The following is a 144,179-nucleotide window of genomic DNA, read 5'->3' on the forward strand; positions in this document are numbered from 1 at the left end:
ACTCCATGTTCATATACTCACACTAACTGTGGCACTAACATACCTAAGAATGAAGCTTATGATTCAACTAGCTCTACTTGATTGCCACAAACAAGAGAAAATTTCAGACGCTGAAACTTCGAAAATGACACACAAAGCGCCGGAGGAATTCGGCAGGCCAGGCAGCATCAATGTTATCTCCCAAAAATTCTACAAGAAATTGCACATTTAATATCTGAAATATGGTGCTCAAATTTATAAAAGGTTGCTTTCAAGCTTTATAAATTGACACTGAGTCAAGCAGGTCTGGATAAATGTCTTTTATCTGTGACATTAGAGGCAAAGACTGAAAGAGGTGAAGACTCTGTGGAGGATTTTTTTTTGTTATTTATCCACGTTTCGGGGATCTGGTTATTGCTGGTGAGTCAGACATTTATCGCCACATGTTGTGATGTGATTGAGGTGCTCAGGATGATGAAAGAATCTGATAAGATAGAGAGAAGCTATTTCCTCTGGTGAGAAATACAGAACAAAGGAGGGGGGCCTTGAAGTTACAATTCAGCTGTACAGTGTAGAGGATTTCATTTTTCAAAACTAATGAAAATCTGCAACCTGAGCCCAATTCGCTTTTCCCCTGAAAAGCAATTGTACTTGGATTCATTGTAAGTCAAGTCTCCAGCTGAATCAGAATCAGGTTTAATATCACTGGCATATGTCATGAAATTTGTTTTCTGCTGCAGTGCAATACTATAGGTTTTGCTAACATACATTTGCAATACAAATGTACTATAGGTTGCAATGGGAAATACAGTATATAAACAATTAAATTAATTAAGTAGTGAATAATGAGAGCAAAAGACAGTGAGAAATTGTTCAAGCAACACACACAAAATGCTAGTGGAACACAGCAGGCCAGGTAGCATCAATAAGGAGAAGCACTGTCGACGTTTCGGGCCGAGACCCTTCATCAGGACTAGAATCAGGCCACAGTGGGGTGTGTCAGGAATGGACAGGAGGAGGAGTATAGGAAACTGATACAGGACTTTGTGATATGGTGCAACTCAAACTACCTGCGTCTCAATATCACTAAGACCAAGGAGATGGTGGTGGACTTTAGGAGATCTAGGCCCCATATGGAGCCAGTGATCATTAATGGAGAACGTGTGGAGCAGGTTAAGACCTACAAGTATCTGGGAGTACAGTTAGACGAGAAGCTTGACTGGACTGCCAACACAGATGCCTTGTGCAGGAAGGCACAGAGTCGAATGTACTTCCTAAGAAGGTTGGCGTCATTCAATGTCTGTAGTGAGATGCTGAAGATGTTCTATAGGTCAGTTGTGGAGAGCGCCCTCTTCTTTGTGGTGGCGTGTTGGGGAGGAAGCATTAAGAAGAGGGACGCCTCACGTCTTAATAAGCTGGTAAGGAAGGCGGGCTCTGTCGTGGGCAAAGTACTGGAGAGTTTAACATCAGTAGCTGAGCGAAGGGCGCTGAGTAGGCTACGGTCAATTATGGATAACTCTGAACATCCTCTACATAGCACCATCCAGAGACAGAGAAGCAGTTTCAGTGACAGGTTACTATCGATGCAATGCTCCTCAGACAGGATGAAGAGGTCAATACTCCCCAATGCCATTAGGCTTTACAATTCTACCGCCAGGACTTAAGAACTTTTTAAAAGCTATTATTAATGCTTTTTGAGACGGTGATTTAGATGCATATCATATTTTTTTACTGAGTTAAGTATTGTATGTAATTAGTTTTGCTACAACAAGTGTATGAGACATTGGAAAAAAAGTTGAATTTCCCCATGGGGATGAATAAAGTATCTATCTATCTATCTAAATTGTTCAAGGGTTGGTTCACTGTCCTTTCAGAAATCTGACACTGAAAAGGAAGAAATTGTTCCCAAAACATTGAGGCTCCTGTACCTCTGCTCTGATGGTAGTAATAAGAAGAGAGGATGTCTTGAATGATAATTAAAAAAGATTAATAAGGTATTTGGAAACAAGTCAAATAAATGAGCTTAAAATGCAGATCGACCTTTATATGAAGTTGGTTGCGCAATGAACTGGTCTACTTTTTTTGTTTTGTGACTCCAATATATTATTTTTCTATACAGTTTTTATTATCTCCTGTCCCAGGATTATAAGACCATAAGATATAGGAGCAGAATTAGACCATTCAGTCTGCCCTTGTATACCACCATGACTGATTTACGATCCCTCTCTACCCCATACCCCTGCCTTCTCCTTGTACCCTTTGACGCTTTCACTAATCAAGAGCCTACCAGCCTCCACTTCAAATATACGCCTTGACTTGGCCTCCACATCCACTTGTGGCAATGAATTTCACAGATTCACCACCCTCTGGCTAAAGAAATTCCCCCTCACCTCTGTACTAAGGGAGCATCTTTGTATTCTGAGGCTGTGCACTCTGGTCCTTGTCTCCTGCACTATTGGAAACATCCTCTCAATGTCCGCTCTATCTAGGCCGTTTAATATTTGATAGGTTTCAATGCAGTCCCCCCTCATTCTTCTAAACTCCAGTGAACACAGCCCAGAACCATCGAATGCTCCTCATACATTAAATCTTTCATTCCCTGAATCATTCTAGTGAACCTCCTCTGGACCCTCTCCAATGCCAGCATTTCCTTTCTCAGTTAAGGGCCCAAAACTGCTCACAATACCACAAATATGGACTCACCAATGTCTTATAAAGCCTTAGCATTACATGTTGCTTTCATACTCTAGTCCTCTCAAAATGGATGCTAACATTACATTTACTTTCCTGACTACCAACAATTATGATATTCTGAGATCTCTGTTCCCCTTCATTTCTGGCTTTTAATTTGCCAGAACCAAGGAAAATCCAGTGATCTGTGTGCGTATCCATTTGAAGGTAACACAGTAACTGGAAGAAATAGTTAAAGATAAAATTCTGATGCCTCTCAACGTCCCCGTTGTGAGAGATGGAAACAGATACTGTTGGCCAATGGGAGTCTGGTGAAGCTGTACCGGCCACTCTCTGGACAGTGGATGCAATGGTTTGCCGAAGTGTTCATGACCTCCAACTGTACCATCAGCTTCAGAGGGTGATGGAGACGGGAACTCATCAATAGCCTATACTCTGCTTAGGACTCAGGGCCCAAATGAAGTAAGTCAGTAAAATTCTGGTATTGAATTGGCAAGTTGAACAAAAGTAAGGACAACATCTTGAATTCTTGTAAAACACTGGTTTGGCTATGACCTGAGTATTGGGGCCAGTTCTAGGCCTCACACTTTAGGCTGATTATAAAAGGAGACAACAGAGAACATTCCTCAGAGAGGCTTCAGCCGTGAGGTAGATCAATAATAGAAATAGACTGGAAAAGCTGAGGTTGTTCCCCTTCGGCAGAGATGTCTGAAAGGAGATTTGACGTGGTTTTGGATTGTGAAGGGATTTGATAAGTAAATAAAGACTCGTTGTTTGCATTTTCAAATGACTCATCAGACAGACACCATAAATTAAAGGTAGTTAGACAAAGAACACAAGTAGATGCAAGGAAAGTAATGATCTTCAAGAATGAATGGAGAATGTGTGGAGCAGGTTAAGACCTACAAGTATCTGGGAGTACAGTTAGACGAGAAGCTAGACTGGACTGCCAACACAGATGCCTTGTGCAGGAAGGCACAGAGTCGACTGTACTTCCTTAGAAGGTTGGCGTCATTCAATGTCTGTAGTGAGATGCTGAAGATGTTCTATAGGTCAGTTGTGGAGAGCGCCCTCTTCTTTGTGGTGGCGTGTTGGGGAGGAAGCATTAAGAAGAGGGACGCCTCACGTCTTAATAAGCTGGTAAGGAAGGCGGGCTCTGTCGTGGGCAAAGTACTGGAGAGTTTAACATCGGTAGCTGAGCGAAGGGCGCTGAGTAGGCTACGGTCAATTATGGAAAACTCTGAACATCCTCTACATAGCACCATCCAGAGACAGAGAAGCAGTTTCAGCGACAGGTTACTATCGATGCAATGCTCCTCAGACAGGATGAAGAGGTCAATACTCCCCAATGCCATTAGGCTTTACAATTCAACTGCCAGGACTTAAGAACTTTTTAAAAGCTATTATTAATGCTTTTTGAGATAGTGATTTAGATGCATATCATATTTTTTACTGAGTTAAGTATTGTATGTAATTAGTTTTGCTACAACAAGTGTATGGGACATTGGAAAAAAAGTTGAATTTCCCCATGGGGATGAATAAAGTATCTATCTATCTATCTATCTATCTATCTATCTATTAAAGTAACAATCTCAAATACAAAAGAATTCTCCTCAGGCTTCCAGCCAGGTACAGGTACAGGTTCCAAATGATGTTTCGATAACAAACTCTGCCATCGGAACGTCGGTTGAGGTTGATAACTGTTCCCGGCTGGAAGCCCGAGAAGAGTTTATTCATCATATATGCTGGGGAAAGCACCAGATCCAATCTCAAATACATTTTCTGAATGAATTGTGAAAGAAGCTTCAACAATGGCTGTCAACAGGAATTGGTTATATATTCTGAAGAATAAAATTATTGGAAATGGAACAAAACATGCTTGAAGAAAATGCAACCTTTCTTATGATTTAATTATTCTTGCTTATCTCCTGACTTCCATCGTCTTACCAATGCTTCTAATTCCTTAAATTTTGGAAAGTTCTCCCTTATTCTCTGCCTTGTTACTTTTCTCTTCTCCAGTTGAAGGACAACCGAAGGGCCAAACATTTGGACAGCTGTGTCACTGCCTCACATCACCCCATGACATGCACAATACACTTCTCCAAACTAGAGGCACCATAAAAATGCAATTTAAAAAAAAAAGAACCAAACAATGATATAAATAAATGGAGTCAAGAGAGCACTGATTTGAAAATGAGTTGCCACATTTTGAGCATCAGGCTTCTCAACCAGCTTGGGTAAGTTCACCTTTGCTCACCTCAACCCTGAACTGATTCCACAACCTGTGGACTCACTTTCAAAGAGTCTGCAGCTCCTGTTTTCAGTAACCCACACAAAATGCTGGAGGAACTCACCAGGACAGGCAGCGTCTATGGAAAAGAGTATACGGTCCACGTTTCAGGCCAAGACCCTGTCTCCGGTCCTGTTCACCCTGTACACATCAGACTTCCAATATAACTCGGAGTCCTGCCATGTGCAGATGTTCGCTGATGACACGGCCATAGTGGGGTGTGTCAGGAATGGACAGGAGGAGGAGTATAGGAAACTGATACAGGACTTTGTGATATGGTGCAACTCAAACTACCTGCGTCTCAATATCACCAAGACCAAGGAGATGGTGGTGGACTTTAGGAGATCTAGGCCTCATATGGAGCCAGTGATCATTAATGGAGAATGTGTGGAGCAGGTTAAGACCTACAAGTATCTGAGAGTACAGTTAGACGAGAAGCTAGACTGGACTGCCAACACAGATGCCTTGTGCAGGAAGGCACAGAGTCGACTGTACTTCCTTAGAAGGTTGGCGTCATTCAATGTCTGTAGTGAGATGCTGAAGATGTTCTATAGGTCAGTTGTGGAGAGCGCCCTCTTCTTTGTGGTGGCGTGTTGGGGAGGAAGCATTAAGAAGAGGGACGCCTCACGTCTTAATAAGCTGGTAAGGAAGGCGGGCTCTGTCGTGGGCAAAGTGCTGGAGAGTTTAACATCGGTAGCTGAGCGAAGGGCGCTGAGTAGGCTACGGTCAATTATGGATAACTCTGAACATCCTCTACATAGCACCATCCAGAGACAGAGAAGCAGTTTCAGCGACAGGTTACTATCGATGCAATGCTCCTCAGACAGGATGAAGAGGTCAATACTCCCCAATGCCATTAGGCTTTACAATTCAACTGCCAGGACTTAAGAACTTTTTAAAAGCTATTATTAATTCTTTTTGAGATAGTGATTTAGATGCATATCATATTTTTTACTGAGTTAAGTATTGTATGTAATTAGTTTTGCTACAACAAGTGTATGGGACATTGGAAAAAAAGTTGAATTTCCCCATGGGGATGAATAAAGTATCTATCTATCTATCTATCTATCTATCAGTACTCCAGTCTTGTTGAGGGGTCTTGGCTCCAAACTTCGACGGTTTACTCTTTTGCATAGATGCTGCTTGGCCTGCTGAGTTCCTCCAGCGTTTTTGTGTGTGTGGTTTGGATTTCCAGCATCCTGTTTGTCATGTTCTCAGTATTATTTATTGACTTTTTAAATGATGATGATTATTATTTATTATTTGCACAGTTGTCTTAATTTGCAAATTGTTTAATTGTAGTTTTTAATATTGTTCTACAGTGAATGCCCACAAGTATTTGATGTAATCTCAGATCTTTAGCGTTTGGTGACACATACGTAGTTTGATAATAAATTTACTTTGAAAGAAATAGACAGGGGTGATTTGACTGCCGTTCGTGTCTACAGTATATCTAATAATCTCCATCAGATAATATCGAGTCTGCATTTTAAAATGGGCCGGCGCACATTCCCAAGCTCTCCCCTGGTCCCTCGGCTTACTCACAGCCTGCCCTACAGCACAAACAGGTTTCCTTTGCTTTCATGCTGTTAACCCAGTGGTTATTTGATATACCTGCTTTGTGGAGGTGGGCAGTAGGTGTTGGTTATTATGGTATGGCAGCTGACTGGATTGGTTGACTCTATGCACGGTCGCTAAGTTGCCTGTTGGCGGAGGGCCTTGGGTTTTTCCGCTGGCGGAGCGTGTGCGCGCTTTGCAACTACCTGGACGAAGAGAGGAAACGTGAGCGCCTTCGACGGGAGCGCGCACACACACACACACACAAACACAAGAGAGGGATCTGCGACTTTTTTTTAGTCTCGGCAGAGGCTGATGGATCACTGGGCACCGCTGAAAATGGAAGCACTGTCAAATCTCTGTGTCTAGACTCGAGAAAACAGAGCGGGTGTGGAGTTACCGTGGTAGGAAGAACACCTTTCATCGCTTTGTGTGTGTGTGTGTGTGAGAGAGAGAGAGAGAGAGGAAGAATTTGACTAATATGCAAATATCACTACAGGCTCAAATTGTACAAGGTTATTTATAAAATACGTAACGTTCTGAGTTCTCAGATGTTATTGGAAAGTGACTTTTTTTTGTCTCCAAATTCGGCATGTTTTATCAACCCCTCGTGCATAAACGAAGTTGCGATTCCGTTCGAAAGTTTTCGAATTAAAACAGCATCTTTTAAAAAGGATTTGGACACGTATAGATCCAGAGAAAGGATCCTGAATACCCCTCCCCCTTGAGAATTCTGTTTTCTGTTAAACAGAAGTTTGAGGAGAGCTTCGCCGCAACGTGGTAGAAGTGTTTTCCAAAAAAACACAACGACCTCACTGTGACCGAATTGTTATTTCATCATAATTGACCCCATTCAATGGGCTTGCCAGAACGTATTAAAAAAATTAAATTAACCTTCAAATGAAAGATTAAGTTTAGGACGCAGGAGCTCGGGCTAATATCCTCTAAAACTAAACATTAAACATCGTTTTTAAACGGAATCGCAAATATCTCCAGCCATCCAAACTTACTTTAGTACGAAATCTTAACTATATCTTAATCATTGCCATTGCACTGTTACAGATGCCGATTCCCAGAATGAAAGGGTCAAATGCAGACTCTATTCCAGGCACGGCTGCTAAATGGCATCCCTCGCTTACTGCTATATTAAGACACCAAAAGGGGAGTCCAAGGAGAAATTTATAAATCCCTGAAACTCTATTTGACTTAATGTTTTGATGTGCATCAAAATTGCGAATAGTGCTATAAAATATCATTTTGCAAACAGTTGGAATGAGTAGTTGCACCATTTAATACAACTTGAACACTGCGCAGACAGTGATTTAAATGCACTGGGCATCTCCGGAGCGGAGACGTGCTTTCCAAGTTCTATATAGGGAGTAGCACGTGTCCGCCCACCCCGCCCCGTTGCAGGCATCGACTTCTGATTGGGTTGAGCCGCTGTCAATCTCTAGCGCAGACGGTCACGCCCCCTTTCTGTGTGTCGTGCCGTCACTGGTTAATCAGAGGAGGGATCGCCCGTGTCAATCAAGGGGCCGGAGGGGGGCGGGTTGCGGCTGGCACGTGCGTCATTTCCGTTGTCAGGTTGGGGGCTCCGTTGGTTGGGTGCAGCGGGCGAGGCTTTTGACGGGATGGAGTCGGCTGCCGATGCCGCGGCGACGTTCGCCTCGTTCCGCGGTCAACCGGCTCCTTCAGGGATGCGTCTGCTGTCAGTCAACTGCCCTGGGATATAACTGCAGAGCGGTCGGTGAAAGAGGGCTGCCCGGCGGATCGAATCGATAGGTGGACCCGCGGGCCTGGCATGAGAGGCAGGGACCGGCGGTAGGTTGGGTTGGGGAGGGGAGGGGAGGGGAGGGGAGGGTGGGCGGGCGGTTGCGGCCTTGCCAGACCGACTGAGACGGCGGCGCTGTGGGAGGTCTGGACAGGCCCATTTGCCCTGTGGGGGGGAGCAGTGTGCATGGAGGCCCCTGCCTCAGGAAGGAGAGTCTCCGAGGGTGTCCCCTTTTGTTACTTGCAGAGTCACTGGTTATTGACCCCCCCGGCGCCCCTGTCTGACCCGACCCCCCCCTCCGGCGCCCCTGTCTGACCCCCCCCCGGCGCCCCTGTCTGACCCCCCCCCCCCCGGCGCCCCTGTCTGACCCCCCCCCCCCGGCGCCCCTGTCTGACCCCCCCCCCCCCCGGCTCCCCTGTCTGACCCCCCCCCCGGCGCCCCTGTCTGACCCCCCCCCCCCCTCGGCGCCCCTGTCTGACCCCCCTCCCCCCGGTGCCCCTGTCTGACCCCCCCGGCGCCCCTACACAAATGGTTCATGAACGTTTTGATGTTTTGGCTGCGGTAGTTGGAATTTGGAACTGTGAGAGCTTTCAGTATCTTCTGATGTTGTGATCCTTCGCTTTCTGAAACTGATTTTCTCAAACTGTCCTCTCAACTTGGATTGTCCCTTAATGAGTATTGATTTCAGATGGATGAAAGGCTTGGATTTATCTTCATCATATGAAGCTGCCAATGAATATTATTTTCCTCTGTTTGAATTGGGCTTTCATCCTCTTACCAATGTCAGTGTGATTAGGGCTCATAGACATTAATAGTGTTGATTGAGATAGCAAAGTTTCAGTTCTTCGAAATGGTGCTGCTGAATTTTGTTGTGAGAGTAGATTTTTTTTGGATTTGAGATCGTATCTTAGAAATGAAAACTTGATAACCTTGTTAATGTGCTGGTGATTTATGCACATACCTCTGGAATTGGACTAGAACTCAAAGCAACACAGGTGGGACTCAGCAGGACAGGCAGCATCTCTGAAGGCAAGTGGGCAGTCAGTGTTTTGGGTTAAATCCATCTGGACTCAAAGATGGGGGGAAGTGACTGATATATAAAAGTGGAGGGAAGGTGTTGAGCAAGAGCTGCCTTGAAATAGGTGGATCCAGGTGAGTTTGTGGTGGGTGGGAGTTGATGGATAATAAGGGGTCAGTGGGGCTAGTGCCAGAAGCAATATTGGCCGGGCAGCCAGCAGCACCTTGGTCTCAAAGTCTACTGATTGATATATTTCTACCAGCTGAATGATAGGAACAGTTATTAGGAGATGGAACAGAAAATTACTTTTGGTTGTTTATTTGAAAGCTGAGCTCCCAATTCATACATGTCGATGCATATTCCTTTGAGCTTTGCGTGGATCTTTGACCACGTTGTGTTGAGACTTCCACGGCTAATTGCTGGCCATTTTGTATTTGATGAGGGGTAGTAATATTCAGGTTAAATTGATGCTTGATTCTTGAACTTCGTTTCAAGTACTAAAATTTTCACCTGAGTCTGAAGTTGCTTATGGCTGTCATAGCTGGGGTAGGTAGTGGGGATAAACGGAGATAGCTCCCAGTGACGTACCTCTCAAATAGCCTCTGGCAACTGAATCCAGCTGCTGGCTGTCACCTGTGGCTTAGCTACTAGCCTGGTGGAAGCATTTCTACTGAAAGGAAAAGGGACAAAGGCGGGTTACAGGAACCTTAAAACCATTTGCTTCAGGCAGATGGAACTCATCAGCTATGGTTGGCAGCTCATTCAGGAAGAGGAAAACTGATCTCAAACCTCTGCTGCTTTGTGCTGTGCCACTCATAGGGAGGGCTTGGAGTAAACCCTGAGGTAAAAATCTGAAGCTGGAGTCCCTAAGGCAGTCCTATGAGTTCAATGCTGACTGGTAACTCCTGTGACGCTGCTGGTGCCAATCTGAATAGGTCTCTGCTGTTCCTGTGGATTCATCAGCTGCATGGAGAGGGGGCAGCAGTTGCTCTCCAAATTGCACTCCCCTGGCTTGTATATTGCATAGACAGCAATACCCATGGTTGACCCCGACTAACGGAGGGCTTCACTCTCTGAGTCTAATGGTTCCATGTCTCGGTTCTCAAATTTGAGCATATCTAAGCTGATGCAGTGCAGAACTAAGTTAGTGATGCAATGTAGGAGTTCTGCTTTCTCAGATAAGAAATTAAATCAAGGCACCATCGTGCCTTCAGGTGAACATGAAAATCCCTGTGCACTATTTAGGAGGGGATCAGGGAATAATGCCTTGTTTATCCCTTAATTTCACAAAATGTTATTTAGTCATTTCTGTTTGTATGAGCTTGGATTGTTCTAATTAGATGCCATATTCCCTATGTTCCAACAGTTGCAACACTGAAGAAATATGATAAAGTGCTTTAGGGTTAAATAATGTTGCATTATACTGTTCTTCTCTTGCAAACAAAGGGACTTGTTTCAGATCATTAAATTCTGGTCTATTCATTCTTGCCCCAACAACAGTTAAGATCACTGAAATATGTCATGAAATTTGTTTTTGTGGCAACAGTACAAAGCACATTCCAATATAAGTAAAGTAAATTGAGCAAAAATGGAATAGTGAGGTAGTGTTTACGGACCGTTTGGAACTCTAGTGATGGGGAAAAGGCTATTCTTGAAATGTTGAGCATGCATATTCAGACTCCTGTACCTGCCTCCCTGATGGTAGAAATGCAAAGAAGGCATGTTCCTGATGGTGAGGGGCCTTAATGATGGATGCTACCTTCTTGAAGGTGCCCTCTGGTAGGAGGCTTGTACCCATGATATTGCTGGCATAGTCTAACCCTCTGCAGCCTCTTTCAATCTTGCACATTTATGCTTCTGTACCAGGTGCTGATGCAATAAGTCAGAATGCTCTCCACATCTGTAGAAATTTGCTAGTCTTTGGTGATGTACCAAATCTCCTCAAACTCCTCATGAAGTATAACCATTGGCGTGCCTCCCTTGTTATTGCATTGATATGTTGGACTTGGATGCTTGAAGCTGCTTGCCCTTTCCACTGATGACCCTTTAATGAGGACTAGTGTGTGTTCTCCTGTACTCCCCTTCCTGATGTCCACAGTCAATTCTTGGTCTTGCTGATGTTGAGTGCAAGGTTATTGTGATGCTGTTCAACCAGCCGATCTGTTTGACTTTTATACTCCTTCTTGCTGTCATCTGAGATTTTGCCATCAGTGGTGTCATCAGCAAATCAGCTGCTTCCCCTAGACTGAAGCGAGCTGAGCGAGCCTGAGGCTTAGCAGGGGGCTACATATAGATGTTGTTTGAGCTCTCTACAGTCATGAGTGTAGAGAGAGTGGAACAGAAGGCTAAGCTTGAGGTGTGCCTGTGTTGATAGTCAGTGAGGAGGAGATTGTTCTAGACCGTGGGTTCCCAACCTCCTTTACGCCATGGACCAATATCATTAAGCAAGATGTCCGTGGACCCCAGGTTCGGAACTCTTGTTCTAGACTGCGTTGAATAGTAGTGGCTGAGATCAAGGGTAATGTGAAATTTAAGTCCTCCATGCTCTAGTTTGGAGCTGTAGAGTTAGTATTGGAATATCTGGCTTAACACATGAATTGATAATTTTTGCTTTGGAACCTTTTAATAAAAGTTTGCTGAGTTTTTCCTTATTCTGGTTTTGAGAGATTATGCTTTGAGGATATTTCATTTAAAGATTTTGCTGAAAGTGTTAAAAGTTTGTCAGATTAAGGTTTCTCACTAATGCCAAAGAACAGAAAAACCTTCAGAAGGTGCTGTATATAGCCCTGTCCATCGCAGGAAAAGTCCTCCCCACCATTGAAAACATTCATAAGAAAGCAGCATCCATAATCAAGGACCCTTCAACCAGCAGGTTCCTGAACCAGCGTTAATAACTTAACCCAGCACCGACCTGATACCACAATCTATGGACTCACTTTCAAGGACACTACACTGGTTCTCAGTATTTATTAATTGTTTTTCTAAAGTTTGTCTTCATTTGACATTGATTGCTTGTCAGTCCTAGGAAATTGTTTCTCTCCCTGTGGATGCTTCTGACTTGCTGAATGCTTTCCTCTTTTTATTTGCAATCTTTTTTCATTTGATTTAGAATAGAATTTTCAGATAAAGAACCCTGTTTCAGACTACTTTTTCTGACTCCATGGAGCTTTGTGTTCTGTTTACATTGTCATTACTAAACTTTTAATCTTGTACTGCTTTCCATGATGTAGATGAAGTCACCTCAGTGACTCATACCAGTTGCCAAGGTACTTATTGCTTAATTTTAAGGCTAATTAGGTCAGTCATTAGAACATTTATTTACAGATAACTGGTTTGGAACCTTATAACATCTGTCCCACGCTTTTGAAAGATCACAGATCTTGAATTGGAAGTTTCCTCCTGTACCATCAGATCACAGAGTTAAAAAAAACCTTCCGTTAAAGTAACCCATCCTAAATTTTGAAGAGTTTATTTTGCTTCCTGATGTCCTGAAGATTTCCTTTGTACTTAAGCGGCTGGGAATGTAGTTGCAGTTCTTGCATGATGTCATTTAGAATTGTTGAAGTGTTTTTCACTAATTTTTGTTGCCTTATTCTAAGTGGGAACAACATGGTTGATAGTTTGACTAGTGAAGAACCTCAAACAAGATAACATAGTTACAAGAGGCACTATTTTTTTAAGGAGACGTGGGTGAATCTCTGGAGTTCTCTGCTCCAGAGAGCTGTGGAAACCATGTCATTAAAGTATTCAAAATGTAGGTAGATTTTTTTTTTGCAATCAGTGGTTGAGCACTTTGGTAATCTGGCACAGACAGAGCTGAGGTTTACAGATGGTCAACCATGATCATAACTGCTGCTGTCATGTTCTTATAATCTTTTCCAAAAGGTTCATTGCATTTTAGAAGGCACCAGTAAGTTTAAGTTTCTGTTGCAGTACAACTAATTTTCAAGGATGTCTTTTGTATAGCAATGATGTCTGGAAGTTCCAGAATGGTTTCCAGTCTACAACATGCATCTGAAGAGATCAGTAACATTTTGACCAGGTAACCAGTTTGAGATAATACAAGGCCATGGGTCTGAAATGTCTCTTCATATGTTGATTGATTAGCTATGTAGTTCCAGCATTTTGTTTTTAGATGTGGTACTGGAGTATTTTCCTTGTGCATAACTAATGTTAACAATAACTATATCATATTGACCAGAATACCTCCTCCTTTACCTGCATTCAGAGAAGAGGTATTTTGGTTGATCTCATATATAAACAGCCCTTCCAGGTGAGGCAGTACTTCACCTGCAAATCTGTTGGGGTTGTCTATAGTATCTGTTGTTTCCCTTGTGGCCTCCACTACATTTGTAAATCGGGGAACTATATTGTCGAGCATCTCTGCTCCAACTGCCAAAAGCGGAATTTCCCAGTGACCAACATTTTAATTCCTATCCACAGTCTCTTCCCGACATTAGCTTCCTTTTTTGTCATGATGACGCCACTTTCAGGGTGGAGGAGCAACACTTCATATTCCATTTAGGTATCCTCCAACCTGATGGCATAAACATCGATTTCTCCTTCCAGTAATTGTCTTTTTCTTTTTCCTCCTCCCCTTTCCCTCTTCTCCTATTCCCCACTGTCGCCTCTTACCTCTTCTCACCAGCCTATCAACTTCCCCTGGGTCTACTCCTTCTTCCTTTGCTCCTATCAGATTCCTTCCTCTCCAGTCCTTTTAACTTTCCTACCCACCTGGCTTCACCTATCACCTTTTAGCTATTCTCCTTCCCCTCTCCCCACCGTTTATTCTGGTGTCTTCCCCTTCCGTTCCAGTCTTGGGGAAGGGTCTCGTCCTGAAACATTGACTGGTTATTAATTTTTATAGATGCTGCCCAACCTGCTGAGTTCTGGCAGCATTTTGTGTGTGTTGCGTTGGATTTCCAACACATTCAGAATTTGTGTTTATGATCTGCAGAATCTGTTGTTTTTATAGATCAAGGTACTGGTTATAGCTCTTGTTCTCCTTTCTGTTAGCTGAAAACATGACTACTTCTGTGAGCCAACCAGGCTAAGTGATGGTTAAAGCCACTTTTATTGCCAGCTTCCTATTTACTCTGGCATCCATGATTTCCTATTTGTACAGTCTACTATTGATAATGAAGCCTTTATAAAGTAAATGTGCCTGAATCTGATGTGGCAGCAACTTGTCTGAGCATTTGAGCAACAGTACTGTAGATCTGAGTGAGTGAGGTAGACGTGTCTAAGCTCCACGAATGTATGTTCACAACTTCTACAGTCAACCCAGGGTAACAAGGTCTTGGGTTTGATGAATAGTTTCTCTTGGCTCAGTACATCAGAACTATGCAATAGCAGTAGTGTGAACATTTTTGCAGGCAAATCACAGAGGTGTTTCTTTCACTGTTTCCTCAGTCAATGCCAGATTTGTTTGACTTTATCAGCCATATAAATGTAAAGAATTTAAATTTTTATGAGACGAGCTATTGGGCAACTGCTGGATCCAAACCAACAATGGTCAATAGGAATCGGTGAGAAGAAAATGAAGAAATAAATTTGTAAAGCAAGGTTGGGAAAAGATGCAAAAATTGCTGATGCTGCTTCTGAAATAAAAAAACATTGTCTGCCTATCCAGCTGCATCTGCAGAAAGGGAAGGTCATGGTTTAGTCTTGGGTCTTTCTTCACAACTTAGAAAATACTCAAATTTAGAATTCTGTAGTAACATACTGAATTTTAAGTTCTGTTTTGCTATTAAAGAATCCTTTGGGAGCAGAGCAATGCTAATTTCTACCAGAATATTCACTAATTTAGAATTATAATCAGTGATGTACTATTATTGTGATTGTTTAGGAAGGCTGAAAAATGTGATATTGGACTCATTCAGCAATAGGGACTAATGTGTGGATTTTGGCACATTTTTTAAAATGGAATACCTTGGTGGTGAAACTGGAGGTACTGTAGTATCTTGTGATAAACTTGTGAACTGTATATATCATGTAAGGTGTTCTGGTTAATGTATGTGCTCCCTTTCTCTGCTTCCCAACACCTCCCTCAGCATTTTAAGAGCGAATGTTTATTGATGGCAGTTGAAAATAATGTAGTTATCTCTAAAAGGAGATCAAAAATCTGTAGATGAAAGTCTAAAATAATACTGGAACCAACTGGTGAGGTATCTTCTGTGGAAAAAGAAAACAAATTAATGTTTCAGGTTGAAGACTTTGTCAGTTCTAAAGTAGTATATTCAACCCACTGAGCTTCAAAGTACTTTTAGATGGCAAGTAATGTAGCTTTAAGGAGAGTTCCCATTTCATTGCTCTTCTGTAGAAATAAACCAATCTATTTTATAACTGCCTTTGGGATCCTTTAAGAAGACATTATTTCCTGTGCCTCTAAAATTGTGTTGATTTATACTGTGGAGTACAGCCAATAGAATGACAGACTTGGCTTCGATTTGCATTAACTTGCCTGAGGAGGCAGCCATAGTTGCAAACCTTTCACCAGTTTCAGTGTGATGCTACCAAGAGTCAATATCTCAGAACAGAAGTTTAGTTTGTGGGTGGCCAAGGTTCTAATTGAGGTATGTCCTCATGTCTTCTGCTCCCCATCTTCCTTCCCCAGCATTTAAAGAGCAGTTGTGCATTAATGGAAATTGAAGATTTACTTTAAGAAAATTAAAAATCTGCAGGTGCGATGTTTATGTTCCATTTCTATTACAGATAACCAAAGATGTTCATGCCTTTTCTCAAGTATTTAGGAATTGTCTAGATTTTTCATTGACGTGAGACTTGATTCCTTGGTTCAGTTACCAGTTATTTGCAGTTGATCAACATTTATACCATTGAGAGATAGTATTGTCATTAGTTTGGGTATACAATGTATTCCAGTGGAGACTTTGTAAATTCAGTTAAGTATGTGGAGTTTTGATCAGTTCATTTGTTCGTTATGTGCCATGTCATGTGACGTAGGCGATCATGGTCTTTCCAAGGCCATGATTGCTTTTGGCTACTTTTTCTACATAAATGGTTTGCTATTGCCTTCTGGGCAGTGTCTTTACAAGATGGTGACCCCAACCATTATCAATACTCTCCAGAGATGTCTGCCTGGCATCAGTGGTTGCATAACCAGGATTTGTGATATGCACCAGCAGCTCCTATGACCATCTGCCAACTGCTTCCATGTCTTCATGTGACCCTGATGGGTGAGTGTGGGGAGGGGTGGGTTAAGCAGGTGCTACACCTTGCTTAAGGGTGACCTGCAGGCTAGCGGAGGGAGGGAGTGCCTTATACTTTCTTTGATCAGTGGGAGTGCCCTATTGACAGTTAGCCAGCAGTGTTTCTGTCTAATGGGTCAAATAATGCAGACGTCAAGAGGATCGTGATGGGTCAGCGTGAGAAGTCATTTGAACTGTGATGGTCCTAATGCTTCAGGGCTAGTCCTCATTGTTATCCAATTAGGTGTTTGCTGTGTTTGTATGTAGCTCCTTGGGCAGATTGAGCAGCAGCACTGTTCTGCTGATTTACCTGGGTAAAAGAAGCAGTGCATGACATCTTTGCTGTCCAAGGTGGCAGATATGAGTTTTCATGCTATCACTTTTGTATTGTTCTTCAGTGTTTATAGTACATAGTCAGATAAGATGCCAGGATACTTAACTACAGGTCACAAGTGTATGGCTCGCTGCAAGGTTTAGTTTTCAGGTGGAAGGTAACATCAGTGTTTTGGGCTGAGTTGGCTGATCTGACTTACCCCATCTCCTCCAGTGTCCTGAATTTCTTCAGCCAGATAAGTCACCACAACCAATTGCTGTGGTGCATTTAGAACTTAAAGAAACACTTTAAGATGCAATCAAAGGTATTATTTAATTAGAGCATATTATATTGGCATGGATTAGTTAATTATGAGGAAAGTAGGAATACCATAAAACTCAAGCAATCTGCCATGCTGGGTATTTTGGTGGTAGACGCCTAGACTATTGGTTGATTCCAATTGATACTCAAACATCTTTTAATTCATTTTATTTTAGCTATATATAAGCTGTAAAGCTATTTTTTAGCTTTACACAACTATATAATACATTTCTCAGTGACTCCATTAAGTTTAAAGGAAGCATGGAAAACAGAAGTAAGTGAATTTCAAGGCAGTGCAGGAAAGAGGGCCCTGGTGAATTTGAAGGAAGTTCCAGAATCAGGTGCTGACTATCCTGATTTCTGAACAATTGAATAGGATCTTATTGTAAATTAGTAATTCTGATCACGGTTCATTGCAAGCTGCTCGCTACCGATCTCCACTTTGCTTCTATTATAATTGTTCTATTCCCCGGTACTAGTTCAATGAATTGTAATGAAATGATCTGCATGAATGGTGTACAAAACACTTTAACTGTACTTTCAGCAAAAATAAAGCAATTTACAATTTTTTTTGTTGGTATGCTGTGACCTCTAGGACTGGTGCTGGGGCTCCTGCTTTTCACAATTTTAATGATTTGGCTGGAGGTATAATCTGTGTAAGTTTTTGATGTAAAGCTAGTTGCCAATACATTGTGATAAAATTGGACAGAGCTTCAGTGAAAGTGTGAGGACTTAGCTGGTAATAAAATAAAGAAATAGTAGCAAATACAAAATATTTAACTTGTATTCCATCTGCCATTCCTTTCTCCATACTGTTGTTATCCCTTTGAAGCACCTCTTCATTCCACATTTCTACATGGTTTGGTGCCATGAAATGTAAAGTTGAAATACGTGAGGTCATTCAGTTTGGTATAAAGAGGTTTGTATATTTAATACAGGATTAATTGACTTTTAAGGTAATAAGATAATTGAGAGACAATGGGATAGTAGAATACAATGGAATTGTAAAAAATCCCTTTATGGAGCATGCATAAAGAGCTGAATGACCTACTCCAGCTTCTGCTTCTTTTGTCCTTATGATTTTATCTGTACCAGAGTTCCAGCTATAGCTACCTTGCTTTGTTGTTACGCAGGCTTAGAAGGGCAGAATGCTGCTGGGTATTCACATTTTAAATATGCAGTGTGAATAGTTCACATACCCATATTCAAGTTTTACAGAAAATTTGGTGACATGATTAATAGATTCCAGTGTTATCTCCCGAATAGCTGCATAATGTCTTTCAGATTAAACCTTAAGATATTTTGAGATACACTCACTCTCGCGCTCGCACTCTCGCACACTCACACACCCCTATACAAATGTGAAGCTATAATTTTTTATGGATGGCTTTGTGCTTGCCATTTTTACATGGGGGGAAATAGTACCTTGTAGCACCTCAGCATGTTCTAATGTACGGTAGTTCACTACCAAGTTTGAAATGCAGGATTTGGTTGCAAAATTGCGTACACAGCATTATGATAATGCTCAGATAATTTGAGTGGTGCATTGAGAAGTTAGTACATTCCTGAAAAGGGAGGACCATCCTCCCTTGTCTTTTTAAAGTAGGAGTGAATTGATCTTGTCTGTTTTTGATTTTTGAAAAAAATATTGGGAGAGACCAGTCTTTGGGGATATTTATCTTTATCCTTGTAACTAAATAGGTACCAACCAAACAGGAACGAAAAAGGGATGAATTAATGGAAGTGTTTATTTTAATTTTAGTTCTCTGGTTGAGTTGTAGTTTATATAAATAGTTGATTTAAATTTTGTGTGGGTTGATCAGTCGATTATGTTTGAAGCATAAAATCATAATTGTTCGTTCAGAAGTGTAGGCAACTCCATCTGGGTTATTGTTTCAAATAACCTCCGTTCAACTAGTTTTAATCTTTCTAATTTTGTTTTATATTTCTATTTATTCACTTCTTACAATACCTCTTTCTCTTAATGCTTATTAATTTATTGTAATTAACATGAGCAGCTCCCAGTCTCTCTCTGTAACATTGAATAATACAGTGAGTTGGTCTTGATCACTTTCAATTTCAGGAATAGTATTTTTTATTTTGTGGGGAGAAAAGTATTTTACATTCCTCTTAAGCTGAAACATTGTTTTAAAATAAAGTGAATTGATATAATGTGACAGTATAACAGTTTATGGCAGTTCGACTCACTGGTAAGATTGCTTGTCTTTTCATGTGAAAGCATGGTTTAATTTTTTATAATTTTTCACTTTATAATTTAATGTTGGATATTTTTGTGTGAGATTATCAGAGATTCAGCTGCATGATTGTTTGTGAATCTCGCAGTTATTTGCAGCTATGTGATACTGCTCAGTTTCTTGTGAAGATGTGAATAATCACCAGAAGTAGTCAGTGACAGCCCCAAACTCTCAGTCATCTTCAAACATTTCATTATTTCGTGGTAAGATCTTGTATCAGTGTAAAGATGATGGGCTCATCCAGCTAACACTTACAAAGACAGCACATCAGTAATTTGAAAAAATAATCCAGCACATTTGGGATTGCTGGCAAGGCTGTATATAAGAAAGTGGACAAAGCCATTTTTATATCTGTTAAGTAAAGCACTGGACAATTTAATCAGATTTATCACTGACATACAATATGAAATTTGTCCTTTTATAGCAATAGTACAGTGTTATAAATTTAGAGTTCAGGACTATAAATTGTAAAACTATAAAAGGAATAATATGCCATTCAGAAATCTGATAGAGGGAAAGAAGCTGCCTATAAATTATTGAATGTGAGTCTTCAGGTTCCTGTACCACCTCCCGATGTCAGTAATAAGAGGGCATGTCCCAGATGTTGACAGTCCATTGTAATGGATGCTACTTTCTGGAGGCACCACCTCTTGAAGATGTTCTCAATAGCTGGGAGGGTTGTGCTTATGACGGAGTCTACAAGCCTCTGCAGCCTCCTTGCGACCCGGTGCAGTGGAGCCTCCATGGCAGGCTGTGATGCAACCAGTCAGAATACTCTCCAATGTTCATCTATAGAAATTTCGAAGAGTCTTGGATGTACCGGATCCTAAAAGTGCAGCCTTTGGGATTACATTAATGTCATGTGGGGAAGACGCTGGGCAAGGTCTGTGGTAGGCTAGAGATTTTGTTAATGGCAAGAGTTTTCTAAGATTTTTATTTTCATTTTCACCCTACAAATTCTGGTCTCAATGGGTTATACTTCAGTGTGTCCGCATGATTTTAAATCCTTATTTGACTGATGCTTATCTTACATTATTTTAACACATTTTAGGGCTAGTGATATGCAAACAATGTGCAGATGTCATTGACGCTGTTAACGAATAAGTGAAGGTTATAGATTCTTTTCCCTGTTTAGGTTAATCAATTCAGCTGTGGACAATGTTCCCTCTAAGGTGTTTGCTGCACACACATCTTTTGCTACTAGCTCAAAAAGGAATTGCACAAAGTACCCTGAGACTTTCTGAGGTATTGTGAACTTGAATTTAAAGAAAACAGGAAACGGAAGCGTTTGGGACCCTAGCTGTAGCCATAAACCTACCGTATTCCTGATTTCTGGTTTTATGGATCCCAACCCCCACCTTCAGTTGCACGCCTATCAGATGATCTGTATTCTTTTTGCACATTCCTATTACATTTCAGACTCCTGACTCGTGTTCTCAACTAATGAGAGAAAGTAGGCAAACAATGAAGTGCAAGGCCACGTTGTCAGGAGTCCATCAGAGTCCTGATGAAGGGTTTCGGCCCGAAACATACTGTTTGGTCTTTTCCATAGATGCTGTCTGACCTGCTGAGTTCCAGCATTTTGTGTGTATTACTTTGGATGTCCAGTATCTGTAGATTTTCTCATTTGTGAGTACATCTTAACATTCAGTAGTTTCAGGTTTTTGTACTGACTGCCCTTTAGGAGGACAGAGAAGAGAGATTGGCTGGGTGTTTTGATTACGTTGGCTGCTTTTCCAAGGCAGCAAAGTGTAGACAACCGGTGGAAGAGGGGCTGATTTTCATGATAGATTGGTCTGTGTCCACAATTCACTGCAATATCTTGCTCAGAGCTATTGCCGTACTAGCTGTGATGCAATTTCTTGTGGGCATAGGCAGAGCTCTTGCCATCCCTATTTGTGATGTATCTGGACAGTATGCTTTCTGTTGTGCATCAGTGAAAATTGGTGAGGGTCAAAGAGGTAATGCCAAATTTCTTGAGCTTTCTGAGGAAGTGCAGGTCTCGGTGAGGATTTTTTTGTCCATGGTGCCTCTGTGATTTGACCAATAGAGGTTATTGGCAATGTTCAATCCCAGGACCATGCAGCTCTCAAACCTTTCAAAGCCGTTATCAAAGTACATATATGTTATCATATGCTGCTTTATGTTTCCTTTTCTTGCAGGCTTTTGCAATAAAATAGTCATTTCTTTGGTTTTGTTGACTTTGAGAGATTTTCAATCTCCCTGTGATATACTGATTTGTCACCACCTTTGAGTCTGCCGACAACAGTGGTGTTATCAGCAAACTTAATACGGCGTTGAGGCTGTACTTAGCTACGCAATCAGGAATGAAAGGAATAGAACAGTGGGCTAAGCACACAGCCTTGTGGTGTTTCTGTGCTGATGGTGGAGGTGATGTTGCCAGTCTGTAAGTGAGGAGATCAAAGATCCAGTTACACAAGGAGATTTTGAGGCTTTGTTCTTAAAAACTTAGTGATTAGTCTTGAATGCTGATATGTCGCCAGTAAAAAACATTTTAATGTATGCATGTTCACTGTCCAGCTGTTCAAGAACTGAGTCAAGGGCCAATGAAATAGAGCATCTGCTGTGATGTTATTCACACTTCATCTATTGGACAGTAGTCATTTAGGCAATTAACTATATTCTTCTTGAAGCTTGCTCAAAGCAGGTGGATACCCCGGACTGCTGAAGTGAGAGGTTGAAGATGTAAACATTCCAGCCAGACAATTTGCACAGTTATTTGGTCAGGTACACTCTGGGCCAGATGCTTTCTGTGGTTCACCTTCTTGAAGGATGCTCTCGTGTCAGCCTAGGGGACTGAACTCAGTGTTGTCGCTGGCTTTAAGGGGTACATGATGGTGCCTCCATGGTTCTGTTGACCAAAGCAACCATTAAAAACATTGAGCTCATCTTGGAGTGAAATCTTGTCATTTATGTTACTTGGTCTTGCTTTGTAGGAGGTGATAGCATTTAAGCTCTGCTATAGCTGTTAAGCGTCCCTCAAGTATACTTAGGAATTGCATGTGATATGGCCTTCTGGAGGTCATACCTGGACCTCGTATACCATATTGGATTGCCAGTCCTAAGTGCTCCCAATCAATCAGCACCTCAATGGATTTCAAATCACTTGGTTCATCCAGGGCTTCTAGTTAGGGAAGACCCTGAATGATTTTGTGTGGACATACTCGTCCTTCAATGTCTTCTTAAGCCCATGACAACCAGGGCACATTCATTCAAACCCTCTGAGTCCTTGAACATGACCCAGTCCACTGATTCAAAACAGTCCTTTTGCTGCTCCTCTGCCCACCCCCACCCCCGCCACACAACTGCCGCTTTGTTGTCATTACCTCTGGTGCTTTGTTCTGTAGTCTCTGCCTCTATGCAGGTAGGTGGAGGACAGTGGGTGGTCAGATTGCCTGAAATGTGTTTGAAGGATGAAATGGTAGGCTTTCTTGATAGTAGTGGTTGGGTGTGTTATGTCCTCTGATGCAGGTGATGTGATGCTAATTGGGGGAGAAATTTCTTCAAGTTAGCCTGATTGAAGTTTGGCAAGCATGTGAAAGCACCAGGGAAGGCAGTTTCTTGTTTGTTAATCATGAGGCTCAATATATCATGTGCTTGCTTAACATCTACCTTTAGCAGTATGTAAATTGCAGTCAGGATCATAATGGAGAACTTTCTTGGTAGGTAAGTGGTCAGGAAAACAAGAGTGAGACAAGACCTCTGTGTCTAAGTGCCACAATGATGACACCATCTTGCTCTTTGTTGACGCCATCGGGTCTATCAGTGGATTGAGAACCTCTTCGGCTGGAGTGCATTGTCCAAAGTTTGGGAGTTTGAGCCATATCTCAGTGAAAAAGAAAAAGCAACAGTTCTTTCCGTCCCTGTGATATAGCAATCTTGCTCTTGGATCCTCTGTCTTGCTCTCCTCAACCTCTGAATCATTGATGTAAATAGAAATGTTGCATACTGCCCCTTCCTGAAGTCAATGGGCAGCTCTTGGTGTTCTGCTGGAATTGAGGAAAAGGTTATCTTGACACCGTGTCACTAGGATCTCTATCTCCTAATTGCACTACAATTCACTGTTGTTAAGATTGGCCCACTGGTGTCATCAGTAACTTTGTAGATGGAGTTAGAGCAGAAACTGCTCGCACAGTTGTGAATGTGCAGGGCATAGAATAGGGGGATGTGGATTCATTTTTGTGGGTCACCAATGTTCAGAATAATTGTGGCAGATATGTTGCTATTTTCCTTCGTGATATTACGAGATGAGTTTGCTCAGCAGTGAAGTACTGAAGGTGGGATTGTAGGCACTAAGCATTTGTCTAGCGTAGGTGTCTTTATTGTCCACTTGCTCCACAGTTGAGTCTAAGGCCAGAAAGATGCTGTTTTTCATAGACCTGTTTCGGCAGTGAGTGAGTTGTAGTGGGAGACTGGAGTTGATGTGTGCAATGATCATTCTCTTGAAGCACTTCATGATATGGTGCATGTTAGTGCCACTGGGTGTTACTCATTAACCTTATTTTTCTTAGTTGTCCTATTTCCTGAATGCCTCCTTAACCCCCTTATCAAGCTTATGTATTCAGGCATCCTTGGACATGTACACCAGGGTCCTTGTATTACATTGTAATTCCCATAAGTCTTCCCACACATGGTGTACTGGCTTTATTTGCCCTCTCAAAATGCATCTGACTTTTTAAATGAATAAAGTACTTGACAATTTAACCAGCTTGTCAGTACTGTCTGTCGTCAAAATCTGACAAAGCTGACATGGTTCTGTTTTTTCACTGAGGTTTATTGATTTATTTGGTGAGATAATTCTAGCTTTTGAGTTACGCCACCCAGCAACCCCTGATTTAACCCTAGCCTAATCACGGGACAGTTTAAAATGACTAATTAACTTACTAACCAATATGACTTTGGGCTGTGGGAGAAAATTGGAGCAGCTGGAGAAAACTCACGCATTCCGTATGGAGGACTCCTTACAGATGGCATTGGAATTGACTTTTGAAACGCTAGTGTCCCGAGCTGTAATAGTGTTGTTCTACTATGTCTAGAACTAGAGGTTACAGGTAAGGGTGAAAGGTGAAATATTTCAGGGGAACTTGAGGGGGACTATAGATGTGTGTTGGAGAGTGTATTGACTGGTTGTATTGTGGCCTGTTATAACGGGTCTAAGCACTGATCTCTTTGTCACAGATTAATCACATAATTGCCTCTTGGCCAGCACTCTGACCAATTTGTCAAATTGCTTAGGATTCAATAGGCTGACTATCTTTCAGACTCGTCTCCCATGTAGGACCTCATCAAAGTCTGTTACTCCATTAATTACATTTGGCTCTTTGATGCTCTTGTTATATTTCGGGGAAAACTCAAATCAATTAATGAAACACAAATTCCCCTGAACAAAGAAATCCTAACTTTTTTCTCCATCTTTCTGCATGGCCAGAACAACCTCCAGCAATGTTTTATGTTTGACTTCATCCTTGCAGTATGAAATTTGCAGATATTTTTGTAAATAATTTCCAGAACCATTAATTTGGAAAACCTGATTGTACAACATGGATATATGCCCCTGAACCCACTGATAATGTGCAAACCATTAAGCACACATTTATTCTAATCCTACACTAATCAATTTACAGCCTTCCCACTAGCTCTCAGATTGTGATGTTCATCTAGACTAGTGGTCGCCAAACCATCAATTGCGATTGACTGGTCGATCTTTGAGACTTTCCCAGTAGATCCTGAAAAAAAAGGAAAAATAAATACACAAATACTGTTAAGAGATTGTTTCCGGGTTGCGGGGTTTTAGTTCCGTTCTTTCTGCGCAGTGCGCATGCGTGTAGCTCCCCCGCACTACACAGTGTACTTCGGTGGTCCCCAACCACTGGGCAGCGAGGGAACAATATGAATCAGCTGCATCTTTTCTCATTCCCTGTCACGTCCACTGTTGAAATTGAACCCACACGAGGTCATCAGTCGCCTAAACGCAGTGATGCCCTCGTGCCAGGGATCACTGGTTGGCCTTGCGCGGCCGGTGGGAAGTGCCGTTGCTACTGGTCTGGAGTGCGGACAGATGGGCGCCGCCTCTGAACCTGTTTAGCACACCGAATGTTCATGGGGAACCCGATGCTAAAATATTCACAGATGACCTAATTTGGGCTCAGGGTTTCTTAAGTAGCAGAGCAGCTACCGCGCTGCGATTTAGTGAAACAAACTTTTGTCGGCCAATAGATCCTTCAAGGGGGGCGGGCACGCGTCCTTTCGCACTCCTCACTCGCTCGGTCGCTCTCTCCGGACTGCGACTGCCGCGGCCCTCCGGCCCTGACCTTGTCCTCTCACCCCACCCATGACCAGCTGCACCTGGCCAAGGCGGCTGGCGGCGGGCGGGAGGCTTCAGCTCAGGCTGGGAGGCTGTCTAATGAGGCAATGAAGTCCTCAAAACTGCTTCGGCACCCTGAGTCCAAGCACCCTGCACTTAAAGACAAACCTGTTGAGTTTTCTGAGCGGGAAAAAAGCGTGAGCAAGTGGGACAGAAGCTAAGTTCCGAGAGCCGTGAAAACTAAATTGCGGAATAGACTGGACATAAGGAACCTGCTTTGAGTATTGCTGTAAACTGATCTGCGGTGCAAAAAAGGGTGGAGACTCCTAGTGGTCATACATTATTTCTACTTCCCGGTTGCGGAGTTTTACTTCTGGTCTTTTCTGTCCCGGTGCGCATGCGTGTGACTAATCCATCTGGGGTCAATCTTGCCTTTCATTAAGGCCGAGGTAGGGGATCTAGGGCTTAGAAAGGTTGGTGACCACTAATCTAGACAGTAGGACCAATTTGCAATGGCCAGTTAACTGTCAACCTGCATGTCTGGGATGTGGGAGGAAGCTGGAGTACCAAGAAAAATCCCTTGTAGTTGCAGGGAGGATGTGAAAACTCTGCACAAGTAGTACTGTAAGTTGGGATTCAAACTTAGCCACTGGAGTTGTGAGACAGCAGCATTAATGGCAATTAATGCTTTGTGAAAAAGTGTTGGCTTTTGTTGCAGGATCTGCTCCTCCGAGTTCTGGAATGGTACTGGGAGAGGTGGTCCAATAGGAGAAAAAGTTTTCCATATTAGAAAACAGGATTTGCCCAAAAGACTAGATGACATTCAGAAATGTATTCTCTTCTGAAGGAACTGCCTGAAAGGCTAGTAAGAAAAAAAACAATTAATTAATTTGAAAGGGAATTAGGTTTATTTTTAAAAAGAATTTGGGAGGCAAGCATACCTTTGTACAACAAAATAAATTTCCAGGTACAGGTTGAGTACCCCTTGCCCAAATTCCAAAATCAAAAGCATTCAAAATCTGAAAATTTTTTTTGACCGGTGACATGACATCACAAATGGAAAATTCCATAAAGCGCTAGAAGGTTCTCATGTGATGCGCAGGTCTCTGTGCCACAGACAGTTCTGAGAAGTGACCTCGTGTAATGAACAGAAGTTAATGGAAAAATAGAAAGACTGCATGAAGTGAAAAACGAAGATCTTGGTGGTGTATTGAAAGAATGAATTCATTAGTGTTGGAGTGAACATATGCCACTTAAAGGTGCACTGATCATAAAACAAGCAAAGACCTATCATGACGAACTGAACATTGAAGGTAATTGTGAATAATCAACAGGTTGGTGGCAGAAATTTAAGAAAAGGCATGTCATTACAGTTTTAAAGATCTGTGGTGATAAAGTGCCTGCTGATCACACAGCAGCAGAGGAATTCATTGAGTCTTCTAAGATCGTCGCAGATGAAAATCTAACCTGCTGAATGGCTCCATCACTCCATATGTGGTGAACAAGTGTAAGACACAGATTGCTTACTGATAGCACGTAAATTTAGAGTCGGAAATGATAGCAATACCCAAACAGCCATTGACTGTCCACCTGGGTGGCCGAGATAGTAATAGCTTGCCTTTCTGCTAGTTCAATATACATATTATTATTTAATGCACAAAATTATTAAAAATATTTTGTAAAACTACCTTCAAGGTGTATATGTGTAGCTGTATATGTAATGTAAATGGATTTTGTGTTTAGACTTGGGTCCCATTCCCAAGCTATCTCTTTATATAGATGCACTTTCAGCCCCAAGCATTTATGATGCTCAACCTGTGTATGTTTAGGGACTTTATTTACCAAAAAATTCAGCGCATTTTGTGCATTGCAAAAATGTGGGGATGCACCCAAGCCTCAGTGGAGGCTGCAAAGTCAAAAACCCAGTTGTCTAAATGGGCTTTTTCTGTGCTGTTATGATTTCCTAACGTAATCTCTTTTCCTTGCAATGCTTTTTTTTTTGATTCATTTAGTTTTCCTTTATATTTTTGGCTTTCATCTACTTCAGTAATATTCTGGGCTGGCTGATTTAACTAAAGTATTCACCCCCTTGGAAGTTTTCATGTTTTATTTTTTTAACAACATTGAATCACAGTGGATTTACTTTGGCTTTTTTTTGACACTGATCGACAAAAAAGACTTTTTCGTGTCAAAGTGAAAACATCTCTACAAAGTGATCCAAATTAATTAAAATATAAACACACAAAATGATTGCATTAAGTTTTCACCCCCTTGAAGTCAGTCTTTAGTAGATGCACCTTTGGCTGCAATTATAGTCTTGGGTCTTTGTGGATAGGCCTCTGTCAGCTTTGCACATCTGGACACTGCAAATTTTCCCCATTCTTCCTTACAAAACTGCTCAAGCTCAGGCAGATTGAATGGGGATTGTGAGAGACCAGCCCTTTTCAAGTCTAGCCACAAATTCGCAATTGGATTGAGGTCTAGGCTCTGACCTGATCACTCCAGGACATTAACTTTGTTTTAAGCCATTCCTTTGGCTTTATGCGTGGGGTCATTGCTTTGCGGGAAAACAAATCTTCTCTCAGGTCGCAGTTTTCTTACAGACTGCTTCAGGATTTCTCTGTATTTTTCTGCATTCATTTTATCCTTCAGCTTCCAGGATCTGCTTGCAGTGAAGCATAATGCAGTCACCACCATGCTTCACGGTAGGATGGTGTGTTTTTGATGATGTGTGGTGTTTGGCTTATTGCAAACATAGTCTGATGGCCGTAAAGCTCAATTTTGTTTCATCAGACCCATAGAACCTTCTTCCAGTTGACTTCAGAGTCTCCCAAATGCCTTCTGGCAAACTCTAGCCGAGATTTCATGTGAATTTTTTTCAACAGTGGCCTTCTCTTTGCCACCCTCCCATAAAGCTGTGACTGGTGAAGCACCAGGGCAACAGTTATTGTATGCACTGTCTCTCCCATCTCAGCCACTGAAGCTTGTAACTCCTCCAGAGTTGTCATAGGTCTCTTGGTCACTCATCCTCTTCTGGCATGGTCAGTCAGTTTTTGAGGATGGCCCACTCTATGTGCCATATTCTATCCATTTCTTGATGATTGACTTAACTGTACTCCAAAGGATATTCAGTTACTTGGAAATTTTCTTGTATTGATCTCCAGACTTGTGCTTTTCAAAACCTTTTTTTGCGGAGTTGCTTGGAGTGTTCTTTTTGTCTGGTGTAGTTTTTGCCGGGATACTGACTCACCAGATACAGGTGTATTTTTACCCCAATTAATTGAAAGACCTTGACTGCACATGGTGAAATCCATTTAATTAATTGTGACTTCTTAAAACCAATTGGCTGTAGCAGTGATGATTTAGTGTGTCGTATTAAAGGGGGTGAGTACTTAGGTAATTATTTTTTTGTTTCATATTTCTAATTAATTTAGATCACTTTGCAGAGATCTGTTTTCACTTTGCCATGAAAAAGTCTTTTTCTGTTGATCGGTGTCTAAAATAAGCCAAATGGCCATGATTCAGTGTTGTAAAACAATCAAACTTGAAAACTTCCGGGGGTGGGCGAAAACTTTTTATAAGCTCTGTATCTATTTGAACATATCACTTATACAGTATTTAATTTCGTATTTTTTTGCAGCTCGTCATACCTCCAATTCTCACGTATATTTTTCCATAATTGATAGGCATGTAGTAGATGTCTGGATAGTCTAGTTGTACTTAGTTTTTTGGGCCTTTTTCTGATAATATTGTACAAGACCATCCATACAGGGTTATAAGGAATAAAAAGAAGCCATTTGATCTACTGTCATTGTGCTTGCAGTTCTGCCTGGTTCCAAGTCCCTAATCATGTATAACCTAGCAAGTTCCTCTTTCTTGACTGCCTTCCCAGCATGCTTTAAATATAATTTACAAAATCAACTTCTGTCAAATTTTCAGGTAAAGCAGTCTAAGTTAGTGCAGCTGACCTTTACCGTAAAGCTATTGAAATCCCCAGAATGTGAAGAGTCATCCCAAATTTTTAAAGAGTGGCTTCTTCCAAAGTTGCAAGTATTCTGGTGAGTTTCATTTAGATTGGAAGGCAGTGAAGCAACTGTGCAATTTAAAAGGGAGGGGAATTACAGACCAGTTAGTCTCCTGTCAGTAAGAAGGAAAATATTCAGGAATTTAGAAAATAATAGTAATGGGCAGAGCTAGAAAATTATCATACTGACAACATTAGCATTAACATAACCACCCCACCTGACGTTAACAATCATTCCACAGTCAAAAGTCACTTGGATCACATTTCTTCCCCATTCTGATGTTTGGACTAAAAAAACAACTGAACCTGGTGACCATGTTTCCATGTTTTTATGCATTGTCTGATATTTGCTTTAATGAGCAGGTGTACCTAATTAAATTAATTGGGCTTTATTCCTGTTCTTGAATCATTTTGCAATAAAGATGTCTTTGTAGAATCTGATGAGATCTGGCTTGGAATTCTCTTATGAGCTTTGTCTATCAACCTAAAGAAGAGAATATTTACAATGGAATACAGAGAATGTTCCTCAGATTGATTGCTGGAAAGTGGAGATGTTGCCATATGGATGGGGTGAAACATTCTGGGTCTATACTCTAATGTTTAGAAGGATACAACATAACCTCATGTAAATATAGATCTTGTGTATGGAATGAGAGAGGACCAATAAATGGATGAAGATTTCCTTGCTCTCGCTGTTTAGATCCAATGGCCACAGTCTCAAATGAAGTGTAGGTCATTCAGGACAATTGAGAAGGAATTTCTTTCCTGAAATGATTGATACTTTCTTGGTATTTGCTTTTCAAGAGAGCTGTGAAGACATAATTATTTTTCATATTCAAGATTGAGATAGGTAGATTCTTAGGTATTCAGTGAATCAAGTGACAGGGTTTAATGGAGAAGAATGGTGCTGAAGTTAAAACCAAACTGTTGTGATATTATTGATTGATCAAGCTGGCAAGACCCTTTGAAAGGCACATTCTCAGGGAAGAGTTTTTCTGCTGAATCCAAAACTCCACAGAACATGACAGTAGCATTTAGTTGACTTCTTAGAATGGGGATGAAATGTCCTGTGTTAATATATGAATTGTGCATGTGGCCCTTAAAGTCTATTCTGATTTGGCCTTAACCTTAGGTCTACATTCCTCCCTGTTTGTATAACTCTCACTCTGTTGTAGGCTAAAGATCAATTTTGGTATTGAATATTGGTGATTCAATCCTCATAACTCTGAGCAAAGAATAAAGAATTCCTTACCATTTCTCCAATCCGCCCACATCCTATCCCACATCTGCCCCTGCCTGCCTGCACCACTACCCCCACCAGTGACAGGTGCCAAAATGATCAAGTGCTTTGATTATTTTTATCAGGATTGGTGTTTGTTTATTACTGCAGAATTTTGAGTGGTTTTTCACAGTCAGCTTCATTAGTAATTGTTTGCAATCTTAGGTCAGGCAAATACAAATGAATCAAAGCAAATTCTATTTGAGTTTTTTATTTTTTGTGGGTAAAATTCAATTTTTTTCCTACTTCTGTTGGTTAGAATGAATACTCCTGTGTGATCATTTTGGGTGAATAGGTCGGTGGTGAATTGTTGATAGTAATAATGTTTAAGCATCATTGCCCCTGTGAAGTAAATGATCAAACAATGCCTAACAAACTTAACTCAAATTGGGAAATCATTCAGATCAGTAGTTAACCCAAGTGAATCTTGTACTATAGTACATGTTTGAGCATACCAAACTCTCAAATTTATTTCCAAGTTCTGAAATGAGCATCGCCAGAGAAGGTTTCTGGTATTCTCAAAGCCTCCTTTAAAATGTCGTGACCCCTGTGACTCTTGGGAATCCCTGGCTCAGCTTAGAGAAGTGATGACACTGGATACCTCACCCATTCATCAGAAGCACACAGGGGCCCAGCATAAATGGCAGAAAGAACACACCTCACAAACTATCCACCCACCTGCCCTGCTTATTTATGGACCCATCAATTATCTGATGAACTGAAGTGGAAGAAAATCATTTTTAATCCCAAGTTGTTTAAGAAGAAAATAATGAAACAAATTAAATCTAGTGCATTTGTCAGACCCATACTCATCTGCAAAGGAAAAGCCTCATTACTAAGAGTGTATTTATGTTGGTCAAGACTTTATGGGGTTATATTGTTGTATAAACATTTGTAATTCTATTTGCAACCCCTTGTTTTTGGATGTGCAAGTGTCTGGGTGAATTTTTAGCTCAAAAAGTACAAGGCATAGGACTGGTTCATTTTAAAAGCTACTTTACACCAATGCTTTTCATTGGTGCAAGGAGGTTTTTGACTTTTCATGGGCATGTTCACAAAATTGTAATTTTGAACGTAGTCTTGGACTATACCTTGCCTCCACTAACTTCCTTTGCCTGGTTTAATTTGTTCTCACAGTGAATAACTTCTCCTTTAATTACAATCACTTCCTTCAAATCAAAGGTGTAATGGTGGGAATCTGCGTGTGTAAGTTATTCCTGTTTCTTTGTGAGATGTATGGCGTATTCTTTCACAGGCTTTTTTGAACTTTTCCTGGTTGATTGAATATTTGTGCTGATTCTTACACTCGCAGAAAACTCAAAACAAAATCATAACTCTTCTGCCATTTTACATGCTACTCTTATTTAAATGTGATCTATTACTGCTGCTTCCCCTCTCTTTCTTAATTTCTCTATCTCCATTGGAGGGTACAGGTTAATGACCAGTCTCTTGCATTGTCTTGTACTGCCACAAATGCCTTGAATACACACCCCCACACTCTGCTGCTTGTAGAGATTCCATTCCATTCTTCAAATTTTCCCATCTGTTCTAATGTTGCCACTTTCCACACATAATGCTGAAGTCTTTTTTTACTCGACTGATTTTCACTCCTCTGTACTTGACAGGGCATTGATACCACCTGTTCTGTTTTCAGTAGTTCTCTCCTCTCATCACAATAATACAGTTTACTTTTATCTTTGCTTTCTGCTCCTTTCTTCTGCATTGTCGTCTTCACTTTTTTTTGTCTTTACTGACAGCTATTTTGCTGTAATGCAACTGTAGACCATGAAATCTTTGCTGCCCAACCTTTCCTATTGTCAGGGGACTCAGACTCTCACTCCAGATGAATTAGCAATAGGTATTTGTACATCAATGTAAATGAGACCAAATGCAGATCTGGTGACAAATTTGCAGTAAAATAGTGGAAAGAATATCTTAGTTCACTTCTGAAGAGTAGGTGGAAGAATCGTAGCATTAAGTTATTCTTCCTTTTTTCCCTCCCCCGGTGCAATGTAGATTCTTAAATCCACCACTGAACTTAAATATTATTTCAGAAACTGGAACATGCAGAGGTGTTGTAAAAAGGTGCTCTTTGTTTTCTAAAACTACCAATTACTTACCAATATTTATTATATCTATACCTTGGTATAATGAGCTGGCTGTTTATGGACAATGAAGGGGTTGATAAAATTTTAGTAATGAAGAATCTTGAAATTGAAAGGAAAGCGCTTTGATATAAATATGTAACCTGCTTAGTATATCTTTTTTTTCATTGAAAGCCAATGTCTCCCTCCTACTTAATGATGACACAGAATTCATTCTTGGGGCGTTTTTAAAAAAAAAAAGAGCTATGCAAAAGCTTTGTGCACATGAAAATGAAGGAGATTCAGTGCTGATTACTCACTTCTTGTTTTCCATAACTGGGAATTGTTGTTTGCATCATTTTCATAACCATAACTTCTCACACTGGCTCTACTTTTAGAAGCTGGTATGTGACAGTACTCCTTTCTTGTGGGGAATAATTACACAATATCTATATTAACTCCTGTGTAGCTAAACTGTCTAGATGGTGGCATTTAAAATGTTAATTATTGTCTGTTGAATTAACAGAGTGTAATCAATAATTATAGTTGTTTGTATTCTCTAGAATTGGAGGAGGAAGATGAAGAGGCGAGTGCTAGACAGAGGAGCCGGTGAATCCTCGGTACAATCCAAAGCTCTTTGTACAGGGATCTCTGGGAGCAACAGTAAAAGAGCTGGGCCATTTATCCTTGGTGAGTTCCGTAACTTAGAAAATTTCAAAGGAGAAGTGCTGTTTAACCATGGCATATTTTTCTTAGCTATTTCTCTCATTCTGAATTTGTACATAGTACTCTTTGTCTCTTATTTGTGCCTACCCTGATTGAAGCTAGGAAGTGGATATTAGTTAGCAAAATCATCCAGTTACTGATGTGTTTCATCTAAATTTTACCTGTCATGCGCTCATTTTGGAGCTGTATTGCTTTTAAGAATAGGACTTTTTTTCCTGCTAATTTCAGTAGTTTATGGCACGGACAGATTTCATTCATGCCTGGTGCACTGAGACTAATTGTATTTGGTTAAGATCAGTTCAGCATTCAAAGAATCAAATCTGGGCTCTTTGTTTCTGTGGCTGAGGTCCCAAATATTTTGTCATTTGAGATATTCGGGAAGCTAATTAATTGTCAGCAAATAAAGAGAAAATTGGCAAGCGTTTTTACCCTGGCTGATGTAGGGGAAAAAAATTTGAAAGCATATGGAGAAGTGTTATAACATCCTTTCAGCACCCACTCTGCAGCTTCTTGACCAGAGGGCATTTGAGTAAGGTGCTTGTGGAATTTTGTATGTACATAAATCGTTTTCAGTGAGATGGAGAATGGGGAAACTGGTTCAGCTGGATGTTCTTTCCAAAATGATGGATTTAATAAACACAAAAATTATGACTCATCAGAGTGGTTAATCAGTGATGGCTGCATCTAGCATGTGAGTACTAAAGCCAAGGCTGAAGTATTTGTGTCTATCTTCAGTCAGAAGTGCCAAGTGGGTGATTCATATTGCCTTGCTCCTGAGATCCCCATCATTGCAAAAGCCAGTGTGCGGTTCATTTGAGTCTTGTTATAGCAAGAATTACACAGACAGTTGGTTCAGTAATGGTTATGGAATCAAGCAATATTAGAGCTGTTATATGTATATTTGTGGTTGGGACAAGCTTTACCTCCTGCTTAACGATTCCAGGGCAGTTACAGCATTGGTACCAATCCAGTATGGAAGAATCCCCAAATGGGCTTTGCATGCAAAAAGCAGAACAAAGCTAGTCTTGTTAATTAGCATCTTGACTATCAGCAAAATGATGGAAGTAGTTTTTTGATACTGTTAGCATGTGTGACTAAATCACTGATAATTTGCTGTGTTGGGTGTCATCAGGATCACCTGATCATCGTTGAAGTTTAGGTCCAAATATTGATAGGCTGAACTCCAGAAGTGAGATGACAATTACTATCCTTCACATTGAAACATTTGACTGAGTGTGGCATCAAGAATCAAATCAGGGAAATTTGTGGGGAGAAAAAAGCCCCACCACTGAAAATGCACTTAAAAGGGTCAGAATAAGGTGTGGTTGGTATTGGTCACACAGACCTCACTGCAGATTCCACAGCTATGTTCAACTGTACGAGCAATTGCTTTCCATTGTTGGGTAAGAAGTGGAGATGTTAGCAAAATATTCATCTTCATGTGCAACTTAGATGTGATACATTCCATGTCTGCTTACAGTTATATCCAGATTGCATTTAAACATGGATTGATACATAACAAGTCACATTCCTATCATGTAATTCCCAGGCAATGACTGTCTGAAAAAATTACTGAGATTTGCCATTTAAAAGGTTGCCATTGACCAGAAGCTCATTCAATCATGCACATAATGAAACTGATTAAATAACAGTATTTATCACTGACATGTAAAGTCAGAGTTATATGATGCAGATACAGGCCCTTTGGCCCATTTCATCCATGCTGTCAAGTTGTTTACCTGAGCTTGTCTCATTTGGCTATGTTGGCTCATTTCTCTTATCCATTCTGCAGGATCAATGCAGTGCTTTGGATCTCCAGCAACTACAGATTTTCTTCTGTTTATCAGTTCCTTGGTCAGGACTTCATTAATATCCTGTAACACATTCTAAATATGTGCTTGACTGGTAATCAATGAAATGTATGCAGTCTGCAAAATATACAGCCATTATTCATCAAGGCTATTTTCGCAGTAATTCCCAAGACAACAGCCTAGAGTAGAAAGGAGAGCAAGGATAGCAGATGAATGGCAATTATAAGTTTACCTGCATTTCCTGATTTGTTAATGCAATGTTATTCCTCCTGTGATGCTGAAACTAAATGTTGGCACTCATTATTCAGCACCATTCTGTAAGCACAATTACCAGAGGGATTTAAGGTGTGGCTCAGGCTGAATTGCATATAGGGTGTGTGCTAAGTACCCTTCCCAACTCATGACTCTAAAGACTGAGAGCCAGCAAAACTTATGGCAATCCAGATCTCATTTTGGCAGGAAAGATATGAATTTGATCCTCATTCTCTGAGATTTAGCAGAATTTTGCCTGTAATTTTTATAAATATATGCCAACTATTGCTCCTGAGATAGGGAGGGTCAAGTATTGTCTTGACATCTGCTCCTGATGGATTTTTAAGAAAGTTCTGCTGGAAGATCTTTGTGAGAGTAGGTCTGAGGTTTGAATATCAAATGTAGTAGAGAAGCGTATGAAACCCGGAGACTCTCCTAATTTGGAGATAGGCCTATTACCTGATAAACCATATGCATTAAAAAAAAAATTCCTGAATTATTTAAACCCTGTTCTGTACTCGGATTCTTTCCTGAGACGTTTAAAATAAATGACACATTAGGTTAGCTATGTCTTAAGGATTGTGCTTAAGGATTCAAAATTGTCGATTTTAGTCTCTACTAGGACTAGTCAGCTGCGTGTTGTTTTTATGGGGGTTTTTAGTGACTCAAGGGATTAGTCATACCAAACTGTTCCCAGCAGGCACTTAATATACACAATAACCTTGATTTTAAAATGAGTAAGAAGTCCTACACGTTAGGGAAGTCTTTTATGCAATTGTGAGTCATCGGTCTTCCACTAAATTGAAAGGAATCTCTGGTGTATGCATTTTCTTTTTAAAATAATTTATTTTTTTGGTTAGGTCCTCGTTTAGGAAATTCACCTGTTCAGAGCATTGTTCAATGTTTGGCAAGAAAAGATGGAACAGATGACTTCTATCAATTAAAAGTGAGTAAAGGTTGTCTTATTTACACAGTAAACAGAGGCATTGGGCTAAAGCTTCATTTTCACTCCGATAATTGTTGCATATTGAGTGGTGAATTTTTAAATTCCATTTACCTGAACTGTAGAAATGGTCAGCTGCACACCTCAAGTTTCCAAACTTTCACATGTATTCAGAGAGATTTTTTCGGGGTGAAGTATTACATATTTGTCACTGGCATTGGCAATTGAATTTAAGAACACATTTGCTAATTTGTTTCAAAACGTGATTAGCCAAATTTGTTAAATGTGTTTAAGGAGGTTGAAATTTAAGCCCATGGCAATCTTTTATCAGCTAAACTTCTATAATCCTTGACCAGAAGGGATGGTAATAATAGGCTTTATTTCATTCACTGGCATTTATTTGCCATTAAACACCATTGAATGCAATCAACAAGTCCATTCTGTTTATTAACTTTTATATCTAGTTTATGTACTCTGTTTCTCCCCTCCATCTCGGCCCCATGCCCATCTCCACCAAATCTGAACCATATATAACTGAGAATTGGAGATCGTGCCTGAATTCACCTGCCAACAGTCCTGTGGAATAATTGACTATTGAAATGAGATGAGAGGCTATGTCTTTGGACTCTGGAATGCAAGTTCCTCTGGTAAATCTATAAATAGATTGCAGTTTTAAAAGCAGAGTATGGTATTGAACTTGAGCTGGTCTCCCAGCTCTTAATCCCATGTCTAAAATCTGTGTTTAATGCAAGTTCATGCAGTTGTTGCTGATAAAATTAAATAACTGGGCCCAGAACACGCGAGCTTTTACAGCTCAGGCATTCCTTTTATGATACTTGTGCGCAAGGAGAACAGCATGGGCCCTTGTCATCCACACTTCTAAAACCACTTTTATACTGAATTGGCTTATCAGTTATGGATATTGACCATTTGGTCAAATGTATATGTTTGAATTCCTTATTTGCAAGATCAGTCGGTACTCAGAAGAGAGGTATTAAAAGTCAATCGAAATTTCAAGTTGACACCAGATACTTTGATGCTAGTAAAGCAGTTGACCCTTAGTTGTGGGAATGTTTCGCATCCTTTGGTTATCCCTATCTTGACTGACTCAGGCACTCTCCCACTGTGTAAAGAGATGTTATGCTTTAGGAAGATCTTTCTGGAAAAGTCACACTACTTGGAGGCCTTACTTGTCTGGCTTGAGTACATACTGTCACCTTAGCCTATCTTTCTTGTAATATGCAGAGGTATCACCAGCAGTCTCACTTGACTACAGTTGCCCCAAGCTAATCTTGCCTGGATGTTGTCTTTGTCCTTTGTTTTACTGCACATTCCACATTTGCATTTAATACAGAGTCATGCTCTACTTTTCCTTTCCATAGCAGTATGTACTAAGGTATCTACGTTAGTTATCATGTTTTCTTTCATCCACTGCTTTGCAAAAAGATCAAGAACGTGAAATGATAAACGCAAGAGATAAATGTTGCGATGGCAATCATGCTGGAAAGAAGGCTTAAGATCTTTAATCAGCCCCTATTTTATTCAGAGCATTTGGCTCAAAGGCCCTGGTGGCCAACTTATTTTTTTAATGTTATTGCTGAGTGGATTGAGTGAAGCAAAGTTCCCCCCCCCCCCCCCCCCCATAGGTTTACTAGTTTGAGATAGTACCTGGAGGATTAAAATAGGTTGTTTTAGTGTTGAGTTGGCATAAGCTTGATTCCAAAGGTTACATACTGTGGTGAACTTATGATTTGCTTTAGTAGACATACATGAAACAAGTACAAGAAAAAAATGCTTCCTCAAGTCAGTGAGCTTGTTTACTTTGTGTATTAATAGGTCAGTTATTTTTGTATTTAATTGACAAATGTAATTCAATAAGTACTTAGACATTCAAGAAGATATGAATATTATAGAATTCAGATTGATATGAATTATTTGAATTTTAACTTCACTGCCTTACCCAACCCTTACCACTGTTTAGATTCTTACTCTTGAAGATAAAGGTGAAGGAATTGAAACTCAGGAAGAAAGACAAGGCAAGATGCTTTTACATACAGAGTACTCCCTTCTGTCCTTGCTGCATAGTCAAGATGGAGTGGTGCATCACCATGGTCTATTTCAGGTAAAGCATAGTATATTGAATACTTTGAGAGGGCTTGATGATCATCTACATGCTTTTGGTATACCTGCTATCAATTTTAGTTATCTTGAAAGTAACTTCTCTTTTTACGTCTATCAATTTGAGAAAGTTGCTTCATGCAGTAAAGTTTTAAAAGTATAGCAGTATCCACTGGTACGTAAAGTATGAATGAAGTTCGATAAACCTTAATCTAGATTATACATTGAAATACCAAATAACATATTTCCTTAAGAAGCAAATCAAGGTTTTTTTTTTCTAGTGTTTATTTCCTGGACTAGGCAGGTGCCCAACAAATGCATGATGGCTGTGAAGGGGGATCTAGGAGCAGATGTAGTTTAAAATTTAGCTCTTCATCATGTGGTAAATGTATTAACTTTAGAAATTAGAGTGTACTTTCTGAAGTCTTATGGGAGAGCCAGTGTTTCAAAAGTTTTTCAATTAAAACTAAGTTGTTCCTTACCAGTTTGCATTTGTGAAGCTTGTTTTTGTTTGCAAATATTGCCAATTTATAAGCAGAAACCCAGTGTCTCAGAATAAATTGGATTACATTAATTTTTCTGGTTCTGAAAGTGTTTATTCTTTTACAGGATAGAGCTGTTGTAGAAGAGTTTGAATCAAACAAGCTTGTACGGAGAATGAAGAAAAGAATCTGTTTAGTTCTTGACTGCCTTTGTGCTCATGACTTCAGTGACAAGACGGCTGATCTCATCAATCTACAGCATTATGTTATTAAAGAGAAGAGGCTCAGTGAACGTGAAACAATTGCAATATTTTATGATGTGGTACGGGTAGTGGAAGCTTTACACAAGGTAAGGGGCTGCTTTTATTTATTTACATTTGCAGTAGTCATATTAGGTCTGGTCAGTAGGATAAATTCTTCATGAGTATAGGTTAAAACAGCTTCCACAGTCCTTTGTGTATGTTGCAGCATACCAGGGAAAATCAGAGCTGAGTAAGGTCTTTGAGATTCCAATCTTGTATGGTTGTAGAGATGATGCGAGAGTGTTTGTAGACTGCTGGTTCGCTACTGTTATTTTAAAAACATGAAAAGGATAGAATAATTTCAGGGCAAACAACCTGACATTGGTAGTGGGAAAATTGTTCGAAAAAAAGTAACCAATATGAATCATTGCTTAGAAAAGCATGGGAATTTTAAGAAATCAGCTTGAATTTTGATTCCTGAATGATTGAATGTTTTGTGGAAAACTGAGTATTTGCCAAGGTAGTACAAGATGAGGCCCTGGTTAAGAAAAAGGAGGAGGGGTATAACAGATATAGGCAACAAGGAATATGAGTTGCTTGACAAGTATGAGAAATGCAACAGAACACAGAAGAGGAAAATCAGGAGGGCTAAAGGAAGACATGAGGTTTCTCTGTAGAAGCTGAAGGGCTTCTACAGATAGTTTAAGAACTAAACGATAGCAAGGGACAAAATCAGTAGGGTCACCTGTGCATTGATCTAGAAGAGATGTGGGCGATCTTAAATGGATTTTTTGTATCTATATTTACTCAGGAGACAGATGCAGTCTATAGAACTAAGGCAAAAGAGTAGTGAGATCAATAGGTACATTTAAAGTCAGAGAAATGTATACAATACACATTAGGAAATTCCTTGCAAACATCCTCAGAAACTGAGGAGTGCCTCAAAGAATGAATGACAGTTAAATGTTAGAACCCCAAAGCCCCCCCCAGCTCCCCCCTCCCATGCACAAGCAGCAACAAAGCAACGACCCTCCCTCCTCCACCAGCAACAAGCATCGGCACCCCCACCGAGCACTCAAGCGTGCAGCAAAGCATCAATAAAGACACAGACTTGCAGTACCCCAACGACTACTCGTTCACCCAGTATTCAACGTAATAAGGGAAAAAGTGTCCCCGATCATGGACTTTATCGAAATTACAGAAGAGGAGGTGCTTGCTGTGTTGAGTCAAATTCGGGTGGATAAGTCTTCAGGGCCTGGCAAGGTGTTCCTTTGGATCTGGGAGGCCAGAAATTGCAGGGGCTCTGGCTGAAGTATTTAAAATGTCCTTAGTGTGAGGTGCCAGATGACTGGAGAAGAGCTAATGTAGATCCATTGTTCAAGAAAAGCTCTAAGAATAAGTGGGAAATTATTGGCCAGTGAACTTGATGTCAGTAATGGGTAAATTATTGGAAGATACTCTAAGGGACATGATATGTAACTGTTTGGATAAACGGACTAATTGGAGGTGGTCAACATGGCCTTGTGCACGGTAGGTTGTGTCTAACCAGTTTTTCGAGGAGGTTACCAGGGAAGTTGATGAAAGGCACTGGACCTGTCTACATGGACTTTAGCAAGGCCTTTGACAAACTCCCACAAGAAAAGTTGGTCCAGAAGGTTTAGTAACCTGGTATTCAGGATGAAGTAGTAATCTGGATTAAAAATTGGCTTAGTGGGAGAAGTCAGAGAATGTGAGTAGATGGTTGACTTTCTGACTGAAGGCCTGTGACTTGTGTACTGCAGGATTGGTGCAGGATCCGTTGTTTATCAAGATTCAGGACTGTTTAATATTCCCTGTACACGCGTGTAAAGGAGAATGAAATAATTGTTACTCTAGATCTGATGAAGCACAAAAGTCAAACACAATATATATAAATACATAAAATAAGTTGTATATTTAAAGTAAAGCTAGGTTATACATAAGGTAAATGACAGGAAATAATGTAATGGTGGTGTTAGTGGTCGGAGGTGTTGATCAGCTTTACTGTTTGGAGAAAACCTTACTGGTTTTTAGTCTGGTGGTGTGGATGCTATGATGCCTTCTCCCTGATGGGGGAGCGACAGACAGTCTGTGTAGAGTGGGTGGGAATGTTCATGATGTTACTAGCCTTTTTCTGGCACCCTTCTGTATATATATCCTCAATATTATCTGTATTAAGAATTTAGATGATAATGTGGTAAACTGCATCAACAAATTTGCAGATGACACCAAGATTGGGGACATTGTGGACAGTGAGAAAGGCTATCAAAGCTTGCAGTGGGATCTGGACCAGATGAAAAGATGGCTGAAAAATGGCAGATGGAATTTAATGCAGACAAATGTGAGGTGTTGCATTTTGAGAGAACAAACCAGGGCAAAACTTGCACAGAGAACAGTAGAGCAGTAGGAGTGTGGACAAACAAAGGGATCTGGGAATACAGACCCATAATTCCTTGGAAGTGGCATCACAGGTAGATAAGGCCCTAAAGAAAGCTTTTGACACATTGGCCTTCACAAATCAAAGTTTTGAGTACAGGAGTTGTGATGTCATGTTGAAGTTGTATAAAATTGAAGTTGGTGAGTTCAAATTTGCAGTATTGTTCGCAATTCTGGTCACCTACCTACAGGAAAGATAAATTACATTGAAAGAGTACAAAGAAAATTTACAAGAATGTTGCTGGGACTTGACACAAGTTATAGGAAAAGGTTGCTTACGTTAGGGCATTATTCTCTGAAGCATTGGAGAAAGGCTGCAGATTTGGCACCCTATGAGCCTCTGCATCCAACACATCAGTTTCTGCAACTTCAGTCACCTTCAGTGCGACCCAACTAGCAAACACATCTTTACTTTCCCTCACCCACTCTCCACTTTCCTCAGGGATCACTCCCCCCAAGATTCCCTTGCTATCCGTCCCTTCCTGCAAATCTCCTTCGTGGAACTTATCTCTGCAAGTAAGAAATCCTACACCTATCCATTCACCACTGCCCTCGCCTCCTTTCGGGGCCCCAAAACAGTTCTTCCAGGTGAGGCAACACTTACCTGCGAATCTGTGGGAATTGTCTATTGTATCTGGTGCTCTCAGTGTGGTCTCCTCTACATTTGTAATGTGTGACGTAAATTGGGGGATTTCTTTGTCAAAAAATGGAAAACATCCACCACAAACCAGTAACTGACTATTTTAATTCCAATCTGCATTCCCATTCTGACATGTTGGTCTGTGGCATCCTCTCCCTCAGGGTGGAAGAGCAGCACCTCATTTTCTGTCCAGGTAGCCTCCCAGCTGATTGCATAAACATTGATTTCATCTTTCAGTAATTTTTTTTCTCCTTTTCCCCTCCCCCTTCCCTCATCTGTTTCTCCACTCTGGCCTGTTACCTCTTCTCACCTGCGTATCACCTCCCCCAGTGCACCTTCTCCATCTCTTTCTCCCATGGTTCACTCTCCTCTAGTACCAGATTACTTGTTCTCCAGCAGTTTACCTTTCCCCCCGCCCCACTTGACTCCTCCTAGTACCTTCTAGCTTGTTCTCCTCCCCCCCCCCAACTTTTTATTCTGCCATTTTCCCCCTTCCTTTCCAGTCCTGATGAAGGGTCTCGGCCAGACATGTTGATTGTTTTTTTATCATCATCGATGCTGCCTGACCTGCTAAGCTCCTCCAGCATTTTGTGTGTTGTTGATTTGATAGAGGTGTACAAAATTATGTGGGGTATTGATAAGGCAAAAGCAAGCAGGCTTTTTCCACTAAGGTTGGGTGAGACTAGAAATCGATGTCATAAATTAAGGGTAAAGGTGAAAGCCTAAGAGGGAACTACTTCATTGTCCCTGCAGCCACTTGACCATATACACTCTGTGGGCACTTTGTTAGGTACAGAAGTAGAATGGAACCTGTTGTGGTCTTCTGTAGCCCATCCACTTCAAGATTTGACATGTCATGCGCTTGGAGATGCTTTTCTGTACACCGTTGTTGTAATGTGTGGCTATTTGGCCAGACTGGTTCAAGGTGACAATAACTCATTCTCCTCTGACCTCTCTCATTAATACGACAATTTTGCCCACAGAACTGCTGCTCATTGGATATTTTGTGTTTCTCACACCATTCTCTGCAAACTCTCGAGGCTGTGCATGAAAATCCCAGGAGATCAGCAGTTTCTGAGATACTCAAACCTCCCTGTCTGGCACCAATAATCATTCCACGGTCAAAGTCACTTAGATCACATTTCTTCCCCATTCTGATGTTTAGTCTGAACAACAACTGAACCTCTTGACCATGTCTACCTGCTTTAATGTATTGAGTTGCTGCCAATAATTAATTACCGAGGAGCTAGTAAAGTGGCCGCTGAGTGTAAGTTGACTGGAAGTGTTGAAAGATGGCTTAGGGATTTGCTTAGGCAAGTACGAAGGAAGGCAAACAGAATGTAAATGCACATTGAATTGTGGGTATCTGGAGGGATAATCAATACATGAACAAAGAATACATGTACACAGATAATTGTCAGGATAGGTAGCCACATTTAAGAAGGTACTTAGATGCTTTCCTTCACTGTCTGAGATATAGAATTCAAAAGATTTCAGTTGCTTTGCATGTAAAACTAGTTTCCTCAATTCATTGCCAAATGGCTCAGGTTTAATTTTTAGATTGTCTATTTTTACAGCCTATCAGTAGAGGAGATAATTCTGTATCTTACCCTCTTTATCATAATGCAACTTAAAATAATAATTTCAAAAATTTTGGAAAGTTTTGCACATTGATTTACAACCTCACCCTATTACTGCAGTTTTTGGCTTACCAATGATAGATCTGCCCTCTGCAGCTCGGCGGATGTTTGCATTTGCTACTTTAATGGCTAGAAGATCTATTTTATTGAATTGGAAAGAGATGAATCCTCCAACTACATCTCAATGGTTTTCTCAAACCATATCCTGTTTAAATTTAGAAAAAATCCCTCGGTTAAATTTGAAGAAACTTGGAGGCCTTTTATTCAATACTTTCATAGAATGTAATTTGACCTTTTCCGATTCCTTTATATCATTCATTAATTTGAGTAGAGGAGTGGAGTTGACGACACTAATGATTTTATTTGATGTGACAGAATAGCCCAGCTTTGTTTAGTTTATGTTGTGTTTAGTTTATTTTGTTTTTGATTTCTCAATTTGGGGTTTTTTTCCCCATCTTTTTATTTTATTTTTGTATCTTGTTTATATCAAGGGTTTGGGAGGTCAATTATATTGGTGTTACCTATAGTTTTTACTCATATGTTAATTGCCAACAATGTAATCCCACTCCCTTTATACTATTATGACCGTTATGTATTTGTCTTTGAAAAATTCAATAAAAAGATTGAAAAAGAAAGAAAATAATAGCTTCAAATTTAATTAAATAAAAACTAGTCCATTTTTTCTAAGAGAACTATTGTGGAGCAACTGTTAATCTAACTTAAGTATCTATTTCACAGTCAGAATTTTGATGGCAGTAATTTAAGTTTTTAACTTTCTACTGTATTAATAACCTTTGTGTGGTTATCAACTCCTAAAACTGTTTATAGCAGTAACATTTGGTCCATCAAGTTCAGACCACCATTTTACCTGTTTAAGTATTGAATGATATTTCCTGTATTCCACAAGCTGCTTTTATCTGTTTAATCCCCTGTATGATTTAACATATCATTCAACATTTTTAATTACCTGACAAAAGTTAAGATGATTTTTATTCAAGTTTCAGTATTTGAAAGTAGAGAGGTCAGTTACCTCACAAATAAGAGTAAATAAATCTGCTTGCATCAGCAGAAGTTGCTTCCATTTTTGAGATGGTTGGTGTTTCAATCCAAAATTGTGAGATTTCAGAGATGTTTCTCCTTACTTTGCATAAAAGGATTTGCATATCTGTAAGCACATAAAATTTCGCAAACCAGTATGACCACAGTGTTTTGGAACCGAATTTTTGCTTCATGGAGAGATGAAAATAATTTTTGATATACTGATAAATTTGCAGTTTCATTTCTACAGCAGAAAATAATGTCATCAAAGTAACCTTTTATTATAGTAATGGAAGGTATTTAAGCTATGTGGAATATTTCTTTTTTTGTAATTTATTTTTTTATTGAAGTTCATCAAACAAACATTTCCATAAGATGTATTTCAGACATTGTACATATATATCATATAATCATACGTATCACAAATCTCCACAAAGTATTTATCTGAGGTATACACTTATAGAAAAGAGTGGAAAGAAAAAAAAAGCAAAAGGAAAGAACTATGTACAAGTAGGGAGTGATCTTTTTTTTTACAACAGATTCATTGATTTGTGAGAATAAAATCAGGCCTATGAGGCATTATGTAGTTAAACCAATTTCCCAGTATGAATCAAATTGTTCCAACTTATGATTAACAGATGCTGTTATCTTCTCCATTTTGTAAATGTCCATTGTAATTTCCATCCATGTATTTAAAGTTGGGCTCTCCTGTGATAACCATTTTCTAGTAAGTCTTTTTACCAGCCACCAACAGTATATTCATTAAATATTTATCTCTTTTCAACCGTTCTTGAGGTATATATCCAAAATATATGGTCTTACTCTCCAAGGGTATTTCACATTTAAAGATGTCTTGTAGGGCATTGTGTATCCCCCCCAATAGTTTTTGATAACAGGGCAGTCCCAAAAAATATGATAATGATTTGCATTTTGATTTCCACAATTTCTCCAGCAAACAGGGTTACTATCATAATGGGATTATGTGGAATATTTCTTAGCACCTAGGGTGTCAGTACCTAGTCCTTAGTAAAGTGAATTACTTCAAAAATATATTCATACCTTTGTCAAGTACTGTCAATGAGCTGGAAGCAGGTGAATTGTATCAACAAACAGTTCAGACCAGTTAATGGCCTGAGAAAAGTGAGCTTAACTCTACAGATTAACAGTGAAGCAACTATTTATCTTAAATGTGTAAAACCCCTGTAGTAAATAGCTATATTTCATTGATTTGATCAGTTCTGGGTGGGAAAAGTGTCAGGACCCTTACCATTCGCAGGGGGTCCATGGATCCCAAGTTGGGAGCCCCTTTTTAAAATTTGCTTGTCAGTATTCACCAGAAGTGTTGATTTTAATAAGACTGTAAATTTACAATCAGCAGAAGCTTTCAACAATTACGAATGTGATGTTGAGGATGGGCAAATGGCGTCAAATGCAAACAGTTGAGCCAAGTTGATCTTTTGCTATGGATTGAAAACTTGCAGTAGGTCTTTTAATTATACCCAATGATCCAGCATAGACAAGTGGAAACATTAGGATATAATGTTTAATTTGCTTATGCTTTTCTTCTCCATCTATTTGTTTTATTTCTGTTTCCCCAGAATAAGTGGGTAAGGTTCAATGATAATTTGGTTAAAACCATTCATCATATATTTCAGAATGCAGTTGTTCAGTATGTGCTCACCCACTCTAATTTGATGTGTAGCAGTATGACAAATGGATTGTACATAGACTTCCTCTGTTTTGAAATCAAGTAACGAAGAAAATTTTGTTCATTTGAGCCAGCTACAGGGTTTGAGCAGACTCTCCTAGCCTAGTAAAAAGTCGTTATTAATTAAAACAATGCTATTAAGTTTTTCCAGAGTTGTAAAATATGTATGTTAGATCATTTGGTATTTGAGTTTTATGCAAATTTTACTATTCTGATTCCCATACTGTTCGTCACTTTGTCACATTACCAGCAACTTCACCAAAAAGCTATGTAATGAAGAGGAATCTTGAAGAATTCTTCTACTATTCAATTCACATCTGACATGTCCATCTGATTATAATGAGTCTTTGAGAAATCTTTTTTCAATTTGTTTCTTTTGCATTGCAAAATAAAACTAATGTACTGTCAGTCATAATCTTTAGTTCAGTGTCTGCTTGCTCAATCATAAAAAGTAATTTATTTTTTCTACAGAAGAACATTGTGCATAGGGATCTGAAGCTCGGGAACATGGTGCTAAATAAAAGGTAAGCTGAGATGTATTTCTCTCAATTATTGATATTATGTTGTGTACTTTTCCGGTTCATTATTAATCCAAAGGACCGGAACATTTAACTGAGAGAATGATATCAGCTTTGGTGTTCTGAACTAATTATAGTAAAGCTGTGCTGTTTCCTCTCATCCATCAATGCATATGGTCTCAGAAGAGTGCACATGTTCCCCCACTAATCTTGTATTCCTTTTCTCTCGGTGGTACCCACAGTCTTCCTGTTTGTCATTACTAATTCAGCTATGGATTCAGTCAGCTTTGTACTGTAGACCAATACACCAGGCTCATTGATACACAGTTAAGTAAAATAATTCACAGTACTGTTGAACAAACTTTGATTCTCTTAATCTGGACCTCATTTACATTTAGATCCAATTGCACAGTTCATGAACAGGTATTTAATTAAAGCATTTCCTCAGACAAAAATAACCAGTTGCACCAGAAATGGTTTGAGTCATCCAGTAGGCATTAGCAACTCATCACTTGGCAATGTTATAGTTCCTGATTATCAAGCTGTAAGCAGAAACTTGGAAGTGAAATTTTGTATGATACAGTAATTTGAGTTATGTAAATTGGTACGTTGGTTTGTTCTGGTTACACGTATCGAAGTACAGTGGAAAAACCTGTGTTGCACATTTTCCATCCAGATCAACACACACAAAATGCTGGAGGAGTTCAGTAAGTCAGGTCTCATATCTGGAGGGGGATAAACAGTCAGTGTTTTGGGCCAGAACCTTTCATGATCTGGTGGGAGAGGAGAAGAGAGAATGTCTAGGGTGTGTGGGATCTTTGATTATGCTAGCTAATTTACTGAGGCAATAAGAAGTGTAGATGGAGGCCATGTAGAGGAGGCTGGTTCTGCAATGTGCTGAGCTGTGCTACATGCTCAAAAAGGATTTGGATAATCTGAGTTAAATAAAGTAGCATTGCTGCTGTATAGCTGAATGTTGCAAAAAGTGAGCAATTATTAGCTTCTCAGTGACAGCACCTCACCCACTAGTGAGGAAGAGAAGGAGGAAAATGAAGTAGAGATTGTACTACAGGACCTGATACCCTGTGAAATTTTTACACTTAAAGGTGTGATAACAAACAAGCCTAGCCAATTTTTTTTGTGATCTGTCGAATCATTAGAAATTGTCCTGCACAGTTATTGTAGCTTAAGGTTTCATAAATCCTGTATAGGATTATAACACTTCCGTTTATATAACGAGCAAACACGAGGAAATCTGCAGATGCTGGAAATTCAAACAACAACACACACAAAATGCTGGTGGAACATAGCAGGCCTGGCAGCATCTATAGGGAGAAGCGCGTCCTGACAAAGGGTCTCGGCCCGAAACGTCGACAGCACTTCTCCCTATAGATGCTGCCTGGCCTGCGGTGTTCCACCAGCATTTTGTGTATGTTGTCCATTTATATAAATCCAGTTAATAAAATCAGGCTGTAACACTTCTGTTTTGTTTTGCTTGATTATTATTAGTAAGTGTAACAGAGAAATCACACTGAAGATGCCTTTTGCTTAATTTCTCTATTTAAAATTCAGCACCAGGAAAACTTGCTTCTCAGATCTTTATGGTGTCAACAAGAATAAGGCTTTTGAAGAATTGTAGGTTTGGAGGCAAGGGTGGATGCTGGAAATATTGCTTGATTTTATTTATTTACTAGAATGTCACATGCCAGCCACAGCGCTATCAGCTCTCTTGTACCATCCAGTAAACATTGGTTGAGATAATCAATACATTTTGACAGAAGGTCATTGACTTGAAATGCTAATTCTACTTGTATTTGCACAGATACTGCTTGACCTGAGTATTAACAGCGTTTCTGATTTTTATTTTGTTGGTTGGGTTAGTTTTTTTTTGTGTGGTTACCCTCTAATCTGTCCATTTTTATCTTGGGTGGCCTACACACTGTTACAGATTACAACACAGGTTTACATTTGTAGTATGCCTACTGCTGTAAATTATTGATGAAGTTTGCCAGTACTGTTCATTTCCTTTCCAACGAGATGCCCTGACAATTAAAAATTAAATACTGCTACATAGCTCCAGTTATTTGGGCTCTGATTTTAGTGTTAATGACAGGAAATCATTTTGAGCACTATATTTTTGCTGCATTTATGATGGACATTTTTTTCATTTTGTATTCATTTAAGGGACACGGGCTTCATAGACTAAGCTACCATTTAATTGCCTGCTCTTAGTTACTCCTCAGAAGCTCAGAAGGTAGTGATAAGATCCTCCTTGAACTATTGCAGTCTTTGAGATGTAGATATACCAAGAATACTACCAGGGGCAAAGTTCCAAGATTTTGACCTAGCAACAGTGCTGTACTTCCATGTCAGGATGGTGTATGTATTGGAGAGTAAATTCCAGACAAGGGTATTCATTATTTATTCATTTAGTGATACAACGTGGAACAGGCCCTTCTGGTCCAATGAGCTGCACTTCCGAGCAACCCATATATTGAACACTCGGCTCATCACAAAACAATTTACAATGACCAATTAACCTACTAACTGGTATGTCTTTGGACTGTGGGAGGAAACCAGGGCACTCAACGAAAACTGCACTCGGGGAGAATGTACAAACTCCTTACAGATGGCGCTGGAACTGAACTCAAGTTTGGAGTGCCACAAGCTGTAATAGCATTGTGCTAATTGCTATTCTTCCATGGCATCCTAACAATAGCAAGGGTTGCTGCCTTTGATCCTTCTAGTTTGAGTTAGAAGGTGCTGTCTAATGAGTTTTGATGAGATCCTGCACTGTATCATGTAGATCCTACAGCTCTGCTGCCACTGTGTCAGTAGTGGGATGAATGGTTGTGAGTGGGTGTCAGTCAAATGGACCTTGAGCTACTTGAGCTTTGTTGAAGTTGCCCTCATCTAAGCAAGTGAGTGGTATTTCAACAGCATTCTTGATTTGGGCCATGTAGATAGTGGGCATGCTTGGGGAGCTAGAAGCTGAGTTGTTGCAAGATTGCTTGCCTCTGACTTATTCTTTGGGCTATACTGTGTATGTGCTATTTCTCTTCTGTTTTGATCGATGGTAACTCCTTTAGACATTGGTGAGGAATTCAGTCATGGCAGGCAGTATCATAAAATATCAGGCATTAATCCTGGATTTAGTTGAACATCATTGCCTGGCACTTGTGTCGCACAAATGTTACTTGCCATCTATCAGTCCAGGTCTGCATGTTATCTAGGTCTTGCTGCTTTTGGTGTGGACTGCTTTATTATTTAAGGACTTACAGATGATGCTGAACTTCATATGAGTGAAGGAAGGCAGGTCATTCCAGAAGTAGTTGAAGATGGTTGGACCTTGGACACTACCCTTAGGAACTCCTGCATAGATGTCCAATGGCTGAAAGCATTGGCCTCTAATCACCTTAGCCATCTTTCTTTGTGCTAGATATGATTTCAGCCAGTGGAGGGATTTTCCACAATTCCCATTGACTCCCTATTTGTAGGGTTCCATGGGGCATAATTGATCAAATGCTGCTTTGATATTGGGGAATTGCTCTCACTTGACCTCTGAGCCTTCAGTTCCTTTGTCTATTTTTGGATTAAGCTTGTAATGATGTCAGGAACTGAGTGACATGGGTGAAACCCAACTGAGCTTCTGTGTTTTTTATTTAGTTGTTTGCCTGTTCTCCATCTCCCTCTGGTGCTTCCCCCCCGCCCCTTTCTTTCTCCCGAGGCCTCCCGTCCCATGATCCTTTCCCTTCTCCAGCTGTGTATCACTTTCGCCAATCACCTTTCCAGCTCATAGCTTCATCCCACCCCCTCTGGTCTTCTATCATTTTGCATTTCCCCCTCCCCCCCACAACTTTCAAATTTCTTACTATCTTTCCTTTCAGTTAGTCCTGACGAAGGGTCTCGGCCCGAAACGTCGACAGTGTTTCTCCTTATAGATGCTGCCTGGCCTGCTGTGTTCCACCAGCATTTTGTGTGTGTTGTTTTAATTTCCAGCATCTACAGATTTCCTTGTGTGAACTTCTGTGAGCACGTTATTGCTAACTATGTGCTGCTTGCTTGTATTTGTATTGCAGAAGGAAAATGAGGAAACAAGTTGTATAATGTTCCATCACAGAGCTTGGTATGTTAATTGTAGTTGAAAATGTTCACTGTTTATCATTTTTACATCTGTTGATATATTGCCAAATTCAACCCAATATTAAAGATGTACTTTATACTTTGTGTATAGAATTTCCTTGAATGATATTTTGGCAGATATTCTCCCCTCGTACTCTTTATCTGGCACTCCCAATTATACCATAGGAAGAACGTGAAATTTTTGCTACTTCATATACCAGACAACAAGTCCTTGTAAGTGTCTAAAGGGCATGTATTGAACATAGTTTTGTGTGGTTAAAACACATTGAACCTGAATGGTGGAAATCTTCTGTAGTTAAGAAATTAGATTTTTCGAGGTTAAGGTATATGGGAATAGTGCAAGAAAGAATGAGATTTTTTTTTTGAACCAACGATCATCCATGGCAGAGCAGGCAGAAAGGTCCAAAAAACAAACTGCAGCTTCTCTTTCTTGCTAAAGATGTTGTTTAATAAGGTTTTCAAATGGTCAAGTTTGATTGGAATGAAGAATCTGCTGCATTTGGTGCAGTTAAGTGCTTAGTGAATATTACTGACACCTTTAATTTTAAATACTTATTTCATATAACTAAAGCACAACTGATTTTAAGTATATTGTGTCATTTTTTTAATGAACATAATGAAAAGTTGGATTAATGATTCTACTTTTGACATTTCTATATAAATAGTAATTGCTTGCTATGAATCCCAGTTTTGTCTTACAAAGGGAAACATTTTATTCATAAAGATTGAAAACTATGTGCAAAGATGAGTGTTCAGCTTTTAATCGAACATATTTGAATGGTTTATTGCAACCCATTTCAACTTGGCACAAATTCATTGTATTTCATAAGATTGTAGGAGGCCTGTGATCTTTTAGTCAACATGAAATAGAGTTTGTAATTGTTCCACTCTATAATTTATTGTTGTGGTTTGCTGTGGCATTGCACTATTGTGCAGTAAGGTGGCTAGAGAAAGTCAGGAAAGAAAATGCTTTTTTCATGTAGGAGTGCTGAAATTACAGTTCATACTGTTGTGTAAAAGGAATGCCTCCCGTGAAAGTCTTTCTTGTATGTAGGCAATAGGATTTGATGAAGAAATCATATTTGGGTGACTCGGAGTGAAAATCCATGACATGACGAGGCCTGCTTGTAAGTTAAAATTCTAGATAATGTAGCATTCAGAATAATTAAAGTAGTAGTGTGTGTCTGGCATATACCATAATATAGTTCATGTTTGTGCCATTTTTTCCCCATAATATAACTACAACCTTCAGTTACAATAACTGTGTGGGATGCAGAAACAAAGTAATTTGCATTCTCGATGTCAAAGATTGTTTTAAGCATGTGGGGAGGGGGTGCAGTGGCTTTGGGGGAGATTCCATTCTTGCAATAGCTAGCCAGTTTTGCTGTATACTCAAGAACATGAAAATAGGAGCAGAAGTGGGTCATCATGTCCTTCAAGCCTCCCCTAACATTCAATATGATAGTGGCCGATCAATACTGGTTTATACTTATCTGACATTTCTCTATATCCTTTGACTATCTACCTTATTTAAAATATTTCTAAAGCATTCTAGAGATTTGTCCCTTTCTGCAAGAAGAAATTCCATGTAGCTCTGTTTTAAATTATATGCCTCTTGTAGTTATGACTCCTTGTTTGATAATCTCTCCCTAGCGAAGACATCGCAACATGTAGGCTGAATATGGTCATCTCTCATTTTTACCTCCAAGGAGTTAAAGACCTGAACTATTTAGTCCCTCTTGGTAGGATGCTCTCTCATCGTAGGAATTAGACAGGTAAATCTCCTTTGTATGGCCAGCATTATTGCAGGTAGCTGCATTGTGACTGCTCAGGTAATGGAAATTTTGCAGTATCCTATCAAACATGCTCTTCTTTCTGGAGACATGCTCTTCTACCTGTTTTTGTATCACCTGCAAATTTAGAAACATTGCATGCTGTTCTTTCTCCCAGGTCGTTAGTGTAAATTGCAAACCAACAACTAACCCTGCATTATTCCACTAATTACCATCTCCCAGTCTGAAAAGAATCCATTAATTTCAACTGTTTTCTTATGAGATGGCCAGTTTTCACTCCATTCTAACACACTTCCTCTGATACCATGGGCTTTTAATTTACGTACTGGTTCCTATGTGATGCTTTGTCAAGTGCCTTTTGGAAATCTGAATACTACCTCTACAAGTTCCTTTTGCCCAAATTGCATTTGCATTCTCCAAGAATTTGAGTCAATATTATTTACCTTTCACAAAAACATGTTGACTAGGTTTAATTATATTCTGCTTTCCTAAATAATCAGCTGTTTCCTCTTTGATTATTTTTTTGAGCAAGGAAGTCACATTGGTGTTCCAATCTTCTGGTACCCAGTTTACCATGTTAGGAAAACATTTAACTGATGGGTCAAGTATCTCTGTGACCATTTCCTTTAAAACCCACTAGGTCCTGACAATTTGTCTACATTTACCTCCCAGATTTTCTCCCAACACTTTTGTCCCTTGTCATTGGGATCTTTATAAGTTCTACCATGTTATTTGAAATTAGCCTGGCTCATATCTTTGATACCTTTCTGTACTATAAAATTCTTAGGCTGTGGCTACATCCTGTCTTGACAGAAAGTAGTGTAGGTGTTTTATTTGCATAATAGTAATGGGAACTTTCAGTGCTATACTTTTATGCCTACTTTAGGGGGAAACATTTTCTTCAGAGGAGGAAAACTTCCCTGTGCCAGTGTGATGATTTCTGTTCCTTACTACATTCTGGAGATTTTTGAACCTACAAAAGTAGGTTACGGTACTTCCGGTAAGATGGTGGCACAATTCAAAGCAGCAGCCTCTCGGGAGCCAACCAAAGGTGCACCTTTCTTATTAAAATGTGTTTTTTTTATGATTGTAAGACTATACTGAATATCAACAGCAATGGGTATAGCAGGTCTACCACGTCAGTGAGCGGTTTGTTGTTTGGAGCAGCCGGCCGAGTCAGAGAAGGAGAAGCTAGTGCCTGTCTCGGTTTAGGTGAAGCTCTCACGGGTCAGATTAGGTTCAGAGGAGCTGACCTGGGTGCAGACCGTGTTGCTGCTTGCTACTTGAAGGCATCAGAGTTGTTGCACAAAAGCAGCTTGTAGTAACTGTGAGTGACTGTCTTGTAGGTTTCCTTGCAATTGCAAGACCCTATTGAACATTGATAATGTAAGATGCTGCAGGCCAGTTGCCCTTGTTTGGTGGTGAGACAGGTGATGAAGCTGCACTGTGGCCTCAGTTGTAGCAAGGACTGGGCCTCAAGCGGGCTTGCCTGCTGCTGCAGTCCTAGTGAGACGATGCTGGAGGTGATGTAGCATAGTCTATGTTCGGTTGGGAGCTGGGCTCTCTCATCAGTGCTGCCCTCGGATGTTCAACTGGTGGGATGATAAGCTGGATTTCTGGGAGCTGCACCATCAATTTGCATGTTGATGAGGAACTTGGACTATGCATGTGTTTTCTTACGTCACAGTGTGTTTTTTCCTCTCTCTCACACTCACTATTTTGAATGTATGTAATGCACCTTGACCCTAGAGGAATGCTGTCTTGTTTGACTGTATCCATGCATGGTTTGAATGATAATTAAACTGAATTTGTTTTGACAAGATTACAGGTGACTTTTGTAAACTCCAACTTCCCTTTTTATTTTAAAAATATCGAGTTATTCATTTATAAAGAAAGTGCTCTTATTTTCCCCTGCCGTCCTTAATCCACATTGATATAGTTTGTTACATAACATCAAATGTGGTGTCCCTCATTTCTCTGCTTACTTGAGCCTCCAATACACTCCTACACCAACCTGAGTTATCAATTGTTCAATTTTAGTCAACTTGTATCTTCTGCAGAAGGTACAGAAAATGGCCACTCTTTTCTCAGGGGTAAATGCAGAATAAAAACAGCCTTTGTAATCCTGCCCTTGATCTCTGGCCACTGAATTTAGTCTCTGGTGACATTTATTGATTTGGGGGCAAAAACTTTCCATCAAGAATGCAAGAAAAGCATGGGAAATTTTGATGACTACAATCTGTCAAGGGCAGAGCTCCCTTTTACCCATGTGCCTGAGATGCAGATTAAAATCCAGGACCTTAGCATTTTTTTGGTTCCATGAATATACCAAATACATGCTCCCCTTTCATTCCACAGATTGGTGCTGCTTGGTGGTGGGAACCATTTAAGATGAGGAGTGTGAGATTTTACTGGGGCATTTAATATCATGGGAAGTTCCACATTGGATAGGTAGGAAGCTGTTCAGATGATGTGTCATTGTTTGCCAATGATCTAGTAAGGAAAGTTTACAGGCGTTGGATGATATGGCTTCATATGCCAACAAGACATGGCTCATAATATTCCTCAATTCATGAAGAATTACAAACTGTTTCTCACCTTACACTGAAAAGCATGAGGGAATAGCTAGTTCCTGTCACAAGTAGCTAGCGTTCAAAGTAGGTCACTGGCTAAGAAGCTGTATAAGAAACCTTTTGTTTTAAATTGCACCACAGACTGGGGCCAGTATTTGAAAATGCCTTGGTTTATCTCATTAAAAATTTGAAGAAAATTTTGGCATGGATTCAAGTGTAAGTTCCAAAAGCAAAAAGTGTTGTGTTTCCATTAATGATTCACCAAGTTACCCCAGTGACATGTTTTTTTTCTTGACACAGCAATTTTTATCGATGTGTTTCTGTTGTGGGTTTTTTTTGGGTGGGCCCATGAATGTGAAGTTTCCTGTCAGAGCCTTGATATATTTCAGTGCTTCACATACTGAATTTGTCTCGGTGACTTTGATGTAGTCAATGTTGCAGGCTAAGCTCTTAGTTGGAAAATATTTTATTGCTGTTTTACTTTGCTCACTTTATCCCTGGCTTTTTAGAATATCTTGGATTTTCCCCAAAGTTCCACTTTTACTTGTGGAAATTGTGAAGTGGTCAGAGCATATAAGAGAGTGTACAATACATTTAACACTGAAAAAACAATGGATCTCTATTTCAGGAGGTATTTTTAAACTGGAAAATGTGAAATTTAAAGTATCTTTGAATATGCTTACATATCAAAGAAAGTAGGCAAAGTCCATTGGATGATTAGGTTGGCTATTCATAGCTGAAAATGTTTATAACTACACTGTTCAGTAAATGCTATAAAATATTTAACAGGGTAAGTTTTCTATCTATTTTTCTTTTCATTCTGTTCTGCCTCAGCCATATGGGATAGGATGTAGGGTTGATATTGCGAGTAAAAGAGGGGCATAGTTCTCCATGGATCAACTTGCATGATTATTCTTTGAGCTAGAAGGCTTGACTTTTTGAAACCTTTAATGAATAGGGGTTTTCAAGCAGATGTTACTCAGTTACTAAACTGGAGCTCTGGAATAAACATCCAGTGAATAAGTTCAATTCTGTGGTTGCTTCAATCAAGAGTGAGTGAGCGGGGAGCCAATCCTGTATTGTGTAACACTGCCATTTTTTAGGAAAAATAGACCAATTCTGACAACTCTACTACCTGTCTTGTATCTATGAGTCAGTACAATGCTGAAACTTTCTTTTAAACCTTAGACTAAAAATTTGTAAAATGTTACTGCTTATCTGAAGTGATGTAATTAGACCTACCGTTCCATTCCTTCCTGTATAAACTCAATCTGATCCTCCACCTCTTTTACCCTCTGGAAGAAGTCACTGAAATACTTATGTAAAGCCACAACCATGAGTGTATTCTTCCAGTCTTTCCTGTACAGTATGTCATCTATATGTAATGATATGTTGGTGAGAATATAGATTTGGAAACGCTGAGCCTAACTGAATTGTATTGAGTAAGCTTTGTGCTGTGCTCTTATAACTAGTAACATCCCAATGTTTGTGTTGAGTTTGTGGATTTTGTCTCCCTGCCTCAAACATGTTTTGTTGTTTTATGTGTTCCTGCAGCACCAAAATGACTTTTTTCAAACACAGTTTTCAGCTTTTCGCTTTCTTCTCTCCCCTACCCACACTGTGCTTTAATAAAATAAGTTTTTGGGAAATGCATGCATACAGATACTGTATTGGTCTTTCCTGTTTGTCTCTTTCAGCTTTTCTATTTATTTTTGGTTTTGTAGGCTAATTTGTGAAGATCTTCTAGCTATAGTCTTTGGAGTGCAAATTTCTGTCTTTTACAGAAGTAAATAACTTTTCAAATAACTGTGTCACGCCTTGTTTTGACAGTTTAATGCAGTTTCCTTAATCTTTTGTAAATTATTCATCTTTACAAGAGTTGTGTGTAGGAATAGAAATTTAAATTTGGGCCATTGCCCTATATTTAGTGCATGTTACTATTGTGGTGTAACATCAGTAAAAGGTGACTCATTTATTACAACCACTGCTGGGTTTAGTTCCATAGTGATCTGTACCTATTCCAGCTTGTGGGTGGGGTTGGGTATTTAGAAAAACAAGTGTAGATTAGTTCAGTATGTTTCTTGTCTCAGGGAAAATGTTTAATGAGCTGGTGTTGTGGACTTGGTGACTTCCATGTTATGTATGTTCAGTTCATGATAATTCACCTTTATGGAATTCACAAATCATAGCCCAAAAATCTGAGATGCAAAATTAAATTCGCTCTTCAAATATTTGTGATTTAAAAAGAAAAAGTACCAAAGAAAGAATAAATTTTCTTTTTTTCAACTTGCATGTTTTGATACATGTGCAGATAATGTGACATTTTTGTGCAGTAGATTCATTTTGTTATTTACCAATATTTTTTTCACCTGAGTTTTCCATATAATTTACCCTTAAGATGTTAAGAATGGCAGCAAGCTTAAATGGAAGTTGCAAACTATATTATTAGTTGTTGAGTTATATCTTGAAACGATCTTACCTATATTTGATATGTTTGTTTTTATTTAAACTGAAGGGTGGAATGTGATAAGCGTGTCTCCAAAACCAGTGGCTGACCATTTAAGAGATTTAAGAAACTGACAAAGCAATCTCTTAAAGTGTGCACTGCTGTGGTACTAGCAGCTGAGCTATTCATTACCATAGAGAGAATCCTACTTGCAACATGAGACTGGATGGAAAATCGGGGTTTTGTTATGGAAATCATGCTATGGACAGCTTAGAAACATAACCCCTTCAAGGTACAGGGGTTACCTGGTAATTTCTATTGTATCGTTGCTTTGATTTATTTGTTACATACTGGCCTCCTGCTTTGACCTGTTGGTGTATATGCCAGTGAAAGTTGGTTTTGGAACCATGAAAACTCAACAGCATATTTTGTGTATAACCATGTTTAAGATGGTGCTGGTGAAGCATAGTGACAATTTACTGGTAACAAACCTATCTATAAACTGCTGTAGTAATCACACTTTTTCATGGATACGATCACTGCAATCGGTAGCCTGCAACTTCCTTTTCGAAGCTGAGCTTTTGAACCGCCTGCATGACCTGGCATTTTTGCGGTGTGAACTGATGTCTTGAAGGTGCAGGACGGTTGCAGCGTGGCATGTACGGGCCGAATAAAGAGGGCACGCCATGACCCGAGAGCGAGGAAAGAATCAAGTTTTGATCAATTTAAGTGCTGGGCCAAATTGGAAAGGTTGGGTATGGGCTGAATTGAGGCAGCAGGGCCCAGCCCGATATCATATTGAAGTGGCAGAACCCAGGTCCGAGAGCGAGGAACAACTTGAAGTTTGGACAATTTAAGCATCAGGCCATATTGAAAAGGTCAGGGTCTGGGGGATGGGCCGGTTCAACTCGCTACTTCATTAACTTGCTTTTATTATTTGTGCAATTTGTTTTTTATATGCACATTGGCTGTTTGGTCTTTTATGGGTTCTGTTGGGTTTCTTTGTTTTGTAGCTGATGTAAGGAGATCGATCTCAACTTTGTATAATATATATACACACTTGGATAATGTTTTTTGAACTTTGAAGTGATATTGGAAGGGTCATTAGTATGTACACAAAACACTAGAGGTATTCAGCAGATCAGGCAGCATCTTTGGTAAAGAATAAAGAAGAGTCAACATTTTGGGTGGAGAATGATTTGTCCCTTTTAAAGCTTTGTGGCTATAGTCATTAGTTCTTGTAATACCACCTATCAGCGAAACCAAATATGAAAGGACTTAAATTTTTCATTAGTTTGTAATATGGCCAGCACTGGAAGTGATTGTATTGTTGCCATCCCTTATGGTCCTCAAACTGAGTTTCCATGTCATTTCAGAGACAGTGAGTCAACTGCATTACTGTGGACTTGAAGTTGCCTGAGAGGTCAGGCTAGATTTAAAATTAGACATTTTCTCTAAAGAAAGTTTCAGTGTTATTACTGCTAATAGGTTTTTTTAACTCCATATTTAATGAATTTAAGTTCCTTGTTGCCTTGGTGAGATTTAAAATCTTGAATCTGGATTTAGCCGAATAACATGTTCCCCATAAGTGTTTACAAAGAGGTCGTATGTCTGTTTTCTTTGAAGATGTTTTGCTAATTGAAGCATTTACAGTGTTATATATTTGAATACTTATTTTCTCCTTCAGTGATGCTGCTGAGCCAAACTATAATGGTCTCTCCTGTTCCTTTGGGTTCATCAGATGCATGAAGAGGAAGAGCTTGCTACATTGGCAACAGCTTGCTTTCTTGTTGTACTGCCCTCGCTTGTGTATCTAGACTTTCACCTTTTAATGCATTGCTTTTGAACTTGTATTTCTTCAGGCCCGGTAATTAACATTTCCCCCAAAAGATTTCTTCTGTTAACAGGGAACTTGAACAGGAAAATGGCCAACAATTGAAGAGGGAAGCTAGCTTGAAGCAGGATCTTTGTGGAATTTGTGCAACTGCTGCTTTATGATGTGTTATAGTGAAAACTCTGTTATCTGACGCATACCAAATGTGACGGACACCAGGAAATCAAATATTCCAGTTAGCTTGATGTTGGCTCTTTCCCTCAAATGCCAGTTCGCTAGGTGCCAGAAAACCACACACTCAATATGATAGTACTGTATATTATTTTACATTATTACAGTTGTCACTTTAAAATGCTATTATGAATACATTGATTCAGAAGTCATGCTAGAGAAGTCACTGTTAAGATTGTCTTTGCAGTGCTATTTTAATGGAGAATTGAGAAAGATTGAAAAGACCTATAAAGACTGAGGTTTTCATTCTTGTAAGGGGCTATAAGCAAGCATACAAGTGTTTAATCTGTTTCTCTGTGATAATTGAAAACATGTATTTTTAACAAGAATCGTACTTGTACAAATTGTCAACGGTTTTCAGGGATTAGAGCTAAAATAGGGAATAAGTGATCCCTTTGAGTTGCTGGGCATTTTCTTAGTTTGACTGACTATCCCAAACAGTTTGTTAATCCTATTAATGTATTTGAAAATGGGTTGGATTTCAATCACCAAACGATGGAAAAGAATGTTCTGTTATTCATTCCAACTCGGGTACTTCTCCCTGAGTGTTGACTGGATGATTCTGGATGAATGCCAACATGTCAGTGGTTTCTCCTTGCCAAAATTTGTGGTCTTTCTCAATGACTGCTTCATTGCTGTGTCTTTTGTCATCAAGCTCTGATCAACTGAGGTTCTTTATAATCTGTGTTTATGCCATGTACGTCAATGTGGCTGTGCACTGAGACCTTAAATGAATATTTTGTTCCTCTGCTTCTTTCTGCTTCCCACTGTAATGTGGTCCATGTTTGGCTTTGCTCTTTTCCCTATTTTGTCGAGTACATCAGTTATAGCAGATCTATTTCACGTCTCAAATTTATTAATTCCTGCTTGAACTCAGTTCCCAACATTCCTATTTCCTAGTTGATGTTACTTAGTTCCTGACTTTTCATGAACTGCAAAAATGTGCTAAAATCTGCATGTTGAAAAGTTATTCAAAATGACCTGGAACATTGGCTTCATGTTAGCATTCATTTCAAGAGGTCTAGAATACAAGAGCAAGGATGTGATGCTGAGGCTTATAAGGCACTGGTGAGGCCTCACCTAGAGTATTGTATACAGTTTTGGGCTCTTCATCATAGAAGAGATATGTTGGCATTGGAGAGGGTCCAGAGTAGGTTCACAAGGATTATTCCAGGAACGAAAGGGTTATAATATGAGGAACATTTGATGGCCCTGGGTCTGTACTCGCTAGAATTTAGAAGGATGAGGGGGAATCTCATTGAAACCTTTTGAATGTTGAAAGGCCTAGACAGTAGATGTGGAAAGAATGTTTCCCATGATGGGAGAGTCTGGGACAAGAGGGCACAGTCTCAGGATAGAGGGGCTGCTTTTAAAACAGATGTGGAGAAATTTCTTTAGCCAGAGGGTGGTGTATTTGTGGAATTTGTTGCCACGTGTAGCTGTGGAGGCCAGGTCATTGGGTATATTTAAGGCAGGGTTTGATATGATCTTGATCAGACATGGCATCGAAGGTTACGAGAAGGCCGGGGACTGGGGTTGAGGAGGGAAAAAGGATCAGCTCCGGTTGAATGGCGGAGAAGACTCAATGGGCCAGATGGCCTCATTTTGTTCCTGTATCTTAAGGTTTTGATTTTTCTTTCTCCGTAGATGCTGCCTGACTTTTTTTCTCTAACATTTTTTACTTTAGATTTTAAGCAGATGTACCATTTTGTATCCAAAATATTCTAGCAATATTTCCCTTCCCTTGACTGTTCTTATTACCATCCATTTACCTCATCCAGACAGGTCAAATACAATTAATGATCCTGCATTACTAGCATTTAGGTTTTTTGGTTCTTTTCCCTCTTGCACATATTTCCTTTGTTCTTCCCATCCCAGCAGAACAATTTTATTGCTTTTCCTTTTTCCTTGCTGCCATCCGATCCATCTTTGATTCCATAGTGGTCTTATTAAACAAGTGAGAAGTAAATGGAGTGGAAGTAAATAATCTTCAGTCCCGAGGGAATCCCTAAGAAAGAAAGTGATTCCATTTATTATCAGAGTATACAACCTGAAATGCTTATTCTTTGCATACATCCATAAAGACCAGGAGAAGCCAAAAGAATGACAGAAAAATGTTAGAACCTCAAAGCCCCCTTTCCCTACGCCTTTGCATAGGCAGCAGCAAAGCATCAACCCCACCACCCAATAATTAATCCTCCACAGAGACACCATGATCTGCGGTCAACAACAACTGTTTACCCAACAGTTTGCTATTCCACTGGCTGTCTCTCTCATTAAGAGTTGTCACCCATTTCACAGCAAAAGGGGAGACTAATAAACAGTGGCTTTTATAATGTTACAGTCTACCACGTCATGTTTTATTCCAAGATTCTTCAACTTGAGAATCGGCAGCAAATTCTTCCCAGCATCAAGAGAAAGAGAGCGATCACTTGGCTACAGAGACGTCTGGCTGCAGCATTTGCTGCCGAGAAATCTTAAATGTTTCTTCTCCCACGACGCCTCTGTCAGCACCACCGGCATGGATTTGGTTGTTCACAAATCTGTGCAGGGCTGCATCCTGGAGGCGCCATCTTCCAGGCCACTCCTGGAGAATGCTGGAGCACATTCACACGCTCCAAGTGCGGGAACTGATCCACAGTGGAAAAAAACGCAGTTTGAGTGCTGTTGCAGATGAGGGAATTCGATTGGATCTCAACCACCTTGAAAAGGAAAATGAGACATTAGAGAGAGGAATTTAAGCTGTTTCCACAGATACAGATGAGCTTGAAGAAGCAGCGATTTGGTACCCTCTTAGTTCCAGATCCTGTTCTCAATATGTTAATTCTAGTCGTCCTCCTGGTTTAGAAATTCTCCTCGGTATCATTTCCATCTGCCAAACAGATGGTGCAAAGCCCTTGCTATAAAGTATTCAATTTTGATGACCTTTTAACATTTTATAGCCAGCTTTCCCAAGTCCATAATGAGTGACAGAAACTTCAGCTATCCCTTGCACTGGCATTTTCTGCCTGAATTTTCCGTTTTGCTAGTCCATTTGCCTTCAAATGCCACCTCAAAATGATGCTTATCTACCCAGCAGTTTTCCGATACTTAGCATTTCAAGATCCTTCACTGGACAGAATTTGAATCAAGCTGATGTGAGGTTGGTGCAAGTGACACAAATCCTGATAAGAGGTGAGCTTCAAGTAATAAGTAGGGTATGTTTAGTGAACTCTGGAATGTATGGCTTAGGCAGCTAATGCTAGGACTTTCATTTAGACTATAAGAGGTTGGAGTAGAATTAGGCCATTTGGCCCATCGAGTCTGCTCCACCATTCCATCATGGCTGATTTATTATCCCTCTCAACCTTGTTCTCCTGCCTTCTCCCCAAAACCTTTGACACCCTGATTAATCAAGAACCTATCAACTTCCACCTTAAATATACACAATGCCTTGACCCACACAGCCGTCTGTGACAATGAATTCCACAGATTCACCACCCTATAGCCCAAGAAATTTTTCGTCATCTGTTCCAAATGGATGCCCCTCCATTTTAAGGCTCTGCCCTCTGGTCCTAGACTTCTCCATTAAGGGAGACATCCTCTGTATCTTTTCCATCTAGGCCTTTCAGTATTCCATAGGCTTAAATGAGATCTCCCACCTCATTTTTCTAAACTCCAGCGATTATAAGCCCACAGCCATCAAGTGCTCATCACGTGTTAACCCTTTCATTCCTGGATGAATTCTTGTGAACCGCCTATGGATCTTCTGTAATGCTAGCACATCTTTTCTTAGATAGGAGACCCAAAGCTCCTCACAGCACTCCATGTGGTCTGACCAATGCCGTATAAACCCTCAGTATTACATCCTTTTGCATATGAGGCCTGTCAAAATGAATGCTAACTTTGCATTTACCTTCCTTATCACTGACCAAACCTACAGCTTCAGGGAATCCTGCACGAGGACTCCCAAGTCCCTTTGCACCTATGATATTTGAATTTTCTCCATATTTAGAAAATAGTCCCACTATATTCCATCTGCCAGTTCTTTGCCTATTCTTCCAATCCGTCTTATTCCTTCTGCAGGCACTCTGCTTCCTCGGTACTACCTACCCCTCCATCTGTCTTTGTATCATCCACAAACTGGACGACAAAGCAATCAATTCCTTCAGCCATATCATTGACATATGACATGAAAAGAAGTGGTCCCAGCATCTGACCCCTGTAGCACACCACTAGTCACTGGCAGCCAACCAGAAAGGCTCGTTTTATTCCCACACTTTGCGTCCTGCCAATTAGTCAATGCTCTATCCAAGCTAGTACCTTTCCTGTAATACCATGGGCTCTTATCTTGCTGAGCATCCTCTTGTGTGGCTCCATGTTAAAGGCCTTGTGAAAATTCAAGAAAACAACATCCACTGACTCTCCTTTGGTTCTCCTAACTCTTATTTCCTCAGAGTTCCAGCAGATCTGTCAGGCAAAATTTCCCCTTAAGGAAACCATGCTGACTTTGGCCTATTTTGTCATGTGCCTCCAAATACCCTGAAACCTCATTAATAATAGACACCATCATCTTTCCAACCACTGAAGTCGGTAATCAGACCATAGTTTCCTTTCTTCTGCCTTCCTTCCTTCCTTAAAGAATGGAGTGACATTTGCTATTTTCCATTCCTCCAGAACTATTCCAGAATCCAGTGGTCTTGAACGATTTTGAACTAATGCTTCCACAGTCTCTTCAGCTAGCTCTTTCTGAACCCTGGGGTGTGGTCCATCTGGTCCAGGGGACTTGTGTACCTTCAGGTTTTTCAACTTCCCAAGCAGCTTCTTGTTAGCAACGACACTCACTTCTACCTTCTGACAGTCTTGCATTTTTGGCATTCTGCTATTGTCTTCCACGGTGAAGACTGGTGTGAAATACTTAAGTTTGTCTGCCATTTTTGTCCCCCTTTACTACCTCTCCAGCGTCATTTTCCAGCAGTTCAATATCCATGCTCGCCTCTTTTACTCTATAAAACTTCCTGTATCTTATTATTAGCTTATTGCCTTCATATTTCATCATTTCTCTTTGACTTTTTATTTGCCTTATATTTTTTTAAAGCTTTCCAGTCCTCTAACTTCCCATTAATTTTTGCTGTATTATATGTTCTCTCTTTTGTTTTTATGTTGTCTTTGTCTTCTCTTGTCAACCATTGTTGCCTTATTCTCTCTTTAGAATATTTCTTCATCTTTGGGATGTATCTGTCCTGCGCCTTCTGAATTTCTCCCAGAAATTCCAGCCATTGCTGTTCTGCCATCTTCTTTGCTAGTGTCCCTTCCAATCAATTTTGACCAGCACCCCTCTCATGACTCTGTAATTCCCTTTAATTCCACTATAATGCTGATACATCCAATATTCTTCCTCACAACCTGCAGGGTGAAAGCTATCCTAAGGGTTCCTTTACTTTAAGCTCTCTAATCAAATCTGGGTCATCACATAACACCCAATCTATAATTCCTGTTCCCCTACTGGGTTCAACCCCAAGCTGCTCTAAAAAGCCATCTCATAGGCATTCGACAAATTCCATCTCTCGGGATCCAGCACCAACTTGAATTTTCCAATTTACCTGTATATTGAAATATTGAAATCCTGCATGATTATCTTAACATTGCCATTTTTGGCATGCCTTTTTCTATCTGCTGTTGTAATTTGTAGCCCTCATCTTGGTTACTGTTTGGAGGCTTGTATATAACTCCTATCAGGGTCGTCTTATCCTTGCAGTTTCATAACTCTACCAACAAGGATTCAACATTTTCCAATCCTATGTCATCTCTTTCAAAACATTTGATTTCATTTTAACCAACAGAAACACAGCATCCCCTCTGCCTACCTGTCTATTGTTTTGATACAGTGTGTCTCCTTGGATGTTAAGCTCCCAATTATGATCTTCTTTCAGCTATGAGTCAGTGATGTCCACAACATCACACCTGCCAGTCTGTAACTGCACTACAAGATCTACTTTATTCTGTATATTGTATCCAATCAAATATAATACCTTCAGCCCCATATTCTTCATACTTTTTTATTTTGTCCCCATGTTATACTTTAAATCATCCGACTGACTGCAACCTTGCTCCATCATTTGCCTGTCCTCCAGTCTCACTACACACAGCAGCTAGTTGTATACCAACTGCCCCATCATCCCTATCCCTGGTTCCCATTCACCTGCCAAATTAGTTTAAACCCTCCCCAACAGTTCCCACAAACCTGTCAGCCAGGATATTGGTCCCCCTTGGCTTCAGTTGTAACCTTTCCTTTTGGTCCAGGTCATACTTTCCCCAGAAGAGATCCCAATGATCCAGAATCTGAAGCCCTGTCCTCTGCACCATTTCTTTAGCCATGCATTCATCTGTCAAACCCTCCTTCCCCTTACTGGCAAGTGGCACAGGCAGCAGTCCAGAGATTACTACCCTGGAGGGTCCCGTTTTTCAGCTTTCTACCTAATTTTCTGTATTCATCTAAAGGACCTCCTCCCTTTTTGTACCAATTTCATTGGTACCTTTGTGTACCACGACTTGAGGAAATTAAAAAAATATGTGAGAGACTAGAATTAGGAGTGTCAAAAATAGAGGAGAGCAGATATAAGAGGATTGGAACACGAGAGTAGACTATAGAAGTATTATAATGAGAATAAGACAGGAATTTGAAAAGGCATGTAAATGTCAAAATTCTAGAGAATCAGATTAATATCTCTGGCATATGAAATATTGTTTTGCAGCAGCAGTAGTTTGCAATATATAATAAAAAATACAATTAGAACTATGTCTATAAAATTATTTGTGCAAGAAGAGCAAAAAAAGAAAAAATTAGTGAGATAGTGTACGTGGGTTCATTGACCATTCAGAAATCTGATGGCAGAGTGGAAGAACCTGTTCCTGAAATGTTGAGTTTGTGTCTTTAGGCTCCTGTACCACTGCCTTGATAGTAGCAATGAGAAGGGGGCATGTCCTAGGTGATGGGGGTCCTTAATGACAGATGCCGCCTTTTGAAGATGTCCTCAATGCTGCGGAGGTTAGTACCCATGATGGAGTTGGCTAAGTTTGCAACTTCCTGCAGCTTTTTCTTACCCTGTGCAGTTGCCCTCTCCCTCCCCCCCCCCCCCCCCATATGAAATAGAGATGCAACCAGTTAGAAATGTCTCTGTGGTACATTTGCAGAAATTAGTGAGTCTTTGGTGACATGCCAAATCTCCTGAAGTGCCCAGTGAAATATAGTCACTGTTCTGCCTTCTTTGTAACTGCATGAGTATGTTGTACCACGATAGACCTTCAGAGATGTTGACACCCATGAATTTGAAACTGCTCTGCTTTTCCACTACTGATCCCCCAATGAGTTCTGATGTGTGTTCCCTTGACTTCCCCTTCCTGAAGTCCACAATCAGTTCCTTGGTCTTGCTGACATTGAGGTTGTTGTTGCAACATCACTCAACCAGCTGATGTATGCATCTCACTCCCATATACCTTCTCGTCACCATCTGATATTCTATCAACAACAATTCTGTCATTGGCTACTTTATAGGTGGCGTTTGAGCTGTGCATGGCCACACAGATTACTAGGTCACCAGATGCTGGAGGGATTTGCACAGGTGTAGTAGCTTCATTCTTCCTCTCAAAATGTGTATAAAAGGTATTTGGCTCACCTGACAGTGATGCATCACAGCCATTCTTGATGTTAGGAAGTAATGGCCTGCAAACACTGCCAAAGCTCATGTGCATTTGATTCTATCTTAACTTTAATCATATTTTTAAACTCTCAAGATAGCCTAGATCATACCTAGACTTGTATAATTCTGGATCACTGGTCTTGAGTGCCACAGATCTAACCCTCAGCAGTCTATGAAACTCCTGGTTCATCCATATTTTTGGTTTGGGTTTATGTTCTCAGACCACATGGGTCTTAATGAAGTCAGTGACAACTGTAGTGTATTCATTCTGATTCAAAGATGAATCCCTGAATATTGCCCAGTGCACTGACTCAAAGCAGTCCTTTAAATGCTCCTTTGCCTCCCGTGACCATACCTTAGTCCTCACCACTGGTGATGTGGTCTTTACTCCTGGCATACAGGCAGAGATTAGAGGTACAGCCAGGCAATCAAACTTTCCAAAGAGTGGACATGGGATGGAACACTAAGTGTTCTTGATGGTGGTATACCAGTGGTCAAGTGTGTTGGCTCTTGTGGTTCCATAGGTGATATATTAGTAGTAGTTATTCTGACAACTTCTGGTTGAAATACTCCACAATGATGAACAAGGCATCAGCGTGAGTTGTATTGTGACTCTGGTCATGGTGCTTATCTTCTCCTGTGCCTGCCTGAGGCGGAATGTACACTGCTACCAGGATGATGGCAGAAAACTCCCTTGGCAGATTAAATGGACAGCACTTGACCGCAGGATGTTCCAGGTTGGGTGAGCAGGACTGAGACAGAACTGTCACACATGTGCACCACCGTAAGTTGATCATGAAGCATAGTGTCCCTCCTCTGCCTTTAAAACACTCAACGGAGCTGCCTTTACGGGGAATGCTGAAGCCATCAGGCTGCAGCACTGCATCTGAAATGGGTGAGAGTTGCTTGTGAGTATCTTTTTAAAAACTCTATCTAAATGTTAATTAGTTAGGAAAGGGTCCTTGTAGTGATTGTGTACTGGCCTGCTATTGTGATGTAATACTTTTGTGCAAAATAGCTTTGAAGATAGCTAGCAGTATTGACATTGCAAGTCCATCAAAAAATCATGGCAAGCTATGTATATTTATACAATGGTGAATATAATTAATGAACATTGTAAAGGTGAATGTCTGAATAACATGAGCCATTCATGAATTTTTACTGTTTTGATGGTTTAAACGATAATTACTGCAAACTAAAACTTACTACCCAAAGTGTTATCATTGGAGGTGGATTATGCATTAAGGCAGAAATGTTGTAATGCAAAGAATGGAAAAAGGGTTAAGTATGTAACGTGTAATCAGATTCAACATGGTGTTGAATCTGAGTTTGATCTGGAAAAAATGATCATTTTTGGCAAGACTTGCAAGAATGTGAGGAAGGTGATGAGTCTCAAAAATGGTAGAATATTAAATGAACTGCCAGAGTTCACTTGAATATTTCAAGAAAAGTGCAAACCTGGCAAATTCCATTGTGAAGGAAGTCAGCAAAGACATGTACTTTAGTGGCAGGAAATATTCTCTGTAATGTTTAGATGAGATGGCCCTTTTTTTTTGAGAAGGATGATCTCACTAAGGTTCATCTTAAGGAGTGGAAAATCCGCTCCAGGTTTTAGGGTGGCTATAGATTATTTTGCTTTTGGTCCAGGATGTAATGACGGAAGTTAAAACTCTTAGTCTATCATTTGGAGAATCTGTGGATTTTGGTGATAGTCAGCTGTATTCATCTGAAATGGTGATCTAATAAAAAGGTCTGGATGGGTGGCATTGCGGTACCTCTAAGATCAAACTGTTGTTTCGCTCCACTGACCAACATTGTGTAAAAATAAATATCCAGCACCAATAGATCCTTGCTCATCATTGACAATATTTCTGGACATCAGGTTAACATCAGCCAGTATCCATGTGAATATTGTTATTGTAAATCTACTTTGTAACAACTCACAGACCAAGTTTTTTAAATCTATTCAATATACATATACCATAATTGATTTATTTATTATTTGTTTTCTCTTCTAGAGTATGTATTGCATTGAACTGCTGCTGCACAGTTAACAAATTTAACGTCACTTGCCGGTGATAATAAATCTGATTCTGATATTTTCTGGGAATGGAAACTTTTTTATTTATGGAGGTATCCTGTACACTTTAACTTTTGAAGTGACCTGCTGTCATTTATCCAGGATGTACACGAATAACTGGTTTCCTGTTGATCTGTTGATAACTTCCAGTATCTTTTGAGGTGCTAGTTGCAAGCACGGCCCTTTTTGTCATGGTGAAATCTAATGCTTAGTGATGGGTATGGAGTGTGTTTATGAAGATCAGGTAATTGATAATGTATGCTGATACTTTTGAATATTTGAAGAAAAATTCTCTTCAGAGAATTATTATTTGCACAGTTTTACTTTTGGGCACTCTATATCCTGGGAGGAAGTTGGCTCTAACAGAATGAAGTCTTGTTAATTTAGAAGCTCAGGAATTCAGCACCTTCCCAGCTTTTCAGTTCTGTGCTTGTGTGGTGCAGCATGAAGGTTGTTACGATGCATAATATAAGCTGGAAAGTGCGCTGTACTTTCATTTATTTAATGACCCAGGTTTCTGGAATAAGAATTGAGTCAGCAATGCATGGAATAACTGTACAAATTGTTAAAAGCTAGCAATGTTTAATGTCAATACTTCCAGTGGAAAAATGAATTTCCTTTATTTCTGTAGTTTCTACTCTCCATCCCAAGTGCCTAATAAATATTGAGGTGTGTTCTTTTGTTTTTGTTTTCCTGCAGGACCCATCGGATCACCATCACTAACTTCTGCCTAGGAAAGCATCTAGTTAGCGAGGATGATTTACTCAAAGATCAGCGCGGAAGCCCTGCCTACATCAGCCCTGATGTACTGAGTGGTGAGTTCCCATTCCTCATTACTTAGGACTGTTGGCAAAGGCATGGATAAAATCACTATTCAAACCTATTTTATTTCTTGCTGAGTATGTTCATGTGAGACAAACAAGGTTTTCCTAGTTTCTACACTATTCTTGCATTGTCTATTTCATTCAGCTCCTTGTGAAATCCATCAGCATCTTGACTATACCTAATGATCTATTTGCTGTAAGAAATTAGTCAGTCACCTTGGGGAGAATGATGAGGGAAAAGCTGTGTTTTTGGTCTAGATTACAAATTTGGAGAGTAGTTTCTACTTTAATATATGTTTACAAACTAGGATTTGTTTTATGCAGGCCATGAAGAATATTCTTAACATTTGTTTCCAAAATGGTCGAAAGTCTTTTGGGAATCACTGCAGAAAATCCCACCTCTGATCTGTTTTTATAGTCATTGTGTTTTATGTTGTAAGTGTTTAGGTTTCTGGATAAACTCTTCTCAGGTTTCTAGCTAAGTACAGGTATAGATTATAACTGATCTTTCGATGACGAACTCTGCATCTTCATCAGGGATAATGCCTGGGCAAGTCTAGTCCGGTGGTATTTGTAACCCCGTAGTCTGTCCCTCCTAATTGGTTAGTTTTCATCGAATCAGGTTTCCATTCTCCCACCTTGTTTCCAGTTGAGTTCCAGTTCATCCTTGGAGCAAGAACTTCATCGTAGTTAAAGATTTTGGACAATGTTATCTTCCAGGATGATGAAATAGAGTCATGATGGGTTATGTAAAGAGACAAAATGCCAATTTGGTGGTGATGTCACTTGAGTACAGAGGAATCATTATCTGATTGTTTTTTGTTAAACTCAGAAGAGTATTGTGCAAATTTATACTGGTAGTCATTGAATATGCCAATATATGGAGGCGTGCGCTGAAGTTTGCTTATGTTGTGGATGGTGTGTGGGTGGTGAAAATGGATAAAACATGCTGTCTTGGCCTTGGAGAACTCTTAGCGTCTGCAGTACAGCAAATAAACGGTATTGAGAGTAGCATCCTCAACATCCAAACCGTGTTGGGCTCAGTGATCCTGATAACTTCTGGGGTAGGAGAGATGAAAGGGATCACCTTCACTGGCTGGACCTGCAACTTCAGCTAAGGAAGATAATGGCTATATTTGAGTTTACTGAGGGAATAATAGAACATAGAATATACAGTATCTGTATATTATGAAAGGTATTCACCTCCTCGGAAATTTTCATGTTTTATTGTTTTACAACTTTGAACCACAGTGGATTTAATTTGGCTTTTTTGACACTAATCAACAGAAAAAGATTTCTGTGTCAAAGTGAAAATAGATCTCTATAATGTGATCTAAATTAATTACAAATATAAAACACAAAATAATTAGCTGCATAAGTAGTTACCCCCTTTAATATTACACACAAATCATCACTGGTGTAGCCATTTGGTTTTATAAGTCACATAATTACCGTAGATTTCGCACTACAGAGCGCACCTGATTAAAAGCCGCTGGCTCTAATTTTAGAAAGAAAATCAATTTTGTACTTGTACAGGCCGCACCGGATTTTAGGCCGCAGGTGTCCCACGTTGTAATATGAGATATTTACACAGAAAGATATTACACGTGAGGATTTTTTAACTTTTAATTAAATCCATATGGTAACAAACAAATACATATTGCAAATGCTTTTTTTTGAACCGTGCCTGTAATACGGCTACTTTTAAATATACATACGTATCGGTAACACACAAATTACGTTGCATATACATTCCAATATCTCCTAGCGACTGGTAAAAATATATATACTGCAGCCTACCAGGAAAAGTTATTGATCGCCTTTAACTTAAAAGCAGCGTTTTGGCTCCGCCGCTCCCCCCCACCTTCCCGTTTATTGCAAACCGGTATTTTCCACAAAACGCGGCGAAACCGGATGTGACGTCTAGCATTCCGGGCTGTAGTACAGAAAACATACTAACAAATGAATTACTAAGCGAAAATATTATAAACTAAATAACTGCCATAAAGGCAGCACAATGCTTTTCTTCGAGTGTTTTCCATGTTGATGAGGGTGAGTACAAATGACTGATTTACAATAATTTAATTGTGAAAGTGCGCTTGATTTATCGTACAATTTCATTGGACCTCTGTGAACTACTCATCAATTTTATTGGTCTACTGTTACGAGGCAAAATGTTTTTGGCGGCATGAAAAAAAAACCATGCATTAGCCGCACCGTAGTAAAGGCCGCAGTGTTCAAAGCTGATCAAAATGTGGGAAAAAAGTAGCGGCTTAAAATCCGGAATCTACGGTAGTTAAATTGAGATCTCCTGTGTGCAGTCAAGGTGTTTCAATTGATTGTAGCAAAAATACACCTGTACCTGGAAAGGTGCAACTGCTGGTGAGTCAGTATTCTGTATCCTGGCAATAAACTACACCATGGAGACAAAAGAACACTCCAAGCAACTCTGCAAAAAGTTTATTGAAAAGCACAAGTCTGGAGGTGGATACCTCCACGTCCTCTGAAATTACTGATGCAAAATACTCATTGGAACTTATCAAACATCTACCTCAAGCGCATGTTCTCTCCTTTATCTTTGAATGGTCTTGCCCACACTCGAGTTATCTTCTTGCTCTTGTGTGTGTCGAATGCCATGGAGACATTGAATGTCTTTAATCTTACTTGCCAAGAGCTCTTCATAGCACTCTCCTGTCTTTTCTAAATCCCTTCTACAATTCTTTTTTGGGTTCCCCTGTACTCTGCAGTTAGTCATTAGACACTGTCCACATGTCAGATGTGGACGTCCAAAAACAGCTGATTCCCATCAACTCTTCCGAATTCCTGCCTCATACTCTTGTAGCTTCCCTGCTCCGATACTCCGATAAGGTCCGTATGAATAAGCAAGATCCATATTTATCTATATAGCTGTTTTGCAACTTAAGGAGTTGTGATCACTGTTCTCCATTGACAGGTCAGTCACCTGGCCAGGTTCATTTTCTAACAACACGGCCAGTATAGCCCTCTCCTCTTAGTGGACTATCTACATATTGATTTAATAAACCTTCCTACTAGATGCAGATTACATGAAAGTTGTGAGGGCATTAGAGTGAATCCTGAGGAGATTTACTAAAATCGTTCCTGTAGTCAAGTGCTACAGTGAAAAGGAAAGGTTAGTGCCACAAGTACTGCTTTCTTTAGGGAAATGGCTGAAGAACAATTTGATGTTCATGCTCTGTGTATTGGCAATATGCCTGCAAGTCAGGTAGTTGGAGTTTCCATTGTGGCCTTAAAGAAATTTGAAGGCCAAAAAGATTAATTTTGCAGCTTGAGTGGGTGGTGAGGAAGACAAATGCAATGTTAACATTCATTTCGAGAGGGCTAGAATATAAAAGCAAAGATGTAATGTTGAGACTTTATAAAGCACTAGAGAGGCCTGACTTAGAGTATTGTGAGCAGTTTTTGTCCCTTTATCTAAGAAAGGATGTACTGATGTTTGAGAGAGTTCAAAAGGGTTTCCATGAAAATGATTCCGAGATTGAAAGGCTTATTTTATGAGGAGCGTTTGATGGCTCTGAGCCTGTATCCACTGGAATTCAGAGGAATGGGGGTGGAGGGGTGGAGAAAGATCTCATTGAAACTGATCAAATGTTGAAAGGCCTTGATTGAGTGGATGTGGAGAGTATGTTTCCCCATGGTGGGGAGTGTAGGACCAGAGGATACAGTCTCCGATTAGAGGGATGACCATTTAGAACGGAGTTGAGGAGGAATTTCTTTAGCCAGAGAGTAGTGAACCTGCAGAATCGTTGCTGCAAGTGGCTATGGAAGCCCAAGTCATGTGTATATTTAAGGCATTAAGACAGGATGATAGATTCTTGATTAGTCAGGGAATGAAGGGTTACAGGGAGAAGACAGGAAATTGGGGCTGAGAGGGAAATGGATCAGCTATGATGAAATAGTGAATTAGACTTGATTGGCCAAATGGGCTAATTCTGCTCCTGTTTTATTGTCTTAATGGTCAAAGAGGGAATACGAGTGAGTATATTGATGAGGAAAAATATGTAAGGCAATACAGAGGGGGGCAAGGAATGAACTGGTGAGTTGCTTTAATAGAGAGCTGCAAGAGACACAATGTGTCAAATAATCATTGCATACTGTAACTATTCTCTGGAAAGTGTGATTATTTGTTGATTCATTTAAGGAGATTATGAAATCTACCATGCCAGGTTCTGTAGGAAAAGAACATAGAAGGTTACAGTACAATACAGGCTCTTCATGCCATGATTTGTGCTGACCTTTTAATCTACTCTATCACCAATCTAATCTTCCCTCCTACATAACCCTTCATTTTCTATCATGCATATGCCTATATAAGACTTTCAAAAATGCTCCTAATGCATCTGCCTTTTACCACCATCCCTGGCAGGGTATTCCATGCATCCACCATGTGTAAGGATCTTGCCTCTGCCATCCCCTCCCCCTGCCTACTTCACTCAAATCACCATACAATTGTATTAGCTATTTCAGCCCTGGGGAAAGAAGTCTTTGGCCATGCATTCAATCTATGCTTTAAATCATCTGGTACACCTTTGTCAAATCACCATCCTTCACTCAAAGATGAAAGTTCAACCTATCGCTTGCTCAACCTATCTTCAAAAGACGTGCCATCTAATCCAGGCAGCATCCTGGTAAATCTTCTCTGCACCCTCTCTAAAACTTCCACGTCCTTTATATAACGAGGTGACCAGAACCGAACACAACATTCTTAGTGTGGTCTAACCAGCATTTTATAAATCTGTAGCATTACATTGCAGCTGTTGAGCTCAATTGCTTGACTATTGAAGGCCAACACACCAATACCTTCTTTATGGATGTCAGGTCCCAAAGGTCCCTCTGTTGCTCTGCACTACTATGAATCCTGCCATTAACCCAGTCTACTGCCTTCAAATTCGACCTTTCAAAAATGTATCATACATACTTCCTGGGTTGAACTCTACCTGCCATTTCATAGCTTAGCTCTGCTTCACACTATCCACAATTCTGACCTTGTCATCTGCAAACAGAATGATCGCCAACAATAAACAAACTCCTTACTTCATTGGCTTCAGGATAGAGTTCCCTGCTTTCTATGCCTTGAAGGTCATTATTGTTTAGGCTAGCTGAGCCAGCCAAAGAAACAGCACTTTAAAGGTTGAGTACTGTGGGTTTGTATTTTGAAATGTGAAATTTCAATTAAAATGTCTGATGTGGTGAAGCTTATATATATAAAAAAAAACAACTGCTTTATCTCAACTGAAGTTATTTGTGGAAATGTTTGTGCTCTTTTTGTTTTAGTTCCTGCTCTCTGTTCTTCATTGTCAGAGCTGGAATCCACCTGTAATGGAAAATATGCAACATGAGCACCTTGCACATTAGTCATTGGTTGCTATTTTTTTTCTCAACAGTGATCAGCTTGTATTCATTTATGTGTCAGAAGCTGGTTGCAAGATACCTCTCTGTTTCTTAACCTGGACTTCTGATGTATAATAGGAAATTTCATTAAAGAATAAAATCCTGCTGAAAGTCAGAAAAGTACTCTCAAACTAGAAGAAAGTTTAGCTATGTATTCTTGGTAGCTGGAATGTTAACAAGCCCTGAACAACCAAGGTCACATAAGCAGTACTTAGCAAGCATGTAGAAATGATCATTCACCTTTATTAATCATTCTGTGCAATATTGTCCTTAAAAACCTGTGCAGGAAATATTTAGCAGGTTAGACAGCATGTATGGTGAGAAACTTAGGAATCTGAGTTAATGAAATTTCATCGGATCTCTGAAAGACTGTAGGACTTTACACATAAGTACTTAAATCCAACTGATATCTGAGCAAGTGTTTGCTGAAAGGTGTGGGGGGGAAGGGAATGAAAAAATAGCTGGAACAACTCTTTTGCAAATTGTGTGAATCTGGCTAATTTCTGACAAAGTCGCTGAACATTATTCTCCATCCCTCTGCCCTCAAACTCCTTGTACATTTTTCAAAGTAAGCATTATTATTAGAGTACATATTTGTCACCACATAGAACCCTGAGATTCTTTCTGACATACTCAGCAAATCATAGAATAGTAACTATAAAAGAGGCAGTGAAGGATCAAGTAGAGTGTAAAAGACGACAAACTATAAATGCATATATAAGTAAATAGTAATAAATAATGGGAATATGAAATTACAAGATGGAGTCCTTAAAGTGCAATCGTTGGTAACGGGAATATATCAGTAGATGAGGAGGTTCAAGAGCCTGATGCTTGAGGGATAATAACTGTTCTTGAACCTGGTGGTGTGAATCCTGAGGCTCTTGTATCTTCTACCTGGTGGCAGCAGCGAGAAAAGAGCATGCCCTTGGTGATGAGGATCTTTGATGAAAGAGCATGGCCTGGGCAGTGAGGATCTTTGGAAAAGCAAAGCCTGTGTGATGGGGAGCTTTGATGGAAGAGCATAGCTTGGGTGGTGTGGATTTTTGTGATAAAATATTGAATAAGCAAATGTTTGTGGTTAGAAATATTTTTGACTTCATTTGTAGCTTCCCCTTGGTGCAGAAATGTTTTTTTTTATTAAAACTGTTAACTTCTGATTCAAAATTGATTTTGTGGTATGCTTAATACATAACAGCTAAGGTTCAAGTCAGGACATTGCACTTGTGGGTTGGAGTGAAGGAAATTTTAGTTACTCAGAATTATTGAATGATGTCTGTAAGCAAAGAGATATTGGCTAAGCAAGAGGTCATCTTTTGCTCCTTGTATTAAAAAGAGCAGCTTTGTTTTCTAGCTATATTTCAAAAAGCTCAGTTGAGCAAATTAATCAGAGGGCAACAACTACTCCAGGAAACATTTTTTAAAAAAGGAATTTACCACCTAAGAATAGATGAGGATTTAACTATATGAAGGTTGCTGTGCAGGAATGGGCTTGGTTTAGCTGGTTTCCTTTGTTATTTATACTCCACATGAACTGTGTCCTCCCTGACTTTGTTTCCCAATGTGTCTGAATCAGATTTATTATCACTGATTTTTATGATATAATCGTTTTGCAGAAGCAGCACAGCTCAGAGACATTAAAAATCACTATAAATTGCAGGATAACTAGTGGAAAAAGATGTAATAATGAAGCAGTCAACACACACAAAGTGCTGGAGGAAGTCAGCAGGTCAGGCAGCGTCTATGGAAAAGAGTACAGTCAACATTTCGGACTGAGAGCCTCCCCCCACTTCTCACTCTGACTCCTCATCTTTCTTTTTCTCTCGGCCCAAAATGTTGACTCTATTCTTCCAGCATCAGCAGATTTTCTCTTGCTAATAATGAAGCAGTGTTCATTGGTTCAGGGGCCGTTCGGAGAGTAAGAGGCTGTGCTTAAATTGTCCAGCATGACTCTTCAAGCTCCTGTACCTTTTCCCTGATGGTAGTAATGAGAAGGGGGCATGTTCCAGATGGTCAGGATCCCTAATGACAGATGTCACCTCTTTGAGGCACCGCTTTTTGACTCATAGTTCTCAGGGTGGGTGATGCACTAGTGATTTCCCCTCAGCCAGTAGAGTCTTAAACCGGAGGGATAACTTCACTCACCCAACACTGAACTCATTCTACAACCTGTGGGCTCCCATTCAAGGACTTTACAACTCATGTTTTTGATAGTTATTGCTTACTTATTATTATTATATTTTGTATTTTCAATGTTTTTTATGTATTGGTTATTTGTCTTTGTGCGCATTTTTTATTGATTCTATTGTTTCTTTATATTTGCTGTGAATGCCCACAAGAAAATGAATCTCAGGGTAGTATATAGTGACATGTATGTACTTAGATAATAAATTTACTTTGAACTTTGATTTCTACTGGTGTGCCACATGTCAGTTGGTGAAGCCAGTTATGTTTATACGGCTTGTTGAATCACAAGGTATCTGCAGCAGATTCAAACTTTGTCCATCTTGATAAGTGTTGGTGGTGCCCACCCAATGTAGATTGTGATTTTTGATACTTTCAGACCTTCTGTGATGCATTATTTAATGTGGAGAGACTTAACTCAGCTAAGTATCAGAGAAGATTTCCTTGCTGATTTTGGCCTGATGCTGTTTGACTCCATGGGGTTTCAAGGGTGCATTTGTCTGTAAACCACTGTTTTCTCACCCCTTGTTTTGCCAGAGGGAGAAGGTGTATCCAGATAAGGTGTAGGCACATTATTTGTGTCTTTCTTTAAATATACTTGGGAGCCTGTGGAGTTCCTCAGAATTTTGGTATCAATCTCCCAATGTTTGTTTGAGGACTTTGCAAGGTTGATTTGGTTAGGAGTGTTATTTGCTGTGTCAGATCCTTGTCCAGCTCACTCCTTCCAGCTTTCTTTTCTTGCTTTTAACTTTGTGGTCATGTTGCAACTGAGAAATGTATTGGGCTATCTCAGAAGTAAGTTAACAATCAATTTCTTTACCATCATTCTGGTCAAAAGATAACTATTTTAATTTTTACATTTTCTTTAGTTTGCTTGATGTGTGTGTGTAAATATGTTCCTGATCATGACCCTGAAGTGCTAGGGTACTTGTAGAAGTTACTTGGCTTTTCTTTAACTTTGACTTTACCATCTTTCATCAATCTTCCTTCTATCAGCACTGAAACACAACATCGAGTAAATGATAGGAAGTCTTGAGGATTGGACAAAGCCTTGAGTATGTGTCCACTTAACACTAAAGGAAACGAGACAGACAGTTTTATTTTATTCTATTTATTTTACTTAAGAGATACAGAGTGGTACAAGCTCTTCCACCCCAGTGAGCCACACCACTCAGCAACCCACCTATATAACCCTAGCCTAATCGCAGGACAATTTACAATGACCAGTTAAACCACTAGCTAGTACATCTTTGGAATGTGAGGGGAAACTGAGCAAATAGAGGAAATCCACACGTTTATAGAGAGGATTCAAATTCCATCCAGTGTTGGTATTGAACTCCAATATCCCAAGCTGTTTTGTAATATGAGAGCATAATATCTTTTAAATCCAATGCCTTGACTATAAAACATCCCACTTGAGTGGCCTAAGAAAACATGGTATGTTTTATTAGCCAAGGCATTAGATTTAAAAGCACAGATGTTATGCTATAATTTTATAAGAGTTTGGGTGACAGCTAGTGTAGTTCACTGTTCTGGTTTTCACAGAAAGGATGTGATTGTATTAGAGAGAGTACAGATTTGCAAGAATATTGGTGGGGCTGAAAAACTTCAAGCTATTGGATTTTTTTTCAAAGGCTTGGTGAGTTTTAAAATTTATAAATTTATCAGGCCCAAATAGAGTGCAGGCGGACCTATATATGTGGGAGGTCTATACTCAGCGGCCATGGCTTTGAAGTGACTTATACAGAAGGAAATTTTCACGGTAATTTTTTTTGCCTCCAGACAGTATTTTGGAACGAACTACCTAAATGCCTTCCTTGTATTTGAAATGCTTAAAACTGCAAGCCCTTTGACTACGTTGGAAATTTATATTAGCATGAGTAACAATTTTGGACTGGCACTAATGTAATGGGATGTATGACTGCTTTAGTGCCTTCTTCCAAGTTTTATAATTTTTTTACTTCCTTTTTACTCAAGCAGGAAATGTGCAGTCCTACTTTCTGTATTACTCCTCTGTTTAATCATTCTGTTCGCCCAAGCCTTGTTACATTGGCTATGATTTCTTTCCCAGGTTCTTAAAGTTCTGGGATTTCTTGCTCCTTTCAATTTATTATTCAATATTTTGGGACTACCTAACCACAAATTGATTTGGCTTGTCTACTGTTTTATTGGTTGAATGCACATTAATTTTGCTATTTGACAGCAAAAGTGTTCTAACAACATTGCTCATGGGTATGTTTGTCTAAGTGTGGAGAAATTTAGTGTTTCCATCCACATTCTCAAATGATGTATGAGGTGCTGTGAGATTATTTAACATTGTAATGAATCATTTGTTAAATGCAAATATTTCATTCTTGGTGTATTTTCATGTTACACTTTAGCAATGTATAAACAAGAGCAAGTAATGCAGTAAATAGTCTGGAACTTTATACCATGCCTTACAACTGAGAGTTGATTAAAATGTTTATGGGTTGCACTGATTTTATGAGACTGTCCTTAGTGAGGTGGAATTGAAGGTGATTTTCAGAGAGGCTAAATCATTAGAAAAAGTATTCTCTGCCTTTATACCTTCAAGATGCTGGATCTGAGCAGATTTTTTGGATCATCCATGTGCATAAAAGACATCTTAATGTTACTGTTGTATATTTCAATGGGTCTTATACCATTGAATCAATAGCTTTATCTAAATTATTTTGTCTTTTGTTTTCCAGGCCGGCCATATAGGGGCAAACCCAGTGACATGTGGGCACTAGGTGTGGTGCTCTTCACAATGCTTTATGGGCAATTTCCATTTTATGACAGCATACCTCAGGAGCTTTTCAGGAAAATCAAAGCAGCAGAATATACCATCCCTGAGTAAGTTTGTGTGCTTCTTTTACAGGATCGTCCTCATCTTCAGGCATCTCTTGAGACACGTGATATTATAGTTTGTGGTCGTTAAATAGTAGCTTTTCGTTACAGCAATCACTGCTGTAGTCACTTTACAGCCATCACTGATTGGAGTTTGATTTCTGCTGCTGTCTGTAAGGAGTTTTTTTTTGCATTGTTTCCTCCAGGTGTTCTGGTTTCCTCCCACATTCCAAAGGTGTATGGGTTATGTTGGTCAGTTGTGGGCATGCTGTGTTGGCACTTGAAGCGTGGTGACATTTGTAGGCTGCCCCCAGAGTGATAACTCGCTGGTGTGATTTGATATAAACATGTCCATTGAAACACGGTTAAATGTGTCATGACAAATAAAGCTAATCTTTAAATTTTTAACCTTGGATATCAATTAATCAAGGAAAGGTAGGAAGTTGCGTAAGGATTGTGCATTGGATTTCTGTGTATTTTTTTAAGATATTGTTGGCTTTGTAGGAATGACTGATTAAGTAATGCTGTGTAGGATTAGATTTATAGTTGTATTATATTATAATTTACAGTTTTGAACTATTTTTATACCTTTCATAATGTAGTAAAATGCTCTAAAAGCTTGACAGTTATTTAAATAAAAAACAAAAGGAAAATCTTCCACTGCCCTGGAGATTGGCTGTTGGTTTCTTATTGTCACATGCAATGAGATAGTGAAAAACTTTGCTTTGCATACCATCCAGTCCGATCATTCCATATACAAGTATATCAAGGTAGTATAAAAGGGGAAAAAATGTCAAATATGGAGTGATAGTTACAGAAGAAAATGTAGGCAGACAAAGTGCCAGGGCCATAGAGGTAGATTGGGAGATCAAGAGTTACATTTAAATGCACAAGGGGTGAGAATAGAAGCTCTCCTTTAGCCCTGTGTTATGTATTCTCAAACTTTTATCTTCTGCCGGATGGGTGGTGGTTGGGGAGGCAAAAAGGGAATGACCGGGGTGTGAGGTGTCCTCGATTTGGCTGCTTTCCCAAAATAGTGGAATTTTTAGATAAGTTGCTGGTTGACTGCATCTTGGACCCCATTGCAGTCTTCCTTTGGGGGTCTGGGTCCCAGTACAATGATGAGACTATATAAACTGGTTTTACTGGTAAGAATAATGTTGCCAGCATCCCATTTTTCTGACTGTTAAACCTGGCATTTATCTATGTTTGCAAATCTCATTGACTCAGGACCAATCAAAATACCTAACATTTTTAAAAGCACATGCACACAACAGGTACAAGCATTTAAACTAAATTATTGCCTTGCTAATGGAAGCTGGTTTCTCCCATTCATTTAAATGGAACTGCAGTATTTTTGATGGGTTACTTTGGTAAGTGTTGAGTATATGGATTTCCCTCCCTGAGGGTTGGGAGATCTATGGAACTTTGCGCTGTCTGATTATATTCTGTAAGGAGTACAGATCGTACCATACAACTTTAATCGTCAGCACTCTATTGGGCTGCAACCTTTGGACTGAAATTGCACACTTCTACCAATATCCACAGATCTATCTTGGATATCAGTGGAAGCTCTGTCCTATTAGGGTAGATGACTAGAATCTTGCTCACATTGCTGGGATTTCTCAGAGTCTTTAATGTGGAAAGACAAGGAGGGAGGTTTTAAAAGGGATTTTTAGAACTTGATGTCTTGGCATCTGGAAGTTCTGTTTCTGCCAGTTGCTAAGGCATAGAGAATGTCAGTTGCTAGGAAAAGTAGTTTGTGGTGAAAACTGAAAATAATGGAGCTTTTTGGTCTTTCCTGTATTTCATCACAGATGAGATTTCTTCCCTGTTCGGTAGGAGAAAGTTTCTGCTTATCTAGTACTTGCAGTCGGACAAGTAATGTTACAATTCAGAGACAATGAGGGAGGTGATGCTGAGACTCAGCTCATTATCACAGGTGTACATGTAGAGTGTGCCATTGTGATTGTGGAAGACGGGAAGGCAGTGTAGATGATGCATACGAGGAGCAGAAGGTAGATTCTCTCGGGGTTTCTCAATGGTAATTTAAAATCTATTGTTCACTATTCACTCTATAAGTGGATAGAGGAGAATGTAATAATTGGTTGAGGATCTCTCTTCTGGAATGGAAAGGGAAAGTAACCACAGATGATCATTTGTGACTTTGAATTGCTTTATTTAGGTAAGAAGCTTGAAATTTGATTGTATTGAGCTAAGCAGAGTTCTGAGAGTGTTGGGCACCCATTTGGGGGGCAGTCAGTATATACGAAGGATTCTGGAGAGTCAGTTTCTTATTTCATTTCCATGTGGTATTTGGCCCATCAACTTCATACCATCTGTCAGAGTAATCCAACATTATAATTTTTTCACAATTTCCCTATAACTTACCCTGTCTCACCTCCCACTATGCTCCTGCCAACCACAAATATTTGAGGTAATTTACCATGGCCAGTTTAAGTATCAAATTCTACACTGACCATACTTAATCAGGGTCAATGGTTGCTGGTGAGAGTAGAGAGTCTAGAGAATGGTGTTCTGTTGTACATGGGAGAGTGTGGTACTATGGAGTAGAGAACATAAATATCATTATACTTGAGAGATGTGAAAAGAAGTTGTGTGTTCCATCAGTTTTAATGGTTAGTGTCAAGGGTACAGGTATTAGTCTTTATGCAAAGACATGGGTGGTGGGCTGGTGTGAATGAGGAAAAAAATTGGAGAAGATTCAGAGCTAGAGCTAATGCGTGAACCTTAACATTTTACAATTTGATTCAGGAAATGCCTTACTATTGAGTAAGCTCAGTCTTGGCAAAGTTAAGTTTGAGAATGCAGGAGTGCAGAGGGTTTTAAAACTCAAAGCTGTAGAATGCAATGCTGGTTATTTATGGATAATTCCTGGCATAATTATTTCAGCAGATGAGAGCAGAACCAGTGGTGTTCCAGCAAGATCAGGTGGTGATTGAATAAATCAATTGTTTGCCACAATATTCTGAGTCTATGTACCATGGACTTGAAAGCCAAGATGAGGGCTGTATCAGAGCACAAGAGTAAGGATCTTTTCATGGGCTACAAGCGCAAAGGCGAGGGTTTGGTTGAGCAGATTAACTGGAGAACTGTTGTGACATGCCCAGGATTGAAGTACAATATTAACCAGAACTGGATGTAGTTTTTGATTATAGACTCAGTCAGTTAAGTAGGAGACCTGTTCACCTTTGATTTCATTTGACTGTTAGTCAGTATCACGTTTTGTCTCATGCAACTCAGGGCATTACCATTTCTCTAATTGCAGTGTCAGTTATGAACTACTTTGTATTAATCAACCATACACTCAGCATCACATGGAAGAATAGAGTTTCTTCCCTTTTGATCGCTTTTATGAAATGTACTCATTATTCAAATATTCTAAATTAAGTGAAATGCTGATTTGTAATGTGGAGATTTTTGCTGAACTTGACATTTGAGGAAGCTGAACTAAGCAAATTTGCTGAATTATCTGGAAGTTGGGTTAGTAACTGTAACTGCCCTGGTGAATGGACTGGACTCAGTAGCTTTTTATCAGCTTTTTGTTTTATGATTCGGTATTTAAACCAGTTTAAATTATGAAAAATACAAAACTAGTCAAATTTAAAGTGACCTAATATTAAAGGCAAAAAAAGCGAATTTATCTGTTTTTGAAGTGTCAGTTAGGATGTTCAGGAGACATTGGATGCTAGCCTTGTATTGGAACTGTGGCGATCTCCACAGAATTCCCGGTGTAGAATTTGGATGATGGCCTAAGCCAGCATCTTTTGCCCTTGCATCACCAGCAGCTCCGGTAGGTGATCTGCAGGCTTGCCAGTTCCCATGCTGAGAACCTCCCATCTGAGTATGTATGAGTACAGTCGTCTATTATTTGGGAGGAATTGGCTGCTGTGAAGAAGACAAATAGTTATTATATTATTTAGTTTGTAGTTAGTGTTTTATCCACTGCATCGCAGTCGGCTCTGCTGAACTGCTAGCAACTGGCTCCCAGCAGAAGACTCCATCATGGCTTGCTGCAACAATGTGGTACAGGCTTGGCAGTCTCGGCAGTGGAGGACCTGTTGATCAGCTCAGATCCAAGCAGCATGAGAACAAATATACAGATGACATGGCACAAGTTACTCATCACAGGATCAAAGTTAAAGCTCATGAATCTGAGAGTTAATTACTCAAGTGGACTGAGCGTTGGCCAACTGATTTAAAAAAGAAGCTGGTCTTTCTCAGACTGGCAGTGTGACCTTGGGTTATTTATAAATGTGGTTAATGGGACCAAATGTACTAATATTTCCAAATAATGCTGATGATACAAAATGGAGTGTGAATGAGATTAGTGTCAACGATGTAAAGGAGAAAAAGGATAAACAGATGGAAAGGAATGTGGCCAATGAAATGCAGTCTGGAAAGTATATGATGTTATTCACCAGCTTAAATGGAAACCCTGAAACCATTTTAAATGTTAAGAAATTGGGAAACCATGCCAGGCACAGCAATTTGATTAGATGGGTTCACAATCTATCATCACGAGGTTGAGTCTTTCAAAAGCAGACGTGGAGGTGTATGGCTCATGATCAACTCCTCATGGTGTACCAATGTGTCGGTGACGTCGCAAGAGATTTTAGCGATAATTTTGGTAGCAGTGTGCATTCCTCCAAGCTAATGCAAACAGGCTCCAGATGAACCAAGTGACGTAATCCACATGTGTGAAACAGTACATGCTGATGATTTCTCCATCATTTTGGGGGATTTTAACCAGGCCTACTTGATAAAGTCACTAAATAATTATCAACAAATCATCTGTAATACCAGAGAAAATAACACACTGGACCACTGTTACACTAAGTTCAAGAGTACCTGAGGTGCTATCCACATTTTGTTAAGTCTGATCACCTGGCTATACTTCTACTCTGAGCATTGGCAGAGACTGAAGACTACACAACAGTAGTGAGGACCAAGAAAATATGGACAAAGGGGGCACAGCAGTGCTTGAGGGACTGCTTTGAATCGGTGAACTGGACTATGTTCAGGGAGTCATCTTCAGGCCTGGATGGGTATGCTACAGTTGTCTCTGACTGCATCAAAATCTGTGTGGATGAGTGTGTGCCTGCAAAAATTTTACATTCCCAAACCAAAAGCTGTGGATCAACCAGGAAGTTCATAGTTTGCTGTGGGTTATATTTCATTAGGAGTTTAAAATATGGTTTGTCAAATAAAACACTCAAACTTCTACAAATGTACCATTCTGACAGACTGCGTCACCGTCTGGTATGGTGGGACGGGGTGGGGGCTACTGCACAAGATCAAAATAAGTTGCAGAAACTTGTAAAATTAGTCAGCTCTATCATGGGTACCAGCCTCTGTAGTATCCAAGACTACTTCAAGAAGCAGTGCCTTAGGACTGCAGCGTCCATCATTAAGGATCCCCACCACTCAGGACATATCCTCTTTACACTGTTACCATTGTGAAGGAGGTACAGAAGCCTGAAGGCACACATGCTGATTCAGGAATAACTTCTTCCCCTATGCTGTCGGGTTTCTAAGTGGACATTGAGCCCATGAACATTGCCGCACTACTTTTTTTCCTGTTATTTTGCATTATTTATTTTAACTATTTAATAGTCATATATCTAGTGTAACTTATTTTATTTTCATTTATCATATATCTCATTGTACTGCAGCCATAAAGTTAACAAATTTCATGATGTATACCAGTGATATTAACTCTGATTCTGAAACCATGCTCAAAGGGACCTAGATTTTCCAATGCGTAGTCACTGGAAAACTTGCAGCCAGGTACCACTAGCAATTAAGGTAGGCAAGTGATAAGTTGGGTTTTATTGCAAGAAGATTTGAGTGCAGCAGTAAAGATGTTTTTCTTTAATTATATAGGGTATTACCAAGATCATAGCTGAAGTATTTTCTGTATTTCTAGTGGTCTTATTGGAAAGGGGATATATTTGCCGTAGATGTATTTCAATAAATATTGGCCAGAGTGGTTTCAGGAAAGACCAATCAGTTTTCTAGAGATTAGAGGAATAAGAGCGGTGATTTCTGTGAAACATACAATACTCTTAGAGCTTGAGGTCTGTCTGATATTTTTCTTGCTTTGGTGTTTACTGTCTCAAGGATTACACATTTAGAATAGTGGAGATGCAAAGTTTTTCATGAGGAAATGGAGGCAATGTACAGTCAATGCTTAAGGCCAAATCCCTTCATTGGGACTGAAGTGGAAGAGGACAGAAGCTAGAATAAAAAGGTATAGGGGGAGAGGGAAGAGCACAATGTGGCAGGTGACAGGTAAATCCAGGTGAGGGAGAGGTAAGGCTTGGAAGGTGGTGGAAGGGGATAAAAGGACATGTCAGTGTTTCCTGGCAATCAATCATTTTAATTCCCTATCCCAGTACAACACTGTGCAGATGGCCTCCTCTACTACAATGCTGAGGTTAGATACAGTTGGTGGAGCAACACCTCATGTTTTGATCTGAGAGCAATTAGACTTGATTGAGACAAATGCAAAACTTATCAGCTCCCAGATTCACATGTTATTCCATTTTTCTTTCCCAGATACTCCTGCCTCCTCCCCTCATTTTACAGTGTGTAAACTCCCCACCATTTTATTCTGACTTCTGTCCATTTCCTTGCCAGTTCTGATGAAGGGTCTCAGCTTGAAATGTTGACTGTTTCCTCAATAGATGCTGCTTGATCCGCTGACGTCCTCTTGTGCTTTGTGTGCTGTTGCTATAGGTGATATACCTGGGGCATTCTACTTGTTACTTGCTGTTAGCATTACTTTTAAAACCTTTATTTTATAGACAACACAAGAAGCATTCTGTACACAAGTTCCTTAAAATTCAGAGACTTCCCTGTAACATAACGTGTTTACTGGGATCTCATCCGAGTGTCCTTCTTTTGCCTGCCCATTACTACAATCAGCTAGCTTTTAGGGCTGAAAAAAATAACAGAAATATTTGAGAATGTAAAGTTTTCAAAGTCAGAGGTTAACCTAGTATAATCTATAGATTTCAGCTAAGTTCCAGAGTTGGGCTTACCAACAGGCAAAATGCAGGATGAACTCAGCAGGTCAGGCAGCATCTCTATGGAAAGGAATAAACAGTCGATGTTTCAGGCTGAGACCCTTCATCAGGACTGGAAAGGAAGGGGGAAGAAGCCAGAATCACTGGCTTATACTAACAGTTTATTATCTGAGAGCAATTAGACTTGCAAAACATTCTGAGAATTTTTTTTGTTAAATCATTGTCAACCTGTTCTGACCTTTTTTTGAGTGAGAATGAGTGAAGCATAACTGAGGCATGTAACTGAGTTTGACTCTTTCAGGGAGATTCAATCTACTCACAAATGTGATCATTTTCTTGGGTAGCGTTATCAGAACTTGTTTGGGAAAAATGTAATGTGCGGAGAAAGGACAGATGAGCATGAAGGTTGCACTCAGTTTTGAGGGAGTGTTTAATGTTGTAGTACCTTTAAGAGAATTTTCAATTTGACTGAGTTCTGAGTGGGAGTTTAAGCCCAAGGACTTGCCTTTGCATTAACTTTTTGTTTCAAGGAATAAAACATTTGCAATTAATTTTTTTCCAACCCAAACTCTTGAGGATGTGGGTCAATCCTAGTCCGTTATATAATCAAAGGAATCGGGTTCTTGGTGGACAATGTGTAGTCTGTTGATCCTTGATTTGTTTCTCCCTTACTGTTGTGTTCATTTTGCAAATATTGTTTTGCAAAGAAACACAAAGTGTTGGAGAAACTCATCAGTTCAGGCAGTATCCATGGAGTGGAATAAACAGTTGACGTTTCAGGCACAAGACGGGGTCCAGAGATACTACCTGATCTGGTCAATTTGTCCAGCATTTAATGTGTTACTCTAGATTTCCAGCATCTGCAAGATATCTAGAGTTTTTGCTTTGCAAAGAAACAGCTTTCAGTGTTCGAGAATTAGTTTCCATTACCAATCTAACATTGAGCTTTTTAATGTTTGTTTTTGAGTCTTACTGTTGCTCAAATCTGTTGGATTAGTTTTGTTTTTGTGTGAGTATTAGTCACTAGTTTCTTGTTGCTTGTCCTCTGCCTAAGGTCTTGGGTGTGCTGCTTTCTGACTCATGGGCTTGCATTGCTTTGTGAAATAGACTTAAAGAATTTTATTGTGCAGCTGGTCTAATGTTATGGGTTCTTTTGTAAAGGCCAGATTCAATGGGATTAATAATTTTTTCCCTTTCTGCCAGAGACTGCCGTGTATCAGAAAACACAGTTTGTTTGATTCAGAAATTGCTACTTCTGGATCCACAGCAAAGGCTAACGGCAGCTGAAGTGCTGGATTCATTGAGCTCCATCATAGCTACATGGTAAGTCCAGTGTGCAGTAAAGACAAGCTTCATATTCCTTACTGCCCTAAATTTGCATCAGTAAACCTTCAGATTTTCTGTTCCTTCCCTATGCCGCCACTACAGACTTTTAATCTTTTTATGAGGTCAGTTTGAGAGCATCAGCTGGAAAAGGATGAATCAAGTTTAATATCACTGTTTAATAGCAGCAGTGCAGTGCAATGCATAAAATATACTATAATATGCAAGAAATATACAGAAGATTCCAGTTAATTGGGATCAGTACATTTTGACCCAATTAGGCAGGCGACCCAATTAGCCGAAGTTTCACGGATGTAGTTAAAAAGGTATAAAGACAAACTGAGTAATAAATTGTATATTTAAATGAAGTACAGAACACTACCAATAGTACTACAGTTCCTAATAGTTATTGATGGGGGAATTCATCCAATGAACAAAATCAGTAGAGTGTCGATGATGGACTGCTTTCATAGAAGGCTGTCGACGATTGCGTTCTCCAATTCTTCATTATAACATTCAAGATGATTGTAGATACCTTCAAATTCTTTATAGTTCCTTATTTGTTGAAGTAGTGGAATCATTTCATTTTCACCTGAATGCTTGAAACTGCGATGTGCAAAACCGTTCCGAATTGTCTTGCTACTTTTTTCTCACCAACTATCAGTGCCAAGAATCTGTTTTTTGAAGACCAACATAGACAACTGTCGCTATTTAAAGCTGTTCACTCTAAGCATGGTGGTAGTGTCTAATGGCTACTCAAGCATGGGTGACTGACGTTAATTAGAATCTGTTTGGCCACAGTCCCCTGCCCCAATTAAGTGGCATAGTGTCCCAAATTATAGTGAAAAGAATCCTGACTATTTTCTCAATTAGTTTTTGTTCTTTAAGAGTTGCCTGAAATAAGCAGCTGCCCCAATTAACTGGAATCCACTGTATATTTTTTTAAAAACTAGATAAGTAGTGCAAAAAAAGAGGAAAAATACTGAGGTAGTATTCATGGGTTTATTGTCTGTTCAGAAATTGGATGACAGAGGAAGAAGCTGTTCCTAAAAACCTGATTGTGTCCCCTGAAGCTTTTGTACATCCTCTCTGATGGTAGTAATGAGAAGAAGGCGTGTCCTGGATGGTGGGGGTCCATAATGATGGATGCTACTATTTTGAGACGGCTTTTTTTTTAAGATGTCCTCTGCTGGGGATACTAGTGTCCATTGATGGAGCTAACTGATTTTGCAACCCTCTGCAGCTCTTTTCGATCATGTGCATTTGGAGCCTCCATGTCAGATGGTGATGCAACCCATTAGAATGCTCTCCATGGTACATCTGTAGAAATTTAGTCTTTGGTGACATATCAAATCTCCTCAAATTCCTATAACCTCATGTCTATAAAGAAACATTTGGTTCTACTATTTTATTCTTATTAAAGTTATGTGGTTCATTAACCTTTTGGAACTGTAGATTCTGTAAAATTTCATACAAGCCTTTACTTAGACAATCAAGTATAACCCCTTATAAATTCTAGGGCTAGGAAATGAGTATAAAGAAGTGAGCACCATATATTGCTTTGCAAAGTAATGTGGACAAAAATTGAACAGTTCCAGTTACGCTGATCTGCCAGCTCTCTGTAAGTGAACGTCCTGCAGGTGTTGACCTAGACGCCTTCCAAAATGCATTGTTCCACCACCAGCCTCTGTCATCTTTTCAGGCTTTGCGTTTCAGACCCTAAATGCTTTGCTTTATCTTTTTTTCTTAAGTCAATTTTCTGTAAAACTATTTATCATTTCGCTTTGGTAGGTTAAGTAATTGCTTCAGTGGTGCCTTCTGAAGGAAGGTTATTTCAGTTGCTTCAGTAAATACAGTTGGAGTTGGAAGTGTACATACACTTAGGTTGAAGACATTAAAACTCATTGTTTAACCACTCCACAGATTTCATATTAGCAAACTATAGTTTTGGCAGAGCGTTGATGACATCTACTTTGTGCATGACACGAGTAATTTTTCCAACAATTGTTTACAGACAAATTATTTCTCTTTTAATTGACTATATCACAATTCCAGTGGGTCAGAAGTTTACAAACAAAATCAAAAGAAATCGGCCAAGACCTCAGGGAGAAAAAAAATTGGGGACCTCCACAAGTCTGGTTCATCCTTGGGAGCAATTTCCAAATGCCTGAAGGTACCACATTCATCTGTACAAACAATAGTACACAAGTATAAACACCATGGGACCATGCAGCTGTCATACCACTCAGGAAGGAGACACATTCAGTCTCCTGGAGATGAAAGTACTTTGGCGCAAAAAGTGCAAATCAATCCCAGAACAACAACAAAAGACCTTGTGAAGATGCTGGAGGAAACAGGTAGACAAGTATCTATATCCACAGTAAGACGAGTCCTATATCGACATAACCTGAAAGGCTGCTCAGCAAGGAAGAAGCCACTGCTCCAAAACTGCCATAAAAAAGCCAGAATACAGTTTGCAAGTGCACATGGGGACGAAGATCTTACTTTTGGAGAAATGTCCATCTGGTCTGATGCAACAAAAATTGAACTGTTTGGCTATAATAACCATTGTTATGTTTGGAGAAAAAAGGGTGAGGCTTGCAAGCGGAAGAACACCATCCCAACTGTGAAGCATGGGGGTGGCAGCATCATGTTGTGGGGGTGCTTTGCTGCAGGAGGGACTGGTGCACTTCACAAAATAGATGGCATCATGAGGAAGGAAAATTATGTGGATATATTGAAGCAGCATCTCAAGACATCAGCCAGGAAGTTAAATCTCAGTCACAAATGGCTCTTCCAAATGGACATTGACCCCAAGCATACCTCCAAGGTTGTGGCAAAATTGCTTAAGGACAACAAAGCCAAGGTATTGGAGTGGCCATCACAAAGCCCTGACCTCAATCCGATAGAAAATTTGTGGGCAGAACTGAAAAAGTGTGTGCGAGCAAAGAAGCCTACAAATCTGACTCAGTTACACCTGTTCTGTCTGGAGGAACAAAATTCCAGCAACTTTTTGTGAGAAGCTTGTGGAAGGCTACCCAAAACGTTTGACCCAAGTTAAACAATTTAAAGGCAATGCTACCAAATACTAACAAAGTGTATATAAACTTCTAACCCACTGGGAATGTGATAAAAGAAATAAAAGCTGAAATAAATCATTCTCTCTACTATTATTCTGACATTTCACAGTCTTAAAATAAAATAGTGATCCTAACTGACCTAAGACAGGGAATGTTTTCTAGGATTAAATGTCAGGAATTGTGAAAAAATGAGTTTAAATGCATTTGGCTAAGGTGTATGTAAACTTCTGACTTCAACTGTACCTTTAGTTATTTACCTGCCAGAGAAAATAGGTCATCACTCTTCGTCTAGCCCATTTCTCTTGTAATTTGAAGGAAATGAAAGATAGTTTTTTTTTGAGAGAACTACCCAAGTCATCTTAGTCTTCCTTATACATGGGGGTGATGTGATGATAGACTGAGATTTGGTTATTAGAATGGAAACAGTAGGAATGAACTGATCCATCTCAGGTTGGCAGGCTGTGATTGGTGGGGCACCACAGGTATGTGTGCTTGGGCCTCAGCTGGTATTACAGCTCAGGGTGTCAAAGTTCAGCGTTCAGTTCTGGTGTCCTCTGTAAGAAAGATTGCACATTCTTCCCATGTACACATGGGTTTCCTCTAGTTGCTCCAGTTTCTTCCCATAGTCCAAAGACCTACCAGTTAATTGGTCATTGTAAATTGTCCTGTGATTAGGCTAGTGTTACATTTAGCATTGAGCAGCACAGCTTGTTGGGCTGGAGTAGTGTGTATCTCAAAATAAAATAAAATTAAATTAGCTTGCTGCATTTTCATTTATCATTTATTATCATTATTTATGTATTTATTCATTATTATTTGTTTGTCATTATCATTTATGTGCCTCAGAAATTATTTTCAGTAATTTGTTCTGAGCTGACTGCTCTGCAGTTACTTGGTCTATCCCCTTCTCTTATAAACAGTCACATTAGTTGTCTTTCCCCAGCATTGTGCCTCAAGTTGAAGTTTGCAAAAATTATAAATCAGGTTGTGGGTTGTTTCCTCCTTTTACATCCACTTTTTCGAATGCTAGATATTTTTGTTAATCACTTCCATTAGATCACATTCTTCCTCAATGTGAATGTCAGTATAATCGGCTATCCCTCGTGGGCTTCTGTTAGCTCTGTTATAAACTTAACTAAAAGTGTTATGCATTTCCAAAAATTCTGCTACTCCTGTTTCCCTATTATTTAAATATAATTATGAATGTTTCTCAAGACTCTTGGAAACATAACAAATTTAGTTATGTTTATTTACAAGCTGGAATAATACATGCATTTTTAGTTTCAAGATGTCATCATCTAAGCCAAAGAGCACTTTGACATTTCATTTTCAGCTTTTCCCTTTCACAAATATTGGTTGTTTTTTTTTTCTCTTCAAAGAGATCTTGTTGCCTTGGCAATCTATTTATTGCACATGATTCAGTCTTCCATGATGATTCAGTAGAAGGAAAATGCTCTGCCTTTTGCCCCTAGCCACATCATTTTAAATCCTGGAAATCAACTAATGGCAAATGCTGGAAATCATAACCGAAAGCAGTCACTGAACCAGGTCAGGTAGCATCTATGGAAAAAGAAAGAGTTCTTGTTCTCAGTAAAATACCTTTCATCAGAATTTGGGGAGAAAAGAGAAGGCAAGTTGTTTCAGGAAGATGGAGCAAGAATTTTTGGGACAGAGAAATATCTTGTAAGTTGGAGCAGGGATTACAATAATGAGAAACTGTTCACAACGTCACTTGATGGCATAATGAAGGCAGCTGGAGAAAAAGTTGTGAAAGTTGTGCAGATTAGAGTGCTCAACAGATCGGGTAAGGTTAATGAAGAGAGAAGAGTTGACTAATTATTACAGATAGATAGTTACTGAGAACTGGGAAGTATTGAAACATAGAAAAAGTGAATTGGATCCTTTTATCTGTTTTAAGAACCTTGCTTGCATTTATTTTCAAAATGCAATTAATGTTGCCAAATATTTGCCAGTGTATTAGCTGGATAATGTTGCTATATTGTTTGGGGAAAAATTGTGTGTTTTATTTTGGTCAAAATGCTTTGATCTTTTTGCAGGCAGTCTCTTTCATCACTTAGTGGCCCTTTACAGGTGGTGCCAGATATTGATGACCAAGTCAACAATCCAGAAATCTTACAGGAGGTATGAAAGCTGCAAAGTTGATTCGGTGCTGATAATGCATGTATCATTCAGTTTATTGTCAGTAGAATTAAAAATCAATCTGCATAAATGTAATAATTTAGTTAAGTACAGTTTAAATCCATAAGAGTTGTCTGTCTCGGATTATACTGTTGTTCAAACATATAGTGACCTCATCTTTGTGTCTCAGCACCATAGCTACACTGATTTGAAGCACCCAACTCGTATTTGTGCAATGATCCAAATATATTTATTTGGCTTTGTTAACTAGATTGAACTTTAAAGAAGCAGTGCAGGAAAATGACTCACTTGCTCTCAAAAAGTCTTGTCTTCCATTTGTTATGCTGCTGTTTCAACTACTAATTAAACATTGTATGCCTGGCTTTAGATTCAATGAATCATGCAAGCTTTTTGGCACTGGGAATTGGCTAGCTTGTACACCCAAATGACTGTGTAGCCAGCATGCCTTGCAGTCTCTTTTGGAGTTGATGTCACTTCACCCGACATGACTGCTGAGTTTTGGTTTTGTATCTCCTGAAACTGGTTTGTTCATACAACCTGTTCAAAATACTATTGTTTACAGGGTTTCACAACCAACCCTGTGGTGCACAGTGTAATCAAGCAGGTGCTGTGTCATCTTGCATTCATGCACACACATCAACAGTCATTCACATGCAGCAGTGTGAAGTCTGCATTCCGTACTAGATTAACTAGTAAGGCCAGTGAAGGTACCACCTGAAATTCAGCAGAGACCAAAGAGTATGCTTTTAATTTTTTTTGCCCAGTGCCTGATGTCTTTAACTCTCCAAGCCTTTGGCATGTGGGAGGAAACCCAAACAGTTACAAGAACGACAGTTTTGTATTGTACCTGTGGCAACATGTACTTGCACATACTACAGAAAACTCAACTTTAACTTGCAAACTCCACACAGGTAACACCCTAAGGTCAGGATTTAACCTTGGTTTCTGGGACTGTGAAACAGCAACTCTTGCTGGCTATAGTTGAAGGGAATAAAGAACATTAACATGGAAATGAACTATTTAACCTTTTGTGTTTTCAAATAGATTATGTCCATTCCCTATCTCATTTTACTGCCTTATCATTAGTCAACAAAAATAAAACTTTTAATCTTGGTCTTGAAATCTTGAATTGGTCTCTAAGAATCCACAATTTAGAGTTTGTTACATATTCCCAGTAGTATTTGTGTGGAGGAGCTCCTTTGTGGCTTCACTCATGAGTAGCCTGGTCTAATTATAAGATTCTATCCCTCTGTTCTGGAAGCTGACCCGATCAAAGAAAGCTGTTTATCTACATTTATATCATACCTCAGTACATTGAAACAGTGTCATTAAGGTTTTGTCTTCACTAAGAAGGAAGGCAGTAAAATGGAGCTGAGGTACAGAGCAACCACCTTCTGATTGAACACGCAGAGTTCACTTTCATTCGAGTGTCATTCACTCCCTTCATCTCCGTCAAATTCTTACATGACACTCTAGTCCCTTTGATCTATGCTGCCTTGCAGTGGACCATTCTTGTTAGCCCCATATCCCTATCCCTATATTTAAAATTTTTAAAAAATTGGATAGGTATATGGACAGGAAAGGAATGGAGGGTTATGGGCTGAGTGCAGGTAGGTGGGACTAGGTGAGAGTAAACGTTCGGCACGGACTAGAAGGGATGAGATGGCCTGTTTCCGTGCTGTAATTGTTATAGGCTATATGATTATATCCTTATTTCCTTGTACATTATTCTCTGTCATGTACACCTGTTAACTACCCTTTGATTTTTTTTTCCCCATTGATCTAAACAATTTATCTTGTCTAACTTGCCGGCAAGCTAGAACCGAGAGGGAACTCAGTTAATCTGTAAACATTAAGTCATTCCACAACACACAAAGAAGTCATGGAGGATGTGACATGGAATCAGGTCCTTTTGCTCGTCAATCACTTGTGTTAATCACACGTTCCTACAACCTCCATATAGGTGGCATCCAGGTCCCTACAGATGTGAGACTGTAGCACCAGTCCTGATGAAGGGTCTCGGCCTGAAATGTTGACCATTTACTCTATGCTGCCTGGATTCCTGGTTTTGTGTGTATTACTTTGATTTTCAGCATCTTCAGATTTTCTCTTGTTTGTGGCACCTTGATTACCTTACTTTTCATATAATCTCTATATGAGTAATAATCTGTCAGTTTAAGACTGCTGCAGGCACCAACATGATTCTGTGAATTTTCTCACCCTTGTGACTAATTCATTTCTATGAATTGGTGCCTAAAGCTGAGTATTTCTTCAGATGTTTTTTTTTCTTAAATTGAATTTATCTTAATACTTTTAACTTCTAACCCCCTTGAAGTAACGACTGACATCCAATGATGATGTTTAGTGCTTTTGGAATGTTTTAAATGACTTCTAAATGATTCTCCTCAATGATACTAATACACTGTCATGAAGGAATATTTGAATCTGTATTGACCCAGCACAATATGTTGCCGTATTAATCTGTAATTATTTTTATCAACTCCTTTTGACTCTTTATTTCTCTGACCCCATCCACTTGGTCCCTCTTGACATAGATCTGTAACTCTGTTTCTTCAGGCCATTAATGGATCTGATTAATAATCCCCAGCAGAGATCCTAAGAGAACTTTATGGGGGAAAGGGCAAATTTATTATTACTAAATTGCTTTTATACATTTATGCTTCACGTATGGCATTAACAGGCATTTGCTGTAGTTATTTGTGCCATAAAAGCGTCAGAGTTGGTTGTTTAGTGCTGAACTCTTATTGAACTTGCCTTTATAGTTAACCACAAAAAACTCATGAAACCCATTTCCATACACTAGTCATAGTTGCCTTGACTTTTGTTACTGTTTCTCATTTGCTATCCTAAAAATAACCAGCCAAGGTTTGCACACTAAACTGCTTTGCCGTTGAATTTGCTCATACTCATTACATGTTACTTCGATGCAACTGTTAGGCAGTATGTCTTGTCACATTAATGCCAGTGCTCAGCAGTTTGATGTGAGGCAGAAGATTTGGCAATTAGCCATTTATTTCACGATGCTATGGAGAATATTGTAAGGCAGTAAAATAATTGGTGAACTTTCAGCAAGAATCATGCATTCTTAATGTACAAATAAATAGTCTCCTCATCGCTGGCCATTTGCGTTTAGCATTGCCAAGTGCTACAGTTTGAGACTGCCTCTCCCTGGCAGTAAAAGTTCTGATGTTACATGATTATAGGTAGTTTCTATTCACTAGATACAAAGTAAAACTAACTGAATTTAGCATTCATTGGCTTTTTTATTTAGAGAGGCATAAGATCCTTTGCAAAGAGGACATTATCGGCTCACCCAGAGTATTAGTGTTTAGGCACATCAGGAAGAGTAGTAGAAGATTCCACATGTACTACCTCTACTGTACTTGGTGGGAATGACTGAGTAGCAAAATGGAAAAAACATTCTACTTACAAGACTTAATTTGCTTCGGGCAAAAATTTCAGCACACAACTGGCCTTCACTACTTTCTGACCTGTGCTGTCTGTAGTATGAAGAGTTGTGGTTATGATCAAGTAACTGCTTCTTTCATGCCCTATGGACTAAGAGTATTTCAGTTGCATGTTTTTACTATGCAACTTACTTAAAGCTAGTTCAAAAATGAGGATCCTGGGAGGATCTTGAGTTGTGTTGTGATATGGCCTTGGATTTGTTACTCACAGCAATTTAAAATGGCCATCCCAATTTTTATGGTGATAGTATTTACATCTTTGCTCTAAATGCATTGGGAAGAAATGTGGTGTACTGACATTTTTTTTAATTTGGTGCATTAATTTTGAATTGCTAGAAAATGCACTGAAGCTTGACTGAAAATAGTGCAAGACTAAAGTGTTATATCTCTAACTATGTATGCTCTCCATTTTTTTCTCTCTCTCATCCAGGCAAAAGTCACAGAAGAGTCGTCACAGTATGAATTTGAAAACTACATGCGGCAGCAGTTAATGCTGGCTGAGGGAAACACTATGCACGAGGTGAAGAGTTTTGCACAGAAGAGACAGTTTAGCAACATCCCGCCAGTGAGGCGATTGGGCCATGATGCCCAGCCCATAAATCCTCTCGATGCAGCAATTCTTGCTCAGCGCTACCTGCGGAAATGATGGGCAGACACAGGACAGGAATCTCCGCGTGCCAATTTAACAGCACAGTAATACTCATTGTGCCACGTACTACCAATCCTGAGCAATACAGTATTCTGTAACAGATATGTAGCATTGGATACAATCTCCTCAAAAGGATAGCTGTAGTTTTGAGACAACTGAAGATGGCTCTTTAAAAAGGACAATATTGCAGCATCTTCTGGGATAGTAGTAGATTTTAGTTTTACTTTATATAATCTACCTCTTTATTCATTTAATCATGACACTTCTCAGAACTGTATATTGAGAGACTAGGCCGAGGTATTTGTCCTATGTTTTGACTCTGTAAAGAACTTGTACTGCGAGGGATTGTAAGAGCATTAAGAATTGGGCAAGTTCATTGCTGTGGAGTTCCAATTTGCCCAAAATACCTATCAACTAATAATCTTATTTTGTTTTTCTACCTGCCCACCCCTCCCCATTTGTTACTTATTTTTGTCAAATTCAGTGTGGTACAAAATGCCCATCAAAAGAAAATGTGAAGGAAAGAAAACTAATGTGATTAATTCCCAGAAAAATTGTTTATACTGTGTGCATCTGCAGTTATCGGTTCAGCGAACCTTCCCCCCTTTTTTTTGCTTTGCTTTTATTTTTATTGTGGAATTGAAAGCTTTTAACCTGGAGTTTGGAGTTTGATATATTTTTTAAACTACAGTACTTCAACAGCAGTTTGTATTCCATGGCCACAGGAGTTTCAAGTTCACTGAGCTGCAGAACACTAGTGTCATTTCTATATTTCTAAACAAGCTCAGGGACAACATTTAGTGTCTTCACATGGATTTCAGTGATGCATAGAAAATTTTGTTGGTGTTTCTATGCTTAACAATGCACCACTTGTCCAGGCGGAGTGTTTGGATTACCCATCAACAGTGTTTGAAGACCCCATGTTGATGCTGGTAGAAATTTGAGGTGAACTGGCCATAATAGTTACCAGTGTACTGGTTGTAGCACTTCGTTGATTCGGTATCTACAAATCTAGTAACAACCATGTCTTTGCTGCGATAGTGTGTTCAGTGAGTCTATCGACACCTTCATTTTTGCCCCCTTGCTACTAGGTGATGCACAGAGTTTTCAACTATGAAATGTTCTTCAATGAAGTTGGTAGGGCAATGAGGAGGACATGGATGATAGGGAAGTTACGTCTGGTTGTAATCATGTACCTCTGTGTACTTCAGTTTGTAGCTTTTCCTTTGTTGGGACAGATTTTTTTTTACCTGCAGCAATGGATCTAATAACATAAAGGCTGTGACTAACTACTGGCAATGGCATTTAGTATAACTCCTCTTGGTGACACCTTGGTGGTCTTGCTTAAATAAAATGCTTCCAGCTTTGTTACTTGAGGATGTATCAAACTCCTCTATGATGTGGCAATCTGACATATGTTTTTTTTTAAAGCATAGCCTGCTAGCTCCAGCATCATTACTAGTGATGAATATCCATTGACTCTAAAATGGGCAATAGATTCCATCAAAAATGGGATTCTCCACCATTTTTTTTTCTCTTTTGAAGGACAGTTGAGACTGTTATATTGCTCACCCTCTCAAGACCTAGATTTGGATGCTGTTTGATAATCTAACATCCTAGGATTTATATTAAAGAGGTCTTTGGAGTGTAGTTCAACTGTAGCACAATCATGCCAGCCAGATATTGCCTCAGTAAACTTCAGTATGGCTTTAGTTATCTTAGGCCTAATTTTAATAGGGTATGTAAAATTACTCTGTGGTCACCAATGATGTTGAAATCTTGTGTGTATATATATTTTTTGTGGTAGGTTTTGGGCTTCATTGGATTTTAATATTGTTTGGAATTTAATTTGGTTTTAATACCCTAAATAAATGCCTATCTTGCCTAAATATAGTTAACATGTGAAAATACAGTTCTCTATCAGTTAAAGGAGAGAGAATGTTCCTACAGAACCTTTTGTTGTACAAAAAGTTGTGTAGTAGGAGGTACAGTACACCTTGAACAGGCAATGCTAGTTACTGTGGATGGTGGGGGAAAAAAAGTAAGGCTAGTCCTTGTTTTCACTGTAAGCTTGGGATAAATAAAGGAGTGAGTTGTACTTATTTTGAGGAACTGAAGCATGCAAGTAATTCATTGAAAATGTATTGTTGCCTGATAGAAGAGTACAGGTGTCTGAGGTTTTTTTCACATTTTTGAATAACTTTTGTGGACTCTTCTCTGCCTCCTTCTCCCAGTCTAAAAGTTTGCTAACTGTTTCTAATTTTCTTCGGCCTGTGTTTGAAAGATAGTTCCTTAACCTTTATAGTAGTGAGCAAAGCCTTTGTTGAGCATCAGATTGAGAAATCTTCAATACAAAGAGTTCATTTAAATGTTTATTAACGGGGGAGAGTTGTATAAAAGAAATCAAACAGATTCAAATACTTGTAATTTTAATATGTATTATGGAAATATTTGTGTTTTTGTGTGACAGAACTATTTCTATAATATATATTAAACTGAAATAAGCTGTATCCAGTTGACTAACCCAATCCATAGGTGTTTGGGTTGGTAAGGGATAGCAAAGGCAATGTATTGACTTGAGTTTGGATTGAAGATTTGCAATATTTTGGAGACTTTTGGGCCCTCAGGGATTAGTGTTATGGGACTTGTTTGGGTCTAGGTGCTTTCTGATGTGCTGAGTTGGAAATACTTAACTCTGTGTAGAGGTTTTCTTGTATTAGCAAGTTGAGCTTTCAATGGATCAAACTGTCCATTCAGTTGCACACGAGGATGAGTTTGTTGGTCTGATCAGGGATCTGTTGAGTGGATATATCCCATATATACCTGTGAGCTAATAAATTGAAGTGGAATATAAAGCAGCAATCTATAAGACTCAAGAATGGATGGGTTAAAGTGCATAAGGTTTTTTAAAATAATTTTTAAGAAATTGAAGTGGTCTTCTATGGCCAAGGTAGCTTTATAAATGGTGAATGTGAGGCTTGTTGAAGTAAGGATTGACATCTGCTGGCCAGTTAACTCTGCGTCTAAAGATGGTGTGGTTGTAGGTGTTCAAATGGAGGTCTTAACTGATGAGCTTTGTTCACCATTTGTAACATGTCACTATTTCTTTGGGCTGGTTGGAGCCTTGTGTTTGGAATTGGTGATGCAGCCAGCCACAACTATAACTCTCAGGATCTATAGCAGTTGGTTCTGAACATGTCAGCTGTGTGGAATTGTGCTTTGTAATGGGCTATTGCCATGGTAAAGCACAACAGCTATGAAGAATATTTTGGTATAAATATGTCAACCTGAGCAGAGTTGGAAGGGGCGGCAGGAACTGGCCGAAGACCCTGTTACAGAGTGCAGGCTGACTGTTTCTCTTGGATCTTGTTCATAAGTAAACAACAGCTTAATGGAGCACTCCTGTCCATTATAATCTTGAACTGTTTCCTATGCCTCTTCTCTCCCAGTCCTATACAAATATTTCAGCTGAAGGGTGACATCCTGGCCATCTCCACTGTTTAGCTGAGAGAAACACAGCTTAAAAAAATAAATCTGCCTTTCAAATGTTTCTCATTCTTGACTGAATTTTCTGAGCCTTACGTTAGTTTGGCTGCTCCAGATTTTTTTTTTGGTTGTAACTTGTACATAATTAAAAGAAAACTAATTTTGTGAAGACAGTTCAAGACCTGTCACAATTAAAGCCATGGATTTTAGTTCATCCTGCAGAATCTGCTATATTATTGAGTAAGTTTTCCTTTGTTCCCTTTAATTATGTGTTTATGGTATAAGTGATTGTCTAATCAGACTGGAACAGCGCAGCAGCCCGTGCATGAGAATGATTTGTGTGTTTAAGCTGCCTCTGGGTGTAGCAATTGAAGTAGGTTGTATGAGATGTCAGTAGAAAGGAATTGTGATCATTGTATACAAATTTATATAAAATAAAGATGACATATTTTTGTACTTCATTAAATCTACTTGCATGTCAGCAATAAATTTCATACTGTAGAAAAGCTCATTTTCATGTGTGGTTAAATGGGTTTGTATCTAGTTAGCTGACATTTAAAATTGTTGAATCCAAAATTATCTTAACAAGGTCATGTGATATTTCTCCCGCTGCGATAAATGACCTCCAGAAGGTAATTGACAGTGAGAGACTGCAAATGCTAGAAATCTGAAGCAAAACACAAAGGAGCTGGAGGAATTCAGTGGGTTATGCAGCATCTGGAAAAGGAAATAGTTGACGTTTCAGGTTGACCCATCATCTGCACGTCAGAAGTACCATCTTTCAGCAGAGATGTTGGACTGAAGTCCTGTATAATTGACCCCATGCTATGACTAAATATAGGACATTAGCCTTCAGCCCTCAATGTTCTGACATTTTAACCTACTCAAGATCAATCTAACCCTTCTTCCCTAGATTACCTCCATTTTTCTACCATCTATGTGTGTATACAAGTTTCTTAAACGTCCCCAATGTGTATGTATCTTCCTCACCACCACCCCTGCAGGGCATTTCATGCACTCACCACTGTGTTTATATGGAAAAAAGGAAATGGACAAACTTAACTCACTCCCCCCTATAGATTCCTTATTCTTTCTTCTTTTGCCCATTATGCCACTGGCATTTAGGGCAGCAATGATGTCCTCCATCTCTGGCAGCATTCATGGCTTCCTTCATTATGTCAGTAGCTTCCTCTTAGTCATGCAAGTCCCAGATGTGACACAGGAATATCTTCATACACAGATGTCAAGGATTCTTCATTGCCTTTTCTGTAACAACAGTTAGTTTGAGCAGTCAGGGTTGTTGGCCCTGAGCTGAACCTGGAGGATCAGTGGACTACTCTTAGTCTGCCCTCTACCTATTGACCTATTTGGCATGGGTGACCCTACCAAGAGCCAAAGCATAAAGCCCTGACTCAAGCCAGCATATCTCTCCGGGTCATTGAAGCACACAAACCTCCAAACCACGACAAGGTTGTGGTTCTCTTAATGGTATGGTTTCCTCCAACCACCTTAACATTACACCCCTTGACATTGACCATTTCCACCTTGGAAAAATATTTCTGGCTATTCACTCTATCAGTGCCTCTTTGTTTTTACATTTCCAGAAAGTCACCTCTCATCCTCCTTTGCTCCAAGGTGCAAAATGCTAGCTCCGTCAACCTGTACTTGTATGCATGCTCTTTAATCCAGGCAGCAAACATAGAAACACAACTTTTTTTGGGAGACTGTTCAGCCTGTTGTACCCATGCCACTGTTCTTTCTACTTTGTAGATTTGAAGAGTTTGGCACATTAGGTGGGATTTGGGTTCTTCAGTGTACTTGAACTGCCCTTCCAGTGAGATAAAGGCCTATTTACTGTGTGTAAGAAAGCTTTTTTCAACTCTTTAATCAATGTGCAACTGTTGGCCTTTCTGCTGAGTGAGGTAGGTCCTTGAAGTTCTTGTATCGTATAAAACTGTGCTGCCTAATTTACTGCAGTGCCTCTGAGCTCCAGCTACCTGGGTGTGATCCTAACCTCCAGTGTTTGGATTTTGCACAATCTCCCAGAAGTCATGGGGTTCCACGTCTTCCACTCTGTTTCCTTCAGGTCCCAAATATGTGCTGGAAAGTTAATTGGCCACTGTAAAAACTTACATTTTTAGGTGTTCTTTGACCCCTTCTTAGTATCTCTAAAACAGTGAATCTATTTAGAAGCTTGTATAGATTGAGCATGAAATCTAAAATGTTTTGACAAACTTATATACATGTACAGTGGAGAGAATCCTGACCAGTTGTATCATGGCTTTGTGTGGAAATATCTATATCCAGGTATGGAAAAGTCTACATATAGAAAGTGGTGGATACAGCCCAATCTATCACAGGCAAAGCCATCCCCACCATTGAGGGACAGTTACAAGGAGCTCTGTTACAAGAAAGCTCTATCCCTCAACATCCAGGTCATGGTCTCTTAACTGCTACCATTGGGCAGGAGGTACAGGAGCCTTAAATCCTACACCATCAAGATTAGAAACTGTTACTACCCTACACCTATCAGCATCAGGCTCCTGAATTGGAATGGACAACTTCACTCACCACAGCACTACAACCTGTAGACTCACTTTCAACAACTCATGCTTTCAATTTATTATTTGCATGTTTTGTCTTGCACATTGGTTGTTGGCCAGTCTATGCATAACGTTTAATAAATGTTATTTTATTGTCCTGTGAAGGCCTGCAAAGAAGTGAATCTCAAGATGGAATATAGTGACATATGCATACTTTGATAATAAATTTACATTAACTTGACTATTGGTCAAGTTTTCAAATGATCTAGCATGCCTCAAGGTCGAAGAGACAAGATTCCATCGGGTCTTCAACTGGGCTTAACTCTAACTTGCATGTATGTATAAAACTTCTCTGAGCCTACTCTTTTATCACAGTTTCCTAGTTGGCAATGTCTGGGCTGGTACTCACCGGAGTTTAGAAGAATAATGTGGGAGGGGGATCTCATTGAAACCTTTTGAATATTGAAAGGCATAGATAGAATGGATGTGGAAAGGATGTTTCCTAAAGTGGAGGAGTCTAGGATCGGAAGGTACAGCTTCAAGATAGAGGTGTCTGTTTAGAACAGATGAAGAGGAATTTCTTTAGCCAGAGTGTGGTAAATCTATGGAATTCTTTGCCACAGACAGCTGTGGAGGCCAAGTCATTGGGTATATTCAAAGCAGAGGTGTATTGGTTCTTGATTAGTAAAGGTGTTAAGGGTTAGGAGGAAAAGGCAGAAGAATGGGGTTGAGAGGGATAATAAATCAGCCATGATGGAATGGCGGAGCAGACTTGATGGGCTGAATGGCCTAATTCTGCTGTTCATATGTCTGATGATTGCTTGAAGAACTTCTAGTAGTTACCCAACATGAAACATTGCAATACCCACATTTGCTGGCTCATGTGCAACAGTTACAATATTTCAAAACTACTAAATTGCCTTTTTTGTGTAATATTCATTGCAAACTTTGATCATCCCCTCCGTTTATTTTTGCTGTTAGAATGAGAAGTTGGTACTCAGAGGAAAGTGAATCTGCAGCTGCTCAATGCCGTTTCAATGAAATTTTAAGTGCAAAAGTGCCCCCTAGGCTTGTGATTTTTTTTTGACATGCAAAGCTGAATGGAAATATTTAACAGTGAAGCCACATCTTAATGCGTGCTACAAATGACCCAGCAATTCCCTATCACGTTATTAATTTACCAGCCATGGTGTGTGCAATTTCATTTCCTCTGGTTAGTTAATTCGATGTCTAAAAATTAGCCATACTTCTGTGCACAGAGGTCATCAGCTACATTTTACAAAGAAAGCTAAATATTAGCTTTATTTGTCACATGTAGATGGAAACATGCAGTGAAATGCATCACTTGCATCAAACCAAATCAACGAAGGTTATGCTGGCCCAAGTGTTGCCATGCTTTCAGCACAAAGTGCTTTCATTCACGCAATTCACTAGCCCTAAATGTACATCTTTGGAATGTGGGAGGAAGCAGGAACACCCAGAGAAAACCCATGTGGTCAAGGCGAGAATATGAATCCCAATGTTACAGGTGGCACTGTAATAGTTTTGTGCTAACCGCTACACTACTGTGTTGTCACTTTTTGTCAAGGACGTGAGCCAAAGTTTAAAAAAGATAACTGCCTCGCTGCACTTTAGGATTGTCTAAGCACAGCTCCCCTTGATTCCAGGCATCAGCTCCAATTCTAGTATACCCGTCACTTGCACCTCTTCAGCTTCAACCGAGTGATCCTTCTAGATCTGGCTGCCTTCTCCCATTGAGATGTCTTTTGGTCAACCTTAATATTCTCAAGCTTGTCTTTTTTGTGAATAGTTTTGCAACAACCCTTCTTGATGTGGAATGCACAATTGGCTTGGAGAAACCCTCTGAGAACAAGTCCAAGAGCCTATTAAGACAGCACCAGTTATTGTAAAGAACACGCCTATCATTAAACCTTCCACAACAAGGTAGCAGACCTATCTATGATAAAGGAACACACACAAATGCTGGTGGAACGCAGCAGACCAGGCAGCATCTATAAGGAGAAGCACTGTCGACGTTTTGGGCCGAGACCCTTCGTCAGGACCCCAATTTTCACTTTAGGAGATTGCATCTAGTTCTACTGCTATCTGAGTGGTAACCTGAGACCCCAGGCTTTGGTCTAAACTGATGGCCAGTTCCCCTTGAGGAATTTAATCAACATGGGAAAGGATGGAGCAATATCGACGGGGGGGGGGGGGGGGGAAATGTCTCCAACTGAGAAGATTTCATCCTCGAGTATATGCTGCATGTGTAAATGAACTGCCAATTGTTAACATGGATCTCTTAGGTTACCTTGAATCACCACTCTGGTAAAGCACTCTGTTCTGTTCTTTCGAAGTCCAAAGCAAGTGACTGTCTGTCTATCTACATGTAAGTAATCTGCTGGAGGAACTTGGTGTGTCAAAGCAGCATCTGTAGGGTGAAAAAAGTGCCAAGATTTCCAAGTCAAAACTCCTGATTTCAGCATCTACAGTTTCTTGTGTCCACATCTGTATCGAAATGTATTTTCTAAAGTTTGTGTGGCAATATGTTAATATATTAATATGCAATGTGTAACATATGGACTAACATATGAGGAGCGTTTATCGGCTCTTGGATTGTATTCATTAGAGTACAGAAGAATGAGAGGGGATCTCATAGAAACATTTCGAATGTTGAAAGGGTTGGACAGAGTAGATGTGAAAAGGCTGTTTCCCTTGGTGGGTGAGTCCAGGACAAGAGGTCACAGTCTTAGAATTAGAGGATACCCATTTAAAACAGAGATTAGGAGAAATTTTTTTTTAGCCAGAGGGTCGTGGATTTATGGAATTCGTTGCCACTTACAGCTGTGGAGGCCCAATCATTGAGGGTGTTTAAGGAGGAAATTGACAGGTATCTGATTAGTCAGGGTATCAAGGGATATGGGGAAAAAAGCCGGAAATGCGTACTAGACGGGAGAATAGTTTAGCTCATGGTGGAGTGGCGGAGCAGACTCGATGGGCCAAATGGCCTACTTCTGCTCCTTTGTCTTGTGAATAGTTTTGTCAATTCAATACCACACCAACCATGATTTTAATGAGTGGCGGAGTGGGCTTGAGGGCGTGCGTGACCTAGTTATTCCTGCCCCTCTTTTTATTGTCCAGAGTTTTTAAATGCTGGCATTTGTTCTACCACAATTCACCACACAGCGGCAGTGTTGCGCTTAAACAAGTCAAACTGTTCATCGGGATTTCTTCCCCCCCTCCCCATTCAGGTTTCATGTAATATCTAGTTGGTCAAATGAAGAAACCACTCTAATAACAAGATGGTCTTTGTTTATATTATTTGCTATATATTGCGTATTCTGAGTCATACAGCGCAGGAAAGGAACCCTTTGCTCCATTAGGCCCATAAATAACAAGTGAACAGTAACTATCTACTGTATACCAATTCCCTTTTCCAGTACTTCGCCCTTGTCAGGCTCTGCCTTTGATTTATGTGCTCATGTTGATACTGTGTCAACTTCCACTATCTTTTCAGCAGTGTGGTCAAGATTCCAACCGCCCTCAGAATCTCCTGTCCCTTTCCTTTAAAGTTACGCCCTCTAGTTTCAGATATCTCTGATGGATTTTTGTCTCCCGATGGGTTTGCTTCAGCCTCCCTCCCCCACTCCTGGGGGGGGGGGGGCACATGTGGTGTTTTTACAATTCAGGGTGTTCCTGAGTTGAAAATTCAGTTCCGGTGCCATTCTGTCCTGTAGGGAGTCTTTCCATGTCCCCTCTGTGGAATGAATAGGCTTTCTCAAGGTTCTTCAGTTTACTCCCGCGGTCCAAAGGTGAATTGGTCTTTGTAAGTTGTCCTGTGATTAGGCTAAGGGTCTCATCAGGGATTGCTGGGCAGCACAACTCAAAGGGCCTAAGGGTTTATTCCGCACTATCGCTAAACAGGAGGGGTAGCACCTCTAGATGGGGGGCTTGTCACACTCCTTGGAGTGGCTCGTCATCTATTGGTCCCCACCAATACCCAGCTCTCACCTGTGGCTCCTCGTAGCTGTTTGCATGCGACAGCGGCCACACCCCGGGCAACGGCTTCGACAAGCCGGATAAACCAGGTGAGGGTAGCCAACGGGTCTGAAACCCTTGGTGAGATAGGGATTTGCTCGTCCCAGCATGCGAAGACTGCTTCGGTGGATCAGGAGAAGGAAACCCCGGGGGTTCAACGGCTGAGAAGGTGTTGAGGCAGCGCATTGTGGAGCGCGTAGGGCGCGGCAGAGCACTTAAGAAGGCGCGGCCATCCAATGCAGCCAAGGAAGTTGCCAGACGTAGCGATTCTTCCTGCCACTGGATCCTGACTTCTGAGGCCAGAAGAGTGGGATTGTCTCTGTGCAAGGTTTTTCCACTTTAATATCTTTCACGCACTGGTTACATTGTGCAAAACAGTCGGCTGGAGGCGCAGTGAGATCAGTGCCAGGCTCAAGAATAGAGGTTCCTGAGTTCGAGCCAGTGACAGACCGTCCCCGAGCACGCTCTCCATCTATGCCGGGTTGATGTCGAGCTCGCAACTCTGCCTCCTAAAAAAAAGCACTGTCACCCTGCACAATGTAGTCTTCTTCGGACTCCGAGAGACAACAAAAAAAATCGCTAAATAAATGCAGCCTGTTCAATCTCTCCTCGTAACTAAAATGCTCCACCAGGTGAATCTCCGATCACGTCCTGCACACAAAACTCCATTGGTTGCTGGACCAGTGTTTTATAAAGTTATACTATTATTGTAATACATAATGGTCTGTGGTTTGGCCAATGCATGATGTATAATTCAGCCGTTCTGTGTTGTTTTCATTTATTTAGCACAAAACTATGTACAAGTTGGAATCTGGACAAGTGATATGCACCTTAAAGCATTTCAAAGTTTTAAGCCACTTTGAAAATGGGAAGTCTTTGGGACAAATCTGTGTCCTTGATTACTGTAAATGAAAACAAGGAAATGATAAACATTCTGAATAATTTATTTACATCTGTATTTACAGAACAGGAAGGGAAGAGCCTGCTAAACATCCGGAGGGACTATTACTGAACTCAGAACAGTTCTCACCAATGACTAATATAATCATATTAATGGTAAATAGAAAATAATGTACAACTTGGTGCGAAATCTCCAGGACCAGATGTTTTTACATCTTAACATTTGAAAGAAAGTTGATGAGATCTTTGCAGGAACCTCAACTCCAATTGTATCTTGAGATGCTTCTTCAGATCGAAAACTCGAGCACATCATTGGCACTGTGAAACGAGACAAACAGGAAATTATGATCTTGTTAGTCTAACATCTGTTGGCAGCAAATTGCCAACGTTTGCCATTACAGATGAAGTAGCAAAACATCTTGAAATGTTTCAGCTGGTCACAGCATGGTCTATCATGTCTTGTACGTCATGACTGAATGAATTTAAAATGATGATTAAAGTGATACACGGTAAATGCCTACAACACAGAAACAGCCCCTTTAGCCCATTTTGTCGGTGCCATACTATCATGCCAGGCTGCAAGCATCGCGAGCAGTCGAGTCGTTTGTTTGGCTGAGGCAGTATGAGGTTTAAAATGAGCTCAGTTCAATCTTCACAATCTATCAGGCATTCGGCAAAGGCCAATTTTCAAGTGTGAGCGGAGCGGCCATTGTTGGAGTGGGCCAGGGTTAGAGTGTTCAGGGTTTGACTCAACAGGCTTCGGCAACAACAGGCAGAGGCTCTAAGCAAGTTTTATTTGCCTATTAGTACACGGCTAGTTCAGAGAGAATGGGTCCAGGGTCAGTGGTATGTCCTTCCTGTGAGGTGAGGGAACTCTGGGAGACAGACAATCTTCCTGACCACTACACCTGCATGAAATGCATCAAGCTGCAGTTTCGTAGAGACTTAAGGAACTGGAGCTGCAGCTTGATGCCCTCCAACTTATATAGGAGAATATGAAGGTGATAGATAGGAGCTACAGGAATGTAGTCATCCTTGAGTTGCAGGAGGCATATTTCTGGTTATTTTTTAGGAGAGGGAAAAGGAATAGGCAGTCAATGCATGTAGTGGTAGTCCCTTTCCATAATAAGTATACCACTTTGGATACTACTGGAGTGGGGGGACACCTAATATAGATAGCCACAGCATCCAGTTCTCTGTAACTGAGTCTGGCTCTGTGTCTCAGAAGGGAAGGGGTTGAGAAGAGGAGTGTAATAGTGATAGGGGGTTCCATAGTTAGAGGAGCAGACAGGAGATTCTGTGGGTGGTCTGTGGCCTCCCAGAAACCAGCATCAGGGAGGTCTCAAGATGGGCTAACAGCATTCTAAAGGGGGAGAGTGAGCAGCCAGAAGTCGTGGTACCAACGACATAGGCAGGAAGAGAGAAGAGGTCCTGGAGAGAGAATATAGGGAGTTAGGCAGAAAGATGAAAAGCAGAACTTACAGGGTAGTAATCTCTGGATTGTTGTCAGTTCCACGCATCAGTACGAGCAGGAATAGTACACTTAAGCAGATGAACGTGTGGCTGAGGCAAGGTTTCAGATTTCTGGTTCATTGGATCTCCTCTTGGGGAGGTATGACCTATACAAAAAGGATGGGTTACACCTGAACCCAAGGCAGACCAACACTCCTGTGGGCAGGTTTGCTAGAGTTGTTGGGAGGGAGATGGGAACTGGGCTGATAGGGTCGAGGATGAGGCAGTTGGTGTACAAGTGCGTGGTGTGACAGTGAGAATGGACAGGTAGATGATAGTGCAAAATTGCGGTCAGAGAGATGAACTGAAGTGTAACATGGGGACAAAATGGAAAAGGGTGATGAATACAGGTCTGAAGGTGTTGTATTTGAATGCACGCAGTATACAGAATAAGGTAGATGATAGCTGGAGATCGGCAGCCATGATATGTGGACATCACTGAGTCATGGCTAAAACATCATAGTTGGGAGCTTATCATCCAAGGATACATGTTGTATCATAAGGACAGGCAGGTAGGCAGAAGGGGTGGGGTAGTTCTGTTAGTAAAAAATGAAATCAAATCTTTAGAAAGAGGTGACATAGGATTGAAAAATGTCGAATCCTTGTGGGTAAGAGTTAAGAAACAGCAAGGGTGAAAAAGGCCCTGATGGGAGTTATATGCAGGCCTCCAAAATGTAGCCAGGATACAAATTAGAGCAGGAGATAGAGAAAGCATGTAAAAAGTGTCATGTTATGAATGCCATAGGGGATTTCAATATGCTGGTAGATTGTGAATATCAGGTCGGAGCTAGATCCCAATAGAAGGAATTATGTAGAGTGACTATGAGGTGGCTTTTTGGAGCAGCTTGTGGTTACACCCACTAGGGGAAAGACAATTCTGGACTGGGTGTTGTATAATGAACCAGATTTGATTAGGGAGCTTAAGGTAAAGGAATGCTTAGAAGGTAGTAATCATGCTAGAATTCAGCCTACAGTTTGGGAAGGAGTAGCTAAAATCAGATGTATCAATATCACAGTGGTGTAAAGGGAATTACAGAGGCACGAAAGAAGAATTGGCCAAAGTTGATCAGGAGGGGACACTAGTAGAGATGACAACAAAGCAGCAATGGCTTGGGTTTCTGAGAGCAATTCAGAAGGCGCAGATAGACACTCCTCAAAGATGAAGTGTCCTATAGGGAGGTTGAGGCAACCATGACTGACAAGGGAAGTCAAAGACAGCTTAAAAGCAAGAGTAGGTACATAATGTACCAAATATTAGTGGGAAGGTAGAGGATTGGGAAGCTTTTGAAAACCGACAGAAAACAACAAAAAAGTCCTAAGGAGAGAAAGATGAAATGTGAAGATAAGCTAGCCAATAATAACAGAGGATACCAAAAGATTTTTCAGATACATAAAGAGTAAAAGGGAGATGAGTGTATATTGGACTGTGGAAAATGATGCTGGAGAAGTAGGAATGGGGGACTAAGAAATGGCAAATGAACTTGTGAAGTATTTTGTATCAGTCTTCACTGTGGAAGACACCAACAGTATGCCAGAAATTTGAGAGTGGCAAAGGTGAGTGTAGTTGATATTACTAAGGAGGTGGTGTTTGGGAAGCTGAAGGTAGATTGGTCACCTGGACCAGATGCACTACACCCCATGGTTCTGAAAGAGGTAGCTGAACGGATTGTGGAGGCATTAGGAATAATCTTTCAAGAATCACTAGAATTCAGCAGGAATGGAGAATTGCAAATGCCCCTCAACTCTTTAAGAAAGGAGGGAGGCAGATGAAAGGAAATAATAGGCCAGTTAGCCTGAATTCAGTGGTTGGAAAGATATTGGAGTCCCTTAATAAGGATGAGGTTTCAAGGTACTTGGAGACACATGATAAAATAGGCCAAAGTCAGCATGTCAGGGGAAATCTTGCCTGACAAATCTGTTGGTATTCTTTTTGGGGAAAATTCAAACCAGGTTAGACAAAGGAGATGTAGTTTACTTTGATTTTCAAAAGGCTTTTGACACAATTTCCACAATTTTCCTGGATAAAAATGGCATTAGGGGATACGGTGAGCGAGCAGGTAAGTGGACATGAGGCTAGGTTTAGATCAGTCATGTGATCTCCTGGACCAGTTTTCGATAGCCTGGATGGGTCGGAGAGGAATTTTCCAGATTTTTTCTCCTCAATTGGCAACTCGGTTTTTTTTCCCCCCGGGTGATCACATGGGTTTGGGCGGGGTGAATAATAAAATAAAATGGGCGGCATGGTGCCCTGTTGGTTGGCACTGTTGCCTTGTGGGATTCGGTGAAAACTAGAGTTAAGATTGGATCAGCCATGATCTTGTTGAATGGCGGAGCAGGCTTGAGGGACCAATTGGCCTACTCCTGCTCCTATCTCTTATGTTCTTATGTAATGCCACATATGAAGCTTCTGAACAAGAGCCCATGGTATTAAAGGAAATAAACTAGCATGGATAGAAGATTGGCTGGCTAACGCGAGGTTAAGAGGGGGCCTTTTCTTGTTTACTGTTGGAGACTAGTGGTGTTTCGTGGGGGGTCTCTGTTGGGAGCGATTCTTTCCATGTTATATGTCAATGATTTGGATGATGGAATTGATGACTTTGTGGCCAGGTTTGTGCACAATATGAAGACAGGTTGTGGGGCATGTTGTGCTGAGGAAGCAAGGAGTCCGCAGAAGGATATACAGTAGGCAGATTAGGAGAAGGGGCAAAGAAGTGGCAGATGGAATATACTGTAGGGAAGTGTATGGTCATGCACTTTGAAAGAAGGAATAAAGATGTATTGCAGACTATATATAAGTGGGAAGAAAATTCAAAAATCATAGGTGCAAAGGGACTTGGGAGTTCCCGTGCAGCATTCTCTAAAGGTTAACTTGCAAGTTGAGGCAGTGGTAGGGAAGGTAAATGCAATGCTCCCTTTCATTTGGAGAGGTTTGGAATATAAAAGCAGGGATGTAATAATGCAATGCTCCCTTTCATTTGGAGAGGTTTGGAATATAAAAGCAGGGATGTAATAATGCAATGCTCCCTTTCATTTGGAGAGGTTTGGAATATAAAAGCAGGGATGTAATAATGCAATGCTCCCATTCATTTGGAGAGGTTTGGAATATAAAAGCAGGGATGTAATAATGCAATGCTCCCTTTCATTTGGAGAGGTTTGGAATATAAAAGCAGGGATGTAATAATGCAATGCTCCCATTCATTTGGAGAGGTTTGGAATATAAAAGCAGGGATGTAATAATGCAATGCTCCCTTTCATTTGGAGAGGTTTGGAATATAAAAGCAGGGATGTAATAATGCAATGCTCCCTTTCATTTGGAGAGGTTTGGAATATAAAAGCAGGGATGTAATAATGCAATGCTCCCATTCATTTGGAGAGGTTTGGAATATAAAAGCAGGGATGTAATAATGCAATGCTCCCTTTCATTTGGAGAGGTTTGGAATATAAAAGCAGGGATGTAATAATGCAATGCTCCCTTTCATTTGGAGAGGTTTGGAATATAAAAGCAGGGATGTAATAATGCAATGCTCCCATTCATTTGGAGAGGTTTGGAATATAAAAGCAGGGATGTAATAATGCAATGCTCCCTTTCATTTGGAGAGGTTTGGAATATAAAAGCAGGGATGTAATAATGCAATGCTCCCTTTCATTTGGAGAGGTTTGGAATATAAAAGCAGGGATGTAATAATGCAATGCTCCCATTCATTTGGAGAGGTTTGGAATATAAAAGCAGGGATGTAATACTGAGGCTTTGTATAGCATTGGCCAGACTGCACTTGGAATATTGTGAGCAGTTTTGGGCCCCTTAGCTAAGAAGGGATGTGCTGGCATTGTAGAGGCGCCGGAGGAGGTTCACAAGAATGATTCTGGAAATGAAAGGGTTAATGAATGAGGAGTGCTTGGTGGCTCTGTGTCTGTCCTCGCTGGAGTTCAAAATGAAGCCTTTTGAATCCTGAAAGGCCTAGACAGAGTGGATGTTGTGAGGATGTTTCTTGTAGTTGAGGAGTCTTGGAATTTATTTTGAATAGGGAGGAATTTCTTTAGCCAGAGGATAGTGAATTTGTGGAATTCATTGCCAATAGACAATAGGTGCAGGAGTAGGCCATTCACTGTGATCATGGCTGATCATACACAATCAGTACCCCGTTCCTGCCTTCTCCCCATATCCCTTGACTCTGCTATCTTTAAGAACTCAATCTAACTTTTTCTTGAGAGCATTCAGAGAATTGGCCTCCACTGCCTTCTGAGGCAGAGCATTCCACAGATCCACAACTCTCTGGGTATAAAAGTTTTTCCTCAACTCCGTTCTAAATGGCCTACCTCGTTTCCTGCCTCTAGCATGTCCAATCCCTTAATAATCTTATATGTTTCAATCAGATCCCCTCTCATCCTTCTAAATTCCAGTGTATGCAAGCCCAGTCGCTACAATCTTTCAACATATGACAGTCCCACCATGCTGGGAATTAACCTCGTGAACCTACGCTGCACTTCCTCAATAGCAAGAATGTCCTTCCTCAAATTTGGAGACCAAAACTGCACACAATACTCCAGGTGTGGTCTCACCAGGACCCTGTACAACTGCAGAAGGTCCTCTTTGCTCCTATACTCAACTCCCCTTGTTATGAAAGCCAACATGCTATTAGCTTTCTTCACTGCCTGCTGTACCTGCATGCTTACTTTCAGTGACTGATGTACAAGAACACCTAGATCTCGCTGTACTTCCCCTTTTCCTAACTTGACACCATTCAGATAGTAATCTGCCTTCCTGTTCTTGCCTCCAAAGTGGATAACCTCACATTTATCCACATTAAACTGCATCTGCCATGCATCTGCCCACTCACCCAACCTGTCCAAGTCACCCTGCATTCTCATAACATCCTCCTGACATTTCACACTGCCACCCAACTTGGTGTCATCTGCAAATTTGCTAATGCTATTTTTAATCCCTTCATCTAAATCAGATGGTTGTGGAGGCCAAGTCATTGGGTATGTTCAAAGAAGAATTTGAAAGGTTCTTGATTAGTCAGGACATCAGATATTATGGGGAGAGGGCAGGAGAATGGGGTTGAGAAGGATAATTAATTAGCCATGATGAAATGGTAAAGCAGACTGAAATGTCCAAATGGTCTAATTCAGCCCCTGTGTCTTATAGTCAAGTCAAGTCACTTTTTATTGTCATTTCGACCATAACTGCTGGTACAGTACACAGTAAAAATGAGACAACGTTCTTCAGGACCATAGTGCTACATGAAACAATACAAAAAACTACATTGAAACTATGTAAAACAACCCAAGATTCAAAAACTTTATTGTCATTCTAACCGGACACTACATCAGCTCTGCAGGGCAGGATGAGACAGCGTTTCCCAGGGGCAAGTGCAATCATAACATAACAAACACAACACTAAATAGTAAAACACAACAGCCACATGTCAGTTAAAAACAAGTTATAAGTGTCCAGTGCAAGTTAAAAGTGCCCAAAGCAGAGTCAGGTAGAGCAGCTATTTAGCAGTCTGACTGCCTGTGGGAGGAAGCTGTTTAGTAGCCTTCTGGTTTTAGTTTTGATGCTCCTGTAACGTTTACCTGATGGCAGAAGAACAAACAGTTCATGGAGAGGGTGTGAGGGGTCTTTAATGATGTACCATGTCTTCTGGAGGCATCGACTCTGAAAGAGGTCTTGGACAGAAGGTAGGGAGACCCCAATAACCTTCTCTGCTCCCCTAACCACCCTCTGCAAGGCTTTTTTGTCGGCAGCACTGCAGCTGGAGTACCAGGTTGTGATGCAAAAAGTCGGCACACTCTCAACCACGCCTCTGTAGAATGTAGTTAAGATGTTAGTGGGGAGTGATGCTTGTTTAAGTTTCCTCAGAAAGTGCAATCTCTGCTGGTCCTCTTTCACAATCCCAGTGGTGTTCCTGGACCAGGTGAGATTGTCCGAGATCTGCACCCCAAGGAACTTGATGTTTTCCACTCTCTCCACTGTGGAGCCGCTGATGCTGAGGGGTGTGTGCTCAGGCTGAGACCGTCTGAAATCGACGATCAGCTCCTTGGTTTTGGTGACATTAAGCATCAAGTTGTTGTCACTGTACCAGCTCTCTAGGTGTTTGACCTCCTCCCTGTACATTGTTTCATCATTTTTGCTGATGAGCCCCACCACTGTTGAGATCGTTGAGATCCAAGATGGCGGCATGACGCAGCTTGCAGCAGCCACTCCGGAACTGATTATCTGTTATTTGTGAAGTGGGGTGCTGTGCGCAATCATAATTGATTGAAAACGGACGCGGGAGCACGGAGGAACATCGAGAAATTCCAGGAAGACCTTCTTCGTTGCTGCTGCTGCTGTGAGGTCCGGGACTCTGCTGGGAAGAACAGGCCCCCAGTCCTCGGGGTCACATTGCTGATGGCCATTGGTGGGGCCGCCTTAATACGCTCGGCAGAGGGTGGTGCTCGGAGAAGCTGTGCCGGAGGGGATGGTTGTCGGCTCGGAGGTTCGACGGACTCAGGTCGCTTTCGGTGTGTGCTGCGTCTGCGAGGCTGAGTCAGGCAGCGCCTTGGAAGTCCATAGCGGGGGTATTCCCTTCTGCCGCCGGCGTGGGATGGCGAGTCTGTCGGGACCCTGGGGACTTGTGGAAACTGTGTGGTGATTTCTTTTGAACTTACAGTCCTTGAACATCTTGGGCTATTTTTACTGTGCCCATAGTCTGTTTTTTTTTAATCAATTATGCTATTGTTTGCACTGTTGTAACTATATGTTGTAATTATGTGGTTTTGTGCAGGTCTTGTAGCTTTAGTTTTTGGTCATTTGTCTGGTGGATTTGGAGCTCCTTTCCGGAGAACGCGCTAAGACATGGATTTTCTGGTGTAGTCTGTTTTGTCATATGCTTTTGTGATATCATTTTGGGGGAACGTTGTCTCATTTTTTAACTGCATTGCATTTGTGGTTTCTAAATGACAATAAACTGAATCTGAATCATCAGCAAATTTAATGATCAGGTTCCCCTTGAATCTGGCTGCACAGTCATGTGTTAGCAGTGTAAACAGCAGTGGGCTGAGCACACAGCCTTGTGGGGATCCAGTGCTCAGTGTGATGGAGTCAGAGATGTTCCTGCCAACACGGACTGACTGTGGTCTCTCTGTCAAGAAATCCAGAATCCAGCGACACATGGCAGTGTTAAGGCCAAGCAGCGACAGTTTCCCCACTAGTCTCTGCGGGGTGATGGTATTGAATGCTGAACTGAAATCAATGTACAGGATTCTGGCATGAGTGTCTTTATTGTCCAAGTGAGAGAGAACTGTGTGCAGTGTGGTGGATATTGTGTCCTCCGTAGAGCGATTTGGACGATAAGCAAACTGTAGAGGATCACAAAAACTACACTAGACTACAGACCTACACAGGACTGTATAAAGTGCACAAAACAGTGCAGGCAGTACAATAAATAATAAACAAGACAATAGGCACAGTAGAGGGCAGTAGGTTGGTGTCAGTCCAGGCTCTGGATATTGAGGAGGCTGATGGCTTGGGGGAAGAAACTGTTACACAGTCTGGTTGTGAGAGCCCGAATGCTTCGGTGCCTTTTGCCAGATGGCAGGAGGGAGAAGAGTCTCATTATGGTCTTTTTATTTTGCCAGTTCACATTGGCTACACCTAGGTGATAGCCTTCCCTACCCCTTCCCATCTATGTACTTATCTAAACTTAAATTAAATGTTTAAAAAATGTTACATAGTGGATTCTGGTTTACAGGTCCATTGGTTAATCAGTCAATGTGCTAAAAAAACAGTAATTTTTGTCAGTGATAGTTGGTGAGAGATAAGCAAACAGACAATTCAGAACTGTTTTGTTCACTGTGGTTTCAAGCACTCAGGCTCAGGGATGCTAGAAATGGCTGAGACTGAAAATGAAACGATTTCACTACAAGTCAGGAACTACAAAGAATTCGAAAGTATCAACAATCATCTTGAATGTTACAATGAAAATGAAGATTTGGAGATGCAATCACCAGAAGCATTGTAAGAAGTCAGCCCATTATCTGCATTAGGTGTCAGCACTGGTTTTGTATATTTACAGTCAATCACAAGAAAAAGGCAACATGTTAGTTGTCCGTCCTATTGCAACAATGAGAGTGAAACCCGTGCAGGAGAGTGTTTAAAGTGGAAAAGCCATTGTTCCTCTCTCTCAGCCTCGGAAGTCCAGGTCCAGTGGTACAAGTAATCATCACAGACTGGAGTCATCTTGGTTGTTGTGGACAACCGTGACTGCTTCTGTGCTTTATGCCCTTTGCTCTTCACAACACGTTGCAGAACCGACTTCTTGGCTGCTGGATCTCATCCTCTCTATCCACCGGAGCTGGCTTCAAATGCTGGGACAGCCATTTCACCGAGGTACGAGACCCACCTGTCGTAGCCATGTACCGGGGTGAGGCCACTGTCACATGCAGACAGCTACTTGGAGCTGCGGGTGAGAGCTGAGTGCCCGGTAGGGACCATAAGTGAGTCAGCTGCCCCAGAACAGATACAACTGAGCCTCTTCACCAGAGGAGCTACCCCTCCTGGACACCCCATCTACAGCAGTGTACGCTGGATGAATTCCTCCTTTGTTAACTATTAGGAACTACAGTAGTGTTGTAGCATTGCCAGCACTCTCATTTGTTCTGTACTTTATTTAAATACAGTACATAATTTATTATTCAGTTAAACAGTATTTTGAATTTTATTTATATTGTTTTAGCTATTTCCATGGAATTTTGGCTTATTGGGACATCAATTGGGCCAAAATGTACTTGTTGTGATGTATCCCGATTAACTGGAATCCGCTGTATATTACAAAGCTGTTGGCTAGTTTTCGGAGAGTGGACCTGACTCATTGACCTGTTAAAAGGCTCAGAAGGCAGTGCAGATGAAGGGGGCGTGAACTCTAATTAGCAGCGTACGACATTGTGCAGGAAGTGATCGAGTGCCACAAGTGGGCAGCACTGAGTAGGAGAAAGGTGAACTGGGAAGGTGCAAACACGAGGAGCACAGCAGGCCAGGCAGCATCGATAGGGAGAAGCGCTGCCGACGTTTCGGGCCAAGACCCTTCGTCAGGAGGTGCACTTGGGTTAATGCTGGCCACGGCAGTGTGCTTCAGTTTTGGGCACTGGCTGCAGTTGGGTGGTGGGAACCGGACCAGTTACTAAAGGTTTTTAAGTCAGTTTACGGGGAGTTGGCGCCGATGGGCCATTGTTAATTGGGCTTGAGAGGGAGGCGGAGAGCTGCTGTGTGCACCTTGAGACGTGACTCCCACAGCAGATGTGGGAGAGGGAGTTCCAACGATAATCCTGAGCCAGGGAAGTGGGGGCCCTAAAGAGCCAGTGGATGGTGACACTCTCACGTGTCTGCCACCCTCCTGCCTCTCTGGGCTGTGGGTTTGGGGGGAGCTTTGGGAATAGCCTTGGCAAGTTGCTGCTGTTCTCTTTGTGGGTGGTACGCACGGCGGCCGGGGTGTCCTGGCACTGGAGGGTGTGCATCCTTATCGTGCCAGGTGACTTGGACCGGTTCATCCTGGCACCTTCCCCCTTCCTTCCCAGTCCTGAAGCAGGGTCTCGGCCAGAAACCTTGTCTACGTATTCCCCTCCATAGACGCTGCCTGACCTGCTGAGTGCCTCCAGCATTTTGTGTGTGTTGCTTCGGATTTCCAGCCTCTGCCGGCCCTCTCATCTTTATGATGACTGTCCCTGGATTATCCACGTACTGTCGTGGCTGCACTCATCCAGGCAGGTTCAAAGCAAATTTATTATCAAAGTACCATGCTACCTTGAAATTTGTTTTCCTGCAGGTATTTGTAGGAAAATAAAGACAGAGAATAGAATTTATGAAAAACTATAAATAGCAAAGACTGACAAACAACTGGTAGGGAGTGACAATTCCATCACATTCCTGACATAATCTTCAGAGGGTCAAAAGCTTTGGGTCAAATCCATGGGCAATGAGATTCGTGATGTGTGGTGGGGGTAGTTACCATGTACTTATGGGATGTGCTTTAGAGCGTAATGTCAGTGTCTCTTTAGTGCAGGACTCCATTCTGAAGTCCACAGACCCCTTGCTTAATGATATTGGTCCATGGCATAAAAAAGATTGGGAACCCCCGGTCTATTGGTGGGAGCAGTAACGTGAAGCTTGTAGATACGATGCCTGCACAACGGGGAGCTGTTGTGAAAGGCTGGCATCATTCTGACCCAACCTATGGGTGGTGGTATGTCTGGAACAAGGCTCCTCTCGTTCTAACCCTTTCTCTGCTCAGAGTCCGACAGAGCTGCCCATCAACAGGGAATCGCGGCTCCTCTCGTTCTAACCCTGTGGGTATTCCCTTTCTCTGCTCAGAGTCCGACAGAGCTGTCCATCAACAGGGAAACGCGGCTCCTCTCGTTCTAACCCTGTGGGTATTCCCTTTCTCCGCACAGTTGCCCGTCCGCAGAAAGGAGAAACTCAGCATTTTATTTCCTGCTCTCCCGCCTTGTCAGCCACATTCTCTGAATGACTCTGAGTGCTCAGGAGGGTGCTGCTTTAAGGAGCCCTCTGTTAAAGGGAGAAGTTTGGGCCACACGTGAGCCCGATGCGAAGGACAGAGGGAAACACTACAGAGTCAGGGCCACGTTCACATCACAATACTCCGCTTGTATCCGCATCCACGATCAATACATTTCATTGATATCTCTGGTCTGATAAAGACTTCCTCATTAAATAGATCTCTGTCCACTGGCTCAAGCTGGAACTGGCATGGGAATCAGCATCTGGAACTGCTGAGCTCGAGGCACGAGAGGTAACTACTTAGCTGAGGGCAGTGAATGAGGCGCAGTTGGTAGGACCGTAGGCTCACAGCTCCAGTGACCCCTGTACTGTGTCTACGTCTGGGTCTGCTAGTGTGCTTGGTCGCCCTGAGCCCGCTCGGGTTTCCACCTTCATTTCACAGATTTGTGTGTTGTTTGGTTAATCGCTTCTAGTGCGGAGGTGAGCGATAGAATATGGGGCAAATGGGTGTTTGATAGTTGATGGGGATTCAATAGGGTGTCTGGTACTGAGTGGATTCAAGTTATTATGAGACTCCATGAACCCAATGATCTTTCTATCACTATTGGATCAGGATAGGTTCTGTCTGGAGAGGAACTGAAGAGAACTTTGGAACTGTGTTTCCCTTGTATAGAACTTAGAACGTATGCCTTCCACCTCAATACCACATTCAGCCACGGTTCTTTGATAGTTTTTATTCTTGATGTGGTGGGGAAGTCCAAGGGCCCTCAGGCGAAGAGGAGACCTTCACAGGCTGATCTTTGGGATAAATAGGGTAGGGAGTTCTTCGTGGCATCTGCAGAGTACAAACAAGGGCAGCTCCAGCCCTGGCATACGCCCGGGAAGGACTTGAAAGCCAGCTCAGGAGTGGCAGATCTTGCAGGCAGCCTGACGGAGGGAAGTCCGCCTGAAGTGCGAAGGCTGAGAAAACCCCAGAAGTTCTCAGTCGACCACCGGGGCTGGGGCGGACACGAAGCGTGGTGTGCAGGGTGCCGGCTACACCGTTACTAACTTGGCTTCCAGCATCTTAAAGTGGCATGGTGGCACAGCAGTTAGTGTAATGCCATCACTGCATCAGTGATGAAGGTTCAATTCCCGCTCCTGTCTTGAAGGAATTTGTACATTCTGACCGGAAGTTTTCTCCAGGTGCTCCAGTTTCTTCCCACGTTCCAATGATTACAGGTTAGGGTCAGTAATTTGTGAGCGTACTGTGTCAGCACCGGAAGTGTGGTGACACTCATGGCCTGCCCCCCGAAACCATGTTGGTTGTTGATGCAAACGATGCCTTGCACTGTGTCAAATAGGGCTTATCTTTAATCTTTGGCTCTGGGAGAGAGTTCCTGAACACTCTGTGCTCTATAAACACTCCACAGAACACAAGTAGTTGCCTTTGATCTGATCGTGGCAGGGACAGTAACTCTCACAACTCGCTTTGTAGTTTCTTCTTGCAGAAGGAAGCTCCCGGCTGCTGAACACCCCGCCATTGTTGAAGGACTCCCAGCCTTTGGGGGCTCTGCCTTCCCATGCGCCCCAAGGATCTGCTGTTGCCCTCCTTTTCGGAAAAAATGCCTTCACTTCTTGGTACCTCACCCAACGGCCACCTTAGCTTCATCCCCGATGATGCGATTGATATTGTGCAGTCTGATCTATCATTAATGGGCAGAGCTGTTAAAATAGAATAATTGGCAGTGATTTCATGTTGAAAGCAATTTGCTGATAAGATGCCGACTGGGCCTTCCTGTTTTGGAAGTGGAGTCCTTGTCAATGGCGAATGATGGTGCTGTCTATGAGTTTAGACTGCCACCCAGTTGATCAACTGAGTTTCTGCTTCAGATGCAGCCTGATTTATTCATACAGCACACACACAAAATCCTGGAGAAAGTCAGCAGGTCAGGGGGCACCGATAGAAATTAATAAACAGTTGATGTTTCGGGCCAAGAACTTCCATCAGGACTGGAAAGGAAAGGGGTAAGATGCTGGGATAGAAAGGTGGAGGAGGACAAACCAGAAGGTGATAGGTGAAGCCAGGTGGGATGAAGTAAGAAGCTGGGAGGTGATAGGTGGCAAAGGCAAAGGGCTGAAGAAGCAGGAATCTGATAGGAGAGGAGAGTGGACCACGGGAGAAAGGGGAGGAGGAGGAGCACCAGCTGAAGGTGGAAGACAGACGACAAGAAGAAGTAGGAGGTTCGAGTGGGCAATAGGAGAACAAGGAAGGGTGAGGGGAAAAATTAACAGAAGGAAAAATCGATGTTCATGCCATCAGGTTGGAGGCTACATAGACCAATTGGAGGTAGTGCTCCTTCACCCTGATTGCATTCTCATTATGGCAGAAAGGGAGGCCATGGACCAACACGGTGGAATGGGAATGGGCATAGGAATTAAAATGGTTGGCCATGGGAGGGGATTCATTTATTTATCACAGGCCAGTGATGTCATGAAGGATCCCACCCCCCCTACTCATGGACTGCTCGTCCCACTCTCATCAGGGAGGAGGCTATGTAGCATCCATGCCAGGACCACCAGACCCGAAACCACTTACTTCCCCCAGGCAGTAAGGCTGATGAGCACCTTCACCCCTCCACACCATCTTATCAGCCTAGACTGTTCTATTTTTGTGTGATTGCTGCCTATCTGATGCAATGAGCCAAGATATTAAGAGGAATAGACAGAGTGGACAGCCAGCGGCTCTTCCCCAGGGCACCACTGCTCAATACAAGAGGACATGGCTTTAATGTAAGGGGTGGGAAGTTCAAGGGGGATATTAGAGGAAGGTTTTTTACTCGAGAGTGGTTGGTGCGTGGAATGCACTGCCTGAGTCAGTGGTGGAGGCAGATACACTGGTGAAATTTAAGTGTCTACTAGACAGGTATATGGAGGAATTTAAGGTGGGGGGGTTATATGGGAGGCAGGGTTTGAGGGTCGGCACAACATTGTGGTCTGAAGGGCCTGTACTGTGCTGTACTATTCTATGTTCTATGTTCTATTTCCTGGCAGATTCACCTTATGTACAGACACTCCTGTACCTAGTGTCACTTTATGGACAGAGGTGATGTCAGGGGTAAGTTTTTTACTCAGGCAACAGTGGTGGAGGCGGATACGATAGTAAGTTTGCTGATGACGCAAAAGTTGGAGGTGTTGTGGATAGTGTGGAGGGCTGTCAGAGGTTACAGTGGGACATTGAGACATTGATAGGATGCAAATCTGGGCTGAGAAGTGGCAGATGGAGTTCATCCCAGGTAAGTGTGAGGTGGTTCATTTTGGTTGGTCAAATATGATGGCAGAATATAGCATTAACAGTAAGACTTTTGGATCAGAGGGATCTTGGGGTCCGAGTCCATAAAACACTCAAAGCAGCTGCGCAGGTTGACGCTGTGTTGGGTACAGGGAGCTTAGAAAAATAGAGGGCTATGGGTAACCCTAGGTAATTTCTAAGGCAGGGACATATTCAGCACAGCTGCGTGGGCCAAAGGGCCTGTATTGTGCTGTAGGTTTTCTATGTTTCTATGTACATAAGCTATTTTATGTATTTATATCTACTGTGTTTTTTCTTTATTGAGTTCTTTACCTTATTGTGTTTCTTTTTGTACTGTATCGGATCCAGAGCAGCAATTATTTCATTCTCCTTCACACTTGTGCACTGGAAATGACATTAAACAGCCTCGAATCTTGAATATTGATCATGTTGAAGATGTCCTTGATGGCGGGAGGGGGGATGGGGGCGAGGGTTGTGCCCCCAGATTCCACTTTCCACCCACACTCGGTGCTATTTACAGAGTAGCCCATTATCCCACACCTTTGGGATGGTCGAGGGAAGTGGAGGTGTACAGACTCCATCCCCTGTCAAAGTACGTATACCGTATACAACCTTCAGATTCATCTTCTTGCAGGCAGCCACAAAACAAAGGGACACAATAGGACCCGTTCAGAGAAAGAAACCCACACCAAGACCTCCATACACCCAATGTTCGAAAGAAGAACGAGTCACGCCAACAATAAAAAGTAAACAAAAAACACATTAACCGCAGAATCCCCAAACGTGTGTCCTCACTGACGGTGTCAGGCCGCAGCGGCCGGGTCGGTTTAGTGCTGACACGCCCCGATCAAACCGCACAAATGGTGAAAAAGAAGTAAACAAAAACGCAAAGAGCGTGAGCTGCAGAGCCCCTGAAGTGAGACCACAATGGCGGAGCGCGTCCAGAAGCCCGATGGTTCGGGGCAGCATCACTCCCGAACCCCAGCGGCGTGGCACCCAGCACTCCAGTGCCAGAGACCGGTCAAACGCACGCAGACGGCGCTGAACAGCTGTTTGTTTTCCGCTCTCATCTTGCTCGATGCTTAAGTCGGTGTGGAGCAATGGAGCCAACCGCAGTTTCGTGTTCCGCCATTATGAATCGACACTGACTCTCATCCATAGCAAACCCCCCCCCCCCCCCCCCTCAGCAGACTGCAGAAGTCCCAGATCATTCAGTTGGCCCAAAAATACATTCTTGACAGGGGAATTACAGGCTGCAATCAATCGCAGTTTAGAGGGAGGAGTATATTTAGAAGAAGAATATCTAGTAGTTTTGTACGCTGTCTGCAAGATGTCACCATTGGTTACTGGCTCCATATAACACCGGAGGTCAGGATCGAACCAGTACCACTGGATCTGTGAGCCTGCAGCTCTACTCTTGCGCATAGATTCCCATTGAGTAGGAGTTCTCAATTCATGCAAGATGATGAATGATCTGTGGCAGAGGAACAGACTTCTGCCAAGTTGGATCTGTATTCCGCGCTCTCGGAAGCTCATAAATCAGACGTGAGAGGTTGTCATTTGAATGCAGGTGGCTCCTACTTTCGTTGTTTCCCTGAGGCCAGGCGCCTCTGCTAGGATCAGGCATGTCTCAGCCCAGACTGAGCAGGCTGTTTGACAAGGGCACTCAGTGTCCCTGTGGTGTGAAACATAGTCTCAGAGACAAATTGCGAAAAGGCATGCTAATCACTGAGTACACACGAAATGCTGGAGGAGCTCAGCAGGTCAGGCAGCACTTACAGAGGGAAATGAACGGCCGATATTTTGGGCCAGCAACTTTCATCAGGACTGTCAGAAGCCAGAATAAGGTGGTGGACAGAGGAGAGGAAGGATTTCAGACTGCAGGTGATAGGTGAGACCAGCTGAGGGGGAAGGTGGGTGGGTTGGTGAGAGGCTGGGAGGTGATAACTGGAAGAGGTAACCGGCTGAAGAAGGAATCTGATAGGAGAGGACACTGGACCCCAGAATAAGGAGGAAGTGATGATCCAGAGGGGCAGGGTCATGGGGTTGGGGGAGGGGGGCCGTGAAAGGGTAACCAGAATGAGGGAAAACAAAGGGAGAGGGATATTGAGTGCTCTGGACACCAGAAATGAGAGAAATTGATGTTCATCCTGTCTGGTTAGAGGTTTCCTGGATGGAATATGAGGTAGTCCTCCTCCAACAGGCATCTGGCCTCTTGGCAGTAGAGGAGGCCATCGACTGAGATGGTCAGTGGGAAATGGGAAGCGGAATTGAAATGGGGGGGGGGGCCACTGGGAAATCTTGGCTGTTGCGGCGGTCCGAGCGAAGGTGCTCGACAAGGCGACCCCCCGATCTGTGTCGCACCTTGGCAACTGCAGCATCTGCAGAAAGTCCACTGTCCACGCCAACCACTCGGCCTCCACCAGCCATCGCTGGCTTTGTTACAGAGCTACCGCAGCTGACGTTTTGTTAAATGATCACTCTGCTCAACAGAATTCCCTAAAAAACCGGTTTTAATTTGGGAGTCCCACATCAATGAAGCACAGGGCCCACACATGCTGGTGAACACGGTGGAGAGGGGTACTGGAGAGAAGCAGTTGCTTGGACATTCCTCTCCTCTCCCTCTGAACCCTCACTGCCTCTCACAGAGGATGCTACATTGACCAGTGGCACAGACAGGGCTGAAAGTGGTAACATGGGGAATTGGCACACAACCTCAGACTCAGGAGAGAGAGTAAAAAAATGTGTTTTAAAATGGTGCCTATCGCTAATCTCTTGGGCAAAAGGAATCTTCCTGGTTCTCAAAGGGATTAACATTGCAGTTTGTTTCAGAGTGAGTCTGTTTATCTCTTCAGTAATCTCTACCCATGTCCATTTCCAAATACTCAGACATATGGAAATGTGAATAGCTAAACTAAACTACCTCCTGAATGTTCTACAACCTCTGTTACAATCCAGATCGCAGTCTGTCACATCTACTTCATGTATTTACCAATGATACAGGAGGAAGAACTGAGCGGGTCGGGAAATATCTAGGCAGGGAAATGGATGGCTGATGTTTTTGTTCTGAGAGCCTTGCTCTGGGCCTCAACTCGGAACATTGACTGTTCATTTCCCTCTGTAGATGCTGCATGACCTGCCATTTTCTGGGTTGCTCCAGATTCCCAGCATCCACGGTCTTTTGTGTCTCCCTCAGTCCCATTGCCCCACTCAGTCTGTGTTACCCATTCTCGCTCACATTTCAAAACCTGCCCCACCCCTAATTCTCCTGCAGCCACTTACGCTGGGGCCAGTCTGTCTATCAGCAAGTGTTTGGTTACTGGGGAGAAACCCGTGTGGTTACGGAGCAAATGGGCATAGTCACATGACACAATCCTTAAAGGCGATTTGTCTTAAAGCTCCAATCATTGCTCACAACCAATAATACAAATATGTATTGTTTCCCTTTAATTCTAAAAGAACTGTATACTGTAGTAGGTTTTTTTCAAGTTTAGTACTGTGGTCAATGCTTTCCTTAACCTATACTAAGCACCTGACTTGGGCACACAGTCACAATTTCCATATTTGCAGATACCATACACACAACATACTGGAGGAACTCAGCAGGTCAGTCAGCATCTATGGAGAGGGGTAAACAGTTGACGTTTTGGGCTGAGGACCTTCATCGGGACTGGAAAGGAAGGGGAAAGAAGACAGAATTTACCGACGTTGCGCAAGCTGGATGCGTAGTGTAATGGATGTAACCATCGCGGTGTATGCTCACGGGACTGGGCTGAATCACAGAGGAACGACAGACTCTCTCTGTCATGGTGGCCGCTGTAACCGGATCAGCACAGCAGCGGAGGGTGGAGGACTTTGTCACGATGACCTCTGGCGACGAATCAACCCAGGAGCAGAGGAACAGATGGAAGAGACAGATCAAGGTGTTAGATATAGGAATACCAACAGCATTGGAGGCACGACCGAGCAACAAATCATTCTCCAACACACTGTAGGACTCTGTTCACAGAGCACAAGGAGAATTATCACTTAGATAATTGTAGAATGCAGGAAATATGTGCTAGTGATAATTAACTCGACAAGATTAAACCAAAACCAACTAGGCTTAACAGCTCTAACTATTAGCAAATACAGGTGCTCGAGAAAACCTGAAGCCCAACACTCTATAGTAGGCCACAGGGATTGTGACAGTAACAAATTTCACAGAGAAATAAGCAAACTGACGGAATGGGCAGATGAAGCACAAAGAGAAAGATGAAATGTTAAGTGTTGGTAGGAAGAATACAAGGAGGCAAAGTAGAGGGCACAATGTTGAAGGGGGAACAGAAACAGAGAGATATGGGTGCACGTGCAGATTACACAGAAGACTGCAGAGCAGAACAAGGGAGTGGTTGTAAAATATCCGGGTTTATAAAGAGAGGCAAATAGAATGCGAACAAGGAAGTCATGAAGAACTTTTATAGAGCACTCATTCAGCCACGTCCAGGTCTGGGCACCACACTAGGTTAGGCTTTGGAGAGGGTGAAGGATTGATTCCAACGGTTGGGGAGTGTCGGTATGGGGAAAGACTAGAAACGCCAGGCTTGTTTCCCTTAGAACAGAGGACTACCAAGGATCAGCTTTATTCACCACAAATGCACATGTATTAGGAATTTGCTGTGGTGTTGTTGGTCAGGGTGTGACACGCAACAAGAAAACAGAAACATTCAGAAATGATAAGAATACGTACATTAAAAATGAAGTTAGAGATTAAAGCATGGATGTGGAATAAAATAATACAAAAACACCAGCATGTATTTACAATGTAAAATGTTTGCAGTGCAGTGATGGGTAATGGATGGCGATAAATAGAATGGTTGATCAGATAAACTACCTGGGGGAAGAAGCTTTTATGGTGGCATGGGTTTTGTTTTAATAGCCCCACAGTGCTTTCCAGAAGGGAGTTTTGGCTTTGGAAATCATGAAGGATAACGGCAGAGTAGATGTCATTGGTGGAAAGGTCAAGAACTCGATTTGGGAATTGAAGTGATTGACAAAAGCTGCAGAAAAAAAGCATGAAGGAGGTGTGGGATGGGATGAAGATCATCACCGGATGCGGTGCAAAGCGGGGGGCAAACATAAGTGGAGATGTGGAGAAAGCGAACCAGCTGAACAACTTCTTCAACAGGTTCGACAGCTCAATCTCATCCTCACCGCAGAAATCCACACCAGGCTTACTTCCCTCACAGGAAAATAGCCACTCACAGGAGACCTTGCCCACGCCCAGGATTACGGCTGCACAGGTGGAAGGTCAACTGAGGAAGATCTGTACCAGCAAGGCGGCTGGACCGGATGGAGTTTCCCCACGATTACTGAGGGCCTGTGCGACTGAGCTGGGAGAACCACTACAGTGCATCTTCAACATGAGCCTGGAGCAGAGAAGAGTACCCAGACAGTGGAAAACATCCTGTATTGTCCCGGTACCGAAGAAACCACAACCAAAGGAGTTGAATGACTTCAGACCTGTTGCCTTGACGTCGCACGTTATGAAGACCATGGAGCGGCTGATAATACAGAATCTGAGGCCACAAACCAGGCACGCCCAGGATCCTCTTCAGTTTGCGTATAAGGAGAAGGTGGGAGTGGAGGATGCTATCACGTATTTGCTGCACAAATCACTCTCTCACCTAGAGGGGGTCAGTTGTGCTGTGAGGATTACATTCCTTGACTTCTCTAGTGCCTTTAACACCATCCAGCCCAAGATCTTAAGGCACAAACTAATGGAGATGGGAGTAGACTCTCACATGGTGGATTGGATAGTGGACTACTTGACAGATAGACCTCAGTATGTGCGGTTGGGAGACTGTAGGTCTGACACGGTGGTCAGCAGCACAGGAGCGCTGCAGGGAACCGTACTCTCTCCGGTCCTGTTCACCCTGTACACATCAGACTTCCAATATAACTCGGAGTCCTGCCATGTGCAGAAGTTCGCTGATGACACGGCCATAGTGGGGTGTGTCAGGAATGGACAGGAGGAGGAGTATAGGAAACTGATACAGGACTTTGTGATATGGTGCAACTCAAACTACCTGTGTCTCAATATCACCAAGACCAAGGAGATGGTGGTGGACTTTAGGAGATCTAGGCCTCATATGGACCCAGTGATCATTAATGGAGAATGTGTGGAGCAGGTTAAGACCTACAAGTATCTGGGAGTACAGTTAGACGAGAAGCTAGACTGGACTGCCAACACAGATGCCTTGTGCAGGAAGGCACAGAGTCGACTGTACTTCCTTAGAAGGTTGGCGTCATTCAATGTCTGTAGTGAGATGCTGAAGATGTTCTATAGGTCAGTTGTGGAGAGCGCCCTCTTCTTTGTGGTGGCGTGTTGGGGAGGAAGCATTAAGAAGAGGGACGCCTCACGTCTTAACAAGCTGGTAAGGAAGGCGGGCTCTGTCGTGGGCAAAGTACTGGAGAGTTTAACATCGGTAGCTGAGCAAAGGGCGCTGAGTAGGCTACGGTCAATTATGGATAACTCTGAACATCCTCTACATAGCACCATCCAGAGACAGAGAAGCAGTTTCAGCGACAGGTTACTATCGATGCAATGCTCCTCAGACAGGATGAAGAGGTCAATACTCCCCAATGCCATTAGGCTTTACAATTCTACCGCCAGGACTTAAGAACTTTTTAAAAGCTATTATTAATGCTTTTTGAGATAGTGATTTAGATGCATATCATATTTTTTACGGAGTTAAGTATTGTATGTAATTAGTTTTGCTACAACAAGTGTATGGGACATTGGAAAAAAGTTGAATTTCCCCATGGGGATGAATAAAGTATCTATCTATCTATCTATCTATCTATCTATCTAAATGAACCAAAGGTGACAGGAAGAGAAATGGACTTGGTGAGCGGAGTACCTTCTTCAGTGCTGACATTATTCTGTGAGAAGGCCGATGTTACATATTTAGAAAGTTGACTAATAGAACCGGTTAACCAGTCGCGGCCACCGGAATCGCCGCTGCAGGGGTGCTTGTCATCGTGTTGGGAATATAGAAACACCGGGGCGCATTGGGGTTGTCACCCATCTTTAGACTGAGCCATCGCCTCATTTTGCGTCTGGTTAGAGATATCACGTTACTTCCTCTACAACAGCAGCTGATGCTGCATTCTCGGTCTCAGGCTGTCTTCTCTGTTCTCCTGGATGTTGCCGACTAAGTTAACGCAGTCGAGGTGAACTTGATGGAATTTCTCCACAATGTGAACTCCCAGTGTCCCATCTCTTCAGTCCCGTCGAGAGAAAGCTGCTGTAAGTATACGGACACAGGGACACTGCTGAGCTTGTGCCTCTTTCACATTCCCTGGACAGGTTTCACTGCGTGCTTTGATGTAGATTCAGATTCACTTATTTATGATTTGTACATTAAAAAATACAGGCAGGAAAATTGAGAAAGCCTATAGAATATACAGCAGTACATGGCTGGAACAGACCCTTAAGTGCATGGTCTATGTGCTGACCATGATGTCAGCTTAAATTCCACATCTGCCTGCACGTGATCCATGTACCTCCACTCCCTGCAGGACATTTAGAAACATGAGCTGCTTTAGAAAATATTTTTTTTTTAAATGGGAAGTTCGGGACAGGAAAGACAGAGTTAATGTTTCAAGTTAAACACTTCATAAGTTGCTCTGATGGTGTGTCTCCTATGATCCAAAAATTAACTCATTTATCTCAAGCCTTCCCCCCCCCCCACCCCCCTCCCCGAGCTAACTGCCCTGTTCGGGCCAGTATTTTGCCACCAGTACCTGTGGACCAGTTATTCAGCATCCTTTCACGTGGCCTGGAATAGGGTACGTCCTGGAAATCTAAATACATTTTAATCAATCTATATTCCCTCCAATACATCCTCAACGATCTCTAGTAAGCTTATCACACATGATTTTCCTTTTGCATAAAACTATGTTGGCTCAGCTTTGTTGTTTTTTAATTTTCTAAATGTCCTGCTATTCCTCCTGATATCTGATTCCAACATTTCCCCAAGGACAGCTGTTATACTTTCCTGCTTACTGTCTCCCTCCTTTTTTGAATAACTATGTAACATTTCGCTTGCCCACTCCTCCGGGACCCTTCAGAATGTAGGAGCTGTTGGGGAGATACAACACAGTAACAAAGTCTGCACGGAGCAACAACTGACCCAAACCTCACGTTAATCCCATTTAAATAAAATTTTATACCCGTGCTCAGCAACTGCCTCCAGGTTCAACCTACAAACTGTGAGAAGTTTACAGTAGCCAATTACACTACCAGGCAGCTTGTCAATCAGATGTGGGAGCAGATCAGAGTACCCAGAAAAAGTCCACATGGTCACAGGGAGAAGCATGCAAACTCCACACAGACAGCACCCAGAGTCAGGATTGAACCAACACTGTAAGTGGTTCTTCTAGCAGGGCCACTGTAATGCCCTTGGCCGATTACAACCAATGCATTGCTCTCTACTCTCTTAAAGAACCTGGGGCGCAGGCTATCTTGTCCAGAGGATGCGTCGGCCTTTAGCTACAATAGTTTGCCTCGTTTTCAGAATCAGGTTTGTCATCGTGGTCACGTGTCATGAAATGTGTATCGCGGCTGCGGGACAGTGCAAGACATATAGACATAACGTAGTGTTCATTGGTTTGTGCATCATTCAGAAATCTGACAACAGGAAGTTCTGTTCCTAAAAAGTTGAGAGTTAGTTTTCAGGCTCCTGTGCCTCGTCGCAGATGGTAGGAGTGAGAAGGGGGCATCTCCCAGGTGGTGAGGGAACTTAGTGATTGATGCCGTCTTTCACATTTTAAAGGTGTCGTTAATGTTGGGGAGGCTTACACCAATGATGGAGCTCTTTGTGTTAGAGCCTCAACACCAGCGATACAACTGGTCAGAATGCTCTTTACAGTACATCTACGGAGATTTGCTGGAGTCTTTGGTTATACACCGAATCTCCTCAAACTCCTAATGAAGAGTAGCCATTAGCATGCCTTCTTGGTGACTGCATAGTTTTTGCTTTTAGTGATAGGGATTGTTTTAATTGCCTCGCTCCGTAGAGCTATCATCTCCAGATTTTTTTAAAAATTTGCATCAACTGTGCTTTTAACGTGCTGGAGTATTTTATTTCTTGAGGCACAGGCCATGGTCTGAAGTTGTTCCAATGACGCTGTGAGCAGACGTACTCAATGAAGCTGGTGGAGAGGCCTAACCCCAATGTGACCGAGATCAGAGTCCCAAAACAAAGCTGCTGGGAATATAATAGCAGAACAAGATAAAGATTAGCTTTACTTGTCACATGTACATTGAAACATTGCAGCCCGCAGTGTAACGCATTGTTTGCATTAATGCCAGGCTGGGGGGCAGCCCGTAAGTGGCACCATTCTTCCGGCACCACCACAGCACGCCCACAACTTACTACCCTTAACCTGTACATCGTCGGAATGTGCAAAGGATCTGGAGGGAACTCATGCAGTCACGGGGAGAACGACCATCATCTTCACACAGAGCAGCAGGAAGTGAACCGGGATTGCTGGCACTGTGAACAGACAGACAGACATACTTCATTGATCCCGAGGGAAATTGGGTTTCGTTACAGCCGCACCAACCAAGAATAGTGTAGAAATATAGCAATATAAAACCATAACTAATTAAATAATAATAAGTTAATCATGCCAAGTGGAAATAAGTCCAGGACCAGCCTATTGGCTCAGGGTGTCTGACCCTCCGAGGGAGGAGTTGTAAAGTTTGATGGCCACAGGCAGGAATGACTTCCTATGACGCTCAGTGTTGCATCTCGGTGGAATGAGTCTCTGGCTGAATGTACTCCTGTGCCTAACCAGTACATTATGGAGTGGATGGGAGTCTTTGTCCAAGATGGCATGCAACTTGGACAGCATCCTCTTTTCAGACACCACCGTCAGAGAGTCCAGTTCCACCCCACAACATCACTGGCCTTACGAATGAGTTTGTTGATTCTGTTGGTGTCTGCTACCCTCAGCCTACTGCCCCAGCACACAACAGCAAACATGATAGCACTGGCCACCACAGACTCATAGAACATCCTCAGCATCGTCCGGCAGATGTTAAAGGACCTCAGTCTCCTCAGGAAATAGAAACGGCTCTGACCCTTCTTGTAGACAGCCTCAGTGTTCTTTGACCAGTCCAGATTATTGTCAATTCGTATCCCCAGGTATTTGTAATCCTCCACCATGTCCACACTGACCCCTGGATGGAAACAGGGGTCACTGGTGCCTTAGCCCTCCTCAGGTCCACCACCAGCTCCTTAGTCTTTTTCACATTAAGCTGCAGATGATTCTGTTCGCACCATGTGATAAAGTTTCCCACCGTAGCCCTGTACTCAGCCTCATCTCCCTTGCTGATGCATCCAACTATGGCAGAGTCATCAGAAAACTTCTGAAGATGGCAAGACTCTGTGCAGTAGTTGAAGTCCGAGGTGTAGATGGTGAAGAGAAAGGGAGACAGGACAGTCCCCTGTGGAGCCCCAGTGCTGCTGACCACTCTGTCTGACACACAGTGTTGCAAGCGCACGTACTGTGGTCTGCCAGTCAGGTAATCAATAATCCATGACACCAGGGAAGCATCCACCTGCATCACTGTCAGCTTCTCACCCAGCAGAGCAGGGCAAAGCGTCACACTCCTTGCTACTGCGCTGCCTGATACTCAGCAGGGGCAGGCAGTGTCTGGGGGGGGAAGAGAAAAAGGCAGCAGAGTCTCTCTCTATAGACGCTGTCTGACTTTCCAAGCCTTCCTGTTCTTAATTCAGGGATGAGGATGAAGCCAGTGGCCAGTTGACTTACTACCAAACCTCAGGGAGCTCTAATGTGATACCCGCGACCTCTAACCTGTACCTTTCAGGTCTTTCTGCACTCAGGAGAATAAAATATCTCTCAACTTGTATACATTCACACCGTAACCTGGTTTCAGCTTATGGGGGGGAGAGGGGGTTGGTGAGAGAAGGCTGAGTGGATCAGTGGAATTACCTTCAGTGAAGAGATTAAAGATGAATCCAACTGAGATGCTTACGATAAGTAAAAAAGATTGGACTATTGTAATGGAGGATTTGATAGTTAGGGGGTGGACAGGAGATTCTGCGGCTGCAGAAGAGATTCGAATGGTATGTTGCCAAGGTCCAAGATGTAACAGAACATTTTCAATAGGGAGTGTGGGGGGAATATCGCGTGAACACCAGTGAGGTCCTGTGGAGTGAATATCAGGAGCTCTAGAGAAGTTTAAAAGCAGAGGACCTCGAGGGCCGTGACCTCTGGATTACTCCCAGTGTCACGTGACAGTGAGGGTAATGAATAGAATGGCAGATGAATGTGTGGATGAAAGTTTGGTGTCGGAGGCAGGGATTCAGATTTTTGAGCCTCTGGGACAGAGATAACCTGTAACCTGAACTGGAGGCGGACCGGTAACCTGTCAGGCTGAATCACTGGTGCTAGGGTGGGTTTAAACTGGTGGTGGGGGGGGGGGGGGGGGGCGGGTGGAATTCCAAGCTTCAGGGAGGCAAAGGAGAAGCTGAAAAGTGATGCAGAAATCAGTGACTGCTAGTTGAAGAGAAATGACAGGTAGGAGTATAGCCAGGAATGAGGAAAGACTATTGGATAAAATAGCAACTATTTCAATACAAAAGGTCGGGCAGGTAAAGTGGATGAAGTGTGGGCTTGGGTAGCTGTGTGGGACTGGGATATTATAGCCACTATGGGCCCAAGGCTAAGGGTGGGACAGGACTGGTGTATGGGTGGGTACTTTAGGCAGGATAGAGACAGAGGAAAGAGAGGAAGTGGTGTTGCATTTTCGAGAAAGGAAGTGGAATTACTGAAGGACCATCCAGTGAAGCTCTATAATAGGTGTCTCTAAAGTAGAGCTGAGAAATGAGATAACCACATTGTTGGGATTGTACTATAGGCCCCCCCCAAAGGTCAACAGAAAGTACAAGTATACTGAGAAATAGTGCAGAGAATAATAGGGTTGTCATAGTAGAGGATTTTAACTTTCCTAACCGAGACTGGGACTGCCAAACTGTTAAAAACATAGCTGGTGTGGAATTTGTTCAGTGCGTTCAGAAAAGTTTCTTTGGACAGTATATAGAGGGCCATACCAGGAAAATGTCGAACCTCAACTTACTCCTGGGTAACAGGATGGGAAATGTGACTGAGATGACAGTGGTGGAGCACTTTGGGACGAGTGACCATCGATCTATTGGTGGCGAATTTTTAATGTATGAGATAGGAGCTTATGGAGTCGTTTGTTTGTGTGCAAAGGGATCACAGGCAAGTGGGAAACTGCGAAAGGAAAGGGGATACTGAGAGCTCCAAGTCTGCGTGTGGCTGTTACGTGAAGGACAAGGCTGGTAGGAGTAGGGAAGATGAGAGATATTGAGGTTCTGGTCAGGAAGAGAAAGGAGGCATGGGTGAGGTACAGGCATCAGGATCAACTAAATCCCTGGAGGATTATAAGGGATGCAGACATGTACTCAAGAAGGAAATCACACGGGCAAAAAGGGGGCATGATGTAACTTTGGTAGAGAAGATTGGGGAAAATTCAAAGAGATTTTATAAATATATTAAGGGAAAAAGAGAAACGAGAGAGAGAGAGGGTTACATTTACAAGGATGTTGCCAGGACTTGAGAAACTGAGTTACAGAGAAATAGGTTAGGACTTTATTCCCTGGAGCGTAGGAGAATGAGGGGAGATTTGATAGAGGTATATAAAATTATGATGGGTATAGATAGAGTGAATGCAAGCAGGCTTTTTCCACTGAGGCTAGGGGAGAAAAAGACCAGAGGACATAGGTTAAGGGTGAAGGGGGAAAAGTTTAAAGGGAACATTGGGGAGGGTTCTTCACACAGAGAGTGGTGGGAGTGTGGAATGAGCTGCCAGATGAAGTGGTAAATGTGGGCTCACTTTTAACATTTAAGAAAAACTTGGATAGGTACATGGATGAGAGGGATATGGCCCAGGTGCAGGTCAGTGGGACTCGGCAGAAAAATGGTTCGGCACAGCCAAGAAGGGCCAAAAGGCCTGTTTCTGTGCTGTAATGTTCTATGGTTCTATGGTTCTATTTGTGTGGGATCACAGGAGATGGGCAAGATGCATTTTTTCAGAAGTACACAATTACTTTGGAACTAGGAAAAGTAAATGGGGAGATCTTGGAGAATTTTTTTTCAATAGAGGCGGTGCTGGGTGTCTTAAATGGTATAAAGACAGCTAACACCAGGGCCTGACTGGGTGTATCCAAGATCACTGCTGAAGGCTGGAGATAGATGTCATTGCGGGAGGCCTGGCCGAGATACTTTCACAATAGTTATCCATGGGTGAAGTGCCAGTAGATGGGAAGGTAGCAAATATTGTTCCCTTACATAAGAAAAGTGGCGAAGAAAAACCTGGAACCTACTAAGTTGAACATCTGTGGTAGGTAAGTTACTGGAAAGGATAAGATATACGTACGTCCGGAAAGACAGGGCTAGATTAGCGATAGTCATCTTGGCTTTGTGCATGGGAAATCATGTCCTACCAACTTGGCTGGGACTTTTTGATAAGATGACCAGGGATCTTGATGCAGGATGGTAGGCAGGGTTTTATATTGACTTCAGAACGGCCTTTGCTAAAGTTTGACATCGTAGGCTGCACAGGAAGATTTGATGGAATGGAATCCAAGGAAACGTGGCTAATTGGAGATACATTTGGCTTGATGGTAGAAAGCAGAGGGAGATGGTAGAAGGTTTTTTCCATGGTTAGAGGTCCATAACTAGTGGTATTCCTCAGGGGTCAGTGCAGGGCCATCTAAATGTACAAGTCATGGTTAATACCTTAGCAGATGATGCTGAAATTGGTGATATCGTGGACAATGAAGAAGGTTATCAAAAATATAAAGAAATCTTGATCAACTGAGTAAGTGGGTCAAGGAAAGGCAAATGGAGTGTGAGGTGTTGCATTTTGGAAAGATAAATCCAGGTAGGTCTTTGTCAGTGACCTTGGACAGTGTGGCAGAACAGAGGGCCTTGGAGATACAAGTACATAGTTCACCTAAAATAGAGTCACGGGTAGACTGGGTGATGGAGAAGGCTTTTGGCACATTCATAATTCAGGACACTCAGAATAAAAGCTGAGAGGTCATGGTGCAGATTTGTGGGACACTGGGGAGGCGACACATATCATGTTCAGTTTTGGTCTTAGGAAAGATGTTATTAAACAGGACTGCAGAAAAGACTTACAAGGATGCTGCCCGGACATAAACGACTAAGTTAAGGGGAGAGGTTGGATGGGCTAGCACTTTAATTCCTTGCAGTGTAGGAGACTGAGAAGTTATCTTACAGGGGTGTATAAACTCATGAAGGACTTAAACAGGGTAAATGCACACATTTTTTTCTCAAGGTTGGGATATTAAGGACTAGAGGTCATAAGTGTAAACTAAGAGTGGAAAGGCTCTTGAGCGGCAACGCTTTACATACGGATAGTGTATGGAATCAGCTGCCAGAGGATGTGATTGCAGTAGACCCCATAACTACATTTAAAAGACAATTGTACAGTTACATGGATTGGAAAGGTTTAGAAGGTAATGGCCAAACACTGACAAATGGGTCATCTTGTATGACATGGACAAGATAGGCCAAAGGGCCTGTTTCCATTCTGTATGACTCTACAGTAGGAAAAACTATTTTCTGTGTGGAAAGACCAGAACTAGGCAGGATAATTTTAAAATGTACAGCCACAGAATCTCAGGGAGCAGCCCTTCACCAATATAGCCGTGGGAACTTGGAACTGCTGTGCTTTTCAAGATGTGGACATCATCCTCGATATTAGAAGGTACTGCTCATCTCTGCTAGCTGTTGGACAGAGAAGTTGGCTCAGCCAATTCAGAGACCAACTATACTGGTGAGCAAGTGGTGACAGATTTCCCCCTCCCTGAGGGTATCAGTGAACCTGAGAGGTATTTAACAATAATGTTGTGGTTTTGATGTTTGCCAGTACCAAAGATGATTTTAAATAATCCCTGATTATTAATCTGAATTTAAATTTGAATGTATTTATTAGAACATTTGAATTTACGTCTTGGGCTACTAGTCTGGTACTAGTGTTGCAATCTCGCATTTTTCCCGTGAACAAAAACCATTGGGAATAAATGACTACTTGAAGACGAGATTGATGCTTGTTTATAAGAAGATCTTAAGGGTTAATGACAGAGAAGGGATAGAATGAATCTCACTGTAGAAAAGCCGTAAACATTGGATTGCAGACAGAATGAAGACATCCAGGGTGAACCCTGAGTTTGACTTGCAGTCTTCTCAAGACATCTTGTTGAGTTATTTCATTAGCTGCTGACAGTTTCATACTAGAGCTTTCAGCAATCAAATTAACCCTGCCACAGGAGACTCTGATAACAGATCGGAGCATACCAAAATGATCAGCTATCTTCATCTTGCAGATTGGAAGACTGCCGATAGTGAGGAAAGCTATCCTAGTGCGAACAAAGGTCATCCTTATTTATGTAGTGACATTCCATTGATAGCTTTCTGGGGTTCATAGTGAACTTCGAAGCTGGCCTTGGACATTAGAGAGGTGACCCTTAGACGGGCCACTTCATAGGTTGCAGGTGGCCAGAGGACAACTGAACTGATGGCTTGCCCAGGTCTCAGCTGAGAGAATAGGGAATGGCTGTTCAAAGTCAGCCAGGGCGACTCAGATCAGGCCCTTTGACCCGTTGAGTCAGGATCATCTAGTCGCCATTTGGACTAATCCAGCACCGGTCTCGTTTTAATATTTCCGCATTCCTGTCAGTTTTTGCAAGATATTTCAATGTGGACAAAAGCTTCAGAGAGAAGCAGGTTTTAAGGAGGTGGGAGAAGAGACAAAGAGGCATGGAGCCAAGGGACCATTGATGATGCTGGCCCCTCCTTCCAGGATGGAGGGAGTCTTGGCAATGGCAAAATAAAACGGAATATCTCAGGTAGACGATGAAACTCCCGTTGAAGGACAATCATTATGTGGAACTCCTGCATTCATCAGCTTTCATTGCTTTCATTTTGTGAAGGTCTTTCCAATGTGGGCTGCTTTATTTGACAAGGAGTTGCAAATGGAGTTCAAAATGGAGCAGTCATCAGCAAAAATCCTTACTCGGACCCAACGATGGAAGGAAGGTCTCTGAACAATCAACTGAAGATGGTTGGATGGAGGAGAAACTCTGGCACTGATGTCCTGGGGCTGAGTGAGGGGTAAGATGCTGACCATTAAAATATTTTCCTTTAGATTGCCTCCAGCTTTACCAGGGCTCCTCTACGTAATTCAGATAAATGCTGCCATGATATCGAGCACTCACTCTCACCTCACCAGTGGAATTCGCCTCTTTATTCAGCCTGGACCGGGAACATGATAATGTCTGGACTGAGACGTCCCAGTGGAACACGGACACCAGTGCGCAGGTTGCTGGTGAGAAAGCACAGCGTCATGGCAGTACCTAGCAAGGTTTGGATTTGACTTGCGTTTTGTGCCCAAGAACCACCCAGACATCTTCTCACATTGTCCGGTGTTTTAAATGTACTCGAGCATCATGGCCCGTGGTGAAGCTAGTCCTGGAGCGCAGATTTTCAGTTCACCATCTGAAGCAGAACCTAGATCAGGTTTATTATCATAGGAGCCGAATCAGGACATTCGGCCCATCGAGTCTGCCCCACCACTTCATGGTGGCTGATCCATTTCCCTTTCATCCCCATTGCCCTGCCTTCTCCTTTCAGGACCCATCAACCTCCGCCTCAAATACACACACAGTGACCTGACCTCCATAGCTGACCGTGGCAACGAATTCCACCATCCTCTGGCTAAAGAAATTCCTCCTCATCTCCATTCTAAATGGATCTATTCTCAGGCTGTGTCCTCTGGTCTTAGGAAACATCCTCTCTGCATCAACTCAATCAAGGCCTTTCAACGTTCAATAGGCTTCAATGAGATCGCCCCTCATTCTTCTAAGTTCCAGCGAGTTAAGGCCCAGAGCCATCAAACACTCATTAAGCCTTTCTTTCCCAGAATCATCCTCGTGAACCTCCTCAGGACCCTCTCCGATGTCAGCGCATCCTTTCTTAAATAAGGAGACCAAAACCGCTCACAATACTCCAAGTGAGAGTAGTCCATATGTCATGAAATGGTTTGTTTTGTAGCAGCAGTGCAGTGCCAAATGTTTGAAAATACTGTCAGTTGCAATAAAAAAATGAATAACTAGTGCAAAAGGGGTAGTGTTCATGGACAGTGCAGAAATCTGATGGTGGAGGGGAGCAAGCTGTGTCTAAAATGATGAATGTGGGTCCTATACTTCTTCACTGATGGTAGTAATGAGGAGAGAAACGTTGTGTGGTCCGTAGGCTTTGCTGAATCCAGTATTCTCTGCTGTTCTTGATAACCACGTAGACAGAATCACATTTGATCCTATGATATATTGGTTGGAACCTTGTCTTATGAATGAAGGATGGTTGAGGTTGCCTGAGGGCAATGGAAGGGCCCAGGGCATGCAGTATCCTACCATCATTGAGGATAAGGTTCAAGGCTACTCTAGAAGCCTCCTCCTCCTCCATTCACCATTTTATTATCTACCGCCCCCCATTCACAATGAAATGGGGGCAGGACTGGAGAGCTTTGACCTGATCTATTGGTATGGAATATTTAACTCCATCTATTGAAAGCTGCACACTGTGTTTGACCTTCACTGGGTTGGCACCTCATGTTTAGATGTTCCAAGACTGTCCCTCCGCACCCTTGTTCCCACACTGTATTACTCGCTGACTCCTCACTGGACAAGAGTTGAACCCCTGACTTGATTGAACAGTGGAGTGAAAGATGTACCAGGCCATTCGAATATGGATTGAGACAGTGCTGCTGATAGCCCACATCACCTTACACGTCCGCAGTTTTGAGCTGCTAGGTTGGTTCCAAGTCTATGCTATTCAGTTCAATTATAAGGGCCACAAAACACAATGGGTGGTGTCCTCGATTTGAATTCAGGGCCTTCTCCTCACCTGTCCATCACCTCCCCCTGGTTGCCCTCCTCTTTTCCTTTCTCCCATGGTCCACTGTCATCTCCAATCAGATTTCCTTTTCCTCATCCCTTTCCTCTTCCACCTATCCCCTCCCAGCCTCTCAGTTCATTCCACCTATCGTCACCCTCACCTGGTTTCCCTATCACGCGCCGAGTTGTAATCCTTCCCCTCCTTCTTACGCTGGGTTCTTCCCCGCTTCCTTCCCAGTGCTGACGGCGGCAGGGACGCAGGTTCAAATCCTCCTGAAGGAATCAGCTAAAGCCATTAATGGGGATGGGAAGTTCTCCTTGATGCAGGTGGGATAAACTTTCCTTCTGTGGCCTGACTGGCTCTTAAAGTTGGTTGAAGGG

General features: G+C 41.3%; 1 protein-coding gene and 1 long non-coding RNA gene across 3 annotated transcripts in view; one reads left to right on the forward strand and one right to left on the reverse strand.

The window, feature by feature from the left end:
• The first annotated feature begins 6,792 nt into the window (after positions 1-6,792).
• stk40 (serine/threonine kinase 40) lies at positions 6,793-103,500 on the forward strand. 2 transcript variants are annotated; one of them, XM_073034507.1, is made up of 11 exons: positions 6,793-6,921; positions 33,679-33,805; positions 36,765-36,850; positions 38,829-38,969; positions 39,575-39,796; positions 47,641-47,693; positions 71,166-71,281; positions 81,613-81,757; positions 90,007-90,126; positions 95,264-95,348; positions 99,285-103,500. In XM_073034507.1, exons 2-11 carry the CDS (start codon positions 33,694-33,696, stop codon positions 99,498-99,500), a joined length of 1,296 nt encoding a protein of 431 aa, XP_072890608.1. In that variant the 5' UTR covers positions 6,793-6,921; positions 33,679-33,693; the 3' UTR covers positions 99,501-103,500. The 2 variants fall into 2 exon arrangements, with proteins under 2 accessions (XP_072890608.1, XP_072890607.1); XM_073034506.1 differs by lacking the exon at positions 6,793-6,921 and adding an exon at positions 8,097-8,338.
• A 31,739-nt stretch (positions 103,501-135,239) lies between these two features.
• LOC140719822 (uncharacterized) overlaps positions 135,240-144,179 on the reverse strand; it is a 9,912-nt gene continuing 972 nt past the window's right edge. The window contains exon 3 of the long non-coding RNA XR_012097013.1: positions 135,240-135,317. This is a non-coding gene — a long non-coding RNA (uncharacterized lncRNA). The remainder of the gene's footprint in view (positions 135,318-144,179) is intronic.

The sequence above is a fragment of the Hemitrygon akajei genome, chromosome 32 (assembly GCF_048418815.1).
Source record: "Hemitrygon akajei chromosome 32, sHemAka1.3, whole genome shotgun sequence".
Lineage (NCBI taxonomy): Eukaryota > Metazoa > Chordata > Chondrichthyes > Myliobatiformes > Dasyatidae > Hemitrygon > Hemitrygon akajei.

What these genes read in the sequence shown, in the direction of transcription:
- stk40 (XM_073034507.1), top strand. Translation starts at nt 33,694, where the DNA reads ATGAAGAGGCGAGTGCTAGACAGAGGAGCCGGTGAATCCTCGGTACAA. An exon ending in AGCTGGGCCATTTATCCTTG is followed by an intron (nt 33,806 to 36,764) that starts GTGAGTTCCGTA and finishes TTTTTTGGTTAG; the next exon opens with GTCCTCGTTTAGGAAATTCA. An exon ending in ATGACTTCTATCAATTAAAA is followed by an intron (nt 36,851 to 38,828) that starts GTGAGTAAAGGT and finishes ACCACTGTTTAG; the next exon opens with ATTCTTACTCTTGAAGATAA.